Source organism: Lichenostomus cassidix, chromosome 8 (genome assembly GCF_008360975.1).
Source record: "Lichenostomus cassidix isolate B80296 chromosome 8, HeHo_3.0, whole genome shotgun sequence".
Classification (NCBI taxonomy): domain Eukaryota; kingdom Metazoa; phylum Chordata; class Aves; order Passeriformes; family Meliphagidae; genus Lichenostomus; species Lichenostomus cassidix.
Window position 1 is genome coordinate 949306 of NC_139489.1, and position 125011 is coordinate 1074316.

The 125011-nt window shown below is 49.8% G+C and overlaps 9 protein-coding genes and 1 long non-coding RNA gene across 18 annotated transcripts in view; 8 read left to right on the forward strand and 2 right to left on the reverse strand.

Annotated features, from left to right (window-relative positions):
* The first annotated feature begins 1498 nt into the window (after window positions 1–1498).
* On the forward strand, window positions 1499–6617 carry LOC146433592 (cystathionine gamma-lyase-like). Its single transcript, XM_085067376.1, has 8 exons — window positions 1499–1624; window positions 2836–2893; window positions 3176–3253; window positions 3879–4031; window positions 4183–4304; window positions 4834–4886; window positions 5411–5549; window positions 6074–6617. The coding sequence occupies exons 1-8, from the start codon at window positions 1523–1525 to the stop codon at window positions 6080–6082; spliced, it is 714 nt and encodes a 237-aa protein (XP_084923502.1). The 5' UTR covers window positions 1499–1522; the 3' UTR covers window positions 6083–6617.
* A 575-nt stretch (window positions 6618–7192) lies between these two features.
* DEPDC1 (DEP domain containing 1) lies at window positions 7193–17278 on the forward strand. 4 transcript variants are annotated; one of them, XM_085067364.1, is made up of 12 exons: window positions 7193–7307; window positions 7865–8130; window positions 8727–8871; window positions 9584–9693; window positions 10088–10218; window positions 10692–10739; window positions 11417–11557; window positions 12025–12858; window positions 13428–13600; window positions 14232–14408; window positions 14615–14800; window positions 16567–17278. In XM_085067364.1, the coding sequence occupies exons 1-12, from the start codon at window positions 7260–7262 to the stop codon at window positions 16705–16707; spliced, it is 2400 nt and encodes a 799-aa protein (XP_084923490.1). In that variant the 5' UTR covers window positions 7193–7259; the 3' UTR covers window positions 16708–17278. The 4 variants fall into 4 exon arrangements, with proteins under 4 accessions (XP_084923490.1, XP_084923492.1, XP_084923491.1 ...); XM_085067366.1 differs by having other exon boundaries at window positions 12052–12858; XM_085067365.1 differs by having other exon boundaries at window positions 8727–8856.
* A 1957-nt stretch (window positions 17279–19235) lies between these two features.
* RPE65 (retinoid isomerohydrolase RPE65) lies at window positions 19236–26779 on the forward strand. 2 transcript variants are annotated; one of them, XM_085067369.1, is made up of 14 exons: window positions 19236–19519; window positions 20253–20335; window positions 20663–20813; window positions 21065–21172; window positions 21264–21405; window positions 21972–22119; window positions 22361–22442; window positions 22640–22772; window positions 22891–23030; window positions 23931–24060; window positions 24883–24997; window positions 25101–25195; window positions 25286–25397; window positions 25867–26779. In XM_085067369.1, exons 1-14 carry the CDS (start codon window positions 19509–19511, stop codon window positions 26016–26018), a joined length of 1602 nt encoding a protein of 533 aa, XP_084923495.1. In that variant the 5' UTR covers window positions 19236–19508; the 3' UTR covers window positions 26019–26779. The 2 variants fall into 2 exon arrangements, with proteins under 2 accessions (XP_084923495.1, XP_084923494.1); XM_085067368.1 differs by lacking the exon at window positions 19236–19519 and having other exon boundaries at window positions 19964–20335.
* Window positions 26780–26781: 2 nt separating this feature from the next.
* LOC146433595 (uncharacterized) lies at window positions 26782–37573 on the reverse strand. The gene is made up of 13 exons (XM_085067371.1): window positions 37345–37573; window positions 36176–36515; window positions 34003–34199; window positions 32929–33107; window positions 32127–32207; window positions 31759–31937; window positions 30845–31037; window positions 29838–29929; window positions 29497–29653; window positions 28854–28976; window positions 28274–28422; window positions 27858–27939; window positions 26782–26973 (listed from the first exon to the last, which is right to left on the reverse strand). Exons 2-13 carry the CDS (start codon window positions 36502–36504, stop codon window positions 26890–26892), a joined length of 1845 nt encoding a protein of 614 aa, XP_084923497.1. The 5' UTR covers window positions 36505–36515; window positions 37345–37573; the 3' UTR covers window positions 26782–26889.
* Window positions 37574–41096: 3523 nt separating this feature from the next.
* On the forward strand, window positions 41097–45928 carry LOC146433596 (uncharacterized). The gene is made up of 2 exons (XR_014853646.1): window positions 41097–41920; window positions 44130–45928. It is a non-coding gene; the product is annotated as an uncharacterized LOC146433596 (long non-coding RNA).
* Window positions 45929–56131: 10203 nt separating this feature from the next.
* On the forward strand, window positions 56132–81083 carry WLS (Wnt ligand secretion mediator). Its single transcript, XM_085067370.1, has 12 exons — window positions 56132–56369; window positions 66891–67163; window positions 72087–72211; window positions 72635–72796; window positions 73554–73690; window positions 74044–74212; window positions 74384–74481; window positions 75002–75065; window positions 75271–75414; window positions 76594–76677; window positions 78160–78313; window positions 78930–81083. Exons 1-12 carry the CDS (start codon window positions 56264–56266, stop codon window positions 79037–79039), a joined length of 1626 nt encoding a protein of 541 aa, XP_084923496.1. The 5' UTR covers window positions 56132–56263; the 3' UTR covers window positions 79040–81083.
* Window positions 81084–84819: 3736 nt separating this feature from the next.
* DIRAS3 (DIRAS family GTPase 3) lies at window positions 84820–86207 on the forward strand. The gene is made up of 2 exons (XM_085067377.1): window positions 84820–85162; window positions 85317–86207. The coding sequence occupies exon 2, from the start codon at window positions 85402–85404 to the stop codon at window positions 85996–85998; it is 597 nt and encodes a 198-aa protein (XP_084923503.1). The 5' UTR covers window positions 84820–85162; window positions 85317–85401; the 3' UTR covers window positions 85999–86207.
* A 9019-nt stretch (window positions 86208–95226) lies between these two features.
* Window positions 95227–112085, forward strand: GNG12 (G protein subunit gamma 12). Of its 2 annotated transcripts, none has more exons than XM_085067382.1 (4): window positions 95227–95335; window positions 101779–101836; window positions 109957–110156; window positions 110694–112085. In XM_085067382.1, the coding sequence occupies exons 1-4, from the start codon at window positions 95258–95260 to the stop codon at window positions 110817–110819; spliced, it is 462 nt and encodes a 153-aa protein (XP_084923508.1). In that variant the 5' UTR covers window positions 95227–95257; the 3' UTR covers window positions 110820–112085. The 2 variants fall into 2 exon arrangements, with proteins under 2 accessions (XP_084923508.1, XP_084923509.1); XM_085067383.1 differs by having other exon boundaries at window positions 95253–95335; window positions 110040–110156.
* A 1570-nt stretch (window positions 112086–113655) lies between these two features.
* GADD45A (growth arrest and DNA damage inducible alpha) lies at window positions 113656–115797 on the reverse strand. Of its 4 annotated transcripts, XM_085067380.1 has the most exons (5): window positions 115550–115750; window positions 115362–115463; window positions 115069–115282; window positions 114375–114484; window positions 113656–114337 (listed from the first exon to the last, which is right to left on the reverse strand). In XM_085067380.1, exons 1-5 carry the CDS (start codon window positions 115591–115593, stop codon window positions 114160–114162), a joined length of 648 nt encoding a protein of 215 aa, XP_084923506.1. In that variant the 5' UTR covers window positions 115594–115750; the 3' UTR covers window positions 113656–114159. The 4 variants fall into 4 exon arrangements, with proteins under 4 accessions (XP_084923506.1, XP_084923504.1, XP_084923505.1 ...); XM_085067378.1 differs by having other exon boundaries at window positions 115362–115797; XM_085067381.1 differs by having other exon boundaries at window positions 114292–114484; window positions 115550–115747.
* Window positions 115798–123959: 8162 nt separating this feature from the next.
* The window catches only part of DNAI4 (dynein axonemal intermediate chain 4), an 11026-nt gene continuing 9974 nt past the window's right edge, over window positions 123960–125011 (forward strand). Inside the window, exons 1-2 of the mRNA XM_085067311.1 lie at window positions 123960–124309; window positions 124731–124879. Coding sequence (XP_084923437.1) covers window positions 123960–124309; window positions 124731–124879 — 499 coding nt within the window. The remainder of the gene's footprint in view (window positions 124310–124730; window positions 124880–125011) is intronic.

Consider the following 125011-nt stretch of genomic DNA (forward strand, 5'->3'; position numbering starts at 1 on the left):
GCCAGGTGGCCTTCTCCAAAGTCTAGCTGGATCCTGGAGACAGCAGGAATCTCTGCTCCTCTCATTCCCAGCCCTCTCCCAACAGCTCAATTAATCAGAGTCATTAAGGCAGAGCAGGGGGTCAGTTCCTCACTTCAGAAGGGGTCAGGGTGGGTTTTTCAAGCAAAGCCCATTCCCATTCAAGCCTCAGCCTGGGCTGCTCTCTGCAGGATGAATTTCATTGTTTCTCCTCTGGTTTGGTTTGTTATAAAGAAAGGGTTTCCTTTCAAAAGAACCACCCAAACATCACTCAGATGTTTCCTTCAGCCCACAGAATCCACCTCCATGTTCCATCCCTTCATGCTTAGATGGAAAGCTGAGTCCCTGGGGATAACCTTGGCTAAAGGACCCAATCAATCAATTTTCAATCCTGGCAGTATTTCCTGTCAGTGAGTGTTGCACATCCATTGATCAGCAGTTGCTGCTGGATTCTTTTAATCTTCCCAGGGAAAGGCTTCAAAGACAGACAGGAAGGAGTCATTTTTAATGGAATGTTGGGAAACAGTAGCTGGAGTCTTGCCCTTCATTCTTCAGTTTAATTTCCTGATCAAAAACCCTACATTGATTTAAAGTATTTCATAAATCACTCTGATCCCATATTCCCATTATTACTATTTCATGATCATTAGAACTGCAACAATCTAAACTTCGTAAATAAAGAAAATATAAATGCACCATTTCTGGTGTGCAGCATAAAGCTGTGCCCTCCTGCCTGCCCCTGGATGGTGCAAGAGGCTGGAGAGCAGGGAATGAAAGTTAAGGAAGTTGTTTCATTTTGTGATTTTTGGGCTTTTCAGGCACAAACAGATATTTCAAGAGAGTAGCCTCGGAAAATAATTTGAAAGTAATTTTTGTTGACTGCACAAAACCAAAATGCCTGGAAGCTGCAATCACACCAGAGACCAAGGTAAGGCAGAGGGAAATGAATTTTAAAGGGATGTTAAATTGCTCTGCTCTTGCTCCTGTTGAGTTTGAGGGCTGTGTTGAGCTGAGGGGGGGCAGCTTGGGGCACAGCTGGATCCACCATATCCCACTGTGCTGCCTGATGGAAAACATCCTAAGAAGGGCAAAAACCCCTGGAGAGAAAAGGGAAAAGGTGAGAAATGGCAGAGGGAACACTGAGCTGGGAGCCAGAGGTGCTGTGTGGCACTGGGTGGGTAATCCCTGCTCCAGGGGAAGGGAACTGAGCTGGGAAAGGGTTTGGGAAAGCCTTTGTCCTGGCTGTGGGAGGCCTTCTCCAGCTGGGATGCACCTGGGATTGCAGAAGCTGAAGGAAACCTGCCCTGAGCTTGGAGGAGCCCAGCTGAGAGCTCCCCTGGCTGCAGCAGAGCCCCTGCTGTCCCCACTGCACAAACCCCACAGGGGAGTTGACCCCAAATGACCACTGAGAGCACTTGTGACACCCCCAGCCCTGGGAACTCTCTGATCTGCTGTTTTGGTTGGGTTTGTGCAGCTGGTTTGGCTGGAGACCCCCACGAACCCCATGCTGAAGGTGATCGATATCCGCGCCTGCGCTGAGGTGGTGCAGAAACACCCGGGTGTGCTGCTGGCAGTGGACAACAGCTTCATGTCTGCCTACTTCCAGGTGTGTCACCTCTCCCAAGGCAGCTGGAGATACCTTTGGAAAGGGATTCTATCCTATCTATTTCCCAGGAGACCGAGCTAAGCCCTGGTATTTTAGGTGTAAAGTCTCCCTTTTTGCAGAGGGCAAAGTGCCTGGTTTGGTTCAGGGTACTGAGATCTTGCTGAATGAAGAGAGCTCTGCAGAAGGTGTTAATGCTTAGCTCAAGCAGCTCTGCAGTTGGCCTGGGACATACCAGAGGCTTGGTGATTCCCCCCTGCAACTTGTTCCTCACGTCAGAATTCCCAATTTCCTCCAGAAAGGGTTGGGTAAAGAAGACAGGGAGCTAGTTAATGTGTCTGGGCCAGCCTGGTGTGGAGGCAAAGCCAGTGCTAATGATTAGTTGGTGAGAGCAGTAGGTGATGTACCACATTGTGCTAAGAAAAGGAGAATTTCACAGGGATCTGTCCATCAATATTGAGTGTAAAAGGCCTTTTCCATGGTGGTTCTGGCTGTGCATCTCCACATTCCCTGGGCGGGAGTCTGTGTTTAATGTGGCAGCAGCAGTCTTTGCATCTGCCTGCTTTGTTCCATCTTAACACAGTGATGCCCCTCACACTTTAGAATGTGTTGGTATCATGTGCAAAGTCTCTTAATTAGTGATTGATTAAAAAGCTGACACTGCTCACCACCTCTTGCCCATCAACCTGCTGGTTTGTCTCACCTCAAATGGATCCTGGGGACAGAGGTGGGAGGTGAGAGGAGAGAGTTGTCAAAGAAACCTCCTTTCCTCATGCTCTCAGTTCCTCCAGGGCAGTGTCACCAACACCTGGAAAACAAAGCAATTTTATTGCTTTGCAGTTAGAGTTCTTCATTTCCTAAGGAAATGCCCTTTATAGGGTAAATGCCATTATTTGTCGCTGCCTCAGCTGAGCAACAGAACTATTTTTTCCCAGCTCTGCACTGTATGTTGGATGTATTCAATCTCTGCTCTCCCTGGAGCCTGTGGGAGTTGGAGCAGTGCTTTTAAATCACATTTTCCTGTGCTTACCTTGAATTCAGAGTGCCTTCCTGTACTGCTGTTTTTATCACATGTTCTGTTGCCATCCTCAGGTTTTTGTGTTTAGTTCCTCCATTTATTTTTCCTGTGTAAGCTCACAGCCCTTTGGAAGAGCTGGGAATGAACCTGAGTGCACCCAAACTTGAATTATGATGTTATTTTCCTTTTGTTTCAGCGTCCTTTGTCCCTGGGGGCTGATATTTGTGTGTCTTCTGCAACCAAATACATGAATGGTGAGTATGAGAGTTCAGCACATCTTTAGGGCAGGGTTGGATGGGAGATTGGGAAGGAATTCCTGCCTGGGAGGGTGGGCAGGCCCTGGAATAGAATTCCCAGGGCAGCTGTGGCTGTCCCTGGATCCCTGGCAGTGTCCCAGGCCAGGTTGGACGTTGGGGATTGGAGCAGCCTGGGATGGTGAGAGGTGTCCAATGGATTTTATTAAATCTTGGGGTTTGTGGCAGGACTGTGGAGCAGCTGGAGTGGCTGATCCCATTCTTGTTCCCTTGCTTTTGTAGGGCACAGCGATGTTCTCATGGGCCTGGTCTCTGTAAATGATGATAAACTCTACGAGAGGCTCAAATTCCTGCAGAACTGTAAGTCCAGACAGGGAATTCCTGACAGGAATCCTGTTCACATCCCCCAGTTCCTCCTGGGGAGGGTGTGCATGCACTCGAGTGGGAAATCTGCCTGGGAATGTAACTGAAATGGGCAGAACTGGGAAAGGTTCAATTAAAATTAAGCTCCAATAAGTAAAACTCCAATGAAATGAGAGACATTGGTCTCCCCTTCCTAAATGCTTCAGGAGAGTGTTGGGACACCCTGAAAGCACTGAGGTGCCCACCTGCAGTAAGGGGTGTTTGAAACTCACTCACCCATCAGGACGTGCCCAATGCAGAATTTTCTTATCTCTGATTCCAACAATTTTCCAGCCTTTCCATTGTCAGGAATAAATTCCTGTACAGAGTTCTGCTCTCAGCAGAGGCAGTGAAAGTGCATTGTGTGCAATGAATGTAATCCTTGAGGCCTGAGCTTGTTAATTGGGCTCATTAATTGGCTCCCCAATGTGGGAGATGAGGAACAGAGATTACCTCAGGTGTCTTCCCACTCGTTGTGCTCTAACCTCAGAAATGCTGGGGCTGAGGATGTGCTTGGCTTTGCTGAATGCAAACCACCAGTGTTTCTGTGGAATTCTGTGGAATTGTGTTCCCATTCCCACAGCCCTGGGAGCTGTCCCCTCCCCCTTTGACTGTTACCTCTGCAACCGTGGCCTCAAGACTCTGCACATCCGGATGAAGCTGCACTTCCAGAACGGCCTGGCTGTGGCCAAATTCCTGGAATCTCACCCCCGGGTGGAGAAGGTCATTTACCCAGGTAGGTTGGCAGCACTGGGCAGCATCCCAGGGCAGGGATTTGGGAGCTGTGGTGCTCTGTTTTGGGGGCTGGGTGCTCACCTCAGGTGAGGCTGAGCTGCCCCAGCTCTGCACTGGAATTCACTGGGAATTCTCCCAACTCTCCATTCCAGGGCTGCCTTCCCACCCCCAGTATGAAGTGACAAAGAAGCAGTGCACAGGCTGTCCTGGGATGGTCACCTTCTACATCAAAGGGAACGTCAAAAATGCCTCTACCTTCCTCAAGAACCTGAAGGTAAAATAAAGGCAAAATCACCCTCAGAGGGAGCTGAAACTGCTATGCTGAAGGGAGGGTGGAAGTGGCTTTTCTTGCCAAGTCCCTTGGGTGTGCCTGTCTCTAAATCAGAGATAAAGTGTCCATGGGGGTTAATAAGAGGGAACAAAGGAGCCTCAGCCCCTTGGAAGTGTTTGTTTGCTCCCAGGGTTCAGTGCAGGAACTGCTGCTGCCAAAGGCCTCCTGCAGCACTGGGGAGCAGGGGAGCTGCGGCTGCTGCAGCTCTGCTGGAATATTGCAAAGAGCTGCAGGAGGGAGAATCACTGAGGAAGGAGCTGCCTGAGGCACAGAGGGAGCCCCTGGCTCTGGGCAATGCTAGGCTGGGTGCTTGGCCCAGCCTGTTTGGACAATGCTCCCAGGGATGCACAGGGTGGGATTGTTGGGTCCCTGTGCAGGATCCCTGTGGGTGCTTCCAATTCAGGATATTCCCTGATTCTATGAACTCTCTCTCTCCATGAATCCATAATCTCCTGTTCTTTTTCTTCTGTAGGTGTTTACCCTGGCTGAGAGTCTGGGTGGCTTCGAGAGCCTGGCAGAGCATCCGTAAGTTCATCCTTCCATCTTCAGAGCCTGAAAAAGCTGCACAGCACCACAAAATTCCCACAGTTTTCTACCCCCCAAAGCTGTTTTGCCTGTAGTGAAACTCAGGGACTGTTGTGCAGCACCAAGCCAGGGCAGACTCCAGAGGGAGGGAATTCTGTGAGTGCAGTGATGGAGGAATTTGGCCTGGAAGGCTGAGGCACAACTGCTTGCCATGAAGACAATCCCAGAAGCTGCTGAGTGTTGGGATGAGGAGCAGCTTGGGCTGAGGAATGCCATGCTCCCTGCTCACACAAGAGGGCATGGCATGGTCACTGTGTGCACCCAGCTGCCTCTGCCTGCCTGGCAGCACATCCTGGGGGCATTTTAAACAGCCAAAAATGGGATTTTGATGGAATTGGATTATTGCACTCAAAGCCAATTTGCTTTTTGAAAAGATATGTGGAAATTCAGGGAACCAACTGGGTTGGCTTTTACCAATAGAAGTCCCAAATTCTTGGGATGAAGGATGTTTTTTGTACCTGCAGGGCCATCATGACCCATGCCTCAGTGCCTGAGGAGGAAAGGAAAGTTCTGGGAATCAGCGACACCTTGATCCGCCTCTCGGTGGGGCTGGAGGATGAGGAGGATTTGCTGGAAGACCTGGACCAGGCCCTGAATGCTGCAGTGAGTGGGATATAATCCAAAAATAATCCCAATCCAGCCTTCCCCACTGGCTGAGCCTTCAGCTCCTCCCAAAGGGACCTTGGGGTGTGGATGGAAAGTTTCCCTGTTTGCAGCCCTGCTCAGGCACAGTTCCCCAGGATTCAGGAGCACTTGGGATGTCCCTGGGCTTGGAGGGATGGGAATGGCCCTGCTCAGCTCAGGCTGAGGGAGACTCACACAGGGCTCAGGTGGGCTTCATGTGTTCCATGGCATGCAGCAGTTGTGGAGGTGTTGGATGTTCTGGACAGGCAGGAAAGGTTTGGCTCTGTGTTTTCTCTCTTTTTGGGGGGTGGGTGTGTTATTGTTTTTTATTGGTGGAGTTTTTTATGATAGGGAAAATTATCATTAGTAACTATACATATTTCTCTTTGCCAGCACAGAGCATGAAGCAAATCAAATGCTAAAATGTGGCTTTTATTTATGACAATAAAAATGTGTGGTTTGGGGGGAGGAGGGCAGAGCACAATAACCTTTCCTTCCTGCAGTTTGCATAAACCTTGATGGTCAAGAAGGAGCTTGGAACTGGACGTGGCTATGGATGAGGACATGGAAAACCAAACTACTCCTGCTTTGCCTTTGGGAATTTCAGCCTGGATTGCTGGGACTCTCCCTGGGCACAGCCTGGGCTCTCCCTGGCAGTGTCTGAGCCAGGAGCTGTGTGTGGGAGCAGCCATGGGCACCCTGGCAATGTGATCCCTGGTGATCCCTGCTCTCCCAGCAGAGCTCAGTGTTTCTGCTGCTGCTCAGGCCTTTGGGGCACAAGGGCTGCTTCCTGTTACTACTTTCTCTTCATTCTCCTCTCACCCAACAGCTCAGTGCAAAAACTTGATTGACCTCAGATTTATTTTCATTTAGTCGGACATTTTCTTAGAAGCTTTTTCTTCTCTTGATGCCTTATTGAAAGTGAAGTGAAATCCAACACCTGGGAAATAATAACTTTCTAAGAAGGAGTCTTTGTCTTTTTTAAGAAAAAATCATGTGCTGTGCGAATAATTAGACTAATTTTAATTAAAATATACTTTAACTTTTCTTGTATTGCATGCGCTCCTCGTGTTCAAAATCAGGGGATGGAGTGACCTGGGAGTTGTTTGTATTTACCTGTGGGAAGGCAGGAGGGCTGGAGCTGAGGGGAGAGGGGAATGGGGCTGAGGAGAGAGGGGAACGGAGCTGAGGGAGAACCATTCTGTATTGGCCACAGCCAGAATAACCTTCCTTACACAGAGGGATTAAATCCTGAGCAAAGCAAGGTGAAGGTGTTCCCACCCAAACCACCTAATTCCACAGAATCCTAGCCTGGTTTGTGTTGATAGAGACCTTAAATCCCATCCAGTGCCACCCCTGCACCTCCGGAGCAGCTGTGACATGAAGCGGGGCCAGCAGTCCCAGCACGTTAACTACTGTTAAGTAATGAGCTGGGTTTGATGAATTTCTGTCACTTACTGTTAGTCACAGTTGGGTATATCAATGCCTGTCACGGTGCTCCGGCAGGATCCGAACGCTCCCCTCAGCGCTCCCCTCAGGCCGGCCCGCCGCCTGACGTCACGCGTCACGCGCCCCTGTCTCGACCAATCAGCGGCCGGCGGCGGATTCGAACGGCGGGGCGTGGCGGCGGCCGTTGTGCGCGCGGCGCGGCCGGCAGGGGGCGCTGCGCTCCCCGCGCTGAGGGCCGCCATGGCCGGGCCGGGGCCGGGGCCGGGGCCGTACCGCGCCACCAGGCTGGTGAGGCACCGGGCGGGGCTGCTCGGGCACCGGGACACCGCGAGCCGGCTGCGGGGATGGGGGCGCGGCTGCTGCGGGGGGAGCGGGGCGCTGGTGTCACCCGTGCGGGCGCTACGGGGCAGGAGAGGTGGTTCTGCCGCTCGGGATTGCTGTCACGGCGTTGGGATGCTCAGGGCTGCTCGCTGCCGCGCCGTGTGGGTGTCCTGGGACTGCTCCCCGTCACGACACGTGGGTACCTGGAGACCTCCGTTGTCACGGCCTGGGGGATGTGCTGGGACGCCCTGCCCGCTATCGCCACACGGGGGTGCCCTGGGATCTCTGCTCGCTGTCGTGGTGCTCAGGGACATCCTCTGCCCTCTGTCGCGACATGCGGGGGCGGTACCCGGGGAACTCCTGCCCTCTGTCACGATATGCGGATGCCCCGCTGTCGTGACACGCGGGTACTCGGGGACATCGCGCGCCAAAACACGAGCACACATATCGCGACACACGGGGGAACTCCTGGCACTCTCCCCACCTGATGTCGCCGAGCCTTTACCTGCCCGTTTCCCGCGCAGTGGAACGAGCTGACGCGGTTCTTCCGGGCGGGGATGCCCGTGCGGACACACCGGCAGCGCTTCCGCTCGCACGGCAGCTGCTTCACCGCTGCCGAGGCCGCCGACTGGCTCCACCAGGTGCTCCGCAGCCACGGCAGCTTCGGGCCCGACGTGAGCCGGCAGCAGACGGTGCAGCTGCTGCGGAAATTCCTCAAGAACCACGTCATCGAGGATGTCAAGGGCAGGTGGGGAGATGAGAACCTGGAGGACAACGGTGCGCTGTACAGGTATTGAGATTAAAATTATTCCGTCCCCCCCCCCGGCTGAGAATTTTAATTTAAAATGCTCAGATTTGCAAAAATAACTTGCTTGGGGTTGAGCATTTTGGGTAAAAATTTAATAATTAGCATCATTTTGCTCCTCTAAGTGTTTTACTTTGTTCCTGTGTGTGTCCGTGCTTCTCTCTATCCAAGGTTTTTGTTGGAATCCAAGCTGCACTCCAGGGCTTTGGAGAGGAGCCAGAGTGTTTTGTAGTAGCTCCCTGCTGGGTTTGCTTCTCTTGGACCTTTTACACAAAATCTGAGTGGGAAACAGAGCCAAAGAGCTCTGAAAGTAAAGGTATTAATGGCCTTCACTTCTCACATTTCTGGGCTCAGGCTGTGCCAGCATCTTCAGCTTGACTTTGGCATCAAAAAAACCAGCCCAAAGCTAATTTATCATATGATAAATTAAGAAAATCAGTGTTTTCCTTCTTAATTTCCTGACTTTTTTATAATCTTATAGCATCACAGTGGTATGGAATCCTAAGTTTTGTTTTGTCAAGCAATTTATTTGATTACAGATCTATTCTAAATGTATTTAACATCTCTCCCATTCATTACAGATTTCCTTCAGCATCTCCAGTTAAGCCTCTACCAAGCCCACCAAGGGAGAACTTGGAAAACCTCTCTGGAGACAAAGGAAAACTTTTTAAACTGCCCAGTTCATCCAAGAAGGCTTTGAAAAAACAGGAGGTCCTGCAGTCTCTGGTGATAACTTCAGTTCCTTACAGGATTGCAGTTGTCTTTTATTGTCTTTATTCTTCAAAAAAGTCAAACTAGAATCTTGTAGTGACACTGTTCTGTTGTGGCATCTTCCCTTCCAGCTTGAGAAATAATTTGGAGTTATGGAATTAAGAAATAAATTGGTATGGGAGGGGTTTTTATTTTGTTTTGGATTTTCTTTGTTTGGTCTCAGTGCAGAATTATCCCTGCTAAGAGATTTTAAAGTATTGGGAAGGCTGGAAGATGAAATTTTGGAAATTATCTGCACAATATAGCCTTGTTAAAACTTAATTTTTTGGGGGGGGGGACAAATAAAAGGCACAAATATTTTAATTTTAGCTTTTTTGAGAAGATGGAATGTGTGTGTGACCCTTGATTCATTTGAGATTTGTGTGCATAATTTCTGAATTTAGATTGAAGTCCTACAGGAGGATAATTCACATACCAATACGTTTGGATTTGAGGTGGTTTTGCCCTTTGAATTGCTGATTTTGGGATTGATCAGGGTGGTTTTTAAATTTCTTTTGATTTTTGGTTGTGTGCTTCCATTTCAGTGCTGAGACTGAAGGTTACTCCCTGGCTCATGTGGAATTTAATGTTCCACAGAATGCCCTGTTCTTCTAATTCCAATTTTTACCTGATTTTTAATTGCCTTGAGAGGCTTGTTTATCTTACAGTGTAAACCACTCATTTTCAGGAAAACTTAGCAAGACCACAACCTGATGGAATAGAAGAAGAGAAGGAAATAAGGAGGGAAATAAGCCAGGAATATGTGGAAGAAACATGGAGAAATATCATCCAGATACAGTAAGTGATGAATTACCCAAAGCACCTTCTCATTTAGCTCTGAAATAGCCCAAACAGGCTTTTGAAATTTGTTTTTAATTTTTAAAGCTATGTTTTAAATTGAATACTTTTACTATTGTTGACACAGGTTTTCTAGTGTATTTGTTAACACTGGATTGTTGCATTTCAGGCGTTTTTGATTATGTGCTGTTGCTGAAATATATTTTAAATACCACAGGTGCTCTTCCTTTTTGATTGTTGCTGTTTGTCCCAGGGAAAAGTATCCTCAAATTGTCCTCCTGGAAGTGAAAAGTTATTAAACAGCACTTTAGCTTATCAAGAATTTTTTAAATAGATATGGAAAGAACTTGTTTTATTCCATTCCTAGCAAATCTTTGCTCTTTTCCTCCCCCAGTTTGCAAACCATTCTGGGGCTGCCCTCGTTGGAGGAGGTTCTGCAGCCAGCCCAGATCATCCCTGAGTTTGTCATGTACAACATGAGCAACACCAGCAAACACGGCGTGGTGATCCTGCAGGACAAAGCAGGTGAGGTTTATTTCCCTGGTTTTGCTTCAAAATTCTTTATATATAATAATGAATCTATTTCACAGTCTGTTGGTTACACTTGTTTTCCCAAACCACAGCACAGCTCAGGGACCTTAAATCCAATCCCATTGCACCTCCTGCCATGCCAGGGACACCTTCCCCTATCCCAGGTTGTTCCAACCTGGCCTTGGACATTGCCAGGGATCCAGGGAATTCTCTGGGAATTCCATCCCAGCCCCTCCCCACCCTCCCAGGGAACAATTCCTTCCCAGTATCCCATCTAACCCTGTCCACCTTCAGCTTAAAGCCCTTCCCCTTTATCCTATTAAAATTACATGTGTAGCACTGTTTTAAAATCAGTTTGAAATTTAATCTTTTGTGCTTTAAGTGTTTTTTAGTACATTTGAGCCATTCTTAGTTATTAATTATTTGGGCTCATGTTTAAATGATGCCCTTATTTGTTTATATTTCAGAAGACCTCCCTCACTGGGTGCTGTCAGCCATGAAGTGCTTGGCCTACTGTAAGTCACTGAAGAGCTTTTTAAAGTTCCAGAAACCTCTTTTGAGAGTTGAAAGTGAAATATTTGTGTGTGTGAAATCAGTTGTGATGTTTCAATTTGGAAATTGGGCAAACTACTTCTAATGCAGCTTTTCAGGAGTGAATGGGACTCTCCTTTTCCAGTCCCTGGCTTTGAGCTGCACCAAAACATTTCCTACATTTTACATTAAACTGGGGTGATCAGTTTTCTTTGGTTTTTAACAGTTAACTATAAATTAATTAGATGAGTGCCTCTCAATTGAAACCAGAGATAATGAGCTCTTTTTCCATGTGCTGAGTTTCCTTTTACTCAAGGAGCTTGAACTCCCTGTGGGAGAACTGAGATCACTGTGCCTTGGAAATGAAGGAATATATTAAGAGTTGGTAATTATTTTGCTGAGGAACCTACAAAGACCATAGATTAATTTTTCTTTATTAATTTTTTTTGTGTGGAGCAGAACTGAGCACAACTCCTTGGCAGCTGCCTGGAATTTCTAACACTATTTTTGCTTATAAATTGTGCCAAATACAACATTTGTGGATTGCTGACATGATTCTTTGCTTGTGAAGCAAGAATAAACTTAGGCTGGTTTTCGAAAATTTCTTCTATAATGGATTTTTTTTTTTTAGTGTGAATTTCCTTTCTTCCCCTCCTTTCAGGGCCCAGGAACAATGACATGAGCCAAGGCACCTACAGTGGGTTTGAGCGGGACGTGTTCAGAACAGTTGCTGATTATTTTCTCAGTCTTCCTGAGCCATTGCTTACTTTTGAATTCTATGAACTCTTTGTTAATATCTTAGGTATGTATGAATTTAGAAACAATCAGGGAAGCTGTGAGCTTAGATCAGCTGGGAGACAAATGTGTGATTCAAAGCTGAGCTTGGCCCCCTGATCTGTGTGGGAGCTTCAATCTGAGGAGGATCATCACTGCTCCATTCTGTATTGGTGTTAATTAAAATATAGCTCTGTCTCATGATTTCCTGTTTAAATTGCTGTTTCAGCTCACATTCTAAATATTCAATAACAATAACTTTAAAAAATGTGCTTGTTCTGCCTGTTCCTCACTATTGCAGTGTTGCCTGTCTTTATTCTTGCATGTTGGTTGCAATTACCTTGTTAAATTGCTTTGGGACTGAACTAAAGTCTTCTTAATTAATATCTTAATTAATATCTTAGCTTTGTTGTCTCTCTGGCCAGACAGCAGCTCTCTAAACTGGTTCATTTTCATGCCACTTGCATCTTTAACATCTCTTTCATTTCCTGATAGTTATGTGTGGCTACATCCCAATTCCAGATCTGGGCAGTGGAAAACATTCTGTCCGAGAGGAGAAACGTGACCCTCAGCCTTCAAAAACTCTGCACTTGAACTCTTTCAAGTCCACTGAGTGTCTCCTCCTAAGTCTGCTCCCCAAAGAGCCTGACAAGAAGAAAGGTGAAGCTTTCAGGAGGTTTTCCATGAAAGAGCCAAGTGCCCAAAAGCAACATGGAAAGAAATGGCAGCAGCACAAACTGACTCGTCAGCAAGGGAGTGCTGGGAACCTGATAGGAGGGAGCTGCCAGAATCTTGCAGGCTTCAGGAATGAGCAGGATCCACCTGGAGCATTTAGGACAAGGTGTTACTCCTTGGAAAGAATCGGAGCTGCTACACGTGTGTGTAATAAAGGAGGATCTGACTCCCTCAGGGGAGGTGGTGTGAACATCATCACGAGAAGTGGAAAACTTCTGGAGGAGCACAAAGTGAATTCAGCGGTGGAGCTGGGCTGGGATAACTCAGGTCAATCCCAGAGCTGTGGCATCAGGAGAGCGTCTGCTGCAGCTCTGCAGGATGAGGAGCTGTGGGATGGCAGCCATGGATCAGAGGGAATGCACAGCTCTCTGAGCCTGCTGGGCAAGAGGAGCTCCAGGAGCTGCAGTGCCATCAACAGACCCATTGCTGAGATCACAGTCAGACCAAGGCCTCAGCCCTGGGGGCAAGGAAAGCTCTCTGTGGCCATCAGGACTGAGGGCTCTGCCATCACCACCACAAAGAGACTCTGCAGGAGCAGCACAGAACTGTCAGAATGCTCTGTCCCCCCTTCCCCTTGTGTGCTGGCCAGCACAAGTAAGGGCTTTCTGCAGCATGTTGTACTGCCTTGTTGTGTGGCCTCACTAATCCCTGCTTCCCTCACCTCTGCCACTGCTGCTAGGCTTGTGGATAGACACAGAACGTGGATTTGTGGGGTTTTTTAAAAAAATCTGCCTGCTAAGTTGTTTAAAGTGCTGTAGCTCTGCTAACAAATAGTAGTGTGTAGTATCTTTGGAGTATGAGCTTGATGTGTCAGTAATTGGCTTTTCTGCTCAGGTGAGTGATGAAGGAGGCAGGGAATCTACATACCTGCCTGTTGGAGGAGATGTCTTTTTCTGCTCTTTAAAGCATTACTTTCCAAAAATGCTTCTGGGAATATTTAGTGTCATTCCTTAATTGTATTATGGTCCTAATTGCACCATAATGAAGGAAGCTGAAGATGATCAGATGAACAAAGGTCTTTATATTCTCTGCTGTGTTACAGCTGATTTCTCTGAAACATAAATAACCACATTGGAAAATCAGAAATTTGTGGTACTGAGGTAAAAATATACCAGAAGTTGGTTCAAATCTTAATGAGAGCTGACTTTGCAATTATCTTGTAGATCTCCTGCAGCCTCACCTAGAAAGGATTGCAGTGGAAGCTCTGCAGATCTGCTGTTTGCTGCTTCCACCCCCAAATCGCAGGAAGCTGCAGCTGCTGATGAGGATGATGGCCAGGATGAGTGGCAATGTGGATATGCCAAGGCTGCACGATGCCATGGGCACCAGGTCCTTGGTAAGAGAAGGGAAATCACTTCTTGAAAAAATGCAGATGATTCCTCAGTCTGATTTCTCACCCCGCTGCCATTTGGAATCCCAGAATCCCAGGCTGGTTTGGGATGGGAGGGACCTTAAAGCTCATCTTGTTCCAGTTTAAACCTGGCTCTTGGTGGGCATTGGGGCTGGGTTAGGTTGGTCCTGCAGGTTTCTAATCACATCATTTGGCTCAAGATGACTGATTGAAGATTTAGGTTTAGATTAGAAGTAGGAAGAAATTCTTTATTCAGAGGGTGGAATCCCTGGCAGTGTCCAAGGCCAGGCTGGACAGGGCTTGGAGTAGCCTGGGATAGTGGAAGGAGTCTCTGCCCCAACCCAAACAATTCCAAGATTCTATTCTACAATTCTTCAAAGATATCATTTTTCTATAGGTTAAGACTTTTTCTATTATTACCTCTGTAGAATGTGTATTTTTCATTGAAAGTGCTGCTCAATGCAAAAAAATTAATTCAGATGAGGGAAGACCTGTGGCTTTTCCTTGTGTGACCATACTTGGAAGTTGATATTGGAGGATTTTGCCACTGTAGAGTGGAGAGAAGGCCAATCAATCCCACAGCTCTGTGCACTGAGGCTGTGCTGAACTTTTCCAGCTGATCCAGACGTTTTCCCGCTGTGTCCTGCGCTGTGCACAGGAGGTAGACCTGGATGAGCTGCTTTCCACACGCTTGGTTTCCTTCCTGATGGACCATCAGCAGGAAATATTCCAAGTCCCAACTTACCTGCAGGTTGCAGTGAGGGATCACCTCGAGTACCTGAAGATGGCTCAGGTTGGTGCCAGGAGAACAGTTTAAATTTATTTGTTAATTGTTGCTTCTGAAGGTGGGAAAATGCAAATAAACCCAGAATATTTTGAATGTGTAGGTATTAATTGTGTTACAATGTTTTGCAGCATTGTGTCAGTGGGTGTTTATTAGGTACTTACTCAAACAGTGCAGAATCAGTTGAGTACATGCAGAGCCCTTTTTTCTTTCAGTGTAAACAGCAAAAAGAAGAAATTTGTGCCATCTTGCCAACGTATTCCTACTGCAAACAAATCACTCCTCAGGAGTTCGAAGAACAAAAGGTCTCCACCTCGCAGGCTGCAGTGGCAGAGCTCTTGGAGAACATCATCAAGGATAAAAATCTCTCTGTGAAGGACAAAAAGAAAAAGTTAAAACAGGTGAGTGTATTTCAGCTGCTTGTGCAATGGTTTTTGTGAGGGAAGAGCTCAGTCACCAGAGCCTGGGGCAGGAGAGGAGCAGAATGTGCTAAGAAAAAATGCTTAGGATCAAGAGCTGTTGAGTGCTTTGAGCTGTTGAGTGCTTTGTGTGCTCAGCTTGGGATTTTAATGACAATTTCTAATGCTGCATCCTATGGAGCCAGGCTGGGAGAGCTGGGAGTGCTCAGCTGGAGAGGAGAAGGATCCAGGGAGAGCTCAGAGCTCCTGGCAGGGCCTAAAGGGGCTGCAGGAGAGCTGCAGAGGGACTGGGGACAAGGGATGGAGGGACAGGACAAGAGGTGATGGTTTTAATCTGAAAGAGGGCAGGGATGGATGGGATCTTGAGAAGGAATTGTTCCCTGGGAGGGTTTGAGGCCCTGGCACAGGATGCCCAGAGAAGCTGTGGCTGCCCCTGGATCCCTGGAATGTCCAAGGCCAGGCTGGACAGGATTGGAGCAGTCTGGGACAGTGGAAGGTGTCCCTGCCATGGCAGGGGTGGCACTGGATGAGCTTTAAGGTCCCCTCCAACCCAAACCATTCCGTGATACTCCGGATTTGACTCTGGCAGCAGTGTTGTTCAAAGAATGGTGTAAAACCAGTGTCAAATTATTCTGAGATCCTGCTCTCCATCAGGTGATTCCTGATGGAATTACAGCCTGGATTCCTGTGGTGCACTGGCCATCCAAGGCACCATTAACATGCCAGAGGTGGGCTTAAAATCAATAGGTGTTAAAACCAATAAGTTTTTTGGTTTTAAGAGACCAAATTCTCTCTGCTCACATTCCTGACACATTCTTGTGATAGCCTTGGCTTTGTGTTTTGTAACATTTACAGTGCTCAAGATTATCTTGCACTTCTCTGGCCTACCAACATCTTGCCTAATAGTAAGGCTAAAACACAACACTTCTGACAGGATTTAATCCTGGAGGGTTTTTCTTTCCTTTGGCAAGTGTTTCTGCCCAATGGAATAGTTTTGTACTTGTCCTGGAATCTCCTAAGCAAGTCTTGTGACTCCCATTTGAACAAGCAGCTTTTCAGGGCAGGCATACTTGGCTTTGGTGCCCCTCCTGCAGCTCTGACTTCCATGTGTGTTGTAGAGACTTTCTGGGCCTCTAAAAGTGAGCCTGGTTTGCCTCAAGACCATGAGAACTCCCTGAATGTAAAGAATAATAATTCCAGTTGAGTAAAACTTGGAGTAATTGTGAGCAGGAGAAAGGGGAGGAAGGAAATAGAGGCCCAAAAGTGATCTGAGGACTGGAGATGCTTCAGCAGTGCCAGCACAGGGATGCTGGACACACGCTTCTTGATACAGAAAATTTGGGAATTTCTGGGAACAGCCAAATTCATGGTACTTTCTAAAGGGTTAGGTCCCAATTGTGTCAACAGCAGAATTTACAAAGGTTGAATCCATTAGTGGAAAGGTTTAGCTGATGTTCATATATATTTACAGTTTTTTATCCCTTCTTGAGGCCTTGCATGGGAAACAGACAAAATGTCCAAATCACATCTCTGATTTCAGATATTTTCATGGAATCAGCAGTAAGCTTTCCTGGGAGAACCCTTCCAAAACAGCTGAATCTTGACTCCCTGTTGGGTAAAATACATTTATCCTAGGAATTCCTGAAAGGCAGCTCTCCAGGCACAACAGGCATGGAGTGTGGAAAAAAACCTAGATTTTTTGGTGGGATCTGGGATTTTCTTGTAAGTGCTGCTTGTGTGTGTTGCAGTTCCAGAAGGAATATCCCCAGATCTACAGGAGCAGATTCCCAACGACAGAGACAGAAGCACTGCTCCTGGAGAACAAACCCACCATCAAACAGCCCATGCTGAGCCTCAGGAAACCCAAATTTCGGAGCCTCAGGTATTGATTTCACCACACCTGAGCCATTGGCTCTCTGCTGGAAGTCTGAGGGATTCACCAAAGGAATTGCTGCAGGTGTTGGGTAGTCACTGTCCTGGAGAAGAAAATGTTTACATGGACACTGTGCTGGAAGGTGCCAAAATACTTTTTTTTTTTTTGGTGCAGATGCTTTGGAATAACCTTTAAGAGAAAAAATATTTATCTGTTTACAAATTATTACGATATATTGGAGTAGGAAAATGTGAAAATACACATAAAGCTGTTGTTAACCAAAAATTTATATAAGTTTTTTTAACAGGAAACTAATGACCTGCCTCTTGTTATAGCCTTTTAATGTCTGGTCAGGAATTTGTGCCATTTATTGTAGTTTTTAAATGTCTGTGTGTTGTGACTAAGTGCCTTTTCTATTCTCAAAATATTTGTCTTTAACAAAGGGACTTCTATGAGTTCAGGATGAGGAGAGCCAGTTTACCATAAATAAAAGATTATCTCACTCCATAAAATGCTTCTGTTCATATCATCTGTAAAAGCCTCCTCAGCTTTTTGATATTTATTTATATTAAAAGACTTGAAGTATATTTCTGACATTTTGGTGGAAAATTCATTTTGGATGTGTTGGTGTGATTCTCAAAACAGGAGTGATGGATGATCCACGAAGTGAGAACAGTGGAACCAGAATACACTAAATTTCCCTGGTTTTCTTCCAGAGTTAGGGATTTGCTTATTAATTCTGATAAGACGAAGGTTCCCCCACAGGAGTATAAATCTGCAGGGGTATTTCTGGGAAAGAGTAATTAATAATAATTCATCTGCTGCATGGCTCTGAGGTTTCAGACTGGTTTGGGTTGGGAGGAGCAGGGCTTCCCCCCCGTCCCAGGGAACAATTCCTTGGTACATCTGTGACCTGAGCCTGGCAGTCCTCTCCGTAAAAGTATCATTTTGCTCCTTCTTTTTAAAATGATTTTGTAACTGGGAAACCCAAATTAGCTTCATTTTACCCTGTTAATTAATACCTTAATGTCCTGTAGGTAATTTTACACTTTCAGGGCAGGGGGTAGATGAACATCTACCCTGGAACATCTATAATCAACTCCCTCCACCACTTCAGCACCTGCCTGAACTTGTTTCCAATGCTTCCCAACCCCTTCCATGTTGCATAAATGCTTTGTTTATGTAGTGTTCCAGTTAAGTAACTTATTAGGTGAGAAGCTCACATTTCCCAGGATTTGGCTTCCAAAGGCCTGCCCTCATTATTCCCACTGCTTGATCCAGGTTATTTAATGTTCCCTTCTAAGGTTTTCACAGAACTTAACAACAATGGGAATAAATAGACAAATGGGCTGAATGTGGGACAATTCAAACATTCCAAATCAATGATGCTGGTGAGGATTCTGCACTGGGAACTTGGGCTGGTCACCCCATAGGAGGTGCCTGGTCAGAAAAAGAAGGACAGGGACATTTTGGGATCTCTGCCTGGAAGAGGATAGGACCAGGGAAGATGTTGTCACCATGGAAATGCAGAATTTTTGTGACATTAAACATTAAGATGTTGTTTTGAGCTCTTATTCTGTGATTAATTAAAAATCTCCCTGTGATTTGCACTGCTCAGAGGCCTTGAGTTTGCACTGAAGTTTATATGGAATTTATTTCCAGGAGCCTTCCATGGAGAAATTACAATATATTATGGTTATTTAGTACAAAGGGTTAATGAGAGCCCTCAGTCAAGGGCTCAGTGCAGGATCTTGCTTTTCTGTGAGAAGCCTTAAATGAACTTTTGTCCAAGTGGAAAACACTGCCTTGAAAGAGGGAGCAAACAAACAAAACCAGGGAAAGAAGCCAACCCTCACGTGCTGGTTGTAGCAGCAGATGGAACAGGGGGATATTTCATGTCTCTTTTTGTTCCTTCACCCCAGTTTAGATCCCTGGAGATGTTCCTGTCTGGATGGGAGGAGCATCCAAAGGTACATGTGATAGGAAACACCTTCATGCCCTGCCCTGGGAGGGGACAGCAGGAACTCAGATCTGGTTCATCTATGAAGTTGCTCTTCACAGCACTGTTGTTTTCATAAATGTGGATTCTCACTACAGGTGATTCCTGAGCCTGGAGGAGACTGTGGGGAAACCTCACCAGGCTGCAGCGATGATCCCTGTGAGCAGAGACAGGACCCAGGGAACAGCAGGAGCTGTGCCAGGGCAGCTCAGGCTGGAGATCAGGAAAGGCTCTTCCCCCAGAGGGTGCTGGCACTGCCAGGCTCCCCAGGGAATGGGCACAGCCTGAGGCTGCCAGGGATGCCCAGTTTGGGATGTTGGGGTGTCTGTGCAGGGCCAGGAGTTGGGTCAATGATCCCTGTGGCTCCTTCCAGCTCAGGAGATTCCTTGATGTTTGTCACTGGCATTTTCTTGTCTCTTGGTGTCTCTGGTGTCACACCATTCCTGGGTGAGGCTCTGGAGGAGCCAGGATGGTCCCTGCAGAGCTGAGTGCCAGTGCCAGCTCCCGGCATGGCTCCAGCATGCTCCGTTTCACTCCTCCCTGCGTTTTTTTTCTTTGTAATCACTTCTGCTTGGGAAGAATTTAGGTCTCAGAAAAACAGTGAAAGCCCCTTTTTGTGTGAACAGCAGGACAAAAGCTCCCAAAGCCCAGGGAGGATTTTGGTGCTGAAAGCCGGCTCTGTTCCCGGGGTGCTCTCATTGGTGGGGGCTGTTTTGGGATGGGGCTGCCCTGGGCAGGGCTCAGCACCCCATAAATACCCAGCAGAGCTCTGGATCTGTGCTTGGCTGCCTGAGAGTCAGGCTCTTCTTCGGGGGAGGATGTACAGCCAGTGAGTATTCCTGAAGTTCCTCTATATGGAGCATGGGCTGGGGCTGGGGGGCAGCAGGGTTGGGAGGGGAGGAGGATGACAGGGAGGTCTCCATGTGCCCATGTTGGCACATCCCATGCCAAGGTGTGGTTCTGCTCTGGAGGAACAGGCTCACGTCCATGTTCCAGAGGATCAACCAGAATTTGAAGTAGAATCATGGAATCCTGGAATGGTTTGGGTTGGGAGGGCCCTTAAGTCCATCCCATTCCAACCCCTGCCATGAGCAGGGACACCTTCCACTATCCCAGGTTGGTCCAAGCTCTGTTCAGCCTGGCCTTGGATACCTCCAGGGACAGCCACAGCTTCTCTGGGCGGAGTTCACCAGCCTGTGCCTGCTGTGTCTTCATGGGTTTTGCAGTAGATAAAATTGGAGCCCAACAGATAAATCTTTGCTTAAAAAAAGAAAAAAGGCAAAAAAAAACTTTTTCAAGAGCTGGGAGATACAAGCTGGATTTTGCTTCCTGATGATTCAGATATCCTGGATTTGTTGGGCTGCACTATGGGCTGTCCCCTCAGTGTCCCTGTCCCTCATGCTCAGGACAGTTTGGAGCCCCAGAGCCTTTCCCCACACGAGGCTGGTGCTTCTCCCTGCTCAAGTTCCTTGCTTGAGCCCATCCAGAAAGATCCATCCTTCCCTGGGAGATGTTCATAGCTCTGCCCCTGCTCTGGGCTCACCCAGCTCTGTCCCTTTCAGGGTGGAGCATCCTGCTGGAGGCTACAAGAAGCTGTTTGAGACAGTGGAGGAGCTGTCCTCTCCAGTGACTGCCCATGTCACAGGTCAGTCTGGGGCTCTCATCTCCTCCTGCTCTTTGTTCCTGCAGCTCAGGGGCTTTACAGAGAGATGTGAAGGAGCTCAGGACTGGTGATTTGGGGTAGAGAAAGGTCAGATTGGGTAGGGAACTCATTAGACATTTCACTACTGAGTGTCTTGGTCCACAGCAGGTGAGGAGGTGAGGAAAAGGGAGTTTAAAGAGCTTGTGTGTGTTTAAACACCAAGTTTGATAAATCAAAAAAATGAGTTGGAAGTTTCATTCTTTTTGCTGTCACAATAAAGCTTCCTCGGTCTGATTTGCCTTGCACATCCCAACGCTGCCTCTCCCACAGGCAGGATTCCCACCTGGCTGCGCGGGAGCCTCCTGAGGTGTGGGCCTGGCTTGTTCGAGGTGGGCTCAGAGCCCTTCTACCACCTCTTCGATGGCCAGGCACTGCTCCACAAGTTTGACTTCAAGGAGGGGCATGTCACCTACCACCGAAGGTATGTGCCAGTTTTCCAAGGAAAAAGAATAAATAAGGAAGCTTTTGCTTGTCTGAAATGCTGGGGACAGGCTGTGCCTGTGGGAGACACCAGTTATGTTGAGTCCACGTGGTTAAGTGATACAACTAGAGCCAGCTCAAGATGCAATGTGAGGTTCTGTGGAGCTCCCAGAGCTCTCATCACAGGAATATTTGTATTTATTGCCCAGCCTGGTGTCACCTGTAAGTGACCTCCTTGTCCTGCCCTGTCAGGTTTGTCCGCACTGACGCCTACGTGAGAGCCATGACGGAGAAGAGGATCGTGATCACCGAGTTTGGCACCTATGCCTACCCAGACCCCTGCAAGAACATCTTCTCCAGGTACCTGGGGTTGTGCAGACATTGCTGGGATGTCCTTTGGAGTTTCTGCTTCCCAGGAGCCCCTGACTGCCTGTTGGTTTTCTCTGCTCAGGTTTTTCTCCTACTTCAAAGGTGTGGAGGTCACGGACAACGCCCTGGTGAATGTCTACCCTGTGGGTGAGGATTACTATGCCTGTACTGAGACCAACTTCATCACCAGGATCAACCCAGACACCCTGGAGACAATCAAGCAGGTGGGTCTGTCCTGGGCTGATAGAGGTGTGGAGGAGTAAAATTAAAATGGAAATCATGGAGTCACAGAATGGGATGGGTTGGGAGGAACCTCAAAGCCCATTCACTTCCATCCCTGCCATGGGCAGGGACACCTTCCACTGTTCCACGCTTCTCCAGCCTGGCCTTGGACACTTCCAGGGATCCAGGGGCAGCCACAGCTGCTCTAGGCACCCTGTGCCATGGCCTCCTCACCCTCACAGCCAGGAATTCCTTCCCAATATCCCATCCAACCCTGCCTTCCTGTCACTCCATTCCTTGTCCCAAGTCCCTCTCCAGCTCTTCTGGAGCCCCTTTAGGCACTGGAAGGGTCACCTCTAAGCTGTTCCTTGTCCAGGCTGAACAACCCCAGCCCTCAGACTATCCTCAAGTTCAGGTTAGAGTCTGCAGATCAGGGCTCAGCTGCAGTCTTGGAGAGGAAATTCCCACATCCCAAACAAGGATGTTTTGACTCACAACACCTTGCAGAGCTGGTGCCTTCCCACCTCCAGCCAGGGAAGCTCCTGACTCTGTCCATGCTGTTCTCCAGGTGGATCTCTGTAAATACGTGTCTGTCAATGGGGCAACTGCTCATCCCCACATTGAGAATGATGGGACAGTTTACAACATCGGCAATTGCTTTGGAAAAAACTTTGCCCTGGCCTACAACATCATCCGGATTCCTCCTCTGCAGGCAGGTCAGTCAGTCCCACCTCTGAGCCAGCTGGGAAACTCTTCCCTTATGAATCATTTCTTTATCCTTTAAATGAGCTTTGTCATTGAGTTAGGTTTTTTCTGTCTTCTTTAGATATTTTTTTAATGTTGCATTTAAAACACTTCCAGGTGGTTTCTATTCAAGGCAGAAACTTGCTGGGTAAATGCTGCAAGTAGACTAAGTGTGGGTGAGACCTCAATAACCTCTCCCCTGTCCCATTCCAGACAAGGAAGACCCCATCAACAAGTCGGAGGTGGTGGTGCAGTTCCCCTGCAGTGACAGGTTTAAGCCCTCCTATGTCCACAGGTAACATTCCATGGGGTCAGCAGGTCAGCTGGAACCAGGGACTTGCTCTCACATGTAATCAGCAATCAAAATTAGGTGATTTACCAAAATCAGGGTCATTTTGAGCGATGATCCATGTGCTTAAGATGAGCAACTCCATGGTTTTTGTCCAAACTGACCCCAGTGAGCCTGATGTGCTTCCCTGCCTTTCCCAACAGCTTTGGGCTGACCCCAAACTACATCGTGTTTGTGGAAACGCCAGTGAAAATCAACCTCCTCAAGTTCCTCTCCTCCTGGAGCCTTTGGGGTGCCAACTACATGGACTGCTTTGAGTCCAACGAGACCATGGGGGTAAGAGTGGAGTCATCCCAAACTGGGCTGGACTGGGCAGACCCATACTGGGAGCTCCAAGGTATTGGCTTCACCTTCATTTCCCTGAGCCTAAGCCCAGCTGCTGTGTGGTTTGCAGGTGTGGCTTCACGTGGCAGAGAAGAAGAAAGGCAGGCTCCTCAACCTCAAGTACCGCACCTCGGCCTTCAACCTCTTCCACCACATCAACACCTATGAGGACAATGGGTTCCTGATTGTGGATCTGTGCACCTGGAAGGGGTGAATTCAGGGGGCTCTGGGCATCACAGCTGCCCCTTGCACCACACACACCACTCCCTGCCCTGGCACATCCCTGTTAGGGCCTCTGGCACACCAACCCATCTGAACATTCACACATGGTGACATGTAGACTATACAGCATGGAACTCTCCAGAGGTGCAGGGAGTTTGACAGTGTTTTTCCAAAATCACTGTTTGACAGTGATTTTCCAAGAAAAATTTTTTTTTATCTTTTATTTACTTTTATCTTCAAGAAATGTTAGTGACTGCTGAAGGGTTGATGCTGTTCTGGCTCCTGGGGCTGCAATGAGCAGGGTGTGGGTGAGGTTTGAATGCTGCTCTTCATGTAAACACAGAAATGTGGCACTGAAATGAAGCTCAACCCTGTGTTGGCTGCATACCCAGGACACCCTGGGCTGAGGCAATCCTGGCACAAAATCATAGAATTCCAGACTGGTTTGAGCTGAAAGGGACCATAAATCTCATATTGTTCCACCCCCTGCCATGGGCAGGAACACCTTCTGCTATCCCAAGTTGCTCCAAGCCCCATCCCGTGCTTGTGTTGAACACCAGGAGCTCCTTGCAGGGGCTGTGGTGCACACAAAGCTCAGCTCTGCCAAGAAACTGGACTGTGATTTGTGTCACTCTGTTTGTCCAGAGAAGCTGTGGCTGCCCCTGGATCCCTGGCAGTGTCCAAGGCCAGACTGGACAGGACTTGGAGCAGCCTGGAACAGTGGAAGGTGTCCCTGCCCATGGCAGGGGTGGGACAAGATAAACTTTAAGATCCCTTCCAACTCAAACCATTCTATAACCCTACTGAATTTTAGGGGGAAAACACCTACACTTCGATGCCATTTGCAAAGGCCAGCTGTATTTCTCTCTGTGCTGCTGTTTTGTGCAGGTTTGAGTTTGTTTACAACTACCTGTACCTGGCCAACTTACGGGCCAACTGGGACGAGGTGAAGCGGCAGGCAGAGAAGGCTCCGCAGCCCGAGGCTCGCAGATACGTCCTGCCCCTGAGCATTGACAAGGTACCAGCACTGCTCCCTGCCAGGCCTCCTGGCCCCATCTACTTCAAATTCAATATTCTAATTAGAAAGAGGAACTTGAAGTATGGGTCTTCAGAGAAACTTTATATTTTTTTAGATTATTGACATTTTTCTAGTTTATTTATATGGCTGCCGAGGGAGGTTTTGGCTGCCCTGTCCCTGCAAGTGTCCAAGGCTGGGTTGGATGGAGCTCTGAGCAACCTGGTTTAGAGCAAGGTGTCCCTGCCCATGGCAAGGAAAATGAGATGAGCTTTAGTGTCCCTTCCAAACCCTTTGATGACTCCATACATTACTGTTTATAGCAGAGCCTGTGGGGCAGCAGTTAATCCCAGAGCTGCCTAGATTACACAAGGGAGCAGCCACAGCCTGAGCATGTGTGGTTAAATCCTCCTGCCCTCAGTGTGAGGTCCCTGGAGCTGCCAGCCTGGCACAGAGCTCTCTGGCTGGCAGCTGCTGGGTTCCCTTCCATGACCCTGCTCGTGGTGGCTGGCGGGTGGGCTGAGGGCTGCCGGGGAGGCTGGTCAGCTGAGCTGCTCATGGAGCTCATTGGGTTGTGGATGAAGTGAGAAGTGCAAACCCACGTGGCAGTGCTTAATGAAACCTCTGAATGCCTTCAGGAGGGAGGGAAGTTGTGTTTAGGCTGAGGAACAGGACAGTTCTTGCAGCACTGCCAAGAACACTGCAGCAGTCGCCTCCTGCCGCTCGCTGCAGCTCTGCCTTCCCTGTTCAGTACTATTTGCTACAGATTTGTGCATATAAATTAAAAACTTTCTCCCATGTCTTGGGTATTTCTCTTTGTCCCAGGCTGACACAGGGAAGAACCTGGTCACCTTGCCCTACACGACAGCCACAGCCACGCTGCGCAGTGACGAGACCATCTGGCTGGAGCCAGAGGTGATTTTCTCAGGGCCACGTCACGGTACAATGACACCCCAGCTCCCCCAGGTCACAGCAGCACAAGTGCTGGCTGCACACCGTGTGCCACTAATCCTCGGCATTTATATATTTATTTTTCCTTGTAGCCTTTGAATTCCCACAGATCAACTACAGGAAGTACTGTGGGAAGCCATACACGTACACCTACGGGCTGGGGCTGAACCACTTTGTCCCAGACAGGGTAACTATCAGCCAACGGGGCATGGCTTCAGTTTGGGGACAACAAAGAGCATTTCTGAGCTCTGGGCTTTTGGGTTTTCCCCACCTTTAGCTTTGCAAGCTGAACGTTAAAACCAAGGAGACCTGGGTGTGGCAGGAGCCGGATGCTTACCCGTCAGAGCCGATCTTCGTTTCTCACCCCGATGCACTGGAGGAAGATGATGGTAATGCTGGTGGGGTGGTGACATTGGGATTGGGATTAGGATTGGGAAAGGCTGTGTCAACTGCCACAGGTGGGCCAGGGTAGAGCCTGCAGGCAGTTCCTGGATGAGATGTTCTGAGTGCTAAGAGTGGTGGGGAGGAAACATGGGAAAATTAAAACAGGAACCATGGAATTTTTGGGAGAGACCTTAAAGCTCATCCTGTTCCACCCCCTGCCATGGGCAGGTACAGCTTCTACTCTCCCAGGTTGTTCCAAGCCCTCAACCTGGCCTGGGATGCCTCCAGGGCTGGGATAGCCACAGCTTCCCTGGGCAGCCAGTGCTGTGTCTCTCCCCATGTCCCTCAGCATGGATGGTCGCACAACACTCCCAGGATTTATGGTGTCCCAGGGCTGCTGTCACCATGCCCAGCCCAGGGCCAGACAGAGCCCACACCCAGCTGGGCCACACCCGCTGTGTTCTCACCTTGCAGGGGTGGTGCTGAGCATCGTGATCAGCCCGGGCTCAGGGCCCAAGCCTGCCTTCCTCCTCATCCTCAGCGCCAAAGACATGAGCGAGGTGGCCAGGGCCGAGGTGGAGGTGAACATTCCCGTGACATTCCATGGGCTCTTCAAGAGAGCGTGACCTCAGATGGCAACACCTGACCCGGGCTTCTTCCAGCTCCCAAAAGGAGCAGTGTCTCTTTACAGTTGACCCAAACTCCTTCCACAGCCCTTTGCATTTGTGGGGCTGCTTAACTCAGATCAAGCAGTTCAGTTATATTGATGATTCTTCAAAACGGTTAATCAGGTATTTTTTAAAAGCACCCTTCGGTACAATTTCCAGTTAAATCACAAGTTTGGGGCGGTGGAGAGGTTTTGTTTATACAAAATTAAACTTTGTAGCTGCAGCAGAGTGAAAGAGCAGAGAGTAACCTCAACACTTTTAGACGTGGTAACATTGTGTACAACAGGCTGGGCTCTGTTACATGGTTGACAATTTTTAGCCTATATTGAGGTTTATGGATTTAGACACCATCCTGGTCATTGCTGTAGTATCCTCAGAGCAATCCACGTGGAGCCTTTCCACAGCTGCTTTGGGAACCCCAAGTGGGTGGCAGGTAGAGTTTTGTTGTTCACTAAGGCTGCAAACTGCACACCTTCCCTTGTGTGTTTGCTCTTTTCCCTTTCTTTTGTCCAAATGCAGTTCCTTGGTTTCTGGATTTCATGTTAAAACATGAACATGAAAAAATCAAGCAATTGTTAGCCCTTGGGTTGACTTTGCTTCCTCAGAGTGCTACAGATGTTCAGCTTAATCCTTCTGTCTCTCAAAATAAACTTTCAGCTGATGTTAAACGAGGTTATGGTTGAAAATAAAAATTTTCCACAAGTAGATTTAAAACCTGAGATTCTTGTTTGTCCTCAATTTTTCAACATGTTTATTAATGGTATCAAAGAATTAGAAAATCTTTACACTCCAAATTCTGGCAGAGGGTGCTGGTTTGAGGGGGCTGCAGTTACATCCTGATGATGGGATAGCGACAGGGAGACACAGCCTGGGACTTCTGCTGCTCCATGATCTCCAAGCACTGAGCAATCACCTAATTGAAAACAAAAAGCAATATAAACAATGAACCTCAAACAAACAAAAAAAATCATTAGAACTCACTAGTTCTGCACTTATTTATTTGTTCCTTCTTTCTGTGAAACACTGAGCACGGTAAAATGAACAGATCAACTCTCATGTATTTTCATGTGTAGCTCATAAAGTGGGAATTTCAGGGCTCTAGGACTAAAAAAACTTCTTGGTGCTCTCCCATGATCAAAGTTTCCATGAAAATATTTACCATCCACATAGTTCCATAAATATGGACCATATTTAGAAGGGCTGTGTTGTGATTTAACCCCACATGAAACAAGGACAGATTGAGATCTTCAAGTAAACAAACTTCAGCAGTGCAAAGAACATTTTTATTGCTTATAAACAATCTAACAAGGAAAAATAAAAGAACAAAGGCAGCAGCTTTCAGAAAGAACCTAATGGAGGGAGGGATGTCTGCCAATCTCAAATCAATAAAAAGGCAGGGGGGCATCCCAAATGTACACAGCAAATTAAAAGCAGAAAGAGAAAATTGCTCAAAGCAACATCCTAGGATAAAAGGATGGAAACAAAAGGAATTCTGAAGGACCTGAACTTCAAAGAGTGAAGCTATGGGTGATTAAATGAAAAAAATAGATTCAGATGCAGAAGCAAATTCTAAAGTCAAAGACGAGGCTCAATGAGGAAATGCTGTCAAGTAACCAGAATTCAACAGAAACTTTTTGGATAATGGAGAAGGGACAGGATGAGAATTACAGAGAGAAATTCCATAGAGTGAGAAGTGGGAGCCCCAGGTCTGGAATCAGCATGTTGCCAACCTTGAGTGAGGCACAGGTTTATGTGTTCACCCTGTGGAGAATAAAATGTCCTGAAAGGAAAACCCACCTTCCTGGTGTCTTGAGGTAGAATGATCCCATCATCCCAGAGCCTGGAAGAGGAGTAAAAGGCACTGCTTTCTTCTTCTAGCCTGGAGAGGACAGAGCATTGAACTGGCTTAAAAGCACAATAAAAACAGCAGCGCAGTGGGAAAAAATTACAGATGAAACAGGCAAATACAGCCATGTGAAGAGAATAGGCAATACTGGTGCTAAAATTAATCAGAAAGCAGCAAATGACAGAGCTGACCATTCTGCACTAATGGGGAGATCCTTACACAAAGATATAGAATTACATGGAAATTTAAAATATTTTTTCAGTAGATTCATGTGTGCTTCATTAGTCTGGGGTGTGTTGCTCTGTAAGATGAAAGTAGGTAATTTAGCAATTAAATCCCTGTAAGGGTTTGTAATGAATGTCCTTACTTTGCCTTCAGCTGTTTTAGCTCCAATTCCTCTCTTGCACAGTCACTGTCCCAGGCTTGAAGCAATGTGGGGAAATGTCGTGAGTCCACAAGAGCAACTCTTGCATTGGGCCACAGGAACAGAAAGTTTGGACTGAATGATCTCCCACACTATGAGAGAAAAACAAAGAACAGAACAAACTCCCTGAGATGAATCACAAAAAGGTGTCTGTGGGATGAAACAGCCAAGGGCAAGGCAGAATGGAACACAGTTGGATTTGTAAAGCATGAATGACACAGGTCCTGTATCAGCACAGACACCCTGTGCTAGGAACCACCACCATCCCCACTGCCCTCAATATTGCTATTTTAGTATTTCAGTATTTATATTTTACTATTTTATATTTCATTTTCAATTCCAAGCACTTGCATGTTTAATTGTTCCATGTTTAATTTTCAGTAATCACATCTCATGCTGCATTTCTTCCTTAAAAATTAGTTCAGAGCTCAGGTTGCCCAGCTGTGTTTTAGAAATGCAGTGCAGTGACACTTGAGCAGTGTGACAGGTGTGTCCCCAAGCCCTGGCCTGATGCCACCCATACCATAATGTAGCTCTCACTCCCAAAACAGCCTCCAATGACAATGGTTATTTTGGGAACAGCAGCACAGGCAACTGCAGCCATCATGGCGGCCTGGGCCTTCAGCCTGTTGGAATGAGCCTCTGCCTGCAATGAAAACAGAGATTTTAGATCCTTTAAGACTTTATTCTAGATTCCCTCCACTCCCACCAAACTTGTATTTCTAATTTTTTTATTTGTTTACAATTCTGCAGAAACAGATCTGAGATCTAATGGAGGTTTTACTATCCCTAGCCCAGGGCAAAACCTACTGGGCTTTAATGCCTTCACTTTAAAAAGAGAAATGGCCAATTTTCTGGAGTGCAGAGTTATCAGAGGAATCAATAAGCTGTACTTCAATGTCAAAAACACTCCAAATTCCAAGTTTTCCAGCCTGCCTTGCCAACTGAACAGTATCATTCTATATTAGCATCCAGGCCTGCTTAAAATTCAAGAGAATGTTCTTAAATATTTCCATTAGCAGTGTCATTATGAAGCTTCATGGTCTAAACCATCAAGAGTGGTTAAAAATTAGTTTTTCTAATAGTTAATAATTTTTAGATTCTAAAAATTGGGAACAACAAGAACTAAGATTTGTTTGAAATATATTTTAATAACCATGCCATACCTGTGAGATGCTTGCTGGCCCTGCTGGCTGTGGAGCAGTGTTTTGGAGGAAGAGGATGGGAATTCCCCTCTGGCCACAGAGCTGCACAAAGTGGCTCCCCTTGAGAGCAGCATCGTGAGCCAGCTCCCCATTGCTGGCCACTATCCCCACCAAGTGCCTACAGAACAAACATGGACAGTTGGACTCCACGATCTGAGAGGTTTTTTCCAACCTTTACAATTCCATGATTCTCCCCTTTGAGCCCTAGAAATGATTGGAATAGTGTAAAACCTGCTGAGGACACAAAAGCTGCTCAGAAATGCATGTTCATCCATTTGGATAGGGAATGTTTCCAGCCATACCCTTCCACATGGCCAAATCCTGTTACTAATGTTGTTCCATAATTAGCCTTGAATTCCTGGAATCTGCTTCCATCCACCAGACGGCTCAGAATCTGCAAAGAAATATACAGACTTTACTACAGAAATTGAAGTGAAAATAGCATGGTTCTGCTAAAAGAAATGCTCTGTTCAAATGGTAGGAGTCCTGAGTTAACCAAGATGAGCAAAGAGGGTCTTTGGGTGACTTCCTAAATACTCAATATGCACAAAACATCCAATCTGGGTCTAGTTTCATTACCAACTCCAAAATTATTTTAGTTTTACAAAGCACACTTGCTCATGTGCGTAAAAATGTAAAAAAAGAAAATAACCAAACCCCAGTGTGTACAGTTTCAGATTTTGTGCACCAGAAATGCTTGGTTCATACGGCTCATGCTTTTTTCCAGCACAGTTAAAAGCTGCCTTCAAAGATTTCTACAGTCAATTCCCTTAAGTGTAGGAATTTACCACTGGAAAAGATACAGAATTCGCATCTTTGGAGATGAGATCTCGTGTAGAACACAATGAAAACAGCGTGGGCAGCTCTGCATGTCTCTGCTTCAGCATTAGTGTCTGTCCCAACCTCAAACAGGTTTATTTTGAACTGGGCTGTTTTTCAGTCAGTAATTTAATCATTTCTTTTACAAGACACAATCTTGAATACTTGAGAAGAAACAAAAAGGCAGGGAAAGAGAAAATTGGAGATTAAAGGGGTACATGTTGTCAAGGCAGCCAACACAGTGCAAGATAGCTGACATAAAGCATCTCAACAGTGCATGGAAACAGCTGGGCAGCACTGGCACCATCTGGGATTATTTTATCTCTAGCAGGATTTCAGGTTAAATATTTTCTATAATTTACACAACTGTTGCCATTCTGCTTTGTTGCAGGCTTAAGACAGGCTGGCAATGGATGAGGTAATAATTCAGACTAACACCTGGAGCTGAAGGATAGAGCAGAGAGAAGGAATAAAATCCCTATTCCCTTACCAGTTTGACAGGAAGGGTGCAGCCATAATCCAGTGGTGCCAAACCCAGGAGATCCTCAGAGCTGTACAAGGGACTGTCCTGCTCCATGTCCTCCTCTGGCACTGGGTCACAGTTTAAGGTGGAGACAACATTACGAATACACTCATAGGCCTCTTCTTCTGAGGCTGCAAAATGGTCACTGCAGCCACTGACCCTAGGAGAGAGAGACATTAATTAGTATTTAATTAATGAATTCTGAGAGAAAACCCAAATTCTAGGAAAAAAGCTGAGAGTCTTCAAATCCCCTCTGGAAATACTGTGTGATTTTGTTCTGTGTGAATGAGCTGAAAGCAATAGCTCAGTGGAATTTCTGTGCAATCCAATCCCAAATCAAATTCACAGGAAGGAGAAATTCTTCTCTGTGACTTTTGTGTTTACCTCTTGTTAAAGAACCACCTTGAAATTTATTTTCATGATGCTGTTGTTGCAGGCAATACCAAAAAGGGAAAAGAGGAAAGCAGACTTCAGGAATGATTTCAAAATAAGTGGTTGCAGCCAAGATACAGAGGCAGGAATGTATTTAATGTAGCATAGTTAGGTTAAATATGTGTATTCTGAAAAACACTTGGAAAAGAGGAGATAACATCCCTCTTCTATAGCTGCTCCCTGTGAGGCAAAGAGGAAATTATCTGCCTGAAGCTGTTCAAGAAATGTGTGGAACAATGGGGATCCAAATCCAACCTGTCCAGTCCCTGCCTCACCCCATAAATAACTTAATTTTACTTCCATTTGGCTGATTTAACCCAAACCCCTGAACCTGAGAAGGAAAACCAGCATGACCACAAGTTCCACTCTTAGCCCTGATCCAAAATGCCACATTCCTTTAAAGCTGAGCATGCCAAGTTCTCCCCTGTTTTTGAGATTATTCCACATACTGTGAGTGAAGCCTGGCTCCTCCAAGGTCCTCAGGAGAGACATCTTCCCCCGTGGCAGCTTTCACCAGGGGTGGCCCAGCAAGGAACAGTGTCCCAATTTTGTCTATGATCACGGATTCCTCAGCCATGGTGGGCACATAGGCACCTCCAGCCACACAGGAGCCACACACCACGGCCACCTGAGGGGACACAAACCACAGCAGTGCTGCTTTGGGGAGAGGAAAGGCAAAGCTAAAGCCCAGAGCTGTTTCAGTAATGCAGAAGGTGCTAAATCACAGTTTGGGGAACAAACTAGAGACAGAAATACCAGCAGGAGCAACGATTTACTACACCTTTACACCTTTCCTACACTCCCCATGCCACTGTACCTGGGGGATTCCCATGGCAGACATGATTGCCTCGTTGTAGAAAATCCTGCCACCATGCAGCTTGTCAGGAAACAGCTCTGACTGAGGGACAGGGAAAAGAAAAAGGGATTTTTAATATTAAGTACAAAAGCTTCCTCTTCACTCCATTCATTCCCACACACATCATAACTGACACTGGGAAGGTCCCCACTAATAATTACTCCTGAACCTTTCATATACAGCATTCATTATCCTATTCATTCCTTTTTACATTGTCAAATCCTTTATACATTGTCAAATCCCCCCAAAATACCCATGTGCTTTGAAAGCAGAGGTTAAGCTTTGGGATTTTTTGTGAAGCCAACTTATTCTACACAAACTGAGGCTGTAAATTGTGTAGAAGGGTTTCTACTTTATCTGTGAAATGCCTTCAACAGTTACTCTTTTTATTTAGTCTTGGATAAAATTCCATGTTAAAACTTTTCCTGTGTGCTTGCCTCAGTGCAGAGATTCTCTTCTGCAGTAAGAATTCTCTTTTTGCAGTAAGAATTCTCTTTTTGCAGTAAGAATTCTCTTTTTGCAGTGAGAATTTTAAGCTCCACTTTAAAAGGCCAGGGAGGTCAGTGCATCACTGGCACAAACAGCACAATAAAATACAGAAAACTTCATAGATTTTGAAGTGAAAATAGACACCTCACACTATGTACCCATTTATTAAAGACACAGGGGAGTCTTGAATCTCTGATTAGGTGGGAGATGCAAGATTGGCCCAAGTGATGCAATAAATACTGAAATTTGCTGCTCTGCAGAAGTCCAGCAGTACCTGCAGGGGTAGGAAGGCTCCCCCACTGTCCACGAGGTGCACAGACAGCAGCCTGTTCTCCATGGCAATTTCCTGGGCTCTTAATTGTTTCTTCACTCCAATGGGGTAAATTGTTCCTCCTTTCACAGTGGCATCACTTGCAATGAAGACACACCAGACCCCACAGATTTTGCCAATTCCTGGAAATGATACCAAAGATATTTACCAGGACTCTCTAAAACAACAGACAAAGCAAGGGAGGCATATTTTTTTCAAGAGTTTTTTCCAGTAATGTTATATCAAGAAGTTCCAAATTAAATTGAAAATACCACACAGGAAAGAAATCTAGCCCTCTTCTCTGGAATAACAATGATATTAAAAAAAACAACAATCTAAATTACAGAAGACGGAACCACAAATAAATTTACTTGCTCCTGACGACAATGCAACAGGAAAAAAATATAGTTTGACTCCCAACCCTTCAGATAAAAGGGAAGGCAATTGAAATTATCCCTATAAAAATAAAAAATCTAACAATCAGTGATGAAAACAAGGATTTCATACTGTTCTCCTGGTCACTTTTGAAATTGGAACCACTCTTCAAAATGCAACTTCATTGAAATTGGATGAAATTGAATTTCAGTGAATTTCAATGAAATTACATTTTGAAGAGTGGTTCCAGTTAAAACAATGTTTGCACAGAAAATGCAGTTGTCAATGATCTGAAAAACACTTCAAAATAAATGTCATGACTCCTCTTTCTCAGAGTAACTTTGTCCCCTCTCCTTTAAGAGGCAACAGCTGATTTGACACATCACCCTACATTTATTGAGACAAAAATCAGTAGCTGCTGAATAGAATAAATTACTAAATCTAGAAGAAATGAATGAACTTTAAAAGAAAGGTTTCTCCCAGATTTCCCATAATAATAATAATACAGCAGTGGCTGAACTCTTCCCTGTTGGGAATAAAAACCGGATAAAACTAGTGTGCACTTTTCCTAGGAAAGCCCTTAAGATACTAAAATATTCCATAAACCTTATTCCATGCATCTTTTTCCTTTCCCCAGCCAATATTCCTTTAGCCAGGCGTTACCCGTGAGGCAGCCGGCAGCAGGGACATCTCCGTAGGGCATGTCCAGCCCTGCCAGCGGGGACAGCTCCAGGAAATCCCCATGATCCAGGAGCAGCCTCAGGCGCTCCCGCACGAACAGCTTCTTGTTGCGCTGCGTGTGCCGCAGGATGGCGTTTTCCCCACCTCCTTTCTTCACCCTCTCGAGCAATTCCGAGTATCTGAGGGAATAAAACAAAGTTTCGGCTCATGGGAACAAAGCTGCGGGGTGTGGTAATGCGCTGGAGGGGAGGGATGGCTTCCAGAGGGACCCGGACAGGTAGAGAGGTGGGGCTGGAAGAACCTCAACACAGCCAAGTGCAGGTCCTGCCCCTGGGCCGGGAAAATCCCAAGGATGAACACAGGCTGGGGGAGAAGGGATGGAGAGGAGCCCTGGGAGGATTTGGGGGTGTTGGTGGGTGAAGCTCAACATGGCTCATCCAGAGGAGGTCATGGAGCTGCTCCAGGGCTGGAGCCCCTCTGGAGCCAGGCTGGGAGAGCTGGGAATGTTCACCTGGAGAGGAGAAGGATCCAGGGAGAGCTCAGAGCTCCTGCCAGGGCCTAAAGGAGCTCCAGGAGAGCTGCAGAGGGACTGGGGACAAGGGATGGAGGGACAGGACACAGGGAATGGCTTCCCACTGCCAGAGGGCAGGGATGGATGGGATCTTGGGAAGGAATTGTTCCTGGGAGGGTGGGAAAGCCCTGGCACAGGGTGCCCAGAGAAGCTGTGGGTGCCCCTGGATCCCTGGCAGTGTCCAAGGCCAGGTTGGACATTACAGCTTGGAGCAGCCTGGGACAGTGGAAGGTGTCCCTGCCCATGGCAGGGGTGGCACTGGATGGACTTTGAGGTCCCTTCCAATCCAAACCATTTTCCTTACAAGTTACCCTTTGGCAGATCGAACCTAAATATATCACACAGTTTTCACATAAATGGTATGACACTGAAGATAAACTCACATCTCCAGATTATTGTTTCTTATGAGGTACAACAAAAAGAAAATGTCTATTATTTAAAGCAAACACTTCACTTTTGTTATCCAGAAACTGTCTAATAAAGCCAATAATATAATACAAAATAACGAGGTTATCATAATGTGCCCATCCTAATTCAACACAAACCTCCATGTTCCAACTGTTCCAGGGAAGAATCCAGCCAAGGGCTTCCTCTGTCAGTTCCTGCAACAAGTTTATCTGACAAAAACCAGTAACTGGGAAGTAGAATAAATTACTAAATTTGGAAAATGCACTGAAAGCAGTGAACACTACAGTGTCACAGGGAGGAAGTGATTACCCAATGTTATTGTCAGGGCAGCACCATGTATAGATAAAAAACTCAATAAACTGTAAACAAATGTGGTATCTCAATTCTGGTCTTAAATAAGCCAAGTTCTTCCTTTATTTCAAACACATTTTCCCCCCAGATTTCCTTCTTTGACTGTAAATGCTGTGTGACACAGACTCACACAGCACTTTGTATGCGACTCTGTGATCTTAGTGTGGCTCCCTGCACGCTGCGGGAATTGAAAAAACCGTGGAGGAAAAAGCCAAAGATTTAATCATGTCCTCAACGCCACCACAGGAGGGCACAGTGTGTTCTTCTAAAGCTTTGCTTCCAGCTCGTGGATCACTCCCCTGAACAAAGGCCTTTGCAATTTTGCCACCTGATTTTTCAGGACAAACTCATAATAAAACACATTTTCCTGTTTTATCCGTAAATCATGACGGACAGCAGCACCCATCTCCTGCTCCGTCAGGAGTGTGTGAGTCACCATTTACGTCTTCACATGCAAAATGCGACATGAAACAAGTGTTATGAAGGTCTGGAAAAAGTATTTCTTGGCAATACCTGCAAAACAACACTTGGCACTATTTTAAATATAGTTTGCACCTCGATTTGGGTATTTCAGTCGACACTTCGCAGACTAGTTGTGTTGGAAGGAACCTTAAAACCCATTTTGTTCCATGGCAGGGACATATTCCACTGTCCTGGGTTGCTCCAAGTCCCATCCAAACTGGCCTTGGACACTTCCAGAGGCAGCCTCGTTGTTCCATGGGGCGAACATTTTCCCTACCTTAAAAGTTCCCAAACTGCCCATAAGTAACTCTCAAACCATCTTACGAGTAACACCACTTTTAAAACCCCACCAAAGTTTATTACCTTTTAATCACAGCCTCGCTGTTCCTTAAATTCCCTTCGAACACATGGCGGTACACGGCGGGGACACGTCCATCTAGGACTGGGAATGGTTTGGGATGCCACCTGGATTTGGGTTTATTACTTACAAATCGGTGGGGAGGCAAGTGCTGTGTCCTTCCCCAGCCCTGCCTGGGCAGCGGCAGTTCCCTATAACCCCTCTGGAGCAGGCGGGTCGGGAATTGTTCCCGATATTCCCTCTGGAACAGGCGGGTCGGGAATTGTTCTCGATATCCCCTCCGAAGCAGGTGGGTCAGGAGCTGCAGCGGCGCGGAGGACCCGGAGAGCCACATCGCCCCGAGAGCTGAGGGACAACGAGTGACAGCAATTAGAGTGGATCCCCTCGGCTGGGTGACAGTGTGGCCCCTTCTCCTCGGGAGGGGGTCGTGAGGGGACACCCTGACTCCATTCGGTCGTGTGGGGACACCGCCGGTCTCTGCCCAGCCGCGGGGGCCGTGAGGGGACAGCCCTGTTCCCGCCCTTTCGCGGTGAGGGGACAGCCCTGTTCCCGCCCTTTCGCGGTGAGGGGACAGCCCTGTTCCCGCTCCTTCGCGGGGTCGCGAGGGGACATCCTCTGATCCCGCTTTGCCGCGGGGGCCGTGAGGGGACAGCCCTGTTCCCGCGGGGGACATGAGGAGACGCCCTGACTCCAGTCCTGCCACGGGGGCCGTGAGGGGACACTGCCGGCTCCCGTCTTCCCGTGAGGGGACAGCACTGGTTCCCGCTCGCACACGGGGGTCGTGAGGAGACACTTTGACTGCAGTCAGACGTGAGGTGACACCCCGCTTCCCGTGAGGGCCGTGAGGGGACAGCACTGGTTTCCCTTCAGACACGGGGGTCGTGAGGAGACACTTTGACTCCAGTCGGACGTGAGGAGACGTCCCGCGGGGGCCCTGAGGGGACACCCCGGTGCCTGCCGTGCCACGGCGGCCGCGAGGGGACACTGCCGCTCCGCGCCGGGCCCAGCCGGGCCTGCGGAGTGCGGCGGGGCCAAGGCCGCCCGTGCCCGGGCAGGGAGCTCGGGCCGCTGCCCCTCCGCCGGAGCTCCCCGGGCCCCCAGCTCCGCTCCGCTCCCCGCCCGCCCCGCGCCCGCCGCGGCCCGGCTGGACGCCCCGCCAGCGCCCCGCGCTTACCCCGTCCGGTCCGGGCCCGCCTCTCGGGGCGGCTCTGCGGGGCGGCCCGCCCGCCGTGCCCTGTGCTCCCGGTGTCCTCTGCCCTCCGTGTGCTCTGCCCTCCGTGTCCTGTGCCCCTGGTGTCCTGTGCCTCTGGGTGTCCCGTGCCCCTGGTGTCCTGTGCCCCTGGAGTCCTCTGTCCCAGGTGCCCTGTGCCATTTTTGTCCTGGCCTTCCGATGTCCTGTGCACTCAGTGTCCTGTGCCCCTGATGTCCTCTGTCCCAGCCGTTCTGTGCCCTCGGTGTCCTGTGCCATTTGTGTCCTGTGCCCTCGGTGTCCTCTGCCCCGAGTGTCCTGTGCCATTTGTGTCCTCTGTTCCTGGTGACCCATGCCCCGAGTGCTCTGTGCCATGTATGTCCTGTTCCCTGTATGCCCTGTGCCCTGGGTGTCCTCTCTCAAATTACATTTATCATTAAAATATTAAAACCAATTGGATTTTTCTCCTTCCACACTTCATCCCATCCCTGGGCTGCTTCAGTTTGCTATTGTCAACCGTGGTACAACCTTCTAGAAATTACTGCATGTTGCCTTTCAGTGCCTTCATTAAAATGCATCCCTGCCAGAGAGTTCTTTATCCATGTTATACATATTAATAAGGCTGGGTATGATAATTAAGTTATGACTAATATGTTCATGAGTGAAAGTATCCAGCATGGGCTGGGATGTATAGGTAAATAAGTTACATGTGTTATTAAAAAATCTGGAGGGTAATTATTAAAATTTGCTGAGATATAATAATTTTAAAAAGTATTTTTTGTCACTTTACGCTTAGCACAGACAGAACATGGTGCTGTGCTCTTTTGTATCAAGAAACCCATCATGGAGCCAATGCATGAATTCAGCAGCTGCTGCTCCATTTGGGCTGCTTTGGGGCATTTGTGGGGATGGCTGCTGCTCATTTCAGTTCTTCCCTCCTTCCCTGGAGTAGCCAGAACTCTTTTCTCCCAACACTTTGAGAAACTTGCGAGGAGCTGAAGAGGAGACACAACTCACTGTGCAGCTTTACGGATCTTTTGCAAATCCTGTGGGATTTCATGTGAATTTTTGTGCTCTCTGTGGTGCAGGTGATAATGGGGAAGGGAGGAGTGCTGACAGAAATCCATGTGCAGCAGAATACATTTGAGGAGGTCTGAATTTCAGAGAGTTGGTGGCAGTGAAAACAGTACATGCTCAGCTTCCTGGAGGAGGAATTGAAGATACAAATACTTGGATATGTGTTTGAAGTGAGATTTGGGCTCCCTGCTGTTTCTGAGCTTTTTTTAAAGTTGACCCATATATTATTTCCCTAGATTCATATGATTTTTGAGTTCTCTGCTCTGTGAATGTATCAGTGTTCAATTATAATTTTCATGCTCCTTATTTCACTTTCCATAATTGTTAGGCTTCCGTAGGAGACATTATCTCTAAACCACTGGTGTCGCATAGCAATTCCATTATATGGTATTTTAATGTGCAGATTTTTAAAAATGCCTTTTGCAGTTAATTTCTTGGCTCATATTGTGGTGGCTTTGGCAATGCCGGGTTAACAGTTGGACTTGATGACCTCAAAGCTCTTTTCCGGCCTCAATGATTCTGTGATTCTTTTTTATTTTACAGATTTTCCAGTAGGTAGAATCAGTGTTCACAGGCAGAATTTTCTGTATGTAACAGAGGGGACTTTTACTCTGGCTTGAAAGAGTAATTTAATTTCATTCTCATGAAAGTTAAATGCTGTTTGCTCAGATTAAAGGATAAAGAAACACTCTTCCCATTTCAGTCCCCACATTTCTGAGTGCCTGTTTATCCCAGAGAGAAGGCAGCAGCCACCAGTTTGTACTGGGAGGCAGCGTGGGATAAATAACAAATCCTCTAATTAAGAGCCAACAGATCCTAATTGACTTATGTTAGTCCTCCAGCTGGGCTCAGCCTTCCTCTCCTGTCATGGCATGAGCATCCTTTATTGAATGGCACCCTGAGGTAGGAAAACCCAGCCCTCATGAGAGGCTGGAGCCCTGTGCAAGCGTTTGAAGTTGTTATTTTAAGAGCTTATTTTAGCCACTCCTGAGCTGAGCATTGAGAATATATAGAGCAGCATTTAGGGAAAGTGTTCATGTGGTGGTGGCTTCCTTTACCATGAGCTGCAGCTCTGCCAGCCAAGCTGAGCTGTGCCATTTAAGGAACACTGAAGCTCTGAGTGAAGTTTAAACTTAGAAACTTTGCTGGAGTGCACCGGATGCTGGGGGAAACCAGAACACACTTTTTGGATTGTCAGACCAAAGGCAGGAGGGTTCCCACAGAGCCCTCCTCCTTGTGGAGCTGCTGTTTCATATTTAGATTTTGTTTTTTAATACCCAAAGAGCTTTTAGTTGGGTTCTGACCGTGGTGGCCTGGAAATTGGGCTAAATTAAAGCAGGGGTTTTTTTTGTTTACTTAAAAGTGCTAACAGACTTGGACAGTCCTGCAGCATTTTTCAGGACTTACATCATTCTAAAATAGATCTGATTCAAAACAAATTTGATAAGAAAGTAATTCTCAGTTAATGTGTTTGCATCTATCCCAGAGGAGGAGCTGAGCCTGGCGGGTGTGCTGAGGGACACTCTGGATTTGATATGAAATATTAAGGAGTTTATTTTAATTGCTGGAAGATCCAAGAGAACATGAGGAGTTAAATGAAGTAGTTGGAAGATGGGAGATTAAATGCAGGAGAAGTTGGGAGCCTGATCCTCAGCAAGTAAATGCCATTTCCAGTGAGGGTATATCAGATGCTTCCAGTTTCGTATTTTGGGTGGTTTGAGGTTTTATGAATCCCCAGACAGAGAGCCAGGGATGTCTTCCCAAACTGTGCCAAAAGATGAGGGTGATCCATTGAGTCATGGAAGTTTTGTGCACATTTGCTCATTGCAGCAGTATTCCAACACCTCTAAAAATACATATTAGCATCAAACCCTGAGCCATAGTTCTTTTTCACTTCATTTAACATAGGATTACAGTACTTTTAACTCTAGTTTAGCCTTCTCTGCTTCTCATTCTGCTGCCACAAAGAGCTGACAAACCCACGAATAATTACATAATAACTCCAGTTGTGGAAACACAGCTGATTTGGAGAAGACAAACAATGTGTCCTTTTGCTTACATCACTGAAAAATGTGAGTCTCTGGTTTGCCTTACTCCTGCAAAAAATGCACAGAGCAAAAAGAGAAGAATTATCTTAAAGGAGCAGAGTTATCTTCTGGTTAAGGCATAATTAATAATGTGTACATAACTAATAGTGTGTACATAATTAATCGTGTGTACAATTCCCTGTTGCAGGGCCAGTCTCTCCTAAATTGCACTGATATGAACTGTAAAGAACAGAATTTTATTCTGAGAATGTAAATAACTGGTGGTGATACCCAAATCAGCAGAAAAATAACTTTCATGGGTCAAAACCTGCGCAGGTATCTGAAATCTCGGAGTGGTTGCTGCTGTACAGTTTGAATATGCAACAACTGTGTGAAGATCTGTTGCTCCCTCTGTTTTAAAGGCCTAACCAAGAGTCTTCTGAAGTAATCCAAAAGCTTTTTGCGGATGAGAGGAGCTGCAGATCCAGTTGCAAACTCCAGGAAAGTGCTGATGGATTTATTCCCCTGTGCAAAGCCCTGGCACTGAGCGCTGACACCAAAGCCTCAGCCTGTTTGGAGAGCCTTGACCATGGGTTTGTAAGGCCATTCCCAGCTAGTAATTGGTGACTGGATGTGGTCAGGGCAGGCAGATAAACACTTGGAGGAAGGGGGTGAATCACTGAGTAAATATCCTATCGATGCTGTAGGAGCTGCTGTTACTCACAGCACCTTTGGGGGGGATGTGACGTCGTTGTTTTCAGGAAAGTGTCACTTGAAAGAAGAATTGAGGTTAAATGTGTCCCAAATCTGCAGCTCCACACCTTCCTCATGCACCTCTTGTCTCCTTCAGGCCAGTCACCAGTTTAACATCCCCCTTTCTTGCTACACATCCCCTTGGAACTGAGCCCCATTCTGAGGTCACAGCAGAGAAGTTTCCATTCTGTAAATGCCAGAGGAGCTGCATCATTAAAAGCCCCCAAAGCAGATGGTCTGGGTTAAAGCAAAAAGGCATTTTTGCCAGTGGAACAGCATTATAGTGATTAGTGCAGCCTGTTGGCAGTTTCTGTCAGCAATTTTTGCAACCATGTAATATATAAAAGGATAAAAATACCATTTACTGTGATTTGCTCACCACAGAAAGAGGCCAGGGTGATAGAGTACCAAAACCAGGAAGAAAAGCCCTGCAACTAATTTTCTGTCCTGTCTTTTGCACTTTTCCAGGATCTTGGTGGATACAGTAAGTCTGCTTGAAGAGTCTTACCGTCCTCGTGGGTGCTGGGGCACCCTGTTAGCCAGCAGCCCCTGGGCAGCCTGGGCCATCCTGAATTAGGAGGATATTTAAGGTCCTTTCCAACCCAAGCCATTCCATGATCCTTCAGCTCATGGATCCATCAGCCTTGTTGGGAGCAAAGAGGAGCTGCAGCAGAGTGCTGGGTGCCAACTTTGTGTGCATTCAGGTAAAGAGTTTATTCATTTGTTCTTACAGTGTTGAGACTTAACTATTAAAAAGGCCTAATCAGCAGACAAATTAGATGTTTTATCACCCTGTTAAAAGATAAAAAACATGGAGTGATATATGATTCATATATTTATGTGTGCTGGAATGAATTCTCCAACTCCCTAGAGGTTTTTTTATTTGTAAGGAAAAAATCTTTGTTCAGAAGAAAGAAAAATCAACATTTATTTCAGTGTGGTCGAAATAAATTCCCTTTATGTTCTGTGTTCACCTAATGCACTATTTCCAGTCCTCAGCTCCCAAATGCTCCCAAATGCCCCAGCAAAGTCCTCAGCAAAGCTGGATTGTTTTGAAATCACAAAACACATTTTTGAAGACAAAACCCTAATTTCTGAGCTTTGAACTCCATGAAATTTGCCATGATTTGTAAAATATCTCTACCTTGAGTTGTAGTGCGAAGTTTCAGCAAAAAAAATTAATATTTACCATACAATAAAATCGCAGGCAAGACGCTGCAGTGATACCATAAAATCCTCCTCCAGTTGCTCCTTTCCTGATCCACTTGGCATGAAATGTTTTCTTGACTTCTACTTACTATTCTCATAAAAGCCACAGGGGGTTCTTCTCACTGCTACTTGTTTTGTCCAAGATCCAGTAATTGGTACCATGTGAATTCACATTTTGCAGTGACAGAAGTGGGGTTCCAAAAATCACTTCAGCCTCTCAGCCTCTGCAAACATCAAGGCTACAACCCTGCAGTCTCTAAGAATCCATGGATTTACACATCAAGTAGCTTATTTTACTCCTGCTGGTCACCCTTATGTGAATATTTACAGCTCAAATGGAATCATGATTAAAATTAATAGTTGTTAGAATTTTGTGAAAATTCTGTTGCCTCTTCAGGCTGGAATTGTGTCATCCTTGATCCTAAATATGTTACCAATAACTAAAATTATGATTAATATTGCATGTACTCCCTTGCAATATTAATAATAATTTTAGTTATTGGTAACATATTTAGCTACGTTTGGTGCACCAAAAATTATGTCTGTGGTATGAAACACTGAACAATTAATGATGCCAGGAGAAGAGTGAAAAATTGCAATCAGAGTCACAGCACCCTGGGAAGTGCTAAGCTACATTTTAAAGGATTGGTGGGAGGGTTTGAATTCTCCAGCCCCCCGTGGGTTACCTCTCCTCTCCAGGGTACTTGGATCATCTTCCCTCTGCTAGCCTTGGTTTAATTGAGCTGTGAGGGAGAAACATTTGCTCAAGGACTGCAGGCGCCGGCACTGCAGGGAGCCCTTCAGCTGGGCTGGGAGGGAGGGCTGGGATTTTTCAAACCCCTTCAGTCCAGCCCTGGATAAAACCTCCTCAGAAACTGGAACCCCTAAGGCACTGGAGAGATCTTTTGATTCCAAATCTCTTTGAGCTGGGCTCACTGACTGCAGCTCTCTGCCTCACTAGTGCATAAAAGAGGCCATCAAATTTCCTCTGGTCTGTCTGACTGGATCACAATGAGTTTGCTGTGAATTTTTCAGGGCAAAATTCAGAACTGTTTCCTATTTATAATTGCAACAGAAGCCAGTTGCTGTTTTCTTTCTGTTTATTACATTTATACTTATAACTGTAATTTGTAAATATTCTCAGAGTTACCATGCTACATTTCAGCATGAACATCTTCACAGAATCATGGAATAGAATTCTGGAATAGTTTAGGTTGGAAGGGAACTTAAAGCTCATCCAGTTCCATGGGCAGGGACACCTTCCATAGACCAGGTTGCTCCAAGCTCCATCCAACCTGGCCTTGAATAATCATGTAATTCCCTGAATAATTAGACTTAGAATTTCCATGCACATTTTCAAGTAGTCTTGAGATAGTCAGTCAGATCCCTGAGTGACTTTCCTAGTCTGGGATGAGTTTCTAGGAAATTTAACATCTCCAGAGCCTCCCCATTGCTCCTCCTACATTTGCTCTAATTTTTAAAAGCACATTGTAATTTGATATTTAATTATTGTCCAGCCTGGAAAGGAGGGAGCAAGGAAGGAGGGTTTGGGGTGGCTGGAGCAGCCACAGGGCTTCATTCCCTGGCACTTCCCTGTTCCTCCGGAGCCCACCGGTGGTACAAGGACAGCAGTGGGACAGAGGGAGGGCTCTGTGCCACGACCCACGGCCTCCCCTCCTTGCTCTCTGTACCACTTGTCCCCAGGAGCTCAAGGAATCAGCAGCTCTCCCCAGCGGAGCTCCGAATGCCAGCCCAGCTCATTGAGGCGCAGCGGGACCGCCGGGGATTAATTCGAGCGGGAATGCTGCGAATTCCTGCCTGCTCTTTCTTCCCCGGGCGCGGCTGGTGCTGGGGACACTGCCCGAGGGGAGCAGGGCTGGCAGCTCCCAGGACACCGATTGGCCTCACCGGCTCGCTCAGGTGCTGCTCCCTCTCTCCAGCCAAGCTCAGGATACCTCACTTTCCCAGCTTTTGTTATATTTTTTGGAATTGCCAAATTGTCGGAGGCAGAATGAGAATGGAGGTATTTTGGAATAAATGGAGGCATTTACGTCTCAGCATCAGGGCTGGGAGAATTCACTGACAGCCCATTCACCACTGGTGACACTGAATAGTTCTGCACAGTGTCTACTACAATTAATTAAACCTTTAACTCAGCACTAATCTTTAACCCAAACCTCTCATTTATACCGTATTTAATGAGTGCAAAAGAAACAGGAATAGCGAAATTCATTTATTTACAAACATTTTTAAAGCTTATGATACTTTGTTCTGAAGGCTTCATCTTCTGGCTCTTATCAATACCTCGCTCAGTCAACAGGAAGAAGGTAAACGAATTTTTGCAGTGGACATTCATCATCTTTAAAACAGAACTGTCATTGAAACAGACCCCTGCCAAGATAGGTACATTAAATGTATTTGAGATTCATGAAACATTCACAAGGAAAGAGATCTAATGAGCCCAAAGAGGTCTGTTAGACAAGGAGAAATCAGAGCTCTCCTGGACCATTTGCACCCTCAGCTGAGTTTCTGGGGTTGTTTTGACTTGCTGCTCCCTCCCTGAGTCTGAAAGCCTGTTCAGTTTTAATTCACCTGGTGCCAGTTCAAATTTGGAACAAGGTGGGAGGCTCAGGGTGAAGTTACAGAGATGGAGCAATCTGATCTGATAGATCCTTACTGAGGGAGGAACTGCTCCTCCTCCTCCATGCATTCCTGAAGCTTATCATGTGTTCTAATGCTTGTTGGGCCCCTCCAGCTGCAAACCAAGCAGAAAACACAGTTTTTATCTGGCACAGCTGAGAGCTCCTTGGCAGATAGGGAATTTTATCAGCTCACCGAAAAGTTTGATGAGTGCTATCCTCGGAATAAAAGAGTGGAAGCAGAACCACACCGGAGTACAGTGAAGCCCCAGGCACAGGAGCCTGCAGGGCTTTCCAGATACCTCTGCTCCTGGAACAAGGAATTCAGGACAGGCACCAATCCCTTCTGTGAGCCTTCCTGGACTGAGAAAGCTCCTGGTGCAATTGGTATTCTCCAGGGGTGGTTCCCACCCAGTGCAAAACCAGCTGGTTTTGATTGCAAAAAAGAAAAAAATATCCTATTGATTGCAGGATATTTTGTTTGTGCTCCTCAATCCCTCTGCCCTCAGGAAAGGGAGCTGAGCACACCAGAGCTGGGACATCCATGTGGCCTCAGGCATCAAACAGTGCTGAGCAGGGAAAATGCTCTCAGCTGCCACAACCTTTACAGAAAAAGAGGAGGGAAAAAAGCTAAGTACGTGTTGCCTGTTGAACAAAGCAGGGATCTATGAGAGATCTCCCAAACCCTTCCAAAACAGCCCCACAAGTGCCAAGGGCTGAGAGGGGTGATAGGACAGCCCCTGACTGCAGCCTGCCTGAGCAGCCAAACCAACCTGCTCTGCATCTTTTCCACCATTCCTTATCAAAACACTGCCCTGATACAGGGAGGCTCTTACAAAACATAATAAAGCCTGCTGCTGCCAAGGAATGATTGCTGCTAGCATTTATTTTTCCACAATTATTTTCAGGGTTGTCCTTTCGAGGCAGACCAGATCAAGGAGTGGTGCGTGCAGTACCTCATCCCAGGATAAATCCAGGGAGGCTCTATGACTCAGGAATGACTCACAGCTCCTCCTCTGTTCCTTCCAGACTCTTGGGGGTGTGCTAATTTATTGTCAGTCTGTATCTGCAGTCAATTATTCCCCCCAGCTCAGCTCTCCTGTGCAGATGGAATTCAGGCACGTTCTGCTCATTCCTCACCTCTCCAGAAGGATAAACAGGTGAGCAGACAGTCTCACCTTCACTCTGGTATCCGGAGAAATGGGGGAGGTGTTTTTCCTTCCTTGAATAACACGTCCATGTTCGTTATTTGGAACTAGACTGCTCCTACCAAACCCCCCAAATCCCAATTACTAAACTAAGATTGACCTTTCAGAGAGTTATTTCGAAAAACTTGGATAAAATGAGGTGGTATGACTCAAACAACAAGAGGAAAGTGTCTGCATCACAGCTAAGGCACACAAATTGCTTTCCCTGTCAGAATCAAGCATTCAGAATTAAAAAAACACAAAACAAGAATGATTAATCTTTCTTTTTCTCTTAAGCAAGACAGATTGAAGCATCCCAGTGGAGCTGCAGGGGAAGTGTTTAAACAATGCCTGCTTAGTCTCCAGCAAGTCCTCACTGGTAGGAATACAAGAAAAGAAAAAATAACTAAAATAAGAGATTTTAATGTGTGCATGTACACTATGCATAAGCTCAGAGAATCACAGAAGCATGAAAAATACTGAATAGACAATAGGCCTGTTCAGCTCTTCCCAGCCAATTTTTGGAAGCCTGAGGATATGGCAAATACATCAGAAATGCATAAAAAGGGATTTTTCCAGTGGCAATGCTGATTTAAAAATCTCTTCCCCTCATGCCATTCACCTCACCCCCATCTCATTTTTCCACCTCCCTCCTCCCAGGTTGTGTTTCATGAAACATTTTTCAGAGGCAGCAGTGGCTTAAGGCACAGAACCTTTACCACTTCCAACTGCTTATTCCCAGCCTTGTGTTATCCTGGCACGAGGGGCTGTGTGATAAATGCTTGTTCTGCACAGCCTGGGGTTGACATGGCCCTGAACTGGCCTTGCAAACCAAAGAGAGATTGAAAACAAAGGTGCAGAATGGCAAAATAGCAATGAAATACAATTTTGGAAATAGATACCTTAAAATGTGAACAAATCTCCAAATCCCAGATTCATAGGATTACAGAATCCTGGAATGGTTTGGGCTGGATGGGACCTTAATGATCTTGTCCCACCCCTCTACCAAACACCTCTCATTAAATGTTCTAACCAGCCAAACACTCTGAGGCAGTAAGAAGCTCTCAGAAAATACAACTTGCCATTATTTTATATCCAAATAATTTTATTAAGCACAGTGTGGGAAACTTGGCTGTTTTCCAAAATATCTGCATCCAAAATGAGTGCCTACACCTATAAAAATAGCAGTTCCAGACAGACTCCAGATCAGAGTGTTATTCACAACATCAGACTTGTGATCAATAGCTGGGAGAGTGTTGCCAGAAATAGTCCTGCGCTGGGAAACGCTTCCTGCTGCTTCAGAACAGGTTGTGCTCCTGTCCTCCTGCAGTTTCTCCTGGATTTAATCTCCAAGTACACAGAGAAGTAGCAGGGATGCCTGACTCCTGTGTGGCTGTGCTGTGGATCAGGCCAGAAGCACCAAAACACCAACACCCAGCTCTTCCCTGTGCATTCCTAACAGGGATGAATTCCTCATCCCTTTCCCCCTGCTTGTACAAGAATTCACACAGCCTCTTGATGAACCGGATGGGAAATCAATCCAGCTGGAAAAGCAAAAATCCACATCCCCATTCCAACCAAAAAAAAAGGCTCTCCCAGCCAGATTGCTCCTCAGTCTGTGCTGTGTGGAGACAGGACAAAATGCTGTCTGAGTTCTGCCTGAGGCAACCCAGCCCGGGAATGCGAGACAGTCTGAGGCTCCACCTGGAAACAATTTTCCTCCATCCCTTTTCCCCTCTCTCTTTCCCTGCAGCGTGCCTTGGTTTCCCTGCACAGCACCACAAACAGCTTCACAAGCACGGAGCAAGCATCACTCCTGTGCCCAGGGCTGGGGAGAGCTGGGGCTGCTGCCAAGGAAAAGTCTTTGGAACTGGGGCCAACTAATCAGGTAAATGCTTTCAGTCTGCCCAGGCCAAGTCCTGTCCTTTGCTGTTCTCCAAATATTTATGTCTTTGTGAAACACATAAACACTTCAGCAGTGCTCTCTGATTCCCAGCATTTCGTGTGAAGTTGTTGTTTCCATGCTCCTAAACCCCCTTCAATATGACTAATCCACACTAGAGGAGGATCCTGACTTGCCTCACCACAGTCACGGAGCCCCAGAATCCAATCCAGAAATCCAAATCCCCAGAATCCAATCCCCAGATCCACACCCAGCCAGGGAAGGGATGGGAAGTGGTGACAGGAACATCTGCACTGTTGTGTATTCCATACCTGCAGCTGAAGTTCCTTTTTCCTCCTTCTCCTTCCTTTTTCCCCTCCTTCCTCCTTCGAAAAATGTCTGCCTCTGAACTTTCCAAAAGGAACACAAATGCAGAAGTTTGGGAAGTTCATGTAAATCAGCTGGTGAATGTAGATTTAGTCATTCACTTAATGTAAATTCAACTGGTAAATGGCAGTTTGGTGTTTCCTCTACTGTTTCCTAAGAATTTACACACTTAGTAAATCTAATCTTAAAATTCTGAGCTCCCCACTGATCTACACCAGCAAACACACAAGAATCTTCCAAGTTAGGATGAGTAATTGAGGAGCTGAATTATTCAGCATTGTGTGGTCTGTGGCAGCCTGGAGATAAAATTCCCAAGTCTCTGCTACTTCATTTACTTTCTGCAAAAAGCCTTCCCTTGGTAATTTTAGAGCTCGGAGCACGGCAGCATATAGCAAGTTCCAGCTAAACAGCACACTCCCCAAAAGTTTGCTGCTTCCTTAATGCTCATGAATATTTCAGGAGCTCTGCTGAGAGGTTTCGGTGCATTCCAGGACAATGATTCCAGGTTTCTCTTTTGCCTTAAGAGGAAATGCAGCTTAACTCTGCCACACTCTGCCTTGTCCTTTTAACCAGGGTTTATTGTTATTGCAGAATCAGATCCCCTGAAAATAGATGAAAATATAATCATTGACATGAGATGGGCACAATTTTTGGCTGTTGTGAGAGTAGAGTTCTCTCTAGAAATCCATTCATTCCCTTAAACCACGAGCAGTGCTAGAGTTAAACAACAGAGTTTGCTTTTTTCACACTTTTCAGCTCCTTGTTTTCCATTGCTTGAATTGGTAAAAACACTTGGATAAAAATTGGAAGTGACAGCAGCACACAAGGCCAGAAAATCAATCTGAAATTAGATTTATTGAGAAAAAATACAGTGATTTGCATCAGCATGTGGTATAATTGGGGAAATATTAGCTCAATTGTGGTACAAGTTCATTTAAATATTGAAATGTATTGTTTCATTTGTTGTCTTCTTTTGCTTACATTGACGCATTTTTAATATACCATAAGATTTTTTAAAAATAATAGTGTGTTTAACAAATACATTGGCAGGTCTGTGTTCTGAGAAAGCTGAATGAGCACTTAAATAATAAAAAATCCACATCAGAGTTTACAACACACATTTACCCCGATTCCTTTGCCTTTAAAGAAATTCCTGACAGCAAACCAAGGAAATTATTCAAATTCTAAAACCCAGAATGTGAGAGAAGCCAATAATAAAAACTATCTGGGTCATTTCCTCCTGCAGTCAGAGCAGAGAACTCACAGAACGCTGAGCTCTGGTGAATCCCTCCTTGGGAGTGTGACAGGAAGTGACCTTACAGCTGCTCTGGGTGGGTTTGCACCAAAAACATGGAATTGTTCAGCTTGGAAAAAACCCCTAAAGAGGGAGCTGGGAGGTGCAGAGCTGGCAGTGGGGCTGAGGGCTCAGCAATCACCCAAACTGCTAGATAAGAACAGGAATCCCTGCCTGGACACCACTGATTATTGCCCCCTAAATGGGCCCTCTGCCTGTTTCACACTCAGTAAAATGAGCATGGCAAGATCCTCAAATGCAGAGTCCTTTCACCACTGGTGTCACAGCTCAGGGAAATGATGCTGGAACAGTCAGAGACAGCAATTTACTGCTCCAGCTCCAGGGCACTTCCCTGCCCAGGGACACAGAGCTGCAGGAATTCCTAATTACAGGTGGATTTATCTGTGCCAGCTGCCAGCTGCTCTCTGCTGCCAGGGATCACCCCCTCGAGGTTTGGGATCTGCCTCCTGGCCAGCTCCAGGCACAGCCCAGCACCTGATGGAGTCTGAAATCAGGGAATTCAGGGGCTGTGCTGGGTGGGGAATGGGGACAGGAGGAGCAGGAGCTTCCCTGGCTGGGATGTGTCTCCAGGGATGGAAACCTCCAGGGAGCACAGCTCACAGCAAGAGCTGCTTTAGCCACCCCACCTCAAACCAGCTGCTCTTGGAGTACAAGTCTGCACTTGGGCTCAGCTGGAAAATAAGTATAATGAGAAAACCATTTTTCTTTCTAATTTTTTTCCTGTTTAATACACACACTTTTATTTAAGAGGACAAAAACCCTGACTTGCTAATTTTAATTCAGTCCTCAGTCTGTGGGGCAGCTTGCCTTGATTACATTGTACTAAATTACTCATCCTGGACAGATCCATCTCTTTATTTTCTCCTCCAAGAGCCAAAATATGATATTGCTTGGCAAGAGGAAAGTGTACCTAAAATGTCAAATTACAGCTCATAACTATTACAGGATAGTTTTGGCCATAGCCCTTTGCGACTGTTCCAAAACAGATTTCTCTTTCTAGGAGATCCTAAAACCTAACCCATGCTTTATGTTTGGGGTTAGGTGGCATTTTGGGCATGTTTTGTTTTGGTTGAACTTGAAATTTCTAATTTCTCTAGACTTTCAAGGCTTCAGATTGCATGAACTGAAAACTCTGGGTGTACACCCAGCGCAGAAACTGAGAATTGTAGTTTGTTTTTTACCAAATCCAAAACAGCCACCTACAAAATACTCATTATGGTTCATAACAGAAGAATAAAATGACAAAGCAGGTTCACATCAGTCACCTTTTCATCTGAAAACAGCACTGGAACTGGATTAAATTTCTGCCATTAATTAACTGACATCAGCCTTCACTAAAATTGAATTAGAACCTCTTGCTTGGTGCTCTAATTCTAAACCAGGTCCCACCAGCACACTGAGCCCCCTGGAGTTAACTTATCCTGGGAATATGAAGAAATGGCTTTGTTTCAATTTTTTTTTGTTTTTTGTAATTTAACATCTGCTAGTTTGGTCTTCAGTGCTAAATTTCGAATGGGTTGGATTAATAGAAATATAAAGGCTTAATAGAGAAATGGAATTCAGTCTTTGTATTCTGAACAGATAGGAGTGATTGAACCATGATTTTGCTATAAACAGTTGTGCAATTCAGGTTTTACTTTTGCTGACCTTTCTGTGCTAAGATAGGATGCTGGGCACCACTTTAAATATTAAAATGCCCATATCTGTGAGTAATAACAACTTTGTTTGCTTGCTTTTGAGGAGGTCACACTCCAGGGAAAGGCAGATTTCAGCCCAGATGGATGCCTGAAGCCATCCTGATATTCCATGTGCCTGCTGGGAGACCTGGCTGTTTATAAATGGATTTTGTGGAGGTGAGAGGGACTCCTGGGAGGAGGGGGAAGTGCTAGGAGGGGTTTTGATGAGACAAAGCTTATGGGCCTCCAGATGATTGCTCAATCAAACTGAAGGATTCAAGCAGAGCTGCTCTCCCTGCCAGATGATCATTTTGTTATGGAGGAGGTTTGGATGGGAGAACTTGGGAATTTAGCGATAGAGTAATGATGAATCCTCCCTAGACTTGTCAGATATCCCATTGCAGGAACTCTGCCTGACTGTTGATGATTGAAAAAGACATCTTGGCAGACTCAAATCAAAGACATCCACAGCTTTGGAGGGCTTGAGCCTTTTAACCACATGGTAATTATAAAGACTATAAATAAAACTCAAAAATCCAGTTCAAACAGTGCTCAATAAATTATTTTAATGCGCTGTTATTGGCCCCCTCCTTCAGGATATCACAAGTCTGCACTCTCAGCCTGACAGGCTGAAATGTGCTCTGTCAAATCAGCAGCTCAGCTCTGTCTGACAGATTGAAGCCTTGATTCACTGTGTATAGATTTGTGGCACTTGGGGACATGGGGCAGTGCTGGGGGAACTGCTGGACTCGATGGTCTCAGAGATTTTTTAACCTAAACCCTTCTGTGATTCCACTGAAGTTTCACCTTATGTGAGGAAAGTTTTGTCACCTGATTGACAACATATTAGAGAAAAGCCATCAGGAGAGTTATGTAGGACTGTTCTCTCCCTCTTTTTCAGATGAGAATGACTCCATGAACCCACAAATTGTGGCTTTTCTTTCCCAGTTCCTCACTGAGGAAGCCTAGGACAGCTGAGTGGAGACAGTGGCTCTGAAGGACCTGAGCTGGACAGTGTCACCCACCCAGTGCTGCTCTGGTGGTCACGGCTTGGATTCAATGGTCTTGGAGGTATTTGCCAGCCTCAATTAATCTGTGATTCTCTGAAATATTAAGTCCATCTCTGAGTTCCCAGATGTAGGAACAGTAGCAAAACTCAGCTTTCCTCCTTCTTAATCAGTGATGATTGTTTGCCTTGGAAATCACTCCAAGGATTTACACTCTGGAGTGAGGCTGTCAGCTGGAACACTGCAGACCTGTGGGTTTTCTTCCTACTCCCAGCAGCAGTAGGCATTACGAGGTGTAAATCCCTGTCTGCTCACCAATCTCAACCCTCCACACTGGTTTTGATGTGTGAGGCACTTAAATTTTACATTGGAGTGTCTTTGCAAACATGGAAAAGGCTTTTCTAACAAACAGAAAATGTTGCCCATCATCTGTGTGCTGGAAATGACATAAACCACCCTTTTCCTGTTCAGTGAGAAAATGTTCCATGTTATCAGTATTTGCAGGAGAACAGAGCTAAGAATTTAGCTTGCAGAGCACTTCAGAGCACTGAGAAGTAAGCAGGGCTTTGGAACACTTTTTAAACTGCACATTATTTACTACTAGGAGCATCTGTGTGAGGTTTTAGGTGAACCCCAAAACAAACAAGAACCTGCATCAAGTAATACCAAATGCCCAAACCCCTGAAAACAGAGCCCAAAGGCCCAAAAATTAGGAGCATGTGGAAACCCTGCTGAGCCTTTTCTACACCTTTAGGCAGCAAAATCCCTTTGAAAATCTGGGCTTTAGGCCCAACCCTGCCAAGAGTTCCCTGTGGAAAACTCCTCCTCCTGCCTGGGGCTGACCCTGGCACAGCTCTTGTAAAAGCTGAGCTTTCCAAACCGCCTGAAGCAGGCAGGAAAAAACCGTGTCAGAAGTGGCAAGGAGATGAGTTCCCAGATGATTGATTCAGATCCTTTCAGAGACAGGAATTCTGATTTGTGAACAGCTGCAGAGCATTGCTGGTTCCTCTGTGGTGCCAGTCTGTGTGTGGCCACTTTGGAATGTGCTCTATATGCCCTTTGGACACGTGTCAAAAGTCACATGTCATTAATTCCTCCAAACTTTGCAGTACTAAAGATGTAGGAAGGTTGTAGAAATGGGAAGAGCCTTATAAATGTGAAGAATTGTTTCCTGTGGTTTAGTCATTTTACTTTTGGCAATCCAGATTTTTTATCTGATGGCAGGATTTGAGCTCTGCCTCTGATATTTTTGTCCCAGAAATAAATGGCTTGGAACAGAAGGGACGTTTAAGAGAAGATTGCACTGTGTAACTTTTGTAGAGTCATTTAAGGTAGATTGGATTTAGTGACACTCGTGGCTCCAAAGATGCTGCCCAGAGAAGCTGTGGCTGCCCCTGGATCCCTGGAATTGTCCAAGGCCAGGTTGGATGGGGCTTGGAGCAACCTGGAATAGTGGGAGGTGTCCCTGCCCATGGCAGGGGTGGCACTGAGGGGGATTTAATGTCCCTTCCACCCCAAATCATTCCAGGATTCTGTTTGATCACCCAGGTCCCTGCTCTGGGATAAGCAGGACCTCAAAGAGTGGCTGGAACTCTCCTTGTCAGCACTGCTTACAGACTGTGAGGGAACAAACACAATTCCAAAGCTTGTTTCATTCCCAGCAGAGAAAAGAGCAAAAATCATCACTCAGAATCAACACTGTGTCAGACAGACATATGAAAAATTATTATTAGATATTTCAAAAGAAGCCTTTTTAATACCAATTGTTCTATGTGGGATTTTTTTTTTTAATTTCAGTATAAAGTATTTGGCATTTTAAGTTTTTAATTGTGTTGGCAAAAAGCCACTAAGAGGCTTTGATTTTTGGAAGCAAATCCATGTGACTGATCTGAGTGGGATCATAATGGCTACAAGGACCCGTCCATTAAGAGCTATTTTTAGCAATGAAGTCAGAACTGGAATGTGAAAGTAAAGCTAAGACTAAACTAAAAAAAGGTTAAACTTGCAATAATCTTAAATGTTAAACTGTTCTGCAGTTACAAAATAGCTTAAGTTGTTCCTGATGCCTATATCCCAATTTATATAATCCCAGGTTTTATTATTCCTAAACATCTACCAACAAAACTCTGAGTATGGACAGTTCTTGTTCTTCTACATTGAATGGTCCAGGTGTGTTGGAGTCTTTCCCAACTTCTTTTCCTGTTACTCTTTGCTTTATTATTGGTTTGTGCTTCTACATCTTTGACCTGCCTTTCATTTTGTTCCTGTCTGTATTTTTGTTATCACTTCTCTCCTTTCATGGCTTATTTGTCCTCAAATGTGTTTTGCAACTCCCTGTCTCATTTCAGTTGTACAGGATGATGTTCTCCATCCATCATTCCATGTGTGAGCATGGATCTTTGTGGTACCCAGTAAATAAAAACCAGAGAAAGAATTCCAGGCTGGTTTGGATTGGAGGGACCTCAAAGCTCATCCATTCCCAAGCCCCAGTGTCCAACCTGGCCTTGGGCATTTCCAGGGATCCAGGGGCAGCCACAGCTTCTCTGGGAATTCTATTCCAGGGCCTCCCCACCCTCATTGTAAAAGTCTGCCTAAAATTTGATGTAAATCTCTCCTCCTTCAGTTTAAAACCATTTCCCCCAGTCCTGCTGTAAAAGGTGATGGCAGGGGGTGATGAGCTCACTGTGGGTCATGCAAAGGACTGAGCAGACAGAGCTCAGAGCAGGAGGCCAGCAGCTTCCAGAGGATGGGATGGGTACACTGCATCCTCCTCTGGGAAATGGGGATAGATGGAGGGCAGCAAAACTGGGAACTCTGCTCGGTGTGAGGAACTGGGATAAATCAAAGTAGCGCTGAGGGAAGGACAAAGCATAGCCCAGAGCCATGGGGATGGGAGAACAGTGGGGAAAATGTGATGGTGAGTTCAGCGTAGAGAAGAGAAGGCTCCAGGGAGCTCAGAGCTCCTTCCAGAGCCTGCAGGGGCTCCAGGAGAGCTGGAGAGGGACTGGGGACACGGAATGGAAGGACAGGACACAGGGAATGGCTTCAACTGCCAGAGGGCAGGGATGGATGGGATATTGGGAAGGAATTGTTCCCTGGGAAGGTGGTGAGGGGCTGGGATGGAATTCCCAGAGCAGCTGTGGCTGTCCCTGGATCCCTGGCAGTGTCCAAGGCCAGGCTGGAGCAGTCCGGCATGGTGGAAGGTGTCAGCGCCGCGCAGGGCGGGCCGGCCTGATGCCTGATCCCTGCGGAGGGTGCCGGGCCGGGTGAGCGCCCGGCCGTGCCGATGCCATTGCCCATCCCATTGCCGATCTCATTACCCATCCCATTTCCCATCCCATCGCCCATGCCGGTGCCGACCCCATCGCCCATCCCATTGCCGATGCCATTGCCCATCCCATTGCCGATCTCATTACCCATCCCATTTCCCATCCCATTGCCGATGCCATTGCCGATGCCATCGCCCATCCCATCGCCGATGCCAGTGCCGATCCCATCGCCCATGCCGGTGCCGATGCCATCGCCCATGCCGATGCCGGTGTCGCTCCCGGCGCTGGCGGCGGGGCCGGGCGGGGCGCGGGGAGGGAGGGGCGGCGGTCACGTGTCCCGGCCCGGTTAAAGCGGCCGCGGGCGGCGGGAGAGGCACAATCACGGCTGGGGCGAGCGGGGCCAGCCCGCTGCCCGCGGCCCCCGCTCCGCTCCGCTCCTCTCCGCTGCGCAGCCCCGGCCGCACCGCCCCGCCAGCATGGCCGGGGCCATCATCGAGAACATGAGCACCCGCAAGCTCTGCATCGTCGGGGGCATCCTGCTCGTGTTCCAAGTCATCGCCTTCCTGGTGGGAGGGCTCATCGGTGAGTGCCGGGGGCTGCTTGCCTTCCTCCTCCTCCTCCTCCTGCTGCTGCTGCCCGCTTGTTTAGCGCTGGTTACAGTATCGCTGACTCGCTCCCATGATCTCATTACCCGCTTTTGTCGGGAAGCGATCCCGGCTCCGGGCCCTTTGTGCCCGTCCCGCGGCTGCTGCGGGGGGAGCCGGCCAACGAAAAGTTTTTGTCTTGCTTTCTCTTTTTTTTTTTTTTTTTTTTTTTTTTTTGGCCCGGTTTCAGCCTGGACTTAAAGAAAGAGGGAAGTGGGAAAGCTTCAGTATGGCGACGGATCGCGCAGGGAGCCTCGCGTTTCAAAGTTGGCTTAGAAAATAATAATAATTTATTTTTTCTAAAAGGATTTTTTCCTCCCTTCTTGGCGCTGCACCTCCTCGGCCTCCGAATCGGCCGCGGGAGGAAACCTTCCCCTCTTGCCCGATGGGAACAAAAAACCAAATTAATAAAAAATCTAGGGGGAAAAGAAAATAAAAAGGGGAATGACTGGTGCGGGAGTTCCCGGCTCTGGGGTTTTTTTGGGACTCGTGCTTTGTCTGAGCTCGTTTCTCAAGGGGACCTCCCCAGGAGGAACCCCCTCTCCTCCCTTCCACGTCCCGATCCTCTTCCAAGAGGAACCCCCTGCCTTCCACCTCCTGCTCCAGGAGGGATCCCCCATTCCCGAGCCTCTCCCAGGAGAAGCTCAAATCCGCGTGGGCTCGGCCTGGGCTTGTTCCTGCCCATGGAAAACCCTCGTGGCTGCCGAGGGGGGATTTAATCCCCTTCCCCGCCACCCCTGGGCTCTGCTCTCGAACCTCCGCGCCGGGCACTTGAGAGCCCAGATTGTTTGTTTATCCCTGGGCATTCCCAAAGGCTGGGATCTGGGACACAGCCCTGCAGAGGGGCTGCCTGCGGGCTGCAGGGAGGAACATGGAGGAGAGCGAGTTTGGGGCAGTCCTGCGATTTTTTTTTTTTGGATTTTTTTTTTTTTTTTTTACTAGAAAGCAGCTGAGTTCTGCGCCGGCTCCTTGGAACGATGGGCGCCTGGATGTGGCTGCTTTGGCCATTTGCAGGGTGGGCATGTTTGCCTTTCCGTCTGGGAAGGACTGTCCTGCCGTGGGGGGACATCCCCCACTCCCTGGGGCAGGATCGGCTCCTCCGGGGTCCTTCCCTTCCTCCGGGCAGGATTCCTGTGCAGCTCGTGGGGTTTTCGGGAAAAAGCAGGTCAACAGCACTCTGAAACTTTGTTGCTCTTCTTTGGGAGGATGAAGCTGAGCTGCTCTCAGGGTGCTCTGTTTGAGAGGGATTGAAGGAACACCTCCAGCCATTCCTCAGGGAGCAGATTCTGTGACCTGGTTTGCTTTTGTGAACTCTCTAATTACCAGCTCCTAATAACCATAAAATTCCCCTAAATGTAATTTTGCAAAACTTCGGTTTCCCTCTTTCTCTTGCTTCCTCACCTCTATCACAAGGGAGTCGCTGGCACATATGACTAAAACTCAGTTTTCCTGCTCTTGCAGGCCTGAAACCACACGAAGTTTATCAGGATTAGCTTTATTCCTTTCTTTTTTCTCTCTTTAAGGGCTGATTCAAGAGCAGGTTACTAAACCTGCCACTGATTCCTGAGATAAAATGTCTTGGCCTGTGCTGTGCAGAGAAGCCAGACTTTATCTTAAAAGGGTTTTTCTAGCAGTTGCTGGCTGCTGAGTTTAAATAGTTACTTGTTCCAAAGGCTGGTGTGGCTCAGAAAGCCCTGTTTGTGCTGGCAGCTGGGGACAGATGTGACAAACAGATGTTTATGGTTGGCTTTACAGGGAAAAGACAAATGTTTTTGCTCAGTTTGGTAGGAGTTCAGAGATTAAAGAATTTAAATGGTGTTAGTGCACTTTTCCAGCTCATTTATGCCCTGCTTTGTCGGCTGCTGCTGCTGGGCATTTACCTTGGGCTCTCCCATGCCGGATGGGTCTCTCAGGTGGGGCTGGAAAGCTGCACAGACAGGTTGGATGGGCTGGGGCCAGCAGAGACAGGGATCTGGGGCTGAGTTCAATGTCCTACACGAGCTCAGTCACTCCATCCTGCTGGAGTTAATGCATCTTCCATCTGTGGCAGAGTCCTAGGAGGCTCCTGCCCCAAAAGTTCTTGAATTCCTGGAAATCCCCTCTTCTGATCTTGTCTCAGATCAAACTGCTCTAATCAATCACCCAAACTTGTTTTATCCTCTGCAGCATTTACCCCTTCTGATGCACTTAAGGAGTTTAGAGGCTCATCCCTGAGCCAGCAGCTCCTGGGAGCTGGAAATCCAGGGATATTTGGTGCTTGTGAAACACGAAGTTCCATGTGTAAGCTAGGTGTGGTCCCCAACATCTGGCAGAGTGACACACAGCAGGGCATTGCAGCCTGGGAGGCTGGGCAGCTCTTCCCAGGAACCTGCCTTGTTTTGGGCTCCCTGTATCCCTGGAAACTCTGATGCAGGGGGTTTGGACTGACCCTGGGCTTGCAGCAGGGGGTTCCTGGCCCCTTTAGTTATTCCCAAGCTTGTGGTGTTTCCTGGGAGGAAATTCCCGGTGAGCAGTGGGTCGGCGGCCGGCGTTCCGAAGGGATCAGAGCCGTGCTGGGAGAGCTCCCAGTGCCACAGCCTGGCTGCTCCCAGGGGTGGCACCAGGTGGGGTGGGAGCAGAGGTGTCACTGACCCAGTGGCCCTGCTCTGGTTTGATCCAGCGTACCCAACAGACACCAAAATCCAGTTATTTTGGTGTGCCCAGGTCTAGACAACCCAAAATACGTACACAAGTGGGACAGCGCTGCAAAGCCAAGCCAGCCTTTCCCCTCGCAGGCACTTAGGTCATGTTTCAAAACAATGACTAAGTGCTCTATTTTAACAGATCCCTCGTGCCAGTCCAAAATACCCAAATGCAGGTACCTGATACAGCCACCACCACACAGCTGCATTCTCCTCACCTCAGGGGGTTTCTGCCACCGCTGGTTCTCCAGCTCGTTTTGGAGCAGTCAGTGTGTGATGCCGGAGTTTTAAGGCAACTGCCACATTTCCAACAGCTCTTTCATTTAGCAGCAGGAATCTTATCAGCTGTCAGGTGGGATTTGCTCAGAGCTGTCTGTTGGTAAAGCATGAATTGCACATGGATGGGAGATATTCCCGTGGCAGGAGGAAGCTCCTGTGGCAGCAACTCCCTGACAGGAGGGGGCAGCCAGGTGAGGGTCAGGCTCTGCTCCCAGGGAACAAGGGACAGGATGAGGGGAAATGGCCTCAAGCTGTGCCAGTGGAGTTTTAGGTTGGATATTTTGGAAAATTTCTTCCTGGAAAATGTTGTCTGGCCCTGGTGCAGGCTCTCCAGGGCAGTGGTGGAGTCCCCATGCTTGGAGGGAGCTTTGCAAAGCTACAACGGGAGCAAACACCCCAAAAGAGAATTGTGTTGAGGCATTTCTTTGTGGTGCTATGGTAATGAACTGTTGGCTGCAGCAAGTGGGGCTGTCACTGCTTCAAACCCCACGGAATTCCTGGTGTCTGCTCCGTTCGTGGAAAACATCTTGTTTCAGGTCACGCTTTGGGCTGTGAGTGATGTGTGCAGTTGGGATGCATCAGTGGCAGATAGAACATGATCCATGAAATTAGCCCTAATGCAGCCTTGTCTCCACTACCCTGCTGTAAATGATGGAATGTGTGTGTTACAGGGGAATGGGATCCCCAGGAATGGTTTCTGTTGTCGTTGGTGAGGAATGAGGCTGAGGGTAATTTACAGCCATGCCAGCATTCCCTGCCTGCTCTGCCTTCTCTGGAGTTTAAGCCCTGGAGGGGTTTAAAATCCCTGTGGGTGTGGCACTTAGGGACATGGGGCAGTGGTGGCCTTGGCAGTGCTGGGGAACAGTTTGATTCGTTGGCCTAAAAGGGCTTTTCCAACCTAAACAACTCCATGATTCCCACAGCTGGACCAGCTGCAGATCTGTCTGGCTGTGCTTGTTTCTGGGAATTTTGACTGGGATGTTCCCTGGAGGTCACCACAACTGCTCCAGGCCAAGGCTGAGCTGGGACACACCTGTGTCCTCTCCTGACAGCTGCCTGGGCTGGGAGTTGTGTGTATGGAATATGACTGGATTTATCGGGGTTTGATGCCTCTGGGTTGTTTTGAAAGCAAAGCTTTTGATTATGAATTATCTTCCTCTGTGGGAAGCTGTTGGTGTCCCTTTCTAGTTGCATATATATATATATATATTTAAAAAGTATTTTCAAAAGTAAAAACCTCCCAGATCTCTGTGCAGCAACATCCCAGCTTCAAAAACTTTTCAAAAGGGAATTTTCAATGACTTATTTTATGAGTTACTCTAAAGTTCCCTTTCCAACTCAAACTTCCATGATTCCAATATTCCAAGGATGCCTTATCCCTAATCACAGATTTTCTTGGTTCAAACAAGCCCAGGGAATGCAGAACTCTCTGTGGTCTAGGCAAATCCAGGAGCAGGTTCAAACACAGAGAAATGTTTTAAGTCCAGTGCCCACCCATACACTTTACAAATTTAAGTGATTGGAAAAGTGGAGGGATTTATTTAGCACATGAGTCCTCCGGGCTGAGAGGGATGGATTTAAGGAGGTGCAGGTTCACTGCTCCCTTCCCTGGCTTAGGCTAGAAAAAACAGAATTGTTGTGACTGGAGGAGCTCAAACTTCCTTGTGTGTCTGGCCTGGAGAGATAATGAGTCATGTGTGGCCATGGCTGAGCAGCTCTCCACAATCCCAGCTCATTATCTAAATGTCTGATTTGGCTCCTGAGCCCCGAGTTTCCAGGATTTCATTTTCTTTCCCGGGATTTCATTACCTTCCTCGGGCTGAGCTGATCTTTTGACAGAGGAGGTGCACAGCTTTCCAAGGTATGGACAGGAAAGAGTGTTTCAGGCCGGGGACAAAGAACATTTTTGTGTGCCTGACTTCCTTTCATGCAGGGCCTCTCCAGGAGCTGGTCGGTGCTCCGTGGCCATGAATGCCAATGGATCCTCTGTATAGCCACATTCCTGCAGTGCTGCAGCCTTGGCAGAGGCGCTGGGAGCCAAGGAGAAAGCAGACACCAAAGGTCATGTCTATTTAGTTTAGGTCTGCTCAATTCTTCTTTTCAAGAGCTGTAACTGTAGCTGAATGGGCAAAAGTGCCAGAAATGGAGAGTTCCCAGGCAGGAATGTCAGTGCTGGGGCCCGAGGAGCTGGGAATCCTCTGAGCTGCTGGGTTTTCTCTTTTCACAGCTGCATCACTTGCAAATTTAACTCAGTTAAATTTGGGAGAGCTCAGGTGACAAGTTCAGTCCTCCTGCTGCTCCCCTGTTCTATTGATTTAAACATGACCTGAGCCCTTCCCTACCCTTTGTGAGGGAAATCCATTACTCAGGAAGTCTTTTCCTTAGTAAATAACATTTATGGCCTTTGAAGTCGGGCTATAACTCCCTGATAGCCTGGGAAAGCCTTTGAAGGGCTCAAGGTGTCCAGAGGGGAAGGGCCTGGGCCAGCCTATTCACATGGAGATGAAATTCCTCACATATCTGAGCACTTGGCAGTTTCCAAGGTATCTTATCTGGGAGTGTGTGACTTGGGGAGTGTCAGGCTCAGGGGAAAATCTGCTGGATAGCAACAGCTCTTCCTGGTCTTTAGGATCTGTGTTTGCAGGGATTTCATACCTTGGCTGGGTGTTGCAGGAAATGCATCTCATCCCACTGGAAAACTGACTTGGAAGAAGATCAGGCTCTCTGTGGCAATTGGTGAAGCTGCTTCACCTATTTTTTTTCTTTCCTAAATAAAATATTATTGCATATCTATTTCTGCATTTAGTGAGCTCTACTCCTGCTCCTCTCATTTGCATTCGTTGCTGCTGTTGAATATGGATGTGAATTATGGAGATTATTCATTCAGTTCTCCCAGCAAGTTGTGCCTCAAGATTTCCCTGCTTTGTGACTTGCCTGGGGCTGAGGGAATAATTCCTTCTCTCTGTTCCCCAGGAGCTCTTTGGCTGCTTATCAGGGAGCTGGGAATCCCCTGTTCCCTCAGTTCTGAGAGCTCTGGGCATGCTGCTCCTGCAGTTCCTTGGGAACTGATTTATTTGGAAAAGCCTCCAGTTTGTGCTGCTCTGAAAGAGCTGTTCTGGTAGCACAGCTGCAAAAGTAGCACTGGAGAACAAACCTTGAGGAAAAACACAACCCCTGGGATATGAGAGGCACAGGAATGTGTGACTGGGTGGTTGTGGAGTCACAGAATCCTAGGATGGTTTGGGTTGCAAGGGACCTTAAATCCCAAACACCTTCCACTATCCCAGGCTGCTCCAAGCCCCTCCAGTCTGGCCTTGGACACTTCCAGGGATCCAGGGGCACCACAAAGTTTCTCTTCTGCTCCAACAAACTTGGGTTTGGTGGTTTGGACAGGCTCACTTTTATGGTCTAAACAAAACAAAAAAAAACAACCCAAAAACCTGTAGCATTGAAGAAATGTCTTGAGTACGACAGAAATCAGGGTGTTCAGCTACAGAAGGATGTCTGGAAACTCCCACTGTAAATCAGGATGGAATTGGTGCCCTGAGGCTTTAAAGGGTTTTGGTTTGCATAAAGCTTGAAGTCAAATATAAGAAAGAAAAGCCTTTCCCAAGGGGAGTGGGCTTCCAGTAGGCAGTGGGGTTATTTAAATATACAATTATTCTGCATATAAAAGCTACTGCAATGTTCCAAAAAGCTTTGTGAAATAAGACCTGTTAAAAAATAGTAATTAAAAGACTGCATCACTCAAATGTTTTAACTGGTGGCATGAAGGTCAGGAAAGAGCGAGACAGAAAAGAAAAAAAATGCTGCAATAAATACATATTTATAAATCTGAGTGCATATATGCTGCTATTCAGGTTCTGGCTGTTCCAGTTGGAAAAGCTGGGTCTGTCCATGATAAATTAGCTTGTTTATTCCTACCCTGCAGTCGCTTAGGGTAATGAAGCAGAAGCCCTTTGTGTGTGCTCGCTGGGAAGTGCTGGCTGCCTCAGAAGGGGGTAATTGAGTAGAAAAGCAGAATGCTCCCGCTGCCGGGAGAAGTTAAATCCCCCCGAGGTCAGGGGGATTCAGGCTTTAATCAGTGTGGACACAATGCAATTGAGAGTTTGCAAAGGGCTTGTTTATGGTGCTGGAGCAAGGGTCGGTGGTTAATGGCAGTGCTGGAGGGGTTGGGATGAGAAGGTGCAGGATGTGTTTCCCAGAGGCGTGAGATTCAGAGGGGATGGAAATCCTGAAACTTGTGTGCAGGAGGTATTTGAGGCTTCATCACAGGAGCCTTTTGAAGAGCTCCTTAATTTATTGGAGTAAAAATACTGAGTGATGGTGGCTCTTACCCAAATCTAGGTGTAAATAATATCACCAATAAAAAGCTAAAAATTGAGCTCACTTATCTCAACTTTTTTTTTTTTTAACCTAAAGATTTAAATCTAAAACCAGAAAAGCAGTATATTCTTTTTTCCCTTGAGGACTAGCTCCTGAGTGGAGCCCCTTGGATCTTGTTTCCTGCTGCCCTGGTGGGATCACCCTGAGCACCTTGCCCTGACCCCCTGGCTGAATGGAAAGGATGAAATTCTGTGCAGGAATTGTTTCAGTCAGTGAGACACAGCTGAGGTGGCCCTGGCAGTGCATGGGAAGCCCTCGCTGGCCAGTGGTGGCCACAGTGGTAAAGGTGTTTGCCTCTCCGAGTGTTTGCTGGCTAAAGCCATCCCAGGGAGCAGCAGGATCTGCTCTGCCCCTGTAATTTGGGATACTCTTGGGATTTCTGCGTTGGGCACCTCCAGAGGCCCTGCTGGAGGAGATGCAGAAGTGGAAGTTTAGGGGAAATTTAGGTGTGATATTGGGAAGGAATTCCTGGCTGTGAGGGTTTGAGGCCCTGGCACAGGGTGCCCAGAGAAGCTGTGGCTGCCCCTGGATCCCTGGCAGTGTCCAAGGCCAGGCTGGAGCAGCCTGGGACAGTGGAAGGTGTGATGAGAGGAACTTTAAAGTCCTTTTCAACCCAAAGCAGTCTGTGATCCTGTGGCAGTGCTGGCAGCTCCAGCATCTCCTGCCCATGGCCTTGGGCATCTGGCACTGCTGGTGTCACCCCTCTTTGCTGCCAGCCCCTGGAGCCAGCACTCCTTCCTGGGGCTCCACGCTGAGCTCCCGCAGAGCTGCTCTCCTGCCAACCCTTCCTGCTGGAAGCCCAGCTCCTCCCTCACTCCAAGTGTTACCTGCATTCCTGCAGTCCTCAGGGCAGCGAGCAGCCCGGAGCACCAGGCTGATCCCTGTATTGTGCACGCAGAGCTGTTCAATTATTTACAGGCTGACAGAGATCCTGGAATCCATGGCGCTGCTGCATCCCCCAGCCCGGGGGCAGCGGGGCTGGGGCAGCCCTTGGCACCACAGCTCAGCCCAAATCCCTCAGTGAGAGCTTTGTTTTGCATAGCACTTTGTAATGCTGTTGGCTGACTTGGCTGCAGCTCCACAAAGCATTTTTTTTCCACTTGGTTCAACACTCACTTGGATTTAATGGGCCAGGAGCCAAATCAGTAATGGAAGCCAAGTGGCGGCGTTTGTTTGGTGCACGATTCCCGACGAGGAATATGTATAGTAATTGTCTCATGCTCCTCAAAGCTGGAACTTTGGCAGAGGGGAGGCTGCAGGGAGCGTGCCAAGTGTTTAAAATCATAATCAGGCAGTGATGAAAACATGTATTTATGGCTATAATGAGTTGCATCAAAGCAAGAAACATTCGGCTTCTCTGTAGAGGGAACGATGTCTCCTAATTCAGAAATGCCTTCGAAATCACCCAGAATCTGTCAGAGTTAAAGAGCTCAGAGAGCTCAGCTGAAATGCCTGGCTTATTTCACAGCAATATTCTGGATATTCCCTTCCAGCTGCAGTTTTATCCGTGGTTACTGGGCTCTTCCTCAAGGCACGGTGGAGGAATCAACATTTATTGTAGTGTTTTATGCACTATGGGCACATCATGAAAGTTCTGTAACCCTGAACTTGCAGCTTCATTTTTGTTTGTTGAAGGCTTTGTTTTATTCTCCTCTGCTTTTTATTTCTGCAATATTTAGGGTGGATATTGGGAAAAGCTTCTTCCCCCAGAGGGTGTTGGGCACTGAACAAATCCCCAGGGAATGGGCACAGCCTGAGGCTGCCAGAGCTGCAGGAGGGTTTGGACAGCACTGCCAGAGATGCACAGGGTGGGATTGTTGGGGTGTTTGTGCAAGGCCAGGAGTTCGATCAACAATCCTTGTGCATCCCTTCCAGCTCAGGATATTCCCTGATTCTGATATCAAGAACCTGTTTGGATTTGGGGTTGCTTTAATGTCTGAGTTTTGTGTGATTCCTGGGCACAGTGAGGGTTTGGGATGCAGCAGTGCAACATATCCACCATGCACATGTGGGTTGAGATGAATGAATCTGGGACTACTCATGGAATCCTTTCAGCTGGAAAAGCCCTCTGAGGTCAGCGAGTCCAACCATTAACCTGCTCATGCAAATCCCCTAGAGCCCACCCTTATCCCACCCTTATCCCAGCATCCCTGAGCCTTTGGAGCTGGGAGAAACTCAGTGCTGTGAACAAATGGAAAAAATGCAGTTTATAAACATTTGGCTTTTGAGTAACTTCCTCCCGCCTGGCGTTGAGTCACCTTGGCTGCCCGTGGGAAGCAGTGTGGATGTCACCCCTGTGCCGAGGTGGCACTCTGGGGAAGGTGCTCCACAGGGTTCCTGGCTGCCATCCCAAACGGCTCCAGAGCTGCTGGGATGATCCTGCTGTGCCCAAATTACAAGGAGCCAGGGCTGAATCATCTGGGTGTAGCAGTGCGGGGCTGGGGGCAGCCGGAGGGTGAAGCTCACTCTGGGGTTGTTTTCCTTGTTGGAATATTGGGAGTTTGTAGGGTGGTGTTATTGCTGCTGGAGTCCTTTGGGGAAGTGTGACCTGTGAGGGAAGTCCTGGATTATCTGTCAGAGTGAGGATGGTGACAACATGACAATCACCTGCAGAGTCTCATTTCCCATCCCACTCACTGCCCTGGAGGAAAACCTTCCTGCCCAAGGAGATGTGTGGCCTTGCATGGTGCAAATCCCCAGGGTAAATCCTGCCCTGCCCTGCAGGACCACGAGGTTTGGGATTAGTTTATCCATCCAGGTTTCTCTGGGCACATGCTTTGCATGAGGATTTGCTTGAGTGAGCACAGGGGAAGGGAAAGATTTCAGTAAATCAGGATGATTTTGTGGGACTGAGGTATCAGAGACTGAACAAACAGATCCCAGCTCTTCAATTAATCCTAATTTGATCCCACTACAAAGTCAGTAATACATCTGTGGATGTAATAAACTTAATTACTTGACTGTGAGATCAAAGAGCTGTGAAGGAGCAGCACTGGGTGCATTTGTTTTAAATTGCCTTCAAAGAGTCGAGCGGGGAGCTGCGAGTTTTGGTGGGGAAACCACTGCATCAGATGTCTGAAGATGCTACAAATGTGGTTCTCTCGCATTCCCAGCTCCCAGCCCCACGACAGCTGTTCCCTACATGTCAGTGAAGTGCATTGACGTGAGGAAGAACCACCACAAAACCAAGTGGCTGATGCCCTGGGGACCCAACCACTGCAAGAAGCTCAAGGACTTCGATGAGGCCGTGAGCCGGCAGATCGAGGCCAACGACATCGTGTTCGCCGTGCACATCCCACTGCCCAGCAAGGAGATGAGCCCCTGGTTCCAGTTCATGCTCTTCATCATGCAGCTGGACATCGCCTTCAAGATGGACAACGACCTCAGTAAGTGACCAGCACCGGGGAGGGGACATTTCCCAGTCTCATTTCTCACTGGGTCTCGTTTCCCAGTGTGTCTCCCCTAAAGAGGTTTTTATATAGCGCTGTGTGTTGTGCTGGTGCTGCAGCATGTTCTGAATGGGGGAATTGGTGATCCTGGAGTGGGTTGGGTTGTGTTGGGAGGGACCTTAAACCCATCTTATTCCACACCTTCCCACGTCCCAGGCTGCTCCAAGCCCCAATGTCCAACCTGGCCTTGGATGCTTCCAGGGATCCAGGGGCAGCCACAGCTTCTCTGGACAACCTCTGCCAGGGCATCACCACCCTCCCAGGGAACAATTCCTTCCCAAGATCTAACCAAAATTTCCCCTTGTTCAGTTTGAAGCTATTATATAAATATTAAACAAATACAAAAAAACCGCCCACAAACTCAAAAATAATCCTACACTAAAACCTGCAAGATTATGTTGAGAGCAGCAAGGGCAGGACTGCTCTGGCCCTTCCTGGAAGAGAAGTTGTCCATGTGTTTGCATGTTTTAAAGTGTTTGGGGAAAATCCCTCTCTTAACTCTAACCTGCAGGGAATAAACAATTTGCTTTGCAGACTGAGCTGGGGTGTGTGGAGCTCCTGCCCTGGCTCCAGCCTGGCTGTGGGGCTGGCTCTGTGTTCAGGGATCCATGGGGTGGGATCAGTTCAGGGAGTCAGTCTGGGTTAGGAGCTTTTGTAGCCAGCTTTGTGTCCTTGACCCCTTCCTGCTCAGTGTGGAACTGCTTCTCAGCTATTTATCCCAGGGAAGGACCTCAGAGCTCCAGTTTCACCCCCTGACATGGGCAAGGATACCTTCCAGTATCCCAGGTTGCTCCAAGTCCCATCCAACCTTGAGCACTGCCAGAGATGGAGCAGGGATTATTTAATACATTGTCACTAAGATAAGTTAGAAATGAGATTGTAGAAAGCTTTCAAATGTGTTCTTATCCCTGTAATTATCTCTAAAATACAGAGAGAGCAGCTTTGTGACTTTATTAAGGCCTCACCTTCTTACACTTGGATAGAAGATTGCATTAGGGAAGCAGCTCTTTATTCCAAGGATTTTCAAGTTGAACCACCGTGCTGGAGTCAGGAGCTGGCCAAGCACTTGGAGCAAGCTGCTGGAATGCTAACCCAGCTGCTGGCAGCATTTCTGCTGCAAGAGCAGAGCCTTTGCTTCAGCTTTGTGCCCTTCAGTGACTGAGTCCTGCAAAAGTGGGAATTATTTTTGAGATCTCAGAGCAGAAAAGCTCATCTTGTGCCACCCCCTGGGTAATAAAAAGGAGGTTTGGGGATTTTCCAACACTCTGTGCCAAGCTGAAGGCAGATGTAAATTAAGTGTAAAATCTCAGGAACTAGTAACACATTTCTTGCTTGCTAGATGGTGTTGTAACAGCTCTTAAAGAAACAGAAGTCTTGTTAAGCTGAATTAATTTCATGTGTGTGTCTATCCCCTGCTGTTAAATGAAAGGGCTTCATTGATCAGGTGATTGGGATCAGCTCCTCTAAAGGGGCAGTGGTGAGGATGTGAAATAACCTAATTTCTTCTTTTAAAGCAACACTTCAAGTTTCTTCTCTCAGGCTCTGAGCCCTCCAAGCCTCCTCCTGCTGTGGCTAATGCCAGCAGGGGCTGCTGCCAAGCCAGGGCCACTCCTGGAAGGCACTGCAGCTGCTGAAGCCTCCAGTCACTGTCCTAAAAACTGTCCTGGAGCTGCCTCGGATCATCCAGGAAAGCAGCACTGCCTGGGAGCTGCACAGGCTTTATCCTCCTGGAGAAGCTGCTGCTTGGGGCACATCCTGCTCTCCAGAAGCTCCACTGCAGGGTCTGAAGGTGCTGTGCAGGTCCTGGGTTCTGCCAGTTCCCCTTGGCCTTCAGCAGGGACAGAAGGGAAGCACAGCCCTGGTAAGGTGCCCTGGGAGAGGCTGGAAGGAGCTGAGCCTCCTGCAATACCCCATAGGATCTTCAGATTCTTCAGAGGAGCAACCAGCCCTGATCACCTTCACCTTGGGAACTCCCTCTGGACTTCCAGTGTTGTTGGAATACAGATGTTTTTGGAATGCAGATGTTTAGAAGCTGGGCTACTTCCCTGTGTTATCCTTCCCAGAAAGCTGGGAAAGACTCAGACTGTTCCTCTGAGGAAGAGGCTATTTCTGTGCTGTCCCTGTCCTTTCTTGATGCATTGTGCACTCAATTATTAAAATCCTTTCCCAGAACCAGGAAAGGAGGGGGTCAGAGGGAGGAGATGGAGTTTCTTTGCAGCTGGAAAGCAACTGTGTACAGTCAGAGGGCTGAGTGCTGCAGCCTCCTCTTCTAATTCATCCAGCCTTGGGCTTTTTGGTAGGTTTTGTAATTTTAGGAAGCTGGTGAAGCATGGAAGTGTAATGGAAATAATTCCAGCATTTCTGCTTGCCTGCCATAGGCTTCTCCCCAGCCAGCTGTGTTAGTGTGCAGCTGGCACAGAGCCCCCTCCTGAAACAACTCCACTATTTTTAGGCCATTGTAATATGAGTGAAGATATCCTGGGCAAGTATTGTCCTATAAAGTGATTCATGGAAAAGATCCTGGGCAGTAAAATGCCAGTAGGAAAAATGACACTGGTGGTGCTTGGAGCATGAGCAGGGAGTCCCTTGCTGTGGGGAGATCACAGCTCTGACCTGCTTGGGAGCATCCAGCCCTGCAGAGGGGAGTCCTGGAGAGAGCTCAGGGCTGGGAAGCCCCCAGGAGTGTGACTTCTCCTTGTTTGGGTTGGAAGGGATCTTAAAACTTATCCCATTCCACCCCTGCCATGGCAGGGACACCTTCCTCTGTCCCAGGCTGCTCCAAGCCCCAATGTCCAACCTGGCCTGGGACACTTCCAGGGGTCCAGGAGCAGCACAGCTTCTCTGGGAATTCCATCCCAGCCCCTCCCCAACCTCCCAGGGAAGGATTTGTCCCTAATCTCCAATCTGACCTTGCTCCCTCTCAGTTTGAAGCTGTTTAATGCTGTGTAGGAAAAGGGCACCCTCCCCTCTCAAAAAATAGTCTATTCACCATCTGTTTATTGTGAATAAGGCACGAATCTTACAATTTGGTTCTCTGTCACTGTCCTTATTTGTTCCTCAGGGACAATGGGAGTTGCTGATGGAAAGCTGGCATAGGATTATCATGGAATCATTTAGGTTGGAAAAGACCTTTAAGATTGAGTCCAACCACTAACACAGCTGTGCCATCACTCTTCTGTGCTGAAATATATGGATATGTGGATATATCTATATTTTATGATGACAGCCTTGAAAGGTCTTTGCACAAAACTCTTTTCCAAGGGGAGGTGTCACCCCAGTGCAGAGACTGATGGAATTCCAGAGGGAGCCTCTAATCCATTGGCCTGGAAAGGCACGCAGCAGTTCATCTTCTGCCTTCTGGTTTTCATACTCGATGGCAGCAGCAACATTTGGGCTGCAAAGATGAAATACTGAAAGCTGTTTTTCTTGGATTTAATCCCAAGCATTCCAGTTGGTTTTATGGCTTCTGAAACGGAGTTCATGGTTCTTTTTAGCCGGGCCAAGTTCAACCTTATGTTCCCATTTATCTGTTTTGCTGGTCTCCTAAACAGCGGATCTGAGATGGCAAATTCATGTTTCATGGAAACCCAACTCCTGGCAGCTCTGGAAAGGAACTGGATATGGATCCGGATGGTATGGATCACGTGCACCCAAAAATGCTCAGAAAAGTCCTGATGTGTCCACATCAGATGCACAGCCCAGCCACCTCCGAAAGATGTATAAATAGAGCTCCAAACCACAGATCCCATCCACGTCCCTTCCCATCCGGTGGGACGAGTGTGCCACCACCACCACGTATTCCAAACAAAAATACAGCTGAAAGGATGGGTTCTGGAGCCATCTCCCAACATTTCTCCATGGCAGTTCATTCTGAAACCATCTCCCAACACTTCTCCATGGCAGTTCATTCTGGAGCCATCTCCCAACACTTCTCCATGGCAGTTCATTCTGGAGCCATCTCCCAACACTTCTCTATGGTGGATGGTTCTGGAGCCATCTCCCAACACTTCTCTATGACAGATGGTTCTGGAGCCATCTCCCAGCACTTCTCCGTGGCAGTTCATTCTGGAGCCATCTCCCAACACTTCTCCACGGTGGATGGTCCTGGAGCCATCTCCCAACACTTCTCCATGTTGGATGGTTCTGGAGCCATCTCCCAACACTTCTCTGTGGTGGATGGTTCTGGAGCCATCTCCCTGGGATCTGTGCCTGGTAAACAGGAGGATTTTCCAGCTGGTGGAGCTGGTACAGACTTGCCTCAGCTTTTTGAACATGTTGATGTGCTGTTCCTTGGCAGCCTCAGCTGCAAATCCAGTGCATGAACTTGCTCAGTTACAGCTCCTCAATGAGCCTGTTCCAGCCTGAATAAGCCTGTCCCAGCCTCATTCCCTCCTGGCAGGAGCACCTTTCCAAGCAGCTGTATCCCGGACTGTCACTGTGCACACGTCCAGGAGAGGATGAGCTGCTTGTCCCACATGGATGTGTGACCTTGCCAGGCCACAAGATCCATGTGTGTCACTGATGTGCTAGTTGGGGCCTCTGCAGAGGCAGGAACAAGTCAGGGCAGGTGTGAGAGAGCAGGGGAGAGCTCCAAAATGTTGTGTAGGTGAGGAAGGAAAAGCTCCAAAGCGTTGTGTAGGTGAGGAAGGAAAAGCTCCAAAGTGTTCTGTAGAACAACTTAAGCTTTACAAGAGGTACAGAAAACATCAATGTTGTGTGCAGTTGGTTCTGAGGTTTTTTTCCAGCAAGGCCAGCATAGCTCAACTTCGTTTTGTTAATTATCTTCATAAAGGAACTTTGTGTAGTGTTTTTTAGTTACTCTGGGAACCTTCTGAGCCTGCTGTCTCCTTGATGTTGCAGAGGAAAATGCAGAGATCACGCTGGATGTGTCGCTGGCCTATCGCGATGACATGTTCGATGACTGGGAGGAAATAGCACATGCCATCGAGATCAGGAAGCTCAAGTGCACCTTTGGCTCTCCAAAAGTAAGGAATCTGCGTGACACTGGTGGTGGGGATGAGTGGGAGTTGTCCTCTTCCTATCACAGAACCATTAAATTGCCCTTTCCATGAAAACATTTTCCCCAAAATCCCACCTAACCTTCTGCTGGCACAACTTGAGGCCATTTTTTCTTGTCCTGTCACTTTTTACCTGGGAGAAAAGGCCAACCCCCACCTGGCTCCGCCCTCCTCTCAGGAAGTTGTAGAGGGTTCATCTCGGAAGGCTGCATCAAACCTTATTTACTCAGTGATCCTAAACAATGGGAGGAAAAAATGTCCCCCAGCCGCTGTCTGGCACAGGCTGGAATTTGCAAACAGGCTCTCGGTGCTCCCAGCACTCCCAGTGTGAGGGCTCTTGAGTGTGCTGGGGGCTGAGGGCTGTGGTTCTGCTCCCTGTCCCTTGTGCAGACCGTGGAGTCCGAGGGTCGTCACTACGACTGTGACTTCCTGCCCTTCATGGAGATCGGCAGTGTGGCACACAAGTACTACCTCATCAACATCCGCCTGCCCGTCAACGACAGGAAGGGCATCAACGTGGGCATCGGCGAGATCAAGGACATCCGCCTCGTGGTGAGTGTCCTGGCCAGCCTCTTCCACCCGGGATGTGTGCCTGGGCTGCTGCAGCTCCTGGCCTGAGCTCCTGTGTCCAGCAGGACTGTCCTGCTCCCTGGGGAATGCTCTCTTTGCCTGCTCTTCTGAGGAGCTCTCCAGAGCTGACCTCTTCCCACACCTCCGAGCTCCCTGTGTCCTCTGCTTGCCACCACAGTCTGGCTGGCATGCAGAGTCCTCCTCATGGATAGGAGCCAAGGAGGAACAGAGCAGGAGAGTCCAGAGAGAGCCTGGTCTGTCGTGGAGTTGGCTGGGCCATGCAGAGGTCAGGGAAGGCTGTCAGTGATCCTTGTTCTGCCCGCCCTTGAGGCTTGGTGAGCAGGGATGCTTTTCCCAGCTGGAGGCCCTCCCAGCACGGCTGCGGTGGCTGCAGACGGCGGTGGGAGGACACGTGGCTGGAGAAACACGTTAATGAGCCAATGCTCTTCCCACCAGGGGTGACTTGGCTCCATGAGTATCTCGTTACTTGTCTGGAAGTAATTCCGCCGGCTTTTTCCGTGCTGTGTCAGAATTCCCTCTCTCCCTTGCTGTGGAAGCTGTGCCGGTTGGCATTTTTTCTCAGACCTTCTGGAGCATGCCAGGGGCTCAGTGGGCACTGCTCCTTGCCCATTGTTGGCCAAACCATTTTTGGGATGCACTTCCACTGTGAGGATGCACTGTGGGATGCACTGTGAGGAAAAGCATGGAACGAAGATGTTAAACCCTTGGTTTTCCTCAGGGCATCCATCAAAACGGAGGCTTCACCAAGGTGTGGTTTGCCATGAAGACCTTCCTGACACCCAGCATTCTGATCATCATGGTGTGGTACTGGAGGCGAATCACGCTGATGACGCGAGCTCCTGTCCTGCTGGAGAAGTGAGTTGGGGCCAGTGGGTGGCCCAGGTGACCCTTGAGCAAGGGGACCCTGCTGAGGTGGTCATTGGACCCAGGCAGAGCCCATGGTTGAGGAGGGAGGAGTTGTCTCTTTTCCATCCCCTCCCTCCACCTAGAGCTGGAGACCTCTACAGCTTCTCTTTTCTTTCCCATTAAACCCCCGGAGAAGGAGGAGCTGCTCTGAGGAGCTCAGTCCTAGAGGGTTTGGTGGCAGGAGGTGACACTTCCCAAACAATGCTGGATTTCCTTCTGTTGCTCTCCACACACAGCTTTGGCTTTTGGGGCTCAGTCCTGCCCTTGTGCACAGGACAGTGATGGTGTTTGTGCCTCTCCAGGGTCATCTTTGCTCTGGGAATTTCCATGACGTTCATTAACATCCCCGTGGAGTGGTTTTCCATTGGATTTGACTGGACATGGATGCTGCTCTTTGGAGACATCCGACAGGGCATCTTCTATGCCATGCTGCTCTCGTTTTGGATCATCTTCTGCGGGGAGCACATGATGGTGAGTACCACACCCATGGGAAGGTGCTTTCCAGCCCCATTTCCAGGAAACCTGGCAGCTCCCTTGTCTGTGTTGAGCACTGGCAGCAATGCTGTGGGGACTTGCACCAGGTGAGGGGACTTGAGGCTAACTTGCTTTTCCTTTTTCTGCTCCTCCCCACCGCATGCTCAGGACCAGAATGAGCGGAATCGGCTCTCGGGGTACTGGAAGCAGGTTGGACCCATCGCCGTGGGCTCCTTCTGCCTCTTCATCTTCGACATGTGTGAGAGGTGGGTGCAGCTCCACTCCCCAGGCTCGGCCATCCCAGAGCAGAGCTCCTGGTCACCTCCTGCAGCAGGGAGCAGCATTTTAACCCCAGAGCTGGATGCATTCCCCATCTCCCAGTGCCAGGAGAGGCTCCTGATGCTCCAAAGTTGTTGGCAGTGGAAACATTTCCCACCTCACCTCCTCCTCACCCACATGGGAAAGCAGCACAGCTGGCTCTTCCCATGTGGAGCCTTGGGAAAAGGTTCTTCCCCCAGAGGGTGCTGGGCACTGAACAGAATCCCCAGGGAATGGGCACAGCCTGAGGCTGCCAGAGCTGCAGGAGGGTTTGGACAGCACTGCCAGGGATGCACAGGGTGGGATTGTTGGGGTGTCTGTGCAGGGCCAGGAGTTGGATCAATGATCCTGTGGGTCCTTCCAGCTCAGGGTATTCCCTAATTCTATGATTCCCAGGCTGCAGAGTGGACATGGGGCCCTCTGAGCCCTTTAGCCTCTAACATTTGGTGTTTTCTCTTCTCTCTGCAGAGGAGTGCAGCTCAAGAACCCTTTTTACAGCATCTGGACCACCGAGGTGGGCACGGAGCTGGCTGTATCCTTGCCCTGGTTTGTGGGAGAGGGAGGTGTTCCCTCCTGCCAGGTCCTTAGGGGATGTGGGGAAACCCCCTGCTTTTGGGTGCCCAGGGATTGCTCAGGCACTGCAGGAGATCACTGAGGAACTGAATATGGGAATCAACTGGATAATGTTTTCCAGAATTTCTTGTTTGTACCATTTTTGCTTAACTTCCTCTGCCCAGATGGCCTTTATTATAGTCGCAGGGATCTGCCTGTGCCTCTATTTTCTCTTCCTCTGTTTCATGGTCTTCCAAGTGTTCAGAAACATCAGTGGGAAGCAGTCAAGCCTCCCCGCCATGAGCAAAGCTCGCCGCCTTCACTATGAGGTAAGGGCCCTCCTTGGGGCACAGATTCCTTATTTTTGAAAGATATTTTGGACCTCAGAGTCTGTTCTGAGACCCCCTTTATCCACAATCTCCTCATACTTCCACTTCTTCTCCTCTAATATTAATTTTTGTGTTTAATGGGAAGTCTTGCTAAGACCACCTGGTTTTTCATGGTATAAATTCAGATTTTGTATATTTTTCTGTCCTACCTGATTTGCCTGCTGCCAAACCAGAGGAGCTTGCTTTGAGTGCTTAACCTGCTTTTACAGGGGTGTAAATATTTATCCCCAATGTTGTTCTGTTAGACCGTGGTCGCTTCTGCTTTAAGCAAGTTGTTATCACCCATCAGAAATGCACATAAAAAATTAGAAAATTGGATTTGAGGGGATTTGAAGTAGATATGGAGCATTTTTCCCTCTAGCAGGAGATGCGGGGTGCAGCTTGTGGTGCCTGAAATCCAAACATCTGGGGAGCATGGATCTGGTGTGGAAGAGTTAAATTAATAGTCCTTTGTTGTCGTGGTGTGGCAGGGTAATTACGCAGACACTGACATTTCCACCTCAGTTCCAGAACCAGGTTAAAAAAACCCACGCACTCACCCAAAACCAAAAGCATTTGTAAGTAAAAATGTAAAACCAGCGAAAGCAGGGGTGGTGGGCAGTGGGATTCCCAGCCAAGGAGTTTGTCTCAGAATCTCCTTTCTTTGATAGCCAGCCAGGTTTTCCAGACGCTGGAATCGCTGCAGCTCCCTCCCAGCCGGGCTGGGGGTGAGGATGAGTGTGGTGAGACACCGACCCGCCCGGTGTTTGTTTTACAAGAGCCCTGAGCTGTCGGGCTGTCCCCTCCTGCAGCCTGGCTCACAGCGACGTGCCACCTCTTCCACTTAATTAACTGCTGCTCAATCAGTCACCCAGCAAATGTCATGGAAAGGCAGAGCTGTCCAGACGTGCCCACCCCGCGTGGAGCTTCCGGCAGGAGCGCAGACGTGTGGGGAGCAGAGGATATGGGCTGTGCTGAGCGCGGCACAGGAGTGGGTGGAGGTTGTTTTGCTTTGGGGTTTCGTGGGTTGGACCCTTGTTTTATTTTTTATTTTTTATCCTCGTGTCTTGTCTATCCTAAAACCAAAAATGGGTTTTGTGGATTCTGTTAATGTGACCAGTGACATTTCTCTCTAAACAGGGGCTGATTTTTAGGTTCAAGTTCCTGATGCTCATCACCCTGGCTTGTGCAGCCATGACCGTCATCTTCTTCATCGTGAGCCAGGTGAGGGATGGCTCTGGGCTTCCTGGGAGAGCATCAGCTGCCGCTTCCCGGCCGCTCCCGACGCCGGCTCATCGCTGGTCAGACAGGACTGGCCTGTTCTGGGCACGTTTGATAACAAGCTGCTTTTGAAGAAGCTGTTTTCATTTATTTGAAGCTCTGCCATGCAGTTGCTGAGGCTGGAGCCGGCACAAAGGCCCTTGGCTCCCAGGGAGGGTTGGGGCTGCGCCGTGCGGAAATCAGCCAACAGGGTTTAAGTCATTTCTGAGAACTCAGTGAGAGGAAAATGTTCTGTTCACACTGAAACACTCGGGTGGCTTTGTGTGTCCACAGAGATGTGACAGCATCCAACCTTCCCTGGGCTGACTCTGCAGCCCTACTGTGCCCAGCAGTACCTGTTTATCCTGCGCTCCGATGTCGCCTCTGTACGAATGAGCTTTTATCACTGCTTAAATCATGGAGTCACAGACTGCCTTGGGTTGGAAGGGACCCTAAAGCCCATCTCATGGGCAGGGACACCTCCCACTGTCCCAGGCTGCTCCAAGCCCCAAAGTCCAACCTGGCCTTGGACACTGGCAGGGATCCAGGGGCAATCACAGCTTCTCTGGGCACCCTGTGCCAGGGCCTGCCCACCCTCCCAGGGAACAATTCCTTCCCAATATCCCATCCATCCCTGCCCTCTGGCAGTGGGAAGCCATTCCCTCTTGTCTTGTGCCTCCATCCCTTGTCCAAAGTCCATCTCCAACTCTCTTAGAGCCCCTTCCAGTGCCTAAAGGAACTCTGAGCTCTCCCTGGATCTTTCTCCAGGTGAACACCCCCAGCTCTCCCAGCCTGGCTCCATGGCACAGTGGCTCCAGCCCTCAGAGCAGCTCCATGGCTCTTTTTAAGCTACTTTACTTTTCACCTTAGCCCTTAGGCTGTTACTTTAACAGAAAGCAACATTTCAGCCTGAGCAGTCTGTGTATCTTCAATGAATATTAATATTGATGATATTTTCATGGATGTTGACAGCCCTCAGCGTGTGGCAGGTTGGTGCTGTCAGCCTGGCTCCTCCTCAGCCAGCCATGCTCAGCACATCAATGCCCCCATTATTCACACTGGTTTTCCTGCTGTAAAAGATCTATTTTTAGCAGTTGGATGTTTTGGGATGTCGGTGGTGGCCCCAGGTAGTGCCCTTTGTGTGCCAATCTGTGCTGAGCACATGGTCGTGGCAGGGGTATCACAGAGCACAGCAGTTCCATCACATTAAATGAGACGTCAAAGCTGAAGAAATCCTGAGGGAATCATTTTGTCAGGAGCATTTTTTCCCTGCTGATTGAATCTGAAGAGGAGAATCCCAGCCTGACTTCTGCCTCACTGAACCTGTTACACTCCATTTACACCATCCTGTTGAATTGATGCTGTTCTCACTGAGTTAGTCCAAAGCTGTATCTTCACAGAATTTGCTCTTCCTGATGGCCTGTCTGTCTGTTTTCTGTGGGACAGGTGACAGAAGGCCACTGGAAGTGGGGGGACATCACGATCCAGGTGAACAGCGCCTTCTTCACCGGCATCTACGGGATGTGGAATCTCTACGTGTTCGCCCTCATGTTCCTGTACGCGCCATCCCACAAGAACTACGGCGAAGACCAGTCCAATGGTAAATGTCCCCAAATGACCTGAGGGCTCTCATGGGGACAAAAAAAGTGGGAGATGCCTTCTTTGCTTTTTTTTTTGCCCGCTCAGCACCTTGAAAATTTTGCAAGTGATGGTTTGGGTTTCCAAGCAGGCATTTGATTTAATGGCTGGGTTGGACAGGTTGGACTGTTTAGCCAAGGCTGGCTGGAGCCTTCAGGATGTTTTTGGGCTTTTTAGTGTTGCTCAGATGTAACTGTGTAGCTCAAAGAGAGGGATGGCAAATGCAGAAAGATGGAGAAAACAGACCCTCCTGTCAGGAGTTGTGCAGAGCTAGCAGGTCTCCCCTGAGCCTCCTTTTCTCCAGGCTGAGCTCCTTCCCCAGCTCCCTCAGCTGTTCCTGGTGCTCCAGCCCCTTCCCCAGATCCATTCCCTTTTCTGGACACCCTCTGGCCTCTCAATGTGTTTCTTGTGCTTCTATTTAAAAGATTTAAAAGTAAGTAAAATAATTTATAATAAAGTTGCTGGTTGGTGGCCGAGGCAGCTTCTGAAAGCCTGGAGGGAATAAACTGGATATTTTCTTTCGAATTGTCCCATACTTTATTGTGAGACTGCAGTAATGGAATACCTTTGTTTCTCAGGTGACCTGGGGGTGAACAGCGGGGAGGAGCTGCAGCTGACCACCACCATCACCCACGTGGATGGGCCCACGGAGGTCTACAAGCTGGCTCGGAAGGAGGCTCAGGAGTGACCCGGAGGTGCCTCAGCAGGGACCCAGCCTGGGGTGGGGAGCAGAGGACACACGAGTCCCTCTGGCTGGAGACCTCTCCGGCCGCATCCGCTCCTCGAGCACCCCGTCCCTGGTGCGTTCACAGAGCAGTGACAGCGAGCAGAACATTTGTAACTCTTTACTATGGTGTAGTTATTCCTGGGGGGAGGGCTGTGTATATTGTGTTACACTCGGGCACGTAAAACCCTGCTGGAAGGGCACTGAGGTTGCAAAGTCGCACGTCCAGACGTGAGGCCAGGGCAGAGCTGCCATGGGGCTGGTTGGATTTTGCTGGGTGTGCTGGTGCATAAAGGTGCTGCAGGGAGCTCAGGCAGGAGCACGTACTCAGTACTCTGGGTTTGCTCCTGTGTGCAACTTACACAAGGTGTTGGTTGCGGGGGGAGCCTTGCTGTAAAAACATTTAATTCCACCGCTGTAACTGTATGGACCCTTGTCTGAGTCTTCAGTGCAGCCCTGCAGCCACTCTCTGTCACTGAAGGAAGCACAGCAGGGAGAGGAGTAGGCTGTTAGTAAAGTTTTAGTAGAAGCAGCAACTGCTTTTTCAGCAGGTTTTACAGCTGTTTGTTGAATCCAGGGAATGCCCAGCCTGGATGCTGAGCTGAGTTGCAGGAGAACAGAGCATTCCTGACCCAAGTTCCCAAGGTGCTGATCCCACAGCCGGCTCCTCCCTGTTCTCAGTCTCTTTGGTTTCCCGTGCTTTTGTGGCTTCCTCCATCTTCCCCTTTTGTTACGGTGCATCCCTGGGAGCTGGGCAGTCTCGCTCCGTGCACTGCCGGGCTGGAGCAGAGCTGGATTCTTCCAGGGATTATCGGACTTGAAAGAATCCGCTGGTCACGCACTAATGTGGATCTTTGCTTTCCCAGAGCAGACACAGGCGCTGGGCTTGCTCAGCCCCGTGCTGGGAGGCTGTTGGCAGAAAGGGGAGTGGGAGCTGATCCGGGGTGGAGGCTTGAGCTGGACAGAGAACTGAATGGGGGGGAAGGGTCTGCGCTGCTCAGGGCCTGGAGCATCCAGAGAGCCTCGTGAGCTGGCAGTAGTAAATGTCTGTGTTGACTGCTGGTAACACCTAACTCACCTTCCCAGTTTTGGCCCTACAAGACAAGAATCTGCTGCTGCTGTGTGTTTTTGAAGGGTGAGAGGGGAAGCTCATTCCTGTCAGCCTGGGTACCATCACTATTCCAGGTACCATCACGATTCCCACCTCAGAATTTATTAATTTACTCCCACTCATTTATTAAAGCTCAACACCATGGAAAAAGAGAGCTTGGCACCACAAGATCACCTTGCATGGGTTTGATTGCTGGGCAGCCCAAGCTGTGCACCATCATATGGGGCTCCTCCAGTCAGGATGTGTCACACCGGGCAGACCCCTCTGCCAAAGGGCTGCTCCCTCTGTATTAAGTGGAGCTCCTACAGGATTTTCCTAAAGCAATTCTGTTTATTGTGCTCGCCCTTCTTGGCATCCCCAACTTCCCCTGCCTCTGGAGGCAAAGCAGGTCCAAGTAGTGTTCCTACTCATAGTAGTTATTCCATTACAAAGTGAATTAACTCAACGCACATCCCCGTAACTCCAGAACATTCCCAGCTGAACGCTCGACTTTGCAACTTTACCATCCCTTTTCCCTCGGGTTCTTACGTGATATTTATGTTGTTCCCATAGCTGTGTCCGTGGGTTCTTTTCCAGCTTAGACTATAGCATTGTGTTTTGTAAAGGCTCCCCACAAAGGGGGAGCCACAGCTTTCAAACCAAATTTTGTGTCAAACACTAACAGTTGGTTTACGGGGCGTGTGTACGTGTGCGTGCGTGTGTGGGTTTTTTATTTCTTCATTCCTCAGCCCTACTCATACACCTTGGAAATAGTCCCTGGGTCTTATTAAAATATATCCTTTTTTGTTTGTTTGTTTGTTTGTTTGTTTAGGTTGAATTCAGTTTTTACAGAATGCTTTAAGCAACCTGGGAAACACGTAGTTTTGTTAATTTAAATAAAATATACAATATTGTGGATTTGTCGTTGGAATTTCTCGTCATCTCCAGTCTCCTCTGGCAGTGAGAAGCCATTCTCCCTTGTCCTCTCCTTCCAAACTCTCATCCAAAGTCCCTCTCCAGCCCTACTGGAACCCGTTTAAGCATGGGAAGAGGCTCTTAAGGTCTTCCTGGAGCCTTCTGTTCTCCAGGCTGAACAACCCCACTGCAGGGTTTTCTTTCCTGTCCCTTCTTGCCAGCCCTCGAGTTGTCACAGCTGTGACCTTTTTGTGTTGGCCACCACCCCACTGCAGTGTTGATCTGGGCATCATCATCCATCTGCTGCTTCCTTCCTCCACACCTTGGAGGAAACAACCTCAAGTTGTGCCAGGGGAGGGTCAGGTTGGATATTGGGAAAATTTCTTCATGGAAAGAGTTGTCCAGCCCTGGCACAATTCCTGGATGGAATCCCCATCCCTGGAGAGAGTTGAAAGCCACATGGATGCAGCACTTGGGGACATGGGGCAGTGGTGGCCTTGGCAGTGCTGAGGGAATGATTGGACTCAGTGGTCTGAGAGGGCTTTTCCAATCTAAATAATTCCGTGGTTCTGTGACTTGCACTTTAAAAATACTGGAAAATTTGATGAAAACAGATTATGTTCAATATCAAGAGCCTGAAGTCTCCTGCAGGAGGTGCTGCCCGGGTACAAATGGCACCTGAGAGGGGATGCAGGAGTGAGCTGTAGGCAGAGCCCGCGGCTCCGTTCCCTGCAGCCTGTGCCAGCTCCAGCCGGGCCAGCGGCAGTGCAGCTCTTTGGGACCTCGTGAGCGTCTAAAGAGCGAATAAATGAGATTTCAGTGCCTGTAGAACCGCCAACCCCTCCCACACGCGCCTTTCCCGAGCGCATCCTGCCCTGGCAGGGCTCTGCTGCCACCTGCTGCCACCAGAACCCGGCTCCCGGCTGGACTGAACACAAACCAGCCATCCCTCGTCAATAAAATGTGGGGAATTTGCTGATGTGTAGAAGCTCCCATTGCCTGCTCGGGGTCCGGGCTGTCCCTGGAGCTTTGCGCGTCCGTGTCACAGGCAGGAATGGGAAAAGCCACCTGAGACCATCAGCACTGGCTGGGGAGAGTGAGGTGCTGGAGTTTCTTCCTTGTCCTCTTTAAACCCACTTCCAGCAGCCCCCAAACAATTGTTATGTTGTGGGACACTGAAACACGTCCCCTCTCCCACCCCAAATCCTGCAGCCCAAGGCTGTTTTCTGGGATTTTGTTAGTATGACAGTGGAGGATTGGCTGTTTTGCTGGGGACAGAATGGCAGGAGATGGAGTTGCAGGAGATGGAGCTGCAGGAGATGAGCTCCAGTTCTGGTCATGACTGTCACCTGCTCTCGATGACAGGACAGCATCAGTGCACTTTGATTGGGGTAAAATAAGCAATAAGCAGCAACAGATTTATTTTTGGAAGGTTTTGATCTATGGTGGGCACATGGACGTGTCACGGGTCTGCTTCCCACTTAGCACCTGACACCACACTGTGCAAGAACTCTTACGAGTTCTTCCCTTGTCAGAGCCTATTACAGGAAATCAATCCTAGCTTCAGGCATCACATTTGGAGGTTTAAATAAAGTATCTCTTAGAAAGAACTATTGGAAGGCTTGGAAAATATCTGAAAATGGGATAAGTGCCTTTGAGCAAAAGTGGCTAGCACAGAGAGTGAATTAGCAACTCATTACTAGTCAGCATTTCATTGTGGCTAATAAATACCTCATAAACACCAGAAATGATGGTTTAGAAATGCCCCATAAACACCAGAAATGACAGTTTGTGAATCTGCTTTGAAAATTCCCATTAAGAATAGGATTTAGGAAAAGTGAATGATGTGCGGATTATGAGCAAGTCATCCTTCTTGGAGAGACATGAACTGTAAAAGCAGATGTAAGATGCTCAGGAGTTTTTTCCAGCAAAGGGAAGGTGAGGGGTAACCCCCATCCCATGTTGACCTCACTAATGTTGCTCAGTGGACTTTCAGAGTTCTGCTTAATTCCCCTATTTTCATTATTATCATTATTAATTCAGATAGGAACTTTCAAAGCATCTCAGCACAAATGGGAACTTACTGGCTTTAAAGAGGCCTTTTCATTTTAAGGTCTTGGGTTGAGTTCCCCTTGCATGGGGATGGATTTGATCCAAGTTCTATCACGAGGAATTTCAGCTTCATGTCAAGATTGAAACTCCTCTGGGGATTCTTGTGTTAGACAAAACACCTCCACAGCAGAATGAAATAGAGCTAAAGAGATACTTTTTGTTGGTCTGGGATAGGAGCATTACAAGGCTGACAGAAGTGGATTTAACATAGGAGAATACCACAGAATCGGGGATGCAACAAGGATCAGAGAAACAAGAAATGATAACCTGGAAAACCACAAATTGTTTGGGAAGAATGAGCTTGGGGAAGGACTGGGAAGTGTTTCCTCCACAAGTGCTGATTTCAGCACAGTTACTGAGTTGTTTTCGAGTTTCTTTCTCATCTTGGGAGTTCTGCCAGATGTCCTTGTGGCCCATAAATCCTGCATTCCCTGTGCCCACTACCAGTGGTTCATCCTTCTTCCCAAGCTTTGATAACCTCTCCCAGGTCTGAGAGCACGAAACATGTCCAGCCCTAAACCTTAAAAATTCTACCAACAATTAATTTGGTTTTTCTAACACATGGGCATCGCTTAGAGCTTGTCGGCTGCTGTTTCACAGATTCAATCTCACTTCTTGTTGATGAGGCTTGGAAGTATACGAAGATCAAACACCAAAGAACACAGTTTATTATGGAAATTTGTAATATTTTGCAACTGGACCAGCCTGTAGACGACCCACAAACAGAAACGCACCAACGCCCTCAGGGCCGGCGGCCATTTTGGGGCGTGAGGGCGGGCGGTGCCTGGGCGGGAAGGCGCGGGAGGGAAGGGGCGGGAAAGGGCGTGAGGGGAGAGCCGAGCCCATGGCGGGAGCCCACGGGCGGGAAGGTGTTGTGAGGGCAGAGCCGAGCCCATGGCGGGAGTCCACGGGCGGGAAGGTGTTGTGAGGGCAGAGCCGAGCCCATGGCGCGACCCCATAAGGGGCTGTGAGGGCAGAGCCGAGCCCGGGTCGCGAGCCCATGGGCGGGAAGGGGCTGTGAGGGCAGAGCCGAGCCCGTGCCGTGACCCCACAAGGGGTTGTGAGGGCAGAGCCGAGCCCGTGGCGGCGGACGGAGTGGAGCGGGGCTGTCAGGAGAGAGGGACAGCTCTCAACCCCGCCGTTCCGGAGGGGGAGCAGCAGGGACACACGGCGTCCTGCTCCTGTCAGGCACCGGGTTATGCGTACTCCGGTGTCCCCGCATGAGGGCGTGTGGAGAGATGGCGTTGGGGGAAATTCTTAATAAACGAAGAGAAATACGAGTTGTGATTGTGACACACAACTACTCTATTTCATCCGGCGGTGTGAGGGGAAACAAACCAAACAGTGGAATCACAGAATATCCCGCGTTGGAAGGGGTTACACAGATAAACTCCTGGGTGGAACCTGCTGGCCATGGCTCCAGGGCTCGGTGGCTTCCCCGGCGAGGGCTGAGGAGCCGCTCAGGGCATCCCTGCCCCGCTTAATGGTAGCGGGGATGAAAACCTGACACGAATTTAAAGTTTTTCAATCAAATCAGCCCTAAATTTAAGACGGGAGACGCACGGGGTGGGTGAAAGGCGGCAGAGCTCGGCGGCGCCTGGGGGTCTGCGGGGCGGGGGTCTGAGGGGAGGGCGAGATTCGCCTTTGTGCGGGGAGTGAGGGCTAGAGCAGCAGAACTGCGCTCCAGCGGCTTTAATTCAGGCGGTCGTGTTGGTTATTTATTTATGTTCATGAGGGGGTTGAGGGGAAGGCTGGATTTACGGAGGCACGGAGCCTCCCCTCCCCTCCCGCGGCGGCGCTCCGGGCGAGGGTGGTACCGCTTGCCGGGGCTGGAACACGCCTTCCCGGGGGCTGGAGCACGGCTTTCCCGGGGCTGGAAAGCGGCTTCCCTGGAGCTGAAATACCTCTTCCTCGCGGCTGCCAGGCGATTTCAGCCCCGTTTCGCTGCTCGGTGGAGCTGATGGCTGCAGGTGAATACTTATTCTCTTCTCGTAGTGTTAAACGTGCACGGGATGCATGGGGAGGGTGGGTGGGGGATGTTGATTTATTTCAAGGGAAAATGATGGGAGGGATTTATTAACTGCTGATTTCAATAACGCACCCTTTCCCCCTCCCTCTCCACAGCCCACCTCTGCACAGGGGTGTGTAAACTTGGTGAAACTCGGGCATTTTGGGTGAAAACCTTCCCTCACGTCGCGGCGCAGCGAACATGCCTGAGCAAAGCAATGATTACAGGGTGGTGGTGTTCGGAGCAGCGGGGGTCGGCAAAAGCTCCCTGGTCCTGCGCTTTGTAAGGGGCACTTTCAGGGAAACCTATATCCCCACCATCGAGGATACGTACCGGCAGGTGATCAGCTGTGACAAGAGCATCTGCACCCTGCAGATCACGGACACCACGGGCAGCCATCAGTTCCCTGCCATGCAGCGGCTCTCCATATCCAAAGGGCATGCCTTCATCTTGGTGTACTCCGTCACCAGCAGGCAATCCATGGAAGATCTTCAGCCCATATTCGATGAGATTTGTCAGATTAAAGGCGACATCCAAAAAATCCCGATAATGTTGGTGGGGAACAAAAGTGATGACACGCAGAGGGAGCTGGATGCCAGCGAGGGGCAAGCGCTGGCCAGCAAGTGGAAGTGTGCCTTCATGGAGACGTCAGCCAAAATGAACTACAACGTGCAGGAGCTCTTCCAGGAGCTCTTGAATCTGGAGCAGAGGAGAACTATCAGTCTCCAGGTGGACGGAAAGAAATCCAAGCAGCAGAAAAAGAAAGATAAACTGCAAGGCAAATGCTCTGTTATGTGATTGCCTTTGCCTGGACTTGCTGCACGGCGTAGTGGAGCATGGACTCCCACATAAAATTCATATCTGCTGGAGATTTTGGAGGAATCCATGCCTTGCAGGGTTGTTGCTTTTCTCTAGAATCCCTACTGGGTTATTGTATGTGTTGTTTTTAAGGAGGATGGCTTCTGCATGTTTATTTTTTTAAACCAATAAATGTTCAATGTTAACAGCTCCCTGTGACTAGAAGTTTTTAATGTAAGAAGTTTTCCAGAAGAGAAAAATGTCTGTCAGAACAAACCTCTCTATTCTGTAAATACATGCCAGTTTTTAAATATCTCCAGCCCATGAACTCAGAGGAAATAATTTAGAATGTGTAGACTTAAATTGTTCTCAGCAATCTATTGACCAGAGCAAATCCCTTACAATTGAGGCATTTGCACTGAAAATGAACATGCGTGTGGCTCCAGGTGCCTAAATTTTTGATTGGCAGACCAGCTTGCCCATGAAAGCTGCAGCTTTTGGAGGGCAGAAGTTGCGTTTTCCTGTGTGCTGTGCAATTTCTGAGACTCGTGCTGTTCTGGGAGTGATCACAGCTGTATCTGCATAAAATCAGGCTTTCTTTTCTGCTTTACTCCGACTCCCTCTGTTCACCAAGGCAGGAGGTTCCACGTGCTCTCACTCCCAATCCAGGAGTGATCCTTGGTGTCCTTGAGCAAGAGCTCCTCCTGATGAAGGTAACCAGGAGGTTGTAAGCACCCATTGATGTAGCAGCTGCTTATCTTTTCCTTGCCCAACCGTCACTTTGGTTTTGCTGTCTGAAGCTCCCAGTCTTCCTGGAATTCTATTAGGTATTTATTTTGCCCCCTTCATCCAAGGTACTCAGGTTTTAGCTGAGACCTGGGATGGGTCAGTTCAGAGAACACTGCCTGGGGAAGGTGCATCTACACCTGGAAGGTTCATATTTAGAGCAAACCCCTCTCTGATGACAACTTTTAGCAGACACTTCCCATGAATGAAAGGACTGGAGGGATTTCAAAGCCACGTGGATGTGGCACTTGGGGATGTGGGTTAGTGGTGGCTTTGGAAGTACTGGGGAACAGAGGGACTCCATGGTCTTAGAGGACTTTTCCAACCTAAACAATTCCATGATTCAGTCTCCTGTTTTAGGTGTGTTTTAGCCCAAGCAGAAGACTGTAAGATCTCCGTGTTGCACTGTAGGTTTGGTTTTTACACAAAACATTGTCTTGACGCAGGAGACATGGGAGGAGAGGAATTGCTGCTTTTTATAGCACTTTTCTAGTGAAGTGATTTCATTGTTGAAGGCGAACACAATATGGAACAGGAGGTGCTGGAGGCTTTTAGGCTCTCACTGTGAAAGTATTCATGTCGAGTATAACCTGAGGGGAGCCTGCGAGAAATATGAGTGCCTGGAGAGCCTGGACAAAGAGAATGGCTTCCCACTGCCAGAGAGCAGGGATGGATGGGATATTGGGAAGGAATTGTTCCTGGGAGGGTGATGAGGCCCTGGCACAGGGTGCTCAAAGAAGCTGTGGCTGCCCCTGGCAGTGTCCAAGGCCAGGTTGGACATTGGGGCTTGGAGCAGCCTGGGATGGTGGAAGGTGTCCCTGCCATGGCAGGGGTGGCACTGGATGGACTTTGGGGTTCCTTCCAACACAACCTAGTCTGAGTTTCAATGGAAGGTGCTAAAATATGGCCTTTTCTTACAGATGTTTTTGTTCATGTTGCAAACTAATACACAAAGCCATGAAATTTGTATCCATGTGAATATAACACATTTGAACAACTCTTGGCACCTGGTGATCCCTTGTCTCCTGTGCTGTCCCTGAGCTGCTTTTCCAGTCTCCTTAGGCTGTCCCTACACACAGCGGATCAGTTGGCTCCATGTATGCCAGGGGAGTTTGCCCAGTTTCAGCTGGAGCCCTCACACCTTTTGATTCAGCAGAAAAACTTACTGCTTGTGATTTCAGAAACCCAAACAACTCCTGCGGGAGGGTTTGGAGCTGACCAAAAGGTCACTTGCCAAAATTGGCATAGAGGCTCTGCTCCTGATATTCCTTATTGGAGAAGGGACCCCACAAACTCCCAGTGGTGCTGTCCAGTGTAGTCCTCTGTGTGTGACCTCTCCTGGGGCAGTCAGGGGGCTGTCGAAGCAGCCCTGATGGCTTTGCTTGGACAGAACTCTTCCTCTCTCCTCTCTAATTTTGCATGGATTTTCTCTCTGCGTTCTCTCATGTCCAAGCAATTACACAAAGCTCCTTGTGGGTTGTTTGGTTATTATTACAGAAACTATTTCTGTTCCATTGCCTCCTTTGAAACCCCTCAAAGACATTTTCTGTCTAAGCCTTTTTAAAATGTCAGGAGACCTAATAATGTCTCTACAACTCCCACTGCCTTCATGGAGATGCCTGTGCAAAGGATCTGCAATTACTCACACAGCCAGGATGTTCTGGAATGTGTCATTATCACTGCTGTGTGTTCCCTGTGCGGGCTGTGGAGGTCTCCGAGGGCTGGGATCTGTCAGAGTGACAATCCATTGGAACAAAACAGGCTCAGGCATTCCTGCACCTGGGAGAATCCCTGAGGGAGCTGGAAAGGAGCTCAACCTGGAGAAAAGGAGGCTCAGGGGAGACCTTGTGGCTCTGCACAACTCCTGACAGGAGGGGACAGTCGGGGGGTCCCTGTGCTCCAGGGAACAGGGACAGGAGAAGAGGGAACAGCCTCAGGCTGGGCCAGGGAAGGCTCAGGTTGGACATCAGGAGGAATTTCTCCATGGAAAGGGCTGTCCAGCCCTGGCACAGCTGCCCAGGGCAGGGGTGGAGTCCCCACCCCTGGAGGGATTTAAAAGCCGTGGAGTTGGGGGACATTATGGGGCAGTGGTGGCCTTGGCAGTGCTGGGGGAATGATTCAACTGGATCATCTCAATGGACTTTTCCAACCTACACAATTCCATGATTCAAAGCTTCCTCGTGTGGCCATGAGAGGAGCTCTCAGGACTTGCGTGCCAATGCTGGGCTGCTCCTGGGGGTGTCCCAGTTTAGAAATCCAGACCAGATGGGGAACAAGTGACACCTGCTGTGTCTGCCTCTCATGCTCTGTAAATAATCTATGTCTTGGGTGTGCAGCTCAACTGTACTGTAAATTAAAACTGTATTAATAAATAAATCATATAATTGGCTGTTTCCATATAAACTGAACTAACCCTGTTTGTGTGTGTGCAATATATCTTTCTCACAGGAAGTGAAATTCATTTCATTGGAGTGGATGCTGTATGAGGGTGTACTTTGGAAGGAAATGCTGTTTTTGAATAAGTGCAGTTTAAAAGAGTAACATACCTGTAGTTTTTGTTTTCCATCTGATCTTTTGATGGAGGACATTCACTGTCAGCAGTGAAGAAGCAGCTCTGCTGCTTGATGGAGCTGGCCTGGCCTTACCTGCTGTTTCCAGCAGTGCTTTTCCAGGAGCTGCCGACTACATGTTTTTTATGGAGCTGTTTATGCATCGTGTAAACCCTTCAGCTTGAAGATGTGCCCTGATACAATGTCCATGTCCGGAGAGCAGGATGAGAACTCACTAATAATTCTCAAGTTAGTTTTTTCCTCCTCATTCAGTCAAGTTTTGTTCAACCCCAGAACTGGCTGGTTTTCTGCAAGGTTCTTCATGAGGTCAGATGTGGCAAGGAAAGGTCATGGAAGATGCTGACACAACTTGTTGAGTGGTTTTTAATGACTCCATAGTGTCTTTTTGGGATCACGAGTTGAACACAGTTACCTCTAAAAATTCCTTTTGGGATATCCTGAAGGAATCCCAAGACCCGCTGTTGTCCAGGTGCCTGGTGAAGGCTGAAACTGTGAAGGCAGTGAGTGATTTTGAACTGAGTCACAGAATCATGGAATCATCCAGGTTGGAAAAGCCCCCCAAGATCACGAAGTCCAACCTGTCTCCAATCCCCATCTTGTCACCCAGCGCAGAGCACTCAGTGCCATGTCCAGCCCTTCCTTGGATGGGGACTCCACCACCTCCCTGCCAGCCCATTCCAATGTCCAGCCTGACAATCCTTTCCGGGAAGAAGTTCTTTTCCCCTCTGCAATCCTGAATTTCAAGCATTTCTCAATTAGCACTCCTTGTTTTCATACCACACTGATGGATGGGCTTGAGGCAGTTTCCTCCCTGAGTCTGACCAACAAAAGCAGTGTCAAGAGAAAGCACCGGGGAGGAGAATCACGAACAGCTCTTCTTGCAAGAGAAAAATGTGAGCAGTAGCTGGAGTGTCCACCCACACATGTATTTTAAAAACAAGCAGACAGAATATCGCTGTATTCCAATTCCTCTTCCCAGAGCAAAGCAGGCTCATGATTAATGGAACAAACAGCTCGGAATAATAAGCAATATTACTTTACATGCAGGGTCCGTAGCCACGAGGTACCCAGCGCACTCCAGAAGAGTAAAAGCTCGTCTTAATCATCACCTGCCTCCTCTGCAGTGTCTGTGGCATAAATTAGGGACATCAAAAGCTTTGGAGAGCTAATGAAAATGCTAAAGAGGTTCCAAACCAACAGCAGCGTAGCAGCCTCCTGCTTAATGGTGTTGCTGCATGCCAGGCTAGACCTGCCACCCCTAATTGTTTCCTTTTTTCCCTATTTGGGGAAAAATGATGATATATAAAATCCTGTTAGATGGGAATGCATTTAATAATGCAAAAAAGATGGAGGAGCAGAGGAAGGAGGGGAACCCAGCACTGCTATGGCTCGGTTGGGTTTGTTCACTGTCCCATGGTGGTGGAGCTGAAACCTTGTTGGCACGGCTGGGCACTGGCACAGGGTGTGGCTTGGGCTGCTACCTCCATCCCATTTGCTGCTCTTTGTCCTCTTCACATTTCCAACAAGTCTGAAAATTAGAGGGAAAGGAATGACTGTGTTTTCCTGGCGTAGCACAGAACCAGACTCTTCCAACCCAACCATCCCAACTGCTCCTCCTGTTGCACTCAGCCCTTAGCTGGGTGAGAAGATGGACTTTGGGTCCCACCACAGCCCATTTCTTGGCAGCCTGGGCTGAGAACTTGTTCCAAGCCTTGAGAAGAGGGTGAATTCAGCTGATCTGCCGTGAGAGGGGCTTTTCACAAGGGGGATTGGGCTTAAGATGAGGGAAGGCAGATTTAGGTTGGATATTGGGAAGAAATTCATCCCCATGAGGGTGGGGAGGCCCTGGCACAGGGTGCCCAGAAAAGCTGTGGCTGCCCCTGGATCCCTGGCAGTGTCCAAGGCCAGGTTGGAGGGGGCTTGGAGCAGCCTGGGATGGTGGAAGGTGTCCCTGCCTGTGATGTCTTCTCCAGCTGGAGGGATGTGGTTTTCCTAAATCTGGATATAGATGCCCACAGGTACCTCCTTCAGAGCAGCCAGAGCACTGCTCCGAAGTCTCTGGCACAGAAAGTAGCAGGGAGCTTTCCTTTCATATCTCAGTGATGCATTTGTGCCTTTCAGACTAAAAATATCTAAGGATGGAGATATGAAAACTCTTCTCTCCTACGTTATGGTTTTCCTTTGTTCCTACATGTTTTCTTCCAACCCCTGCATCCCATTATCTGCCTCAGGCTGCTCGTGGGTGAAGGATGAGCAGCAGCTCACAGCCAGGCAGTGAAAATCCCTGCTTGGAGGGAAAAATCCATCCATCACATGGAGTTTTTGGATCAAGATCAAGGTCTCATCTGGGATGGGAGTGATGAAAAGGCTTCTTCTGCCAGTGCTGGCTGCCCACATCCTGCTGCCCACATCCTCCTGACTGCTTGGAGCATCCCTGGAGCAGGGATGGAGCAGATCCCAGCCTGCACCCACGTTCAGCCCTGTGCAGGTCCATATGGACCTGCTGGGATCGATACGGAGGTGAGGGAATAACTGAATGTACTCCTTGTGCCCCTGAGGAGCAGCACACCTGAGCTGCAGGACACAGCTCTGTCCCTGGGCATTTCTGATGTGTCATTTCAACAACACAGAGCCCCAAAAAAGGCAAGAAAAATAATAAATAAGGGAATGTTCATGCTTAGACTGTTTCAGCCATTTCTGCTGTCAGTTGCTTTACCAGCTGGCCAAGCTGGAAGTAGGGGAGATTGGCTGGTTTTCTGATTATCTGGGAAGATGAGCCAGAATATGGCTCAAAAAAAGGGAAATATTTCTATGAACTGTAAGAAATTACTCATTCCCACAGGTGTAATTCCAGGCATTGATTCATTGGGTTAATTTTTAGTGGAAAAAGGAGTCTTTACACGCATGAAAGAGGCTGCTGAAGCGTGGCTGGTGTTTGTCCACGACAAAGTCGTGTGGAACACAAGGGTATTTGTTATTTAATAAATGTTGCATTTATTATTGCTCAAAACAGCCTTAGCAAGGCTCTTCCCAGGGGTATCCAACATGGACACCTGAAACAGGATGTGCAATGACACTGGAAGGAAGGAATGCCAGCTGTTGGTGCAGCAGGGATGGAGATGGGAGAGCAGGAACTGCTCCTGGCCACGGTGACAAGGACAGGCTGTGACCCTGCAGAGAGGAGCGAAGAGGGATGGCTGCTCTGCAAATCACATTGCGCTGTCTCCTCCACCTCCGGCTCTCCCACGCGGAATTTGATTACTCTTCTGCTCCAGAGAAAGCTTTCCTTGGCTGCTGGCCGTGCACAGCTGTCTGGTTTGTTTATGAGGTCCCTTTCTGTGGCTGCCACTCTGGACTCCGTGCTCAGGGATAATCCCAGGGTTGCTGGGAGCATCCCATTCCTGAAAGACAGGACAACACCCTCCACCCCACACCAGCCCTTAAGTGGGAGCGAGCCCCACCCTGCTTCCAGCTAATTTCAGGATCAGTTTCCTCTGCATTTCTGGTTAAATACAAGCTCAGTGAAGCCACCAAGTCAAAATTCCCATTCTGCAAATATCCTGGGAAAACCATATCAAATTTCCTGTTCTGCACAGGTCATGGGGGAAAAAATCACTGGGTTTTGAGGGGGAACATGGCGTAATTTTGAGAATTTCCTCCAGGGGAGGGAAAAAACCAAGAACTGAGCTTTTTTGCTCTGCCTGCTCCTGCCTGGGTCCTTGGGGCTGGGAGCGAGGTGGCTCATCTTATCCAGTGTCAGAGATTTCCATGATCCATCTGGGAAAGCCCCTGGAGCTCATTCAGTTACCCCCTGACGTCCCTGGGCCTGCCTCGGGCAGGATGTTGGTGATGCCCTGAGAGCATCAACATCTCCTTCCAGCACCCCTGGAAAGGAATGCAGAAAATCCAAGGTGGGAAGCAGCAGCAGTGTCAAACAGGTGGAAGAAATCTGGCTTTGCTTTCACTGACCAAAGTGCACCCTGAGAGCAGAGCTGCTGCAAAACCTCCCAGGCTGTGCATCGCAGGAAGCCCATGGCTGAACTCTGAACCTCGTTATGCAGGAAATAATGAGATATCACAGAGATAAATGGGGTTGTGGACAGGATTCCACCTGGATACTGCTCTGAGTCCCTCCCAGTGCCTCACCTCCAGAAAATGTTTGGGTTGGAGGGAACCTCAAAGCAGATCCAGTGCCATTAATTAATAATAATTAATATTTACATATATATTTGTGTTTGTGGGAGAAAGGGAAACACGTGCTTGTATCACTGGGATCTGAAGAACTCAGTCCTGCCTTCAGACAAAGGTGAGACATGCACTGGGTGAATGTCTGGGGTGGGACAGAAGGAAGGAAAACCAAGAGATCTCCTCTTGCGGAGTCCTTATCCAGAGATAAGGAAAACCAAGAGATTGCCTCTTGCTGAGTCCTTATCCAGCCCCTGCTGAGAAGGAAAATAAATGTTTAATAGAGAAAATACAAAGTTCAAACCAGTGTGCCCTCCCAGTGTGTCCATTGCATGTCCCAGTGTGCCCTCCCAGTGTGGCCAGTAGGTGCCCCGTGGTAAACTGGCTGGGATGGGACAGGAGCCCTGGCAAAGCTCCTGGGAATCCCTGACAATCTCCAGGGAAGCTCCTGCTCCCCCTGCTCGCTGGGGAGTGCTGCACTGTGAAGCCACAAGTAGTTAATTAATGCTGATTAATTAAGCGCTTGGTTAGGACTGAAGGATGGGAAGCTGCTGCTTTAGCCCACGAGAGGGCAATGCTTCCCACCTGGCTGGTGGCCACACTTGGGAAAACTGGATTTCTGTACTTTCAGTTAGGAATCTAATGAGGAATTCCTTCTCTTTTAACAGTTTTCCTAAAGGTTCTGTTTGGGTTTTTTTTCATTGGGGCATAATGCAGGACAATGTCCTCGTGTGCATCTCTGTGTTCCCAGCTGGAATTGCAATAAAAGGGAGCTGAGCATTGGTGATCCCATCTCCTCTCCCATAAAACCTGCCTGTGGAGACAGGCTGGAGCCGGGAGAACCTGGCTGTGCCAGGGACAGCAACAACCCGGCTGTGCTGGTGTGGGGCAAAATGATGGAAAAGAGCAAGGAGAGGTTCTCCTGGTGCTGTCTCTGCTGCAGGGCAGGGATGCTCCATGGGTACACACTCCAGGCAGAGGTGGTGTTGGTGATGAATGCAGCATCCTCCCCAGATTTCATGGAATATCACAGAATCCCAGACTGGGCTGGGTTGGAAGAGAGCTCAAAGCTCATCCACCCCCTGCCATGCTCAGGGACACTTTCCACCGTCCCAGGGTGCTCCAAGCCCTGTCCAACCTGGCCTTGGACATTCCAGGGATCGAGGGGCAGCCACAGCTTCTCTGGGCACCCTGTGCCAGGGCCTCCAACCCTTCCAGGGAACAACCCTTCTCCCTCGTATTTAAATTGTAATCCACACCCTCCCCAGCCTCTGGAGACAAATGTATTCCCAGGTGATCCCAGCATCAAAGCTCTACAAGCAGAGGCACGCCAGGCCCGTTCGGGCAGCAGACAAGCCTTTGCAAATACCAGCTCTGCCCCTCCCTGGCGACCGCCAGCGCCTCTGCTCCTAAAATTCCCAGGACAGCGGCGCTCCAACCCCTCCATCCCGCGGGATTCTCTACCTCCATCACCCCTGCACCACCGCGTGTGCTCCCACCCCTCGGGCGCACGCTTTTCTCACTCAACCCCTTCCCGAACAGCCGGGAAGGGGCACGGCTGATCGCAGCCCTGGGAACGGGACAGACCGGACCGGGCTGCGGAGTGCCGCCGGCAGCGGGGAGACACGGGACGCGCGCCCCCGCCTGGCCACGCCCCCCGCGGCCATAGCCACGCCCACCTCGGCGGCACCACGCCCACATTGGCTGGGCGGGGCGGAATGGGCGTGGCCTGGCTCGGTGGGCGTGGCCTCGGCTCCCGCTCCGGTCGCCCGTGGAGACCCCGCGAGCGGCGCTCGGTGAGTACCGGGACAGGGGACAGGGGACAGCGGGACACCGGGACAGGGGGGTTCCGCCGGGAACACCGAGCGCTGCCGCCCGGGACAGCCCGCCCGGCAGCGCGGCGGCAGCGGGAAGCGGCGGCTCGGCGCCTTGGGCTGGCGGGCCTGGCGGGGCGGGCCGGGCCCGAGCGGTGCCTGGCTGCGTTTGGGGTTGGCTTGGAGGTTTTTTTGGGGTTTTTTTCCCGGTTTCCGCTGTGCTGAGGAGTGTTCCCGGGGGGAGGCGGCGCGCAGCTGTGGTGTGGTTCAACAAGTGGCGTGTGGCGCGGGAAGGAGTCAAAATCTGCTTAATTATGTAAAAAATAATCTGCTTCATTAGGTGAAAATAAATCTGAAATGGGCGTTTTTTCCTTCCTTCTCTTCTCCTTCCTGCCTCCTTTCCTCCCGACCTTCCCTATGGCACGATGGAAACCCAGAGCTGGCGGCTCCAGCCCCAACTTTCAGCTAAATCCTTAAAATTTCACCAATTTTAGTATTCCCAGCCACCGGGCCGTGGGTTTGCCATGGAATCACAGAGCTCTGCTTGACGGAGGAAGTTTCCCACGTGCGGGGAGTTGTGGGATGAGTGTGGGAAGGAGGTTAATTAGTGGGAAGCGTCATTATTCCAGGAGGTTTCGTGTTGATACTGAGATTACACACCCTGTTGCAGTAATAAGTTCGCTTAAAATCACGGAATTGCAGAACATCCTGAGTTGGAAGGGAACCACATGGACCAGCGAGTCCAACTCTTGGAACTTTAATACTTTAGTAACTTTTAAATTGCAATTCTCTATTTCAAGCTTAAATTCTTTACTTCTTTTTTTTGGGGGGGTGGTGGGTGGAAAGGGGTTTTTGAGTGTATATTGTGATTTTAGCCTGGTGGGTTTTGGGAAGGAGGAGCCAACAGGAGCTGGAGCTGTGTCAGGAGGGGTTTAGGTTGGATATCAGGGAAAGATTCTTCCCCCAGAGGGAGGTGGGCACTGAACAGACTCGCCAGGGAATGGGCACAAGCTCCAAGGTTCCCAGAGCTCAGGGATGCACAGGGATTTTGGGATATTCCTCTGCAGGGCAAGGAGCTGGACTCCATCATCCTTGTGGGTCCCTCCCTGTTCAGGATATTCCGTGATTTCATTTGTGTGGCACATGAAATGGAGTTCCCAGCAATTTGCCAGGTGATTATCCACTGTTTTTATTGGCTCAGAACCCACAGCATCAGGGACACGGTACTTGTCTGTGTTCATCTGCGTTGGAAATTGGTTTAGAAACACAGTTCTGGGAGGGAAGGGCGAGTAGTGGACAGTGGGAGGATTTTGTGCTGCTCAGTACCACTAAATGAGATTGAGGGATTAGTATGGAGTTAATGACTCTTCAATCCTGTATTTGATCCTGGCGTGGGATGCACTGCAGCATTTGGGATATCTCTAATCAAGGAGCAATAAACTCCAGAGAGGAACAGTGCATGGAGTCTGATGCTGGGAGTGACCTCATTCCATAGTCAGCCAGATGATGGAGAATTTTTCCTTGGAAAATGAAGCTCTTGTGTTATCCTGGAGGAATTTTTTATGCTCCCAGGCAGCAGAATACTTGCCAGCATCTCTCATCTCTTGCTGGTGTTAAATCCAATTATTGAGTTGTGCTGTAAGTTTCAGGTACTTCTTTTATTTCAATTATAACGTTTCTTTGGCAATATGATAACTTTTTGGTGAGTATTGAAAATCTGTAATTTTTTTGGCTCTGTTCCTAAAAAACCTCAGAATATGTGATCCAGACTCTGTCAAGTTCTCCATAGTAAGGCCTGGGATGAGACAGTAGAATTACGGAATTGGAAAGACCTCAAAGCCCATCCCATCCCACCCCTGCCATGGCAGGGACACCTTTCACTATCCCAGGCTGCTCCAGCCTGGCCTTGGACACTGCCAGGGATCCAGGGGCAGCCACAGCTTCTCTGGGAATTGCACTTCAGGGCCTCTCCACCCTCCTAGGGAACAATTCCTTCCCAATATCCCATCCATCCCTGCCCTCTGGCAGTGGGAAATTATCTCCCTGTCCTGTCTCTCTCTGCCTGTTTAAAAAGTTCCTCTCCCTCCCTTTTCTATGGCTCCACCACCCCTTCAAGATGTTGCTGGAATGCTCAGTGGAAGATGCTGAGTGGGAAAGTGCTGCTTCCCTGGACACAGCTTCCCAAACCCCAGCACATCCCTCTCTGATTGGACTCTGTTGCAAAAACAAATCCACATTGCTCCAGGAATCAGCGGTGCAGCCCCATAAATCCTCACCCTCCGCCCTTTCCCTTTGTCCCCTTTGCCAGAGCAGAGATCACTGCAGGGGCGGAGGGAATCATTTCCAAAGGTTTATGGTTATCAAGGGAAATGCCACCACAGCCTTGGCCGAGCTGGGGAGCGATATTCCGGGGAGGATTGTGTTGCTGCAACTCCATCTGTGCTTACACAAACCTTGGGAAGGGGGGAAGGCTGCTGGGTCCTGTGTCCTGGCACGGAAATACCTCTGTGCAGAGGCAGGAGTTGGACTGAAACCCCACGAACTGGGAAGCAAGGCCTCCAGTTCCTGAAAGTCGTTGTGGACTCACTGTTTCCAGGGCAATGGGAGCTGCAGATGTTTGGTGACTTTTGGGATTTGTTCTTCGTCTATCACTGCTTTAACTGTGCAGTTATTTGGTGAATTTTGCAGTGTTACACAACTGGGGCTCATTTTCCTGCATCTCAGCGTTCATCCTGCACTTGGTGTTGGGAGCTCTTGGTCCCACATCATTCCTGCTCTCAGGAATAATCTGGGGGGGGATTTGGAAGGGTGAGCAGTGGGGTGGAGCAGCTCTACAGGGAGGAAAGGCTGGGAGAGCTGGGATTGTTCAGCTTGGAGAAGAGAAGCTTCCTGTACCTGAAAGAGTTGACAGGAAAGATGGAGAGAGACTGTTTAGAAGGGCCTGGAGTGCCAGAGCGAGGGGGAATGGCTTCCCACTGCCAGAGGGCAGGGATGGATGGGAGATTGGGAAGGAATTGTTCCCTGGGAGGGTGGGGAGGGGCTGGGATGGAATTCCCAGAGAAGCTGTGCTGCCCCTGGATCCCTGGAAGTGTCCAAGGCCAGGCTGGAACAGCCTGGGATGGTGGAAGGTGTCCCTGTCATGGCAGGGAAGGGATGAGATGAACTTCAAGGTTCCTCCCAACCCAAACCAGGCTGGGATTCTATTAGAATTGAGGCCTGGGGTTCAGTGTGCCCCAAATACCAGCTCCCTGCTTGCTGGAGCCCCAGGCAGGGTGGCTGGGGGTGGATCACAGCTTTAGGATGTTCCTGGACAACCAGCAGCAGAGTATTTTTAGTTGTGCTCCTTGGAATATTTGGTAAAACAGGCAATGTGTTTATATTCAGCTTCCTGTGTCCGTATCAGCGTCTTGGCATGTGATGGATGTTCCAGAGGGAGGAGGGAAAGGGAAAGAAGTGTGTTGTGAGGATTATTTGTGCTGCAGCAGCTGAGGACGGCGGGATGTGGCCGCTGGGATCAGCTCCTTGTTTAAACATTTGGCTCAGCCCAGGCAGGAACCAGCCTTGCTCCCCCTTTGTTTACCCCATTTGTCTTCCCATCCCTTCTCCCGTGTCATTCCAAGCCTGCTGTGCAGGGACAGTTTAGTTTTTGGCACACTTTGGTTTGGGCTGTGTGATCCAAGCCTTGCTGGCCCTGCTCTGCCATGCAGCACCAGCTCTGAGCCCTGGCTCTCTGCGTGGGCTGTGCTTCTCCAGAGTGTTTGGAGGTGGAAAAGTCCATCTTTGTCCTGCTAGGAAGGGAGCAGTTGCTTCCCCAGCCTGCTTCCCTGACCCAGGCTGTGCTGCAGCTCTCTGTGCCATCCCCCCTTTCCTCTCCAGAGCTATTCCTTGGGCAGAGGCAGTGGAAGCACACAGGGGAGATATGGTCTGGTTTTCCTCTCTCCCAGGGATGGTTTTTGTTGGGCCAAAACTCCCCCAGAGCACAAACCCAAACGGTTTTCTGCTGCTTTAAACTGAGGACAGAAAATCCTCCCTCCCAGTTTCCGTTGTCATGATAAGGGAATGCCAAGGGGATGCCCTGGGACCCAGCCCTTGCTGCCTGAGCCAGGGAAACATCAGGGACTGGTGGCTGTCATAAAAAGGGAAAAATATGGCAGGTTTGGATGAGATATTAGGGATAAATTCCTCCTGGGGGGGTTTGAGGCCCTGGCACAGGTGCCCAGAGAAGCTGTGCTGCCCCTGGATCCCTGGCAGTGTCCTAGGCCAGGCTGGACACTTGGAGCAACCTGGGATAATGGAAAGTGTCCCTCCCCATGGCAGGGGGGTTGAAGGGGGAATGAGGTGAACTTTGAGCTCCCTCCCAACCCAATCCAGCCTGGGATTCTGTGGTTGTTGTGAATAATTTTGAGCAGATCCCAAATTGCATTTTCAGCTCTGTCTGTAACTTCAAGCTCCCCCAAAGTCAGGCTCTTTGGTCTAAGCTTGGAGCTGGGATAAGCAGAAAATGTCTCTGACTTTTATGGGAGATGGACCATCCTTTTCCCAGCTGAACCTGGTTCATGTTGCTGTAAAACTTGCAAGGGATTCCTCCTGCAAAGCAGGGATGCTCCAGCTGGAACTGGAACTGCTGCAGTGCAGCAGGAGCTGGCCTGGCACTGCCAGCCTTGGCCAGAGGGGTTGGGAACCATCCAGCTGTGGAATTCCTTCATCCCACGTGCCCTTCCCTGATTTATTCCTTCCCAGCACGGCCTGGCCTCTGAGTGGAGGCTGTTGGAGGGGGTGCATGACACGGCCTCCAACTATGCCAGCAATGCTGGGGCTGTGGGTTTTTATGGCTGGTTTGATAGGAGCTTTGATTAGGCAGGAATATCCGTGTGGCTCCGGGGTGGAAAGCAGCCCTGGGAGTCAGAATTACTTCTCAGATGCATGGAAATACTCAGAAATGGAGTTGGGCTGCTGATCTCTGAATGCCTCTCCCAACCCAAACCGTTCTGTGTGCTCCAGGATTGTTTTGACTGTGTTTTCATCTCCCTCAGGATGCACAAGTCAATAGTAAAATTTTCCTTATTTTTCCCCTCTCAATTTCCAGGGGGTGTGAGCAGAGTGGGGCTTTACACAGATAAGCAGAGCAGCAGCTTTTCCATTGAAACTTTGATTTTGTGCAGCAGCCACTCGTCTGTGGAGGAGGCTGTGTGCCGCATTTATTTATTATTCCTTGCTGGATGTGGACAGGACAAGCCTGGCACAGGGACAAGGACCATGGCAAGGCAGACTGTCCTTAACACAATTTATTTCCCTCCTCCACACAATGATTTGAAGAGCACTCATTAAAAGTGTGATTTCCAGCACGGGAAGTGGCATGTGATTACAATGGGAATACTGCCTGTGCTGCCTGCCACCTCAGTGCCTTGCTAAGGACCATCCCTCGGGAATTCTAGGTGGGATTTTCCCTGGGAATGAGGGAACTGGATGGCTGTGGCTTCTCCAGGCCCGTGGTCTCTCCTTGGCCAGGCACAGGGCAGCTCCAGGGCTCTGTTGCAGAGCTCCACCAGCCCTTGGCAACTCGGAGGTTGGATTCCTTCCAGAGGGTGTCAGTGGCAATCCCAGATCCGGCCGTGCCCTGCTCAGAGAGGGAGCTGTGCCCTGGCTCTGCCAGCTCAGGAGGTGCCTCTAATCCTAATTCCACTCTGGGGGTGTCTGGGAATCTGCCCTGGGAATTCCAGGAAAGGGCAATTGCTGGTCCCTGTTGGATTGTTAGGCGTCAGAAGCTGATGTGTATTTGCACACCCCTCGGGCTCCCAGCAGCAGCACAGCCAGGGGAAGGGAAAGAAAGGTGATTTTACTTGTAAATACAGTCCCTGCTGCAGCTCTCCCAGAATTCCCATCATCTGGTGGTTTTTATCACCCTCACAGGCTGGGAGAGCTGGGAATATTCACATGGAGAGGAGAAAGCTCCAGGGAGAGCTCAGAGCCCTTCTAGTGCCTAAAGGAGCTCCAGGATATAATATATTATGATAAAACTGATGTAATTCTGGGTTTTTTTCTGGGTATGCAAAGGCCTCCATAGGGAATGTGGGCTCTCAGGTTTGTTCAAACCCAGTGATTTAAACCCAGCTGTGAGAACACATCACTACAGGCTGACAGCTTGGAGTCTCCAGGGACAAAGTAATCCTGGAATGGTTGGGGTTGGAAGAGACCTTCAAGTCCATCCAGTCCCACCCCCTGCCCTGGGCAGGAACACCTTCCACTATCCCAGGCTGCTCCAAGTTTGAGGTAGATTTTCCAATCTCAGAATTCTGCATTTTTTGGGATTAGCATTAAATCACAAGTTTTTGGGATTAGCATTAAACCACAAGTGCCAACCCCCCTCAACTTTGGCTTTCTGGCACAGTGAAATCCTTAAAATTTTTATTTTATTCTTGTTTCAGGATCATTACACCGATAAAATCAAGGCAATCTGGACAGGGAGCAAGTCTGCCTATGTAGGTGAGTTTCCAGTCCACTCTGGTTCCTTCCTTTCATGCAAAACACAAAGCAGCACGACAGGTCCCAAACCCTGGTGATTTAATTTTATTCCAGGGCAGAACACACATAAAATCTTTGGCAGGGTTGCTGACACTTTTCACCTCATTTTTTTAACTGCCTGACTGCTTTTGTGTTGAATTTAGGGGGCAGAAAAACCTGCTTTTCCCACAGAAATCAAACTTTTCCCTGTTTATTCCCCTGGTTAGGAAGGACCAGCCTGCAAATCTTCATCATTTCTGCGTTACACGTGTTTTCTTTGACCGTCCAAAAATGCAAATCATTCTAAATCCCCCCCATCCCTTCCTGTAGCCAAGAATGCAGTGAAACCCTTCCCACCTCCCCAGTTCTTTGAGCTGAGAACTCTCCCCAGAACATCCCCGGCAGCGTCCTCGGCGTTATCTGCGGCAGACAGAGGAATCTGCTGAAGGTCACAGAACCTGGGGCCAGGCTGCATCCCGTGACTGCCAGGCTGGGGCTTTCATCCCTGCCCTCTCCTGCTCTCCAGGCTGATTCTGAGCCAGCTGAAAGCCTCTTTGCCAATGTCTCTTTGTAGTTTTCCCCTTTTTGCTGCTGGGAATGGGCTGGGTAGTGCCCTGTGGGGAGGAACAGGGAGCTTCTGTGGAGAAGCTGCCCTGCAGTTGGTTGCCTTTGCCAGTGACTTCAGGCTGATGCCTTTAAAAAACAACACTGCTCAGATGTTTTTTCAAAGCAACCTTGATCTAAAAGTCACTTCTCATGGCTTTCATGGGCGCTGAAGGTATGAAAAGTTAAGGCAGGAGAAATGCAGAGGAAAATAAAAGCAGGTTTTTCCACTGCTCCTCTCCCAAAATGTGCGTTGGGGTTGACAGAATCCCACAGTGGAGGCTGACTTTGAAAATCAAAGGGAGCTGCAGCCCAGGTTTGATCAGCAGGATGGTACTGGAATAACTTGTGAAGTGGAGGTTATGAAGGAACACAGCCTTAATTAAACACCCAGAACACCAAGTCCAATTGAAGATCTTGGGAGTTGTCTGTTTCCTTTCATTTCACATTATTAGGGATTTTAATCCCCAATTAAAACACTGGCAGTATTATTTATAATTGAAAAAAAAAAAAAGATCTCTGCTGTGAAATCTCTTAATATTCTCAAGTGTAAATTCTCTGAAGAGGGAAACATCACAAATGGATGTTCTGTGCTTTAAGGGACTTTTATTTTCTGCATTTCTGTGTGAATCTGCATGGCCAGAATTCCCATTTCTCATCCAGCCCTGGTTACTGCAGCTCCTCCAGGAGGGGGATGGAAGCAAAGTTTGTCCTTGCTGGACCTTTTCTGCTGGAAAATTTGGGTTGAAATCTGAGGTGCCTGAGCTCCCCCAATCCCTTCAGCTGTGGTGCATCCCAGAGCATCCCCATCCTTCCCAAAACCCCTGCAAGTCCTGCAGCTGCCAGATGTTTCAGCTTTCCTTTTCCAGACTGTGATCCTTGGAGGGGAAGATCTAGTTTTTGGGGAGGATCTTGTTTTCTTTCACCAAACACAAACTTCTCCTAGGCTCTATAAAATATTTGTGCCACGATTGTAAATCTTGCTTGAGACCTGTTTAAAATCCAGTCCTGTTTAAAAATCCAGCCCTTCTCCCCTGGAAGGAACCAGGGAGCTGCTGCTCACTTTGCTTTGGGGTAGCTGTGGGAAAATCCTTCTCCTGGCCACTGGTTGCCTGTGATGGGAGCAGGGAGGTGATGGATGATCCCTGCTGCCATTTTTCCTGGGAGGTTTGCCCTGTGAGTGTTGTGTTCAGTCTGCAGAGTGCAGGAGTGGCTCTGGGTGCTGCTGGGAATCTGTGGAGTGTCACACCACTTGGCTCTCTGTTCGTTGTGTGGGGAATGAGGATCATGGAATTCCAGAGTGGTTTGTGTTGGGAGAGATCTTAAAGTTCACCCAGTGCCACTCCTGCCATGGCAGGGACACCTTCCACTGTCCCAGGCTGCTCCAGCCTGGCCTTGGACATTGCCAGGGTTGGGACAAAAGCACCATAAAAAGAGAAATGACCCAAAACCATCTCCAATCCCTGTTTTACTTTACCCTCAGCTCTGTTTGGTTGCTGAGGGCAGCACCCCCGTGTTTTCCTGCTGCCCAGGATCATTTTCCACTCTCCTCAGCAAAAGGAAAAGATTCCAGCTCTGGTTCTTCCACTGGGTGTCAGCATGGCCTCACACTGAGCCAGCAGAGCCCTGCCAGCCGCCCTGGGCTCTGCCTTGGGCTGCTCCCACCGCTGGAAAAACCAGGCTGGCTGCATGTCCAGAGCAGGGAGCTGGCTGGGGAGCAGCTCTGCCAGGCCGGGATGGGGCCAGGAAGGGGCTGTTTGGCTGGAATCTCCTTCCTCCTCCCAGCAGGACAACCGGTTGGAGCAGGAGCAGTGTGGGACGTGCCTGCCTCGTCCCAGGGCTCCCTAATTGTGGTTCCAGCTGGGACACTGGCTCCTTGCTGCTGGAGGAGCTGTGGAGAGCTGGGCAGTGTTTGCCTTGGAGGTGTGGATGGGAGCAGGAGTGTTCCCAGAGGTGCTCTGGGGACACCTCAGGGCTCTGGGGACACCTCAGGGCTGCTCTCCCCCCTCACCGACCCTCCTGCTCTTTTTCCACTCTCAGTAAGCATCCAGGCTTCCCAAGTCCTTTCCAAAATCCTGCTGCCTGTCTTGCCAGGCCAAGGCACCTCCTTCAGCCTCCAGTGGTCAGTGGTGGGTGAGAAGCTGCACCCCTGAGGGCTGGTTGGGTTTCAGGGGGGCAGAGGCACCCCTTGGATGCTCCTTTCTCCAGCTCCTGCTCCAGCAGGGGATCTGTGCCTCTCCCACCTCGTGCTGCAGGATATTCAGGGGCTGGGGGGACACACCAGCTCTCCTGCCACTCCAAATGCTCTGCAGCACTTTGGCTGAAGGTAGAGCAACACACACTGAGATTCCTCCAACAGATTCTCCCATTGGAGCCCTAAAAATTCCAGAATTAAGGCTGGGGAATATCATAATTCCAGAGACTTTGTGGTGCTTGTGTGGAATTGCTTTATCTGTTGCTGTAGCTGGCTGTGCTCTGATGCACCCTCAGAACGGAGTTGTTTATTCCTTCCCCCACCTTTAATGCCAGCAGTGGCCTCTTGGCTTGGACTTGGAGCATTTTCAGGTTCTGCAAGTCATGACAAAGCTGCTGCTGAGCTCCCCAGGGTGCCCTGTAGGAAAACCAACCTCCAGCATTCAAGTCCCAACCAGCTGCCAGCCCTCTGCTCCCACAGAGCTCCTGGGAAAGCAGCACAGCAGAGCACCCTCAGGATCCATGGAAAGCTCACCCCACGTCCTGCTCTGCACCTGGAGAGGGGCATGGAGGTCCTGCCAGGCTCTGGCATCACCCCCTGCTTGTGCCACCCCTCCAGGGGCCATCGTGGCTCTTCTTCCCTGCTCTCCATGGGGATTGACCTCAGCTTGGTGCCTCTCCATGCAGCTCCTCTTCCTCTTCTTCCTCCCCAAAACCCTCCTGCCCAGCAAATCACTGCATTTGCAGATGTAAAAATTTATTCTTTTTATTTCTTAGAGCTCTGGGGGGTGTGGATTGCTGAGAGAAGGCAGCTGGATTTGGGGGTTGGTGTGTTGTTCCCAAATTGTTTGCAGGGTCCTGGCTGAAGGCAGTGGGATGAAAGGATGCCGGGGAGGATGGAGGGAAATGGTTTTGCAGGCAGGGCTGTGCAGCAGCAGTCAGAGGCTGTGTTAGTGCTGGTGACAAACCAGATCCAGCTGAAAATTCTCCTGGCAAACACGAGGGAAGTTGCAGGACTGGGAATGGCTTCCCTTGGAAACCTGCAGCGCTTGTTGTGGAATCCCTGAAATGCTCAACTCCAGCTCAGGGCTGGGAACGAGCTGGGAGCAGCAGCTCTGAACTTGTCCAGCTGCTTGTTTCCCTTTTCCTCCTGTTGCTGTGTTCTTAAGCAAAGTGGGATCATTTCCATGGTGGTGTTTGTTTCTGGTTTATCAGGCAGCAGCATCCCGAGGTTTCCGGGCTGGAGCTGCTCTCATTCCATGCAGGAGCAGCAGCTGCAGTGATCTCTGGGATGTTCCTCCCAATCCAGGGAATTCAGGGTGTGCAGGGCACCCCAAACCGAGGCTGCTGCTGCAGGGCCTTGGCCAGGAGGGCTCCCAGTGGGAACAGAATGTGTTGGGAACACCCTGTGTCCTTTTCCTGCTGTTTCCTTGGCAGGTTTGGAGCCCACCCAGCACAGAGGCCTTTCCACCTCTCTGCTCCCTGTCCTCCTCAGCAGGGCTCCAGTGGCTCTGCAAAGGGAGAGGCCTTTGAAACCTCCATTTGCAGATTAGCTGTAACTTTAGATCCCTGCTGACAGCCCTGGAAAACCAGGGGCTGGAAAACCAGGGCTTGCACTTGGAGCTGCTGTTGTCGCTGGTGTTGGTTTGTGTTTTGTCCAACCTGCTCTGTTGAGCTAAGTTTTGATTTATTCACCTCAGAATCTGTTTTATTTCAACAGAAACAGTTACAAGACACCTTTTATCCCTCTGAACCTTAATCCTGCAGGGTTTTTTTTACCCATTATGACCTGGTTCTGGATAACTGGAGCAAACTGGGAGCTGTTTTCTGTGCCGAGCTGCTGGGATTTCCAGCAGATTCCCAGCCCTGCTTTAGCAGTGCTGATTTAATTACCTTTCTCTCAGCAGGTGCTTCACAAGTCCTGGATCTCAAAGAGTAAGTAAGATAGTCCAGAGTTTAATTATCCCACTGGAGCTGGCGTTTGGCACCCAGCCCAGGCGGATCTGGGGATCTGCTGCATGGCAACCTCCTTACCTAAAGCCTGCAGCAAGAAATAGGGCAAGGCCTGGAAAAATAGGGCTTTTCTGTGGAAGAGGGGCAGCTCCACCTGTTTGCAAGTGTTTCAAGAAAGGAAAAAATGCAGGTGTGTGTCTGCAGGAAGTGCACTGGACGTTTCCTGGTTTTTTTCTCTTTCCCTGGCAAAGTGCAGCTGGTGAGCACCTTCCTCTGCAGGCCTCAGTTTTCCATGGATAAATTAGGAAGGAATTCCTCCCTGTGAGGGTTTGAGGCCCTGAGAAGCTGCCCCTGGATCCCTGGGAATGTCCAAGGCCAGGCTGGATGGGGTTTGGAGCAGCCTGGCACAGTGGAAGGTGTCCCTGCCATGGCTGTTCTGGGGCTGATCCTTTTGTCTCCTTTTAGGCTGTGAGTCAGACCCAAGGGAGAGTTGCAGCCCTGCCTGCAGCTGCTGTGGGCTTTGGGAATCTCTGTCACCACCAGCCTGGGGCCTGCAAGCCCCTGCTTAGCTTTGTCACAGCCAGGGGACTGAGGTTGTCACCCTGTGTCCCTACAGGGAACTCCCTCCTGCTTGGAACAGCGTGAGTCACTCCAGAAAATCCTGGAATGGTTTGGGCTGGGAAGGACCTTAAATCCCATCCCCTGCTGTGGGCAGGGACACCTTCCACCATCCCAGGCTCCTCCAAGCCCCAATGTCCAACCTGGATCATCAGCCATGTTTTGTCTTAGGTGGTGAACAGGAAAAACTTGGAGATTTTAGTGAATTTAGCACAGAACGAGGAGCTGTGGCTGTGAGTGCTGAAACCCCAGAGATCCCAGTGGGAAAGGTTGGGATGAGAGAGGCTCTTGGGGCTCCCTTTGGCTCAGGGCTGAGCATGAGGGATCATTTCCTAGAAATCAGAGCAGTGCCCTCTCTGACCCAGTGGTCATTTCTTCAGGGAACATCTCCATTCTCCAAGGAATGGGAATGGAAATGGCAATTCCCTCTCCCATCCCAGAAAACCCTGCCCAGGGCTCTGACCCTTCAACTTCTACAGAGTTCTGCCACCACCGGTTTAAATCTGGGGAGTTTTGTGAAGTCCAGGGTGCCCTGTGAGAAATCCCATGGCTGCAGCAGCTCGGATCTGTTGCCAGGAACTGGGAAAAAAAAACCAGTATTATTGGGAACTGACCTAGTTGTTGTAAATCTCCCTGCAGAAGAGATTTAGTAATCTTAGGAGGGCTATTATTGTTTGTTTGGAGATGGGCAAATGCAGCAATTTCATTTTCAAATCTTACCGTTTGGGTTGTTCTGGTTTTTTTTTCTTTCCAAACATCTCGTTTATTAACAAGGCTAAGCAGCTGGGAAAATAAGCTCTGGAACTTTCCTAAGGAGGTCATCTGTGTAGGGTGGGAAGGGATCCAGAGAATCCAACAGCTCCAGTGGCAAAAGGGGGTTTGGGGCTGGGGGAAGGAAGGCTGACTGTGGCCTTTCCCCAGTTAAATGAAGGGATAAGGGTTTAGCTTTTAATTTTGCAACTTTTTAAACTTTTTTTTTTTTTTTAAATACTAAAATTACAGGAATCAGCAAGTCCTGAGCTGTCCTCTCAGAGCTGCATTCGTTAACTTGATAAAAATGAATTGCTTTGTGTTGGGTTTTTCACGCTGTAGTTTTTCAATACTGGAAGAGAAAACTGCAGGGACTGGACTGGGAATTTGGGCTCGGTTTGTGGTGGATCTGTGCTTTTGTGCCCATGTGAAACAGCTCCTTGTTATTCCAGAAATGATGGGTTTGGAGCTCCCCCAGGTTGGAGCACAGGGGCAAAGCTGAACCCAGCAGCTGCATTTATCAGCTCTGGCAGTGCCACTGGAACTTCCTGCTTGGAATTGCTCATCTAAAGGAGCTTCAGGAGAGCTGCAGAGGGACTGGGGACAAGGCATGGAGGGACAGGACACAGGGAATGGCTTCCCACTGCCAGAGGGCAGGGATGGATGGGAGATTGGGAAGGAATTGTTCCCTGGGAGGGTGGGGAGGGCTGGGATGGAATTCCCAGAGAAGCTGTGGCTCTTTCTGGATCTCTGGAAGTGTCCAAGGCCAGGCTGGACATTGGGTTTGGAGCATCCATTGCCCTGCATGGATCTGCAGGAGGATGCTCCTCATATTTCCTGTAGCAAATAAGTTTTTAGTGACACCAAATATCAGGAATGAATCCTCTCCTCCTGTGCCTGGGCTGGCATTTCCTGCTCCTTGGGAATTGCTCTGCCTGAAGCTTCTCCAAGGAATTTCCCCAAAAACCAGGACTCAGAGCAGGATAATGCTGCTCCCAGCTCGCTGGGCTGGCATGAGCATCAGCTGCAAAACAGCTCTGCTGCCCAGGCTGGGGTGAGAGAAACCTGAGTCCTGCAGGAGCTGCTGCTCAGAAAGGTCACCCAGAGCTGCCTTGGGCTTGGCTGCAGTGCCAGGGGTGATTCCAGCACAGCTCCACGGGGCTCAAACTCACCCTGAGGAGCTGTGGGACACCAGCAGAGTGCTGCTGGAGGCTGGGATGCAGCACAGGGACACAGCCAGGGCTGGGCTCAACTCCTTGGATTCCTGCAGGCCTGAGTAATTTGGAATCCCAGACTGGTTTGGGTTGGGAGGGACCTTAAACCCCATCCAGTGCCACCCCTGCCGTGGCAGGGACACCTTCTGCTGTCCCAGGCTGCTCCAAGCCCTGTCCAGCCTGGCCTTGGACATTTAGGGCTATAGGATAATGGTTTAGCTAGGCCTGCCTGGGTAGAGAATCAGCCAGGGATGCTGAGATCAGCCTGTGCCTGGGCTGGTATTTCTCCCCAGAAAGGTTTGTCCAGCCCTGGCACAGCTGCCCATGCCAGGAGGGATTTCAAATGTGGCACTTGGGGACAGTGGTGGCCTTGGCAGTGCTGGGGAACAGTTGTGTTCCGTGGTCTGGGAGGTATTTCCAAGCTCAGTGATTCTGTGATTCCATCCTGGCTCACTCCCTCCTTTCACTCTGGGCTGGGCTCAGATCCTCTCCTCCCCTGGTGCAGCTCCTGGGGAAGGTGAGGTATCCCTGCACACCCTGAGCTCCCCTGGAATCCCAGGGGAAGCTGCAAATGTGGCAATCAAGTGGCCAAAGCTGTGCCAAAGCAGGCTCAGAAACCTGCACAGGAGCTCCTTGCTTTTCTTTGGAGTTTGCTTTACTTCCAGAGTTGTTTTTTAGCTGATTGGTCCTGGTGGGTGTAATAATAATAATAATAATAATAATAATAATAATAATAATAATAATAATAATTTTAAAAAGTACTTTTTGCAGCATATCACGGATGCCACTGTTTAAAAGCAGCTCAGGGTGCTGTGCTGCCTTCTGGAATCATAACCTGCTGTCTTTCCAAGCAGAACTTCCCTGCTGCCCTGAAAATGTCAGGCAAGACAGCCACCACCACCAACAACATCGCTCAGGCGCGCAGGACTGTGCAGCAGCTCAGGATAGAAGCCTCCATCGAGAGGATAAAGGTGAGAGCACAGCCTCCTTCTCCCTCCTTCCTTCCCCTGCTTTTTCCCCTTTTCAGCTGCAGGACAAGGAGCTGACAGTGTGTGTGTGTGTTTTGTGTCTTTGTGCACCCACAGCTCAGCCTTTCCCCCTCTCAAAGCCTGACAGCACCAGCAAACCTCTCAGCTCAGCAAACCCAAATAAATCTCCTCCTTGTGACCCAAGATGCCACCCAGCCCTGCCCTCTGGCAGTGGGAAGCTGTTTCCCCTTGTCCTGTCACTGCAGGAGAGATGAGAAATCCCTCTGGAATTATTTTGAAGCCCCTCCTGTTCTCAGTTTGCTGTGGGAGCCAGGTGGAGCCTTTGCCTGGTGTCACAACCAACCCCAAAGAGCATCTTTCCCTTCATTCCCTGTGGCTCAAACCAGCAGACAGAGCCCTGCAGAACTCTCCAGCACCTCTCCCATCCCTCACAGGGGTGTTGTTCCCCCACACCTCTCAGCATTTTGATCCCATTTCCCTGGAAAACCCCATTTAATTCCAATTTCCCATGTCCTGCAGGTGTCCAAAGCCTCGGCAGACCTCATGCTGTACTGTGAGGAGCACGCCAAGAAGGATCCTCTGCTGATGGGAATTCCAGCTTCTGAGAACCCCTTCAAGGACAAGAAAACCTGCATTTTGTTATAGGGCATTGGCAGCTCTCCTGCCCAGCCCCTGCCAGCCCAGCTGGGCCAGGCAAACACCACCACTCCCCAGGTACCACCAGTCCAGCCCATCCCCTGAGCTTCCCAAAGCATTCCTGCTGATCCCTGCCTCTCCTGGGAGCTTCCTAAGCCAATCCCTGTCCTTCCTGGCCAAGGGAATGAGGTCCAGGCTTTCCCCACGAGGCTCCTGGTGGCATTTGCCAACTCCAACGAGACCAAAGTTGCCTGAGCTTTGCTGAGAGAGCAAAGCTGTCGAGATCTGATGGAATCACTGGGTTTACATTTTTTTAAAATTGTGGATTTTTTTTCGGGGGGGGGGTCGTGCCTGTGCTGGCAGCACCTGTTTGTGCACAGGCACGTTTAAAGTGCATTTTCTAGCCAAAACTACCTTGCAAAATGGTTGTAGCAGCTGCTGGGGAGCTGCAGGGAGTTGTGCCTCAGCCTTCCTCCTGCTGGCCTCTCTTCCCAGGGCTTTTAAGGGATAGAGCTGAGAACCAGAGATGCTTTCCCTGCTTTCCAAGAGTTGAAAAAGCAGAATTTCCAGCTTGGATTCTGCTGCATTTTCCTCAAATTCAAAAGCTGTGTTAGTACAAAACACACTGTCAAAAGGAAAAAGGAAGAGGAGGCTGGAAGTGCCCTGGCAGAGCTGGAGGAATGCTGCCCTTGCTCCCAATCCCAGCTGGGTTCTGTGCAGGGAGTCAGAACTTGACTCATTTTTATTAAAAAAAAATTCATTTTTAAACGGGAAAAATGCCAAATTATCTCCAGCTTGTGGTTATGCATTTCTAATTGGAGGGCCTTTCCATCTAGTATATATTTTATATATACATATAATAAAAAAGTCTTTCTCTGTGTGTGTGTAGATATATAAACTTTATATATTAACAGCAAATTTTGAAGGTTTTCAAAATAATCCTGACTTCAGCTGGCTGCAGATGTCCTTCTGTGCAGGCAGCTGAAGCTGTGATCTGCCATAACCCTGCATTTCTGGGAGGATATTTGCAGAATTTATGAACCACTTGTCATTTACGTTGCATATTTGTCATTTCCATATAAAATTATAGACCCACTTTTGATGTAGATTAAGAAATTCAACTTTGCTTAACCAACCTCTTCTACAGAGCTCCAAAATCAGCCTGACAGAGAAACCTGCTGCTTGTCCTGTGCTTCTGTGCAAATTATTTTTGTAATCAGAGTATTTTTCTAGTGGCAGTTGGAAAAAAAAGCCAACAATGTAGCTCTGCACTGATTTCTTTTTCTCTGTGTTTGTGTCTATTTATCACACTACCTGCTTAGAATTAATGAGCTCTGCTAATTGCTCAGCGTGGGGCTGGAGGTGCTGAGAGCTCCAGCTGTGCCCAGAGGTGCCCAGCTGGGCTGTGGGGAGGGGAGGAACCTCGTGGTGGTTGTTTTCTCAGGAATCTGGGAAGGAATTGGGATTTTTGTTTGGCTCCAGATCTCTGTTCTCAGCTCCAAAACAGCTCCCAGGTGTGGCTGCAGGGAGTTCTTTGTGTGTGCACTGAGATAAAGCCTGCTGATCCAGCTGTGCTGATCCAGCTGTGGGATCCTGGATGGTGATCCAGCAGAACTGCCTGACTCTGACAGTGTTTGATCTATAAATTTGGGTAAACTCACCATTTTTTAGCTACAATATCCATGTGAAATCTGGAGTGGTCAGGTTTGCACTTTGCTTTTTGCTATCAACACCTCCAGGAAAAAAACAAGGATTTAAAAATGTGGGGAAATGCCCAAATTTTCTGCCCTAGCAGAATTTTTTAAAGGAGAAATGAGATCATTGCATCCACAGGTACCAGGAGAAATCCGTGGTGAGACCCCACCGTGGTGATTTGGGGGGAAAAATGTGAATTTGGGTGCTAAACCAGGTGCCCCCAGGGCCACCCAGTTTGTAGTGTGGGGACAGGGCTGGGGGTGACACTGGGAGAAACCAGAGGGGTTTGGATTGAGTGTGAGCTTGGAGAGGTGACAAACACTGTGCTGCTGCAGTGTCCCTGGGCACAGGGTGGCACTGCCTGTCCTGAGCTCTGGGCTGCATGGGGACACAGACAGGGACAGGGATGGGTGGCACTGCCTGTCCTGAGCTCTGGGCTGCATGGGGACACAGAGAGGGACACAGACAGGGACAGGTGGCCTCGTGCTGGAACATCCCAGCAGTGGGACAACAGGTCCATCCTCCCCTCCAGGCTGGGCTGGCACTGACCCTGCCAGGCTGAAACCAGAGTGACCCAGTGCCACTGCTGGGGGGACAGTGGTGTCCAGCCAGGTGCCCTCAGGGAGGGACAATGTGGGTCACCAGTGTCCCCATGGCCTGCCAGGGCAGTGCCAGCAGCTGGGCTGTGTAGATTTTGCTGCCACCCGGGGAAATGCCATCTGTGCCAGGCTGGCTGTGTCATTAGCCAGGACCCTGGCACCAGGAGCTCCCAGCTGAGCTGGGGGTGCAAACAAATCCACGGGGCTTTGCAGAGTCTGCAGAGCAAGGAAACACCAGCTCAGGTTTTCCTCCTCCAGGGAGTCAAATTTCCCACCTTCCAAGGAGCTGCAGCAGTGTGGAAGCCTCGGCAGCAAAGCCCTTTTTTCTTAGCTCCTGCTGTGGCAGCATTCAAGCAAAATAAATAAATAACATTCCCAGCATTTCCTGCAGCACATCGGCTGCTTTGGCTTTTAATTGCTTGGGAGGGGCCGGGAATAAACCCACACTGGAGCTGCACAACAGGACCTTGCCCGTGGCCAGGACAAGGAAGCAGCTGCTGCTCAGCCCTTGTGCATGCATGGAGTGAAGAAATAAAACCCTGGGCCAAAGGTTTGATTTTACACTTTATTTCCAAAAAAAAAAAAAAAGAAAACACAAAACAAGAACACCAGAACCCCAAAAAACACTCGAATTTCAAACAATTATATTAATGTCGCTGCTGTTTTGCAGCCAACTGGGAGATTCGTGGTTGCAGACCAACTGCTTGAGGGCATTTCGGTTCTCAAACCTCCAAGTATAAATAATTTTTTTCCATCAATATCAGAAAATAACTTATTATTATTATATATCTTAGCATAAAAACGTGAGAATTAACATCCCAAAAATACAACAACATTGCTGGCGAAAGGCCTCGATTAACCTCGTTTGCTCGTTCAGGTGTTCAAAGCAGGAGCTTGAAGTGGCACTTAAGGACAGAAAGAGTGAGGGGTGTTCTCGGAGGCACCCCGGGCTGGCCTCATCCCTCTGCAGGCACTTCTGCCTCCCCACATCGCTCGGCTCCACTCCCACATCGCAGCCAAACCCCACCCCCGACGGCAGTTCCAGCTTTATTATTTTATATATCTGTTTTTTTTTCTTCTTGTTGTCGTTGGGTTTGAATTTCCCACCCCCCCCCCTTTTTTCCCTCCCGGAATGCTGGAGCTGGGGCAGGGAGTTCCTTCCTGAGCAACTGCGGGGAAGTGTTGCAGCAGTGCCGGGCTGGGCTGGGCTGGGCTGGGCTGGGCTGGGCTGGGCTGGGCTGGGCTGGGCTGGCTGGCTCGCTGGGGTCACCGCTCCGGGAGGTTGATCACCGGTACCCACTGGTCCAGGTACCTGCTCTCCCGGCAGAAACACATCAGCTGACTCAGCGCTGGATCCTTCCACTGCGACGCCTGCGGGTTCTGGAAAGGGGACGGCAAAAAAGAAAAAAAAAAAAAAAAAAAAGCTTCAGCAGGGTAGCAAAAACAAGCCGAGCGCGGTAGGGGGAGGAGGGAATGAAGGGAGGGAAAAAAAAAAAGAGCACAGCAGAAAGCCCAGCAGTGTGAATCATCTTAAATTGCCAGCGAGGCAAACAAACAAGTCAAGCCTGGAAGCATGTGAGGAGTTTAGCTTTGGACTCTGGGGCAGAGGAGGGAAGGGGAAAAAAAACCAGGGGGGGCAGAGATAAAAGGGGGGGAAGGGAGAGAAAAAGGGGGAAAAAAGAGAAAGAAAAAGTAGGGAATAAAGCAGGAGGGGGAAAAATAAAGAGGGAAGGGAGGAAAAATAGGGAAAGAAAGAAAAACAGAAGAAAGAGGGGGAAAAACAAAGGAGAAGGACGGGGAAAATAAAGGCGAACGAGGGGAGAAGGCACCCGGGTTCCGTGGGGCGCGAGGAGCCCCGTGCCGGCCCGCTGAGCCGCGGGTTCGAGCCCCGGGCGCGGCAGTCGGGGGGTCCCGAGGGCACCGGGTCCCGGGCGGGTGTCCCCGCGGCGGCAGGCCGGGCTCACCGTGACGAGCACGCAGTGCAGGTCGGCGGGCGGCTCGGGGCCCGCGGCGGGCAGCAGCAGCTGCGCCAGGCGCGCCGGGTTGCTGACGCGCAGGATGTTGATGTCGTTCTCGCAGCAGAAGGCCCGCAGCAGAGTGAAGTGGATCTGCAGCGCCGCGTCCCCCGCCTCCTCCTCCTCGGCCGCCAGCAGGCACAGCACCACGTTATCGGGGTCCCTGCGGGGCAGCGCCGTCACCGCGGGCTCCCCGCGCAGGGGACACCGGGCCGGGGGGACAGGGGGGTCACCGCACTCACACGTTGAGCAGCTTGGCCGCCTCGTAGACGCCGAGGGTGAGGCTCCGCTGGCTCAGCGCCTTGCTCAGCACCTCCTCGAGCGCGTCCCCCGCCTGCTCCATCCTGCGCCGGGACACCAGGAGGCACCGGCCGTCACCGGCCAGCCCGCGCCGCTCCCGCCCGGCCTCCCGCCGCCCCCCCGGCCTCACCTCCCGGCGGCGCGGCGCTCCCCGGGCAGCTCCTCCAGAGTCATCACGGGGACGAGGGCACGGGGACGGGCCGGACGCGGCACGGACGGACGGACGGACAGACGGACAGCGGGCACGGGACGCGGGGCGCTCCGGCCGCTCCGGCCGCGCCGCCTGTGCCGGACAAAGGCGCCCCGCGCGCGCTACCCCCGCCCGCCGCCACCAACCCCCGCCGCCCAAATTTGCATACCGCGCTCCCATTGGCTCATGCAAATGAGGCCACGCCCCCCGAGCTGCCGGGACCGGGCGGGTCTGACCGTGCTGGGAGAGACCGGGAATGGGAACGGCCGGGATGGGAGCGACAGGGACAGCGACAGGGACAGGGACACCTGCCACAGACCAGGCTGCTCCAGCCTGGCCTTGCACACTGCCAGGATCCAGGGGCAGCCACAGCTTCTCTGGGAATTCCATCCCAGCCCTCCCCACCCTCCCAGGGAACAATTCCTTCCCAATATCCCATCCATCCCTGTCCTCTGGCAGTGGGAAGCCATTCCCTGTGTCCTGTCCCTCCAGCCCTTGTCCCCAGTCCCTCTGCAGCTCTCCTGGAGCTCCTTCAGGCCCTGGCAGGAGCTCTGAGCTCTCCCTGGATCCTTCTCCAGATAAGCACCCCCAGCTCTCCCAGCCTGGCTCCAGCCCTGCAGCAGCTCCATGGCCTCCTCTGGGCTCATTCCAACAGCTCCACATCCCTCTGCTGTTGTTCCCCAGGGCTGGAGCAGCTCTCAGGTGGGATCTCCCCTGAGGGGGGCAGAGGGGCAGAATCCCCTCCTTCGATGGATGCATTCTCTGTGTTCCCTGCCTACACAGCCATTGCACTCCTGCAGTTCAACTTCTAGGGAACACCAGTGTGCTCAGGACACAGCCTCGCCAGCCTTCAAACATAGGGACAATGTTTCCTACATGGAAAAATGTGGCTGCCCGTGAATCCCTGGATGGACAGAGCTTGGAGCAGCCTGGGACAGTGGAAGGTGTCCCTGCCATGGCAGGGCTGGGACTGGATAGGCTCTGAGGTCCCTCCCAACCCAAATCAGTCTGTGGTTTGGTGACCTCTCCCTTTGCAGGTTTCCAAGAACTCCGTGCTTGCTCCTGCTCCAGATGTCCTGTGTCAGCCCTGCAGACCTCCGGGGAGGATTTCTCCTGACGGGTGCTGTGTCAAAGCTTTCTCAGCTGTTCACCCAAACCCCTCCATCCTCCCCCAGCCGCTGCCAGAGCTCTTTCCCAAGCTGGCTGTGGGTTGGCACATTCCCACTGGCTCCACGAGCAGGGCTGCAGTCAGGACCCTTGGTGGTCCCTCGTGGAGGTTTTGGCAGCGTGTGCTTTAACGTTTTGCTTGTGTCAGTGTTTTCCTCCTGCTCCTAAACACCAGGAGCTGTTTTCCACAGCAGTGTTTGCCGAAGCACAATGTGCAGAGAGTGATTCCAGGCTGCCCTTCCTGCACCTCCTGCAGAATCACTGAATCGGCCGTTTGGGAAACGAGCTATCGTAGAATCACAGAATGCTGGAAAGGTTTGGGTTGGAAAGGACCTTTGGGATCGTTTCATTCCACCCCCTGCCTGGCAGGGACAGCTCCCACTAGACCAGGTTGCTCCAAGGTCACTCCAACCTGGCTTTGAGCAGCTCCAGGGATGGGAGGTATGAAACCATTCCTGCAGCAGAATTTGGAGGGTGATTTCAGCATCGATTAGTTGCATTGGCTTGGGGAGGAAACCTCCCAGGAATTTGCTCTGCAAGTGCCCCCAGCTCGGCTCTGACTTTCCCCATCCTGCTGCTGCAGCCTGATGAGACCCAACACAACTTAATGAAGCCCACGGTGTCGGGAGAAAGGGGAAAAAGCCCTTTTTGCATCAGGTGGAGGGGTGGCAGATGGCCTGGCCGCAGCCAAACAGGTGGGAGCATTGTGTGGTGACCCTCCGAATTAAGTTCGCTTAATTTGCTGGATCTCTATTAGCAACTGCAGGCTCTGGCTCTGCGCTGAGGGCTCTGCTGTGGCTCCAGCCCCGCAGCCCCATCTGTGCTGGCCCCAGAGCTAAATCTGTCTGGGAGGCAGCTGGGAAGCAGCTGAAGCCTCTTTTCTCTCTCCCGAGCTGCAGCAGCTCGCAGACCTGGCAGGCAACGCTTTAAAACTGAGCTTTCCCCGCAGGTTTCCCGGCTGGGTGCAGTTTTCCTGTCTCTCCCCTTTCCCGGAGGAGCAGCAGGGATGCTGGGGAGGTGCCTGGGTGTCTCTGCTGTGCTGCGGGGGCAGAGGGTGGCTGTGCTGGGGATGTGCCGTGCCTGCTGGCCTGGGCAGCCCGGGATGCAGCCAGACCCACAGTTGTCCCTCCGTCAGCTCCCAGCTGGCAGCTGCTGCTAAACCTTCTTTTCATCGCCTGCCAAAAGCTGCCGGGGTGTTTTGCTCCCCCCCTGCCCTTTAATCCTGACTTTCATCATTCCCCGGGCTGGGCCTGCCCTCCCCTCTGTTCAGCATGGCAGATTGGGGGTCAGGAGCTGCACTGGGCTCAACTGGGGGCTCAGCCTCGGCCAAGGCTCTCAGCTCTTCCCCCCATCGGGCAGACCCTCACCCCAAATGTTCTCTGGGGCTGTGGGGTTTGGCTGCCCCAGCTTGGCGAGCAGTGGGTTAACCCCAGGGATGTGGGAGATGCCCACTGGAGCCCTCGATGGGAGCTGCCGCTGGGGGAGGACTTCTGGGCCAGCTGGAGAGGTGGTTCCTGCACATTAGAGCATCGAGTTGTTTAATTTCAGTTTTTGGGAATGGGACCAACCATCAAACAGTGTCAGTGAGAGGTGACAAAGCCTCGTCCCTGCCGGCAACCGGCAGCCAGCCAAGCCCCTTGCTGGGGCTGCCTCGGGGTGGTCCTGGTCCCTGAGCCCCCCGGAGCTCTGCCAGGGGCCTTCTGCTCCCTTTCCCCTCGGCTCCCTGCTGTCCCTGCTTTGGGTGTCCCTGCTTTGTGTGTCCCTGGTTTGGGTGTCCCCGATCCACTCCCTTGTCTCCCTGCCTTGCCCTGTCCCACATGGCACCTTTGTCCAGCCCCGCTGACCCCTTGACCATCCTGCTGCTACAGGAAGATCCTGCCGTGTCCCTTTGCTAGGACACCCCAGCGGTCCCCAGGGCAGCCCAGCTCTCAGCCATGGAGTGCCAGGGTCACAGAGTGTCCCCACTCCCCCTGGATCTGCTGGATCCCGAGGGCAGCGAGCACGGCTGCAAAGCAAACGCCAGCTTGCACATTCCAGGGGCTGCTTTCCCGGTGGCACCAGTTCCGTGTCACCGAGCTGACCCCAGTGCCCCAGCTCGCTGCTGTGGTCAGCTTCCACCTTCCCCGAGCAGGGCATCCTGCCCCGGAGCCTGGCAGGAGCAGATCCCCCAGACTCTGACACCCGGGACACTTCAGCTTTGCTTCCCCGTGGGGCTGGGCAGAAGTCTGGGATTGCCACAGGGTCCAGCTTCCCTGGCCTCAGCAGTGTGAGCCCCTGCATGGGCACAGCCCGTGTTCCCTGCAGCACAAAAAGATATTTCCCCCCTGTTTTCCTTGGAGTTTCTCCATCCCCGATGGAACTAAAAGCAGGGTTCAGCTGGAGCCACCCCTGCTGCTGTTCAGGGCTTGACTTTGGCCAGCCCTGGGAGCGCACAGGGCAGCCAGGAAGTCTGGACCCGGCTGGGCTTGGCTCTGGAGCTGGGCAGGCTGCCAGCAGCTTTCCCAACCGCCCAGGTCACGGGAGTGCAGCTGAGAGCCTGGCTGGGTGGCACGGAGCAGGGCTGGGACTTCCCTGGCACATGCATTCGCCTTCTGCCTGGCCCAGGCTGCTCTGCAGGCTCCCGGCTGGGGGTTGCCTCTCCCGAAGGTGGGAGGGCAGGGGGCTGGGGGGATGGATGTGTTTATCCCACCCGATTTGCCAGCACTCAGCACATTCCTGCAGTCCTCCGTGGTGCTGGAACACTGCTGAGGGGGAGCTGGGTCTCCCTGGCTGCAGCACTGCAGGGCTCAGCAGCAGGAATTCTGCAAACAGGGAGCACAAGTGGGACCCTGGGAGTGTGTCAGTGGCTGTCGACTGAAGGAGGGGAGATGGAGATCAGAGGTTAGGAGGAAATTCTTGGCTGTGAGGGTGGTGAGGCCCGGGCAGCTCTGGCTGCTCCATTCCTGGAAGTTCTCAAAGCCAGGTTGGACAGGACTTGGAGCCTGGGACAGTGGAAGGTATTGCTGCCCATTCCTCAGGGTGAGCTGTAAGGTGCCTTCCAGCCCAAACCACTCCAGGATTCCATGATTTTATGCATCACCCATGTCCCACCATTCTGTGTAGCTGCTGAAATATCTTTCACTTCCCCAGCCCACGAGGTGCTGCCCCAGCAAATCCCTGCTCAGCTCCCAGCAGCTCCTCATTGCCCTGTGAATTCAGGGCAGCAGAAACCTGTACTGCAGCCGGCAGGGACATTCCCTCTGGCTGCCATCCCTGGCCCTGGCTGCAGCCCTCCATCCCTTCTCCCTGCCTGAGGCAGGTGTTTTTCCCACCCTGAGCAGGCTGGCTGCACGTGGCATTCCCGATGGGAACCATCCGGCAGGGCAGCGCCGGGCGAAGTCCAGCGTGGGGAGCTGCAGTAAAAGTAAAAACAAACTTTGTCCCGTTTCATGGCAGCGTGGGGCCATAAAGCAGCACACGAGAGGTGCTTCTGTGAGGGAGAACTGTCCTGCCCCACAAGGAATTGGCTTGCTGTGCCCTGCTGGGGACACACAGCAGCCAGGAGCCCCCACCCTGCTTCCCTCAGGGCAGTTCCCTGTTTCCCGGGCACTTTGCATGCAGGAGAGCCCTGGTGTGAGCAGAGGGAGGGCTGGACCCTCCCCAAAGCAGCCCCCAGTCACACATCTGGGATCAGGGGACTGAGGTGGTTCAGCCTTCCAGTCATGGTTATCTTCACTGGTGCTCCTGTGGGCAGCAGGGAGCTCAGGGGGGACATTAATCATTAATCTGAATTGGTTTTTTTTCTTATAAACACGTGGAGAGGGAAGAGTGTTTAGAAAGCAAAGGGGAAGGACCTTGGAGAGAAACCCTGAGTCTGACGGTCCTTTCAGTAATGACTGTTGCAGTAGAGATAATGAAACCAGGGTGTTTATTTGAGAACAGATCAAAAAATATAAATAACAATATATAATTTAAAATATATATAATGTTTATGAGACCCTATTGCAGAGCTGCCTCCAGCACTAGGGTCCATCCATCCATCAGAGGGATGTGGGGCTGTTGGAATGAGTTCAGAGGAGACCACAGAGCTGCTCCAGGGCTGGAGCCAGGCTGGGAGAGCTGGGAATGTTCACCTGGAGAGGAGAAGCTCCAGGGAGAGCTCAGAGCTCCTGCCAGGGCCTAAAGGAGCTCCAGGAGAGCTGGAGAGGGACTGGGGACAAAGGATGGAGGGACAGGACACAGGGAATGGCTTCCCACTGAAAGGAAGTAGGTTTAGATGGGATATTGGGAAGGAATGCACACAAACAGGGACAGGGACAGGGACATTGGGGACACTGGGGACACTGTAGGGACTCGGCCGCCGTCGCTCCGGTGCCCTCTGGCGGCCGCACGGGGGAGAGCACCCGGTAGCTCAGCCCGGCACATCGCGCCCTTGCACGGCGGGAAAAACGCGTCTGTTTGTTATTTTCAAGTTTTGCTGCAAGGGAAAAGAGAACCATAAGTCCAGTTCATCATGGGATCCTGACGTGCCCTGCCGGGTGGGAGCAGTGGGGTTGGGGTCTGTGTGTGGTGACTCCCCTGCTCCACTGGGAGGCTGCAGGCTCGGGGCCACCAACATCCCAGGGAGTCACCTGGGCTGCAAAACCAGGGGAGAAAGGGTGAGAAACCATTCCACGGAGGATGGAGGCAGTGGTGGAAGCATTGGGAGCAGGGTGGGATGGAGGTCAGGATGGCATCTCCACACCCAACCTGTCCATCGGTGCAGAGAGCAGGGGAGCCCTGGGGAAGGTGGGGCCTCTGCCCCTCAGCCCAGAAGCCCTTTAGGAGGAATTAGAGGTGATGAAACCAGCAGAAAAATGCAGCAGCACGTGCTCCAGGGCGGCTGCAGGGAGCTGCTTCCTGCCTGGCCTCATGGAGCAGCAATGTCCCGTGGGGCAGGAGCAGGGCTGGGGATCCCAGCACCCCTGAACACAGCCATGTCACCAGGGACGTGGGTGACACTGCTTCCCACCTGCCGTGGGGGCAGGAGGACCTGGTCTTGTGTCCTGGAGAGGTCTGACAGCAGCCTGTCAGGCCAATTCTTTAACAGGAATTCATAACTTCTTTTTGTTAAGAAAATATAATTTTTTTTTATCACATGCATAATTTTCTAATTAAAATGATAACTCGTTGGAGCAAGATAAGCTTTAAAGTCCATTCTAGCCTGAACCATTCAGTGATTCAATGACCTCAACCACGAGCAGGACTTGTGCCATGGACAGGATTGGATGCCCACCATACCACCAGCCTGGGGATGATGCCCACCATGCCACCAGCCTGGGGACTGCCACTCCCTGCAGTGCCTTATCAGAGCTGTCAGTCCTGCAGCTCCCTGCTCATTTATGTCCTTATCTAAGGGAGCAGCCATGGGGACCCTGTGGGACAGGAATGCTGGGACAGCCCATGAGTGACACGAGGCAGAGGGTGAAGCACTCAGGGTTGAATCCTCAGCACGGGGAGGGGTTTGGGTCTTGCTGCAGGTCCTGGGCTGCAGGCTGAGCATCTTTGGTTTGTCTGCTGTGGCTGCAGCCCTGGAGCCAGGCGGGATGGCTGGCATCCAGGTGGGATGGCTGGGATCCAGGTGGGATGGGTGGCATCCAGGTGGGATGGGTGGCCAGGCAAAGGTTCACTGCCCGGGCAGGAGCTCTCAGAAACACATCCCGAGCCTTTGCACCTTCTCCTTCGGCACTTCGGGGCTGGTGCCTTAAGGACCATGTGTGATGGAGAGCCAGGCTGGAGGCTTAGCCTGTGAGAAGCCTCCTGTGCTCTGCCCTGAGGTGCAGCTCCTTCATCCCTCCTCAACATCCATGGAACAGGGTGGTCTTTGCACCCCAATATTCCTAGCTCTACATCAGCCCCGGGCTGAGGAAGCACCCCAACCCCGCTGTACACCCCAAGGATGCCTGCCCGGGGTGCACTGCAACTACCAGGATTTGGGATCCCGGCCCTGGTGGGATCCCCTTTGGAGGGCAGGGCAGTGGGACAGGCTGGAGAAGGGGTGACACCTCCCAGGCTGCCACCCGAGCCGCCGCCGAGCCGAACGTGCGACAGCAGCCCCGGGGCTCGTTTGAGACGTGCGGGTCGGGCAGCCCACGCCGCTCGTTAGCAGAGCTGGGTGCCTGTAATCACCCTAATGAGTAGGTGCCCTGCCGAGCAGCAGCAGAGGCAGCTCCGTGACCTCCTTTCGGCGTGTTTGATCTGCCTGTTCCTGTATTTCCTGGCCCGGGCCAGCTGCTGCCGCAGCAGCTCCGGTAGGGCACGCGTGTTCCGGGGGCTCCCGGGAGCTGCACGTGGGCTGAGCCGGTGCCCTGCTCAGCTCCCGGGAATAGCCTGGGAATGCCAGCCCGGCCAGTGACCGACAGCAGCGGCAGGAATGGCTCCAAACCTGGCACCGCGCTGGTGGCAGAGGCGGTGTCATCCACGCGCCCGGAACACGCGAGGTTTCTGCCCAGGAGCAGCGTCCTGCTCTGCCCAGAATCCCACCCAGATCCTGGAGCTGGCCCCAGGCTTGCTCAAATCCAGCACAGCAGAGCAAAGAAGCTCTCAGCTGAGTGCTGGGGAGCTGGTGATGGGGTCAGTTCGTGTGCTGCATACCCCTTAAGGACATCTCTCCATTTCCCCGGGGGTCCTGCAGGGCTGGGCTCCTCCCAGAACCCAAACAGGCAGGAGGATCAGGCTGGAGGAGGAGAGCTGGGGGCCCTGCCCCATGTGCAAACAGCCATGGCTGGGTGCTCCCAGGCTGGCCTGCTGGCACGGAGGGTTTGGCTCGGGTCAGTTTTGTGTCAAATGCATCTGCAGGGACAAGAAAAACCAAGCACTGAGGCTGGTTCGGGACAGGTCCCTCGTGTGAGAAGCCTCTGTGTGCCAGAGGGCCTGGGATGGGTTACACTGCTCCCTGCTCCAGGAAAGGTAATCCCAGTGCCACGAGGCTGAGGGTTCTGCTGGTGCAGCAAAGAGCTCGGCCAAGCTCCTGATCCTCACTCCCCTGCAGCTGCCAGGTGGGAAACTGTGTCTTCCTTAACCCAGCCCTGCCTTGGCTGTGCCCCAAAACAAACTTAGCCTGGTTCCTGCCCTGCGTTGAGCTCCATAAAACAAAAAGGCCTCTTTTATTTGTGTGGCAGATGAACTCTGGGCTCCAGGCAGCCGCTGGAGGGGCAGGCTGAGGATGGCGAGGGTGAGTGGGCAGGATGAGGATGATGAAGGTGGGCGCTGCCCCTGCACAGCCCCACGCCGGGCAGGGTTGATGTGGGGTGACTCAGAGCGCTCCAGCTCCGCAGCAATTCCCGCGGATCCAGCGGAGCTGCCGGCTCAGCAGCCCGGCCCAGCTCCCTTGGCCGCCCTCCACACCCCGCGGCCGTCCCGCTCGGAGCTGGGCGAGCAAACAGGACGGGCTGGTTTGCAGCACGGAGAGAACGAGTCGGGCTTGGCGCTGGCAGGGCTCGGAGGCAGCAGTGCAGAGCACAGCTCCATCCCCGCCATCGCTTCCCCGGGGATGAGGTTCTCCTGGATAGCCTTGTTAGCAGTGTCACTGTTGGGAGCATTGGCACCTGGATCCCAGGCGTTTTCAGTGCCCTGTAGACAGTGCCAGCCCAGATTTTGTCTGTCTGTTCAGGATACAGGACAGCTCGCTGCAGCTTGCTGCAAGATGGCTGTTGCAGGTACTGGAGCTCCTGTGCACATTCCACGTGCAAGAGAGTCCCAATTATCACAGATCATTACCCCATCTCTCTCAGGGACCTGATTCCCTCAGCACCAAAGCCTGTGGCTGTGAGTCAGGGTGGGCAGTGAGCCTGGAGCAGGAGGCTGAGCTGCGCCAGGACAGGCAGTGGGGAAGGAGTGGGGAAGCACAATTCCCAACCCCGAACACACAGCCACAGGCTGCCCCACGCTGGGCTGCAATCGCGGTTTAACGTGTTCCCTTTCCTGCCACCCACAGGGCTGCGACACCAGCCCGGCCAGCCCGAAATAAGGTGACACAGGGGGAAAACCAGGGCATCTTTGCTTTTTCCAGGCAGATGGGGCCCTGCTCCCGCTGCCGGTGCATTCCCGTGGCCGTGCGCGGTGCCAGCGGCGGGTGCGTGGGAGGTGGCAGCGGGCACAGAGCGGCTGTGTCAGCGGCAGCCAGGCGGGAGCTGCCCGGGAAGCAGAGGCACTTGGAGCTGGCAGGGAGGAGCAGCTTTCTGCTCAGACTGTTACCAGCCTGCCCTGCGGGATCCC

Bases quoted from the DNA above. Each gene is read 5' to 3' on its own strand.
- LOC146433592 (XM_085067376.1), top strand. From the start codon at position 1,523: ATGCTGAAGGTGATCGATATCCGCGCCTGCGCTGAGGTGGTGCAGAAA. The intron at 1,625-2,835 runs GTGTGTCACCTC...CTTTTGTTTCAG, and splicing joins TCATGTCTGCCTACTTCCAG to CGTCCTTTGTCCCTGGGGGC. The intron at 3,254-3,878 runs GTAAGTCCAGAC...CCATTCCCACAG, and splicing joins GCTCAAATTCCTGCAGAACT to CCCTGGGAGCTGTCCCCTCC.
- DEPDC1 (XM_085067364.1), top strand. From the start codon at position 7,260: ATGGCCGGGCCGGGGCCGGGGCCGGGGCCGTACCGCGCCACCAGGCTG. The intron at 7,308-7,864 runs GTGAGGCACCGG...TTTCCCGCGCAG, and splicing joins CGTACCGCGCCACCAGGCTG to TGGAACGAGCTGACGCGGTT. The intron at 10,740-11,416 runs GTAAGTCACTGA...CCCTCCTTTCAG, and splicing joins CATGAAGTGCTTGGCCTACT to GGCCCAGGAACAATGACATG.
- RPE65 (XM_085067368.1), top strand. From the start codon at position 20,023: ATGATTCAGATATCCTGGATTTGTTGGGCTGCACTATGGGCTGTCCCC. The intron at 22,120-22,360 runs GTCAGTCAGTCC...GTCCCATTCCAG, and splicing joins GATTCCTCCTCTGCAGGCAG to ACAAGGAAGACCCCATCAAC. The intron at 22,443-22,639 runs GTAACATTCCAT...CTTTCCCAACAG, and splicing joins AAGCCCTCCTATGTCCACAG to CTTTGGGCTGACCCCAAACT.
- LOC146433595 (XM_085067371.1), bottom strand. From the start codon at position 36,504: ATGTGGCTCTCCGGGTCCTCCGCGCCGCTGCAGCTCCTGACCCACCTG. The intron at 33,108-34,002 runs GTAACGCCTGGC...TATCATTTCCAG, and splicing joins TGCTGCCGGCTGCCTCACGG to GAATTGGCAAAATCTGTGGG. The intron at 29,654-29,837 runs GTATGGCTGGAA...TTTGTTCTGTAG, and splicing joins GGATTTGGCCATGTGGAAGG to GCACTTGGTGGGGATAGTGG.
- WLS (XM_085067370.1), top strand. From the start codon at position 56,264: ATGGCCGGGGCCATCATCGAGAACATGAGCACCCGCAAGCTCTGCATC. The intron at 74,482-75,001 runs GTGGGTGCAGCT...TTCTCTCTGCAG, and splicing joins ATCTTCGACATGTGTGAGAG to AGGAGTGCAGCTCAAGAACC. The intron at 78,314-78,929 runs GTAAATGTCCCC...TTTGTTTCTCAG, and splicing joins CGGCGAAGACCAGTCCAATG to GTGACCTGGGGGTGAACAGC.
- DIRAS3 (XM_085067377.1), top strand. From the start codon at position 85,402: ATGCCTGAGCAAAGCAATGATTACAGGGTGGTGGTGTTCGGAGCAGCG.
- GNG12 (XM_085067382.1), top strand. From the start codon at position 95,258: ATGGGCGTGGCCTGGCTCGGTGGGCGTGGCCTCGGCTCCCGCTCCGGT. The intron at 95,336-101,778 runs GTGAGTACCGGG...TTCTTGTTTCAG, and splicing joins GACCCCGCGAGCGGCGCTCG to GATCATTACACCGATAAAAT. The intron at 101,837-109,956 runs GTGAGTTTCCAG...TACTTTTTGCAG, and splicing joins GAGCAAGTCTGCCTATGTAG to CATATCACGGATGCCACTGT.
- GADD45A (XM_085067378.1), bottom strand. From the start codon at position 115,789: ATGGGAGCGCGGTATGCAAATTTGGGCGGCGGGGGTTGGTGGCGGCGG. The intron at 114,485-115,068 runs GTGAGCCCGGCC...TCCCCTTTCCAG, and splicing joins TGCACTGCGTGCTCGTCACG to AACCCGCAGGCGTCGCAGTG. The intron at 114,338-114,374 runs GTGACCCCAGCG...AGCCCAGCCCAG, and splicing joins GTGATCAACCTCCCGGAGCG to CCCAGCCCAGCCCAGCCCAG.